Below are 126,172 nucleotides of genomic sequence, written 5' to 3'. Positions count from 1 at the left end.
GGTGGGGGGCTCCGGCCGTCGCCGCGGTCAGCTTGGCCCCCCTCCTGCCTTCTTCCCGGGGGAGGCGCTGGCGGCCCAGGCTCCAGTCCGCGCTCGGCCGCGGCGGGCGCCAGTGACCCGGGAGCGCCGGCTCTGAGGGTCGGGAGGGCACTCGGGGTGTCTTCTGAGCTGAGACTTAAAGAGGGAGCCGGACAGACACCCGTCCGTGCGGGACAGAAGCTGTGGGAGCTGGAGGCGGTGGGGGTTTAAAGGGAGCGGGGGTGGGGGGGGGGGGGCTGTGTCTCGGGAAGGGGCGAGAGGTGAGCCCCCTGGTCCTGTGACTGTCGGCTGGGGGAGGGCTGTGTGCACTGAGAAGCAAGGAAGGCTCCCTGGAGGAGGCGAGCTTTGGGCTGAGGAGGGTGGGCTAGGCACCTAGGCAGGGTCTCCTCACGTTTGCTGGCCTGGGGCGTCAGGGTCTCTGGTTGGGGTGGGGGGTCGGGATGGGCCCACCATGTTGGGTCCCAGGCGTCAGCTCAGAGTCCTCCTGGGGTGGGGGGTGGACTCTGACTGTAAGTCAAGGGGCAGGGAGTGGAGGTCCCGGGGAGGCTGGCCAGCACTTCTGCGTCTGGAGTTTGGCTCTGGCCACCCTCCCCAGCGGGGTTCGCCGTCCCCCACCCTGCCACGTGCGGAGCCACGAGCAGAAGCCACTTCCCTGCCCTGCCTGCCCCCGCCCCCCTTCCCAAGCTGACTGGACGCACATCCTGTCCCCGGCTGGGATGGGGCCTTGAGTCACAGTGGCCTGGGGTGGACCCAGGCTCAGCTGTAGAGGCGGCTGCAGAGGTGAGGGGGACAGGCGGGAGGCTCTTCTAGAGCGAGGGTGGGTGCGTGCAGGCTTCCTGGGGGAGGGCCCTGTGGTCCACCGCACCTCGCTCTGGCCCAGCGGCTGTTTACTCCCAGAGACTGAGGGGCGGCGGGAGAGCCAAGTGGACATTCCGGGAATTCCGAGAACTGCGTGTGGATTCGGGGGGGACCTCCCCCCTGCAGCTCCCTGGTTTCCCAGGAGGGGATTGCTGAGCAGCGTGGCGGCACAGGCCACCAGCACATGTGTGCTCAGAGGCCCCTTGGGCACTTGGCCTCCGTGCCCACTCCGCCCTGGCTCAGGCCTGGCCAGGCTGGATCTGAGGACCCTGGGGGGGCCTCACGTCAGCCTTCTCCCCCGCTGGGCCTTCTCCCTCCCTGTGGGTGCTGAGGGGGCAGGCTGGGCGTAGTCCAGCTGTCCTCAGGGTGGGCAGGGGCAGAGAGCACCCCAGGGGCCTGGTGCACTCATGGGGGCGCCGGGGTGGGACAGGCCCGCAGTGGGGGCCCTGGGGATGAGCGCAGATGTGGCCCAGACCTCGGGCTTGGCCTGGAGATGGGCAGGGAGAGTGAGGCGCTGGGTTTCCGAGGAGGGGGTTCCTGCCCCCAGGGGCGGGGACACAGGGCGGGAGGGTGGTGCTCACATGTGGTCTGGAACCCGTGCGCCCTACTTCCTGCCAGAGGAGGGTCACTTCAGGGCAGGCGGGGGACAAGGGGAAATCCGCGATCAAAGCTTCAGCCGCTGAGACCCTGTGCCCTGGGTGTTGTCCTGGAAACGCCTCCTGAGAGACGGAGCTGCCCAGGAGGCAGCTGACCCTGCGCCCCCGTCTTGGACCACAGCGTCTGCCTCCCCTTCTGTGTGGGGGGGCCGGAGGCCACGAAGGTGGAGGGGCGGGATCCCAGCGCAGCCCCGAGCACCCAAGCTCTGGCCGCTCTGGTTAAGCTGTGCTCACACGTGGGGGGCGGTGTGGTGAGCAGGGGGCGTGGATGCCTCGTCGGGGTTTGACGGGGTCGCCCACCTGCTGCACCCGCGGTGACCCTCTGGGCCCTGGGGTCCCTGGCGGTGTTTGCCGGCCAGCTGTGCAACCTAGTGACCCTGTGGATGGGCATGGCCCTTGAGGATGGCCCGCTCGGCCGTGCGTGGGGCTCCCAGAAGGCACTGGTGTGTAGGGGGCAGGCTGGAGTGTCAGTGCCCAGGTGGGGAAGGGAGCTCCCAGGCCCCAGGGTGGCGGGAGGGTCCTGAGGGGAGCCCCTGTCCTCGGGTTGGCCTCACTGGGCCTGGGGAAGTGCTGGAGGCCTCTGGGTGGCCTTTTCCCTGGGGACCCCTCTCCTGGAGGTAGTGTCTTCCAGGCCAGGGGGAGGAGGGCTTGTGGGCCCGGGTGCTTGTGCGCCCCTCCCCCGGGGTCGGGGGCTGAAGCAGCAGCAGGAAGGCCGGCTCCGCAGGCCTGTTTGTGTTGGCGGGGCTTCCTGGCTCCTCGCAGTCGCCTCAGAGCCGGCAACCTGGGGGCCCGGGCTGGGCGGCCGGCTCTGCACCCTGAGGTGCGGGCACGCTCACTGGCTCTGCTGGGGCCCGTCTGCCGCAGGCCTCCGAGGCCGCCGGGCCAGCACTTTCGGTGTTTGGGGAGGTCCTTCTCTGAGCTGGGCTTCGGTCTGGCCAGGTAGGTGCCCACGCTCCCCCGGGCTCCCTCCTGCCCCTGCCCCGGGCCCCAGAGGGTCCCAGAGGCCCAGCCTGGGGCTGGCAGGGCTGGCAAGGGCTTCTTGCTCTGCCCATCCTGACCGCCTGCCGCGCGCATTATTCTGGGGACCCAGGCCTCTGCAGTCCTGCACACAGAGGAGGCCCAGAGCAGGCCAGGGGGCAGGAGGCTTCCTGGAGGAGGCGGCCGGGCTAGGTGAGGCGCTGGGACAGCCAGTTCCTGTCTGGCCCTATAGCCACCCCCACCCCCCGACTGAGGCTTGAGTATGGGCTGCCCGGGATGAGGTGGGGCCCTGTGTTCACGGAGGGGCATGGCGGTCACCCGTGGAGGGTCCCGGGGCTGCACTGGGTGGGGGTGTAGGGGGGTCGGCGGCTGGGAGGGGTGCGGGTGGAGCTGCCCCTCAGGGCCTGGCTGGGAGGCCCATCTCCTGAGCCCAGGTCTGGGGGGGTGCGGCTGCGGAGGCGGTCTCAGGGCTGGGGGCTCAGGCTGTGGGTTTCGGCGTCTGCAGCGTCGCTGTGGGCTCCGGGAAGGGGGCTCATCAGAGAACACGGCGGGGTGGCCCCCTCACGCCCCTGCCCTCCGTACTCCTGGGCCTGAGCCCCTCCCTGGGCGCAGGGGCACAGGGTTCACTGAGGTGGGGGTGGGGTCCCGGGCCTGGTCCGGGTGCCTCCTTTCTCGCAGTGGTGGGTGCTGGTCACCCCCCGAGTGAGGGAACCGGTCTCAGGTTGCCAAGCCTCCACCTGCTCGGTGGCTTTGTGTCTGCCGCAGGTGTGGGTTTGAGAGGACGTGCTGCAGAGGGTGGCCCAGGAGGGGGTGGGCAGGGCGGGGGGTGGGGGGCTTGTGAGCCTCTGCTGTCCGCCGCCAGCTGCTGGAAGACCACCCCCCCCCCCCCGCCGGCTGCAGGGAGCCCCTGACCGAGGGGTCAGGCGTTGGGGGAGGAGTGTGGCCTTGGCCCTCCTCACCCGCAATACCTGGCTGGTAGGGGTCACAGAGTCCCCTCTCTACGCAAGTCCATTAAGGGCCTCGTGACACATCGCTGGCTGGCTCCGCGGGGAGGCTGGGGGCTCAGGGCATCCGTCTCTGGGAAGTGGGAGGGCGCAGGGTGCAGGGCCCTGGGGCACGTGGACCGTCAGGCTGGGCTCCGGGCTGCGGGGCTGCTGGGGGCTGGACGGCCTTCCGTCTGCTGACCACGTGTATTCTCTGAGTGCAGCCCCGTGCGGGCATGCTTGTGCCTCAGGGCTGGGCCCTGAGTCTGCGCACATCGCCCCCGGCCCCCAGCCGCCCCCTCTCCCCGCAGGGATCCCGCCCCGGGTGCAGAGCCCCCGCAGAGGCTGGGAACGAGGCGCAGTGTGGCCTCCACTCCGCCTGTCTTCCCTCCACAGAGCTGCGGCTTTGGCCTTGCTGACTGCTCACCTGCCGGCTGGCCGGCCCTCAGGGCCACCAGGCACCGCCCGCCTTCTTCCCAGGCAAGCCAGGTAGGGCAGGGCCTCACTGGTGGAGGCTCTCCTGGTCCCGGGACAGACCGGGACTACGCCAGCCTGGTGTGGCCCTCTTGGCATGTGTCCCACTGCTGGGGGAGCTGCTGGGCGTCGGGGGTGGGGTCCCGGGGCTCCCGTCCACGTTCCCACTGGCCCCGGCATCCTTGGTTGTCTCCTGGGTGAATCTCAGCTCAGGCTCAGCGGCTCACGGCGGGGACCAGAGCAGGGTTTTAGAGGCTGGGGAGGGTTTTCAGGAGTCCTGGGGCATTGGCATGGTGTTGGCTGAGTGAAGCAGGGGAGAGGGCACCCTGGGTGCTGGGCCCCTTGTGGGAACCAGCCAGCCTTGCACTGGGCTGAAGGGTGGAGGGGAGGCTCCTGGCCCCCAGCCCTGTCCTCAGAGGCGCTGCCCTTCAGCCCGCCTGTGCCCACTGCGCCTCTCAGGGCCCTGAGTGGCCGTCCCTGGCTTGGGCATGTGGGCTGGCAGAGTTGGGCCAAGGGGGAGGTGGCCAGAGGCTGCTGGTGGTCACCAGGATCTCCCGGGCTCACCGCTGCCACTTGCCGCCTCAGCAGAGCTGTGGCCAGTGGTCTCTGCAGAGCCTGCACGGGGGCCCTCTGCGGCTGGCCTCTCCACCGGGCCCTTGGTCGGCAGCGTGTCCCTTCCCGGGGGCCCAGCAGGGCTCAGCCTTGGTCTCCTCATTGTCGCCTACCCCTCAACTTGTTTTTCTCCCTCCCCCCCCCCCCGATTCCTTCCTTCCCTCTGAGTTCTGCTGACCTTGGGCGAGTTGAGTCCTTCCCTCTTTCGACTGCAGCTTCCTGGACCATCCGACAGGGTGGGTGCTGCTCTGGGTGGCCTTGGTGACTGGGTAGACCCAGTCCAGGGCGGGGGGCGTCCCTGCCTGTCGCACCACCCTCCCCGGGGCCGGGCCCCCTGCTGAACCGAGAGGAGGAGGGGGGCTGCAGGCAGGAGGGGAGGGGGCGTCCAGGCCTCCGGCGGGGGTCTTCCCTCCACACGCAGGGCCTCCACCAGTGGGGTGGGCTGTGGGGGCTCAGCAGAGGGGCCGTCTGTCCCCGTGCAAGGGGCCTCGGAGCTCCAGTGTGCTGCCGAGGCTTGTGTGCAGGTGTCTGGGAGGGGCCGGTGCAGCGTGACAGTCAGGGCACCTTCGTCAGATTATGGAGATTCTCAAGACTGGCAGCAGCGTGGCCCACCTGCCAGGGGTCCTGTGTGACTGCACGTCGCACGTGCCCAGGAAGCCAGGACCGGGGCGAAGGCGGAGGGGTCCTGCGGGCTCGGGCCTGGAGTGGGCTGCCAGCCTTGCACACGTCTGTGGCCTGCCTTGGGCCCAGTGATGACGCCAGCGCCCTTGCCTGGCAGGGTGGCCGCCCTCCCAGCTCCCCCTGCCCCGGCCTCTCCCGGAGGCTTGTCCTTCCCCTCTGCCTGGTCTCCCGGGACCGCCCCCGGCTGGGGTCCCCAGGCTGACCCAGGGCCCCGCGCATCCCTCGCCGGCCCGGGGTGCACCCCGGGTGTGTTCCGGCTGCGCCCTCTGCGCTGCCTCGATCTGGGCGGGCAGGCGGAGCTGCCCCACGTCGCCCCCAGACAGCAAGTGGGTCACCCCTCATCTGCAAAGCGCTTTGCGTTTCGCGTGCGGTCGGAGGCCGCCGAGCCCGGCCGCCAGCGGGGTCCCGGCGCGCTGCGGCTTCCGGGCAGGGCCGGGGCGTCGTGCCGGGGCTGAGAGCTGCCGGCCCCGCGCCCCCGGCCCCGGCGGGCGCTCCGCGGGCGGGCGGAGGAGCGGCGGGCGGGGCGCGCCGGGGGCGGGGTCCGCGCGGGGCGGGCCGGGGGCGGGCCGGGGCTGCGATTGGCCGGCGCGGGGCGGGGCGGCCGGAGCGGCGGGGCGGCGTCCGCGCGAGGCGCGCGGGCCGGGCGGGCCGGGGCTGCGGCGCGCGGGCAGGTGTCCGCGGCCCGCCGCCGGTCGTCCCCGCGGGCCGGGGCGGGGAGCCCGGCGGCCCCGCGCGATGCGCCGCTCGAGCACGGACGAGTCCACGTACCGGCGCAGCCCGTCGCCGCCGGGCAAGGAGCCGGGCTTCGCACGCGGCGGCCCCTTCTTCGGCCTGCACGCCAGCCCCGGCCCCAAGGCGGCCCAGGCGCGCTACACGTCGCCTAAGGGCAACAAGTACGTGGTCTTCTACCTGGACCTGTCCTTCATCTTCCTCCTAGAGCTCAAGCGCTGCAGCATGGCGCGCGGCTGCCTGCAGGGCGTCAAGTACCTCATGTTCGCCTTCAACCTGCTCTTCTGGGTGAGTGGCGGCGGGCCCGGGTCGCCGCTCCCGCTGGGGGGTGGGGTGGGGGCGGGACACTCGGGACGCTGGCTGGCGGTGTGCCTGGGGTCGCTGGGGCCAGGGCAGCGCGGCTCCTGGGGGTTCCGGTACTGCTGGGGTCCGCCAAGCTGCACCCTGGGCGGCCGCCCTGCATCCCCTCCGCTCTGTCTCTTGCTGAGACTGGATGTGTGCTGCACCTGCCGTGGGGCGGCGTGGGGCCCCGCGCCTTCCCTCTGCCGGGCCGCTGGCTCCTTCCCCTCCGCCGTGCCCTCGCTCTTCGTGGGCACAGCCTCCCCAGCAGACCCGCCTTCCTGGCGCCAAGGACCGTACTTGCAGAGGGGCTGGGGGGCGGTGGGGATGGCAGGGCGAGCCCTCCGCTGGACCGGCTCCTGGGCAGAACAGGGGCTGGGGCCAGCGGGAGGGCTGTCTGGCCTTCTGCTGCACCTCCAGCCAGGTGGGGGCTGGTCTAACTTTGTCTAAGGTGGCTGGGTTTGCTCAGATGAGGTGCCTGTGTCCAGGGTCAGAGCTGTTGGTGCTACAGGGGGGCCCCCTCCCTCGAAAAACCCCAACACTGGAGGGCAGAGTTGCCGTCCACACCCAGGTGGGGGGGTTGGGCACGCACATGGGGGTGTCACACTGGCACCGGGAGCCAACCCAGCCGGGCCTGGGCCCCCCAGCCGGGCTGCGGGGCCTGTGGAGAGATGATGCCAAGGTCACAGCCGCTCCATCGCTAATTCCCGACGCCGCTCTCCTTCCATGGTGGGAGCGTGGGGGCGTGGCTGTCTCTCCTGCGGGGGCTCTGGACCCCAGAAGGAGGCCACCGACTGTAAACTCGTTCGCCTGAGCTCCACTTACCGCGAAAGGCTCAGAAAGCACCACCTGACTGCACCTCCCCTTTCCTGGGCTCTGGCCTAAGAAGTACAGGGTCGCTGGGAAGGTGGGGAGGCTTCTGCCCCAGTTGCCCACCCCCACAGGGGTCACTCAAAAGGTTCTCTGCAAGGAGCTCCTGGGAGGGGCCAGGCCCAGAGCTGAGAAGCCCCCATAGGCCAAGAGCAGAGGCGGCTGAGGCTGCACTCTGCCCAGGAGTGGGGGGCACAGCCGTCTCCTCCTTGCGGGGCCCTGGGCAGGAGCGGGGGCACCAATCAGGAGCAGGGGGTGGGCACCCGGCCAGGAGCGGGGGGCACCGGTGTGGTGAGCGGCGAGCAGCTGGCAGGGTCAGTCTGCCCCGGGCAGTGTGACGGGAGAGGGCTGCAGGTGGCCTTGTGACTGGTGAGCAGGAAGGGTGGCGGGCGGATGGGGGATGGGCGGTGGCAGGGGGAGGTCCTGGGGGGCAGGACCTGCTTCTCCCCCCGCACCCCTCCTCAGAGACGGGGGTATCTGCTTGTTGGGAGGAGGAGAGGGGGCCCTCGAGGGGCCTGTGCCCGAGGGGCAGCCCCCCAAACGGCCCGGCAGAGCTGTCTCTGCCCTGTGAACCCCGAAGGCGCCTCTACACCAGCTGCAGGGTGGACATGCTCCAGTGATCCCTGCCGTGGACGCCGTCCTCAGCCCCGGAAAGAACATCAGGAACCCCTGGGGACCCTCTCCAGGGCTAGAAAATCTGATCCCTTTATTATCCAATTACACTTCCTGGCCAGGTGGCCTGGCCTGGGGGCTGGCTTGGTCCCTCCACACCCCACCTTGGTGCCCTGCGGCCTTGGGGGTCTGCGGTCGGAGAGAGGACCCCCAGGAAACACAGGCCAGGGGTGGTGAGCGTGGCTGGGGGGCTGACTGGACCCCCACCCCGCCAGGCCCTGCGCAGGTGTCAGCCGGGCCCTCGCTGCTGCTGATGGGGCTGCGGGGTGGGGCAGAGCCCCCCTTTCTCGGGATTGGCACCGTTGCTCCTGGGGGTGCTGAGCCCCTGCTGGAATTCTTTGCCCCAGTGTTTCCCACTTGGGAGAAGCTGAGGGGAGGTGGAACGCCGCTTGCGGGTCAAGGTGTGGTGACCCCTGGGGCTTCCTCCTGCGCCCGCAGCTCAGCAGGGCACACTTGTCCTTGAGTCGCCCCGGAGCCCCCTTCTCCACTGCAGACCCCGTGGGCCCACCCCGCACCCGGCGCGCTCTGCCTGGGCCTAAGCCGGCCTCCCCAGCAGCGCCTCCTGCCCCTCCCATCCATCCCCGTGGTCCTGGCTGAGGGTGGGCAGGGGGCTGGCTCTGGAGGCAACCGTGCTCTGCTGGACGGGTTTTCCCTGGGGGTTCCTGGACGGAGTCTGGAAGGGCCGGGCTGGGACCTCCAGCCGCGGGTCCTCGTGTGAATCTGCTGGGTCCTGTGTGTCCTGCGGGTCAACAGCATGGCTCAGGAGAGTCGATGGTATCCCCCGTGCTTGTGAAGGGGTGTCCTGAGATGGAGCCCGGAAGGCCCAGGCGAGCTGCAGGGGGCACGGGGGGCCGGTGAGGCCCAGGTGTCGGCCAACCCCCAGACTGTGCCCCCACCCAGGGCCACCGGGCCCTCCTGGGGAGGCACAGCCCCACGGGGGACACCACCACCCTCCAGGGGCACCGCTACCTTCCAGGCGGGCAGGCGGTGGGCAGCTTAGGGCTAGGGTCCCTGAGCCAGGGGCATCCACTGGGGAGGAGGGCTGTGTGCGGGGCTCAGGAGGTGGCAGTGGGGCTGAGCAGCCCCTGGGCACTCTCCCTGCCCCTCCCCAGCTCTGGGGGGTGCTCAGGGCTCCCCGGGGCAGTTTCTGCAGCCCTGGGGATGGTCTTGGTGGTGGGGGCGGTCCTGAGTGGAGGCAGGGCTGGTTCTGAAAGGCGACGACGCTCCCGTGACTGGCGGGGCCTCAGCCTGCAGCCCGGCCGCTCCCGGGCGTGGCTAACTTGCTGCCGTCCCCCAGCCCCGTCCAGACGGGAGGGCTCCCTGCGCCGCCTCCCCCGCGTCATGGGCCGGCCTGCCTGTGTGGCTGCGGTGGGTGTCCTGCCTGCTCCCGTCGTCTGCTGCCCGGGCCTCCCTGGCTCCCTGGGCAAGTCCCACTCTGTGGACCCTCCGCCTCCCCAGCCAGCCCAGGGTGCGCTTGGTTTCCCCCCGAGGAGCTGCAGACAGGCCTGGCCTCTGGTCCCAGTCTCCTGGGACGGTGAAAGAGGGCCCAAGAGCCAGAAGGCTCTGCAGACCTGGGACCACCTCCGCCGGCGCCCCTACCCTCGGGGAATCAGGCAGGCCAAGGGGCCCTGCTGGAGGTCATGGGGCGGGGCCGGGGGTCTGCGGACCTCAGCCCCCATGACTGCTCTTGGCTCAGGCCTTCTGGGGGTGCTGGGGGCAGCTGTGTGTCCTGGTTCCGCTTTCTTCCTGCAGCGGGGAGGGGGCGGGGTGGTGGGGGTCCTGCTGCCGGCGACCACGAGCCAGGGTAGGTGGGCCGTGAGTGTGGGAAGCCAGGGTCCTTGGCTGTCCCGGTCAGGTCAGGGGTCAGGATGCCCCAGGACGCCTGTCCCACATGAGGCCTGTCCCTGGGGCCAGCAGCTGGAAGACAGGGCCTCTGGGGCCCGAGGTTGGTCCCCTGTGGTGGCAGCGGTGGGCCTCCCTGTCCCACCCCACCAGCATGCCAGCCCCCTCTGATCAGGGACTTGGTGGCTTCTCACATGGGTTGGGGGTGGCAGCAGTTGGTCAGGGGGCTTTGGGAGCTCTGTTTGGGGCAGAGAGGTGTGGCTTCAGCCCCTAAGGGGGCCAGGGGGCAGTGGAGAGGCCCCGGGGCCTGTATGGGGGTGCAGCCCTAGCTCCCCGCTGAGGTCCCACCGGTCTGCTCCCCAGCGGCCCCCCTTCCTCTCAGACACCAGTCTGGGGCGGGGGTCGGTGGGCTGGAGCCGGCCCCTCTCTCGGAGCCTGGAGGGAGGCCGGCCTTCCTGGAGTGTAAGGAGGACAATTGCAGTCAGTTGCACAGATTCTTTGTTTGTGGCCGCGCGGCACATGGGCCTGTAGTCCCCGGGCTGGACCAGGGACTGCCCACCCCACCGCAGGTGCAGTCTTCCCCGCTGTGCCGGCGGGGCAGCCCCTTCGCCACACAGAGTTTCTGCTCCCCGCCAGCGTGGTGCCCGAGCCCCGGCATTCGGGCCCCCAGCCCCTGCCCTGGGGACCTGCAGACCTGATTTCTAGCCCAGGGGACAGGTCTTTCCACCCGTGAACTTCACAGAGATGGGCTCCTCCCTTCCCCTGGGGCTGTTCTTGGCTCAGAGGGGGATGTCACCCCACCGTGCCCGGCCACACCCCCAAGACGGTGCCAGCTGCCCGGTGGGGGGCTTCTGACACACGCTTGGCCCCTGTGGGCACCTGGCCCTTCACCCCGTTCCAAGGATCGGGCCAGCTGCCCGGCCATCTGCCATGCCGAGCCACGTGACTGGAGGGCTGGCGCCCCCCGTGGGCCTCACCAAGGGGCCCCACCTGCCTAGCCCTAGCCCAGTCCAGTCCTCCAAAATATGGACAAGAAAAGAGACAGCAGGAGGTGGGGAGGGCGTGCCAGGCTGGGCACAGGGGGTAGGGTGTGCACTCCAGGTGTGAGACGGGGACAGGAAGGCCCTGGGGACTGCAGGGTTGGGATGGGGGGCCCGGGGCGGGGCTGCCGTGGGGTGGGGGTCTGCTCCTGGGAGGACACAGTGGGATGGGGTGGGGTGCAGCCCCCTGCCCGCTGCTGCCCGCGGGCCCGTCCTGGGAGGGGCCTCAGGCCCTTCTACGCTTGCTTCTCTGTCCGGGTTCCACAGGGCCCATTTCCCCCGTACTCAGAGGCTGTAATTTTCCTGCCAAAATGTTTTAAAAGCTGCCTACGCAGAAGCAGCTTCACAATTACAGGTAATTTTCTTACCCACGTGCCCGCATCGCGTTCACGCTGTTGTTGGTGGCTGGTCTGTGCCTGAGTGCGGAGCCGAGTGACATGTCTGGGTGTCACCGTGGGCCAGGTCCGTGTCATGGGCGGGCCCAGGCCCTGCAGGACGCTTCCCCCAGACGGCCTCCCGTGACCCTCCCTGGGTCTCCGCAGGGCCAGGGGCTTGGAGGCGCTCGTCCTGTGGACCACAGCTGTCCGTGCCGACCTCAAGGGCAGAGCCGGCTGGCTGGCTGTTGGGTTTTAGAGGAAGGTGCTCCCCTCTGCTCAGAGGCAGCCCCGCACCCCCCACCAGCGCCGGCCTGGGGGCTTGGCCTGGGGCTGAGCCCCTGGAGCGGGAGACGGTGTGCCTGGTCAGCGGGGATGGGCAGGTGTGGGACCAGGATGCCTGCTTTGGATTCTTTGGGGGGGCAGCCCCTGCCCCTGACCTGGGTCCCCCCTCTGCTGCAACGCTGGGCAGAGGCCAGGGGAGACCATCTGTGTGTGTGTGGCCCACACTGGCACCTGGAGAGCCCAGGGACCTGGGGTGGCCCTGAGTGCCTGTTTCCTGCCTGTCGGCTGGTGGGAGGGCTTGTGACCCGCGCCGGTCCCGGCCTCTTCAGGGTCCCCTGATGGCGCCCCCGGGCAGGGGTGGGTGCCCTGCTGCCCCAAGTGGCCTTGCCTGCAGTCAGCACCGTGGACAGCTCTGTCCCTGTGCCTGGCGGGGGCCTGCCACATGGGGGTCATCCCTCTCCCACAGGAGGGGCACACACACACTCTCACATGGCTCCTTATGGGGACACACAGACATATACACGTGTCCTTATGGGGACACACACACCCACGTCTCCTTACAGCCAGCTGACCCTGCCCAGCCTGGACACACACACAAATACACACTTCCTTATGGTCAACAGACCCTGCCAGCCTTGGGCTTGAGCTCCCATTTCATCTTGGGGCATCCCCAAGGCTTCAGAGTCCCAGCTGGCTGCGGGCCCCCACCCTCCTGGCCGCCCTCGCCCCCCCGGGGCCAGGTGTCTCCCCGGATTCATCACCGCCTGGCCTCCCCTGCCTCTTCCTCCTGTTTGAATCAGTTTTTGTAAGGAGCAATTAGGAAGTTCAGTAAAAGCTGCAGTGGTCGGGGGAGTGGGCCAGGGAGTGGGCTGGTGTGGGCTCGGGGGCAGCCCCACGGGGGGAACGGCTGGGGCCGGGGATGCAGGCCGGACGGCCAGTGGGTGCCTGGCGGGCTCCTCACCTGCGCCCCCCTCTGTGCCCCGGCCCAGCTGGGCGGCTGCGGCATCCTGGGCGTGGGCATCTGGCTGGCGGCCACACAGGGGAACTTCGCCACCCTGTCTTCCTCCTTCCCGTCGCTGTCGGCCGCCAACCTGCTCATCGTCACCGGCGCCTTCGTGATGGCCATCGGCTTTGTGGGCTGCATCGGGGCCATCAAGGAGAACAGATGCCTCCTGCTCACCGTGAGTCCAGTGGGGGGGCAGGCCGGGCCGGGGTGGCCCTGATGGACACAGGTGCACGTGTACACGCACCCCTGCACGTATGCCAGGCAGAGCCCCTCCGACTGGCACTGGGCCTGCTTTCTGCGAGACCGCCTGTCCCAGGACCCCCTCCCAGCTCCTGTCCCAGCCCTCTCAGTCCCCCAGGACCCTGTGCGGGGCGGGTGGGGCCCTCCGTGCGGGCCGGGTGGGCAGCACGGCTGAGGCTGGCGGTCCCGGCCCGCAGTTCTTCGTGGCGCTGCTACTGGTGTTCCTGCTAGAGGCCTGCATCACCATCCTCTTCTTCGCCTACACTGACAAGGTACAACTGCGCTGTGGCACGGGCTGTGTGGCACGGGCTGCACCCTCCCAGAGGCAAGGGGGCGGGAGGGGCCGAGAACCGACGCCAGGGACCCCAGCCCGGCTCTGGTCGCAACCACAGGTTCTGGCGGCCAGGCCTGGGGGAAACCGCAGGGCCTTGGAGGCTCCAGAGAGTCTGAGCACCCAGGGGCCCCCCGTCTTCAGCCGCGTGTCAGCTCGATGGGGAAGTCTCCCACCCCCTGCTGTTGCTTGATGACACACGCCAGGGTGTGTTTACATGCTTTATTCTCTGGTTATGCCCCAAGACTGTTACTTTTTGTTCATCTGGTTTAGCGCTGGCTACTGGAGCTCTGTGGCTCCCACATCCTTACCTCCTCCTCCAACACCTCCCTCTCTGCTGCTAGGAGACACCCCCCAGGTCCATCTTGGGGGGCCCCTGCCCCAGCCCTGGAATCGGCCATTTCTCTAGGGAGCCTGGTTCCTTCATGGAGAAAGAATGGTCTTAGGAACCAAGGTCTGGGCCTTGTTGGAGCCAGGGGTCCCAGCGGGCGCGTGCAGACGCTGCCCTGGGTGTGCGGTGCCCGACTGTCTCCATCTGCAAGTTAACTGCCATAAGCTCGTGCTGACGCGTCTGACTCGGATCCCATGCTCAGCACCACGAGAGGCCCAGGGAGGCCTTGGGGCGCCAGAGCGTGGTGGAGCCTTCAAGGCAGGGCGACTGCAGGGAGGCGGACAGAGGGCACCTGGGGCCGGCGCGGGCGCGGGTCCGGCCGAGGCAGGTGGAGCTGGCCGCAAGGTGGCCCTGCCGTCCTGCAGATCGACAGGTACGCCCAGCAGGACCTGAAGAAGGGCCTGCACCTGTACGGCACCCCGGGCAACGTGGGCCTTACCAACGCCTGGAGCATCATCCAGACGGACGTGAGGCGGGGCGGGGCGGGGGCGGGGCCCGGGCGGGGCGGGGCGAGGGCGTGGCGGGGCAGGGCGGGGGCGTGGCCCGGGCGGGGGCGGGGCGGGGCAGGGCGTGGCGGGGCGCGGCGTGGCGTGGCCCGGCCGGGGGCGGGGCGGGGCAGGGCGGGGCCCGGGCGTGGCGGGGCGGGGCCCCCTCTGCACAGTCCCAGCCCTCCTCTCCCGCAGTTCCGCTGCTGCGGGGTCTCCAACTACACCGACTGGTTCGAGGTCTACAACGCCACGCGTGTCCCCGACTCCTGCTGCCTGGAGTTCAGCGAGAGCTGCGGGCTGCACGCGCCCGGCACCTGGTGGAAAGCGGTGAGCCTGTGCCCTCCGGCCGGGCGCGGCTCGGGCCCCTGGGGGCAGGGGCCGACCTCGCCGCCTCCCTGACGCCGACTCTCTCTCCAGCCGTGTTACGAGACTGTGAAGATGTGGCTCCAGGAGAACCTGCTGGCTGTGGGCGTCTTCGGGCTGTGCACGGCCCTGGTGCAGGTAGGAGGCCCCACCTGAGCCCTGAGCCCGAAGAACCGGGCAGCTGAGGAGTCTGGCTCCCTGGCAGAGGTGCAGGGGCCTCCGGGGGATTGTCAGGGGCGGCGTCCACGGGGAGGTGACCTGTGACACCTCAGGGACAGACTCCTGAGCTGAGGGTCTGATCTCGTGGACGGAGATCAGCCCCGGCGCCTCTGCTGAGGGTTGCGCACCAGCCGTGTCCCCACACCCCTGCCAGGGGCTGTGGGGGGAGGGGCGTGGTCACAGGACTGCCCAGTGCAGGGCGAAGGTGGGCAGTGCAGACCCTGCTGAGGCCCGGCCGGCCAGCCCCTGCTCCCCAACCTTCATGCAGGACCTGAGGACCAGCCCCAGGGGTAGCCCAAGCAGTGTCAGGGCAGCCGTTTCTGGGGTGCAGGCAGAGGCCACCGCCAGTCACCCCCAGGGTGATCGCAAAGGAGTGCAGGGCAGCTGCTGGGGGCCCAGCCTGGAACCTCTAGGCCCTGAGGCCAGCGGAGCCCGGGTGGCGAAACCCACTCCAAGGGGAAGCGGGTCGGGGTCTGGCCTACGGGGTGGCTCTAGGCCTGTGGGGGGCATGCCCTGCCGGAGGCTTCCCCAAGGATGGGAGTTCCAGCCCCCCAGGACGCCGCGAGTGCAGTGGCCGTGCCGGCCACTGGCCGTGGTCCTGAGCGGCCCTGCCCAGCCCCCGCTGTTCCCGCAGATCCTGGGCCTGACCTTCGCCATGACCATGTACTGCCAGGTGGTGAGCGCGGACACCTACTGTGCATAGCTGCCAGCTGCCCGCCACCCTGCTTCGCCGCCAAAGGATGTCGCCCCCCCCGGAGATGGCCGTGCCCCCGCCTGCCTCTCCTGCCAGACCTCTCACCGGCCCGGGCCTGGGAGCCCCTGGGACTCCCGGCCTCAGCAGCGCCGTGCCCAAGCAGGCGGGGTGCTGGGCTCCGCGGGGGTTTCTGGCGCTTTTCTTGCCCGAGTGCTCTCCAGGGCAGTGTTTCCCCACCAGCCCCGTCTGGGTTGGGGTGGGAGGTGAGGGGCTCCCCGCTGGCCCTGGTGCTGGAGACGGGCCTCAGGCTGCTCCCTCACACCCTGCAGTGGGGCCGCGGCAGGCTCCAGGCACGTCTAATAAAGTGTGGGCAGCAGTCCCCCTCCGTGTGTCTCAGTGCCTGACCCGGGGGGGGGCCACACCCAGGCGGGCCCTGGGGGCCGTGGGCCCTGCACCCACTCCCACCGCCTGCTGCTTGGAGGGGGGCTCCGGGACAGGCGCGGCCCCGCCGCCTGCACGGGTCGGCAAGGAAGCCCAGAAGGTGGGCTCCAAGCTGTGGCAGAGGGGCCCCGAGCCTTGCTGACCCACCCGTGGCCAGTGTGGCGGGCACGCCATCTCCACGCCCCTGCTCCTGACTTGGGGGTGCTCCCCCAGCCTCAGGGCCGCCACCTCCACCAGGGGTGTCCTCCCGAAACGGAGCTCAGCCCCATCTTCCCCCTTGTTCTGTTCCTGTCTTGTTCCTAAAAGCTTCATCCCTACGTGTCACTCGTGGGTTCTGTGAATAAAGTGGGCTGTCAGGATGGAAGGGCCCAGACTGGGGAAATGGCTGAAGTGCACGGAGGCACCTTGGAAACGGGGATGGGACTCCTGGGTGCGGAGACCGGGGTGGGGGGGCTCTCTGGGGCACCCAACACCACCCCCCCGGCCCATGGCAGGCTGCTTGGCCTCCAGCCCCTCCCCCCAGTGCTCGCAGGCCCACCCTGCCGGCCACCCCTACGTCCCTGCAGTGCAGCAAACCTGCCTTGGGGACACCTGGCTGGCCACTAACCACCGCACAGCTCAGACCACCAGGGCGCCTGGCCCCTCCCGGCCACCCACTCCTATTCTATCCCATCCCCGTGTCCCCCGTCTTCCGTGGAAGCCCCCAGAACACCAGGGATGGTCAGAAGTAACAGCAGATCATACCTGGGAACGTCTAGGCGCCACAGAAAGCAAGTGGGAGTGAGAACGTTCTGGCCAAGCTGTCCCCCAGCCCCACCGGCACCCTCCGCCCTGTGCCCACAGCCCCGCTCACACCTCTGTCCATCTCTGCCTACAAGGCCCCTGTGTGGTGGGCTCTGCCGTCCCAGTGTCTCGGGGAGGGCTTGTAGGCCCGCGACTCTGCTTCCCCTCTGGCTCCACGGGACGCACAGGGCCCTTGTCTCCAAGGCCATCCTGCCTGCAGCCGTGTCCGGGTGCCCTGCCTCCGTGGGGTACCCAGGCTCCTCCTCCCCTGGGGATGCCCGCAAGGGTCTGGCGCCAGGCCCCGCTTCCCAGCTCCCTGCGCCCGTTGCTGCTTCTCCCATCCTCCAACCCAGGCCGAGGAGCCTTATGCCCGGCGTCAGATCACCCCCGGCTCCACATACACGGGTGGTGACCACGCTGACCCCATGGCGGGTCTGTCCCCGACACACCAGAGCCCAGGGCTTTTCCTGACCCAGTCCCCACCCTTCCACCCAGGCCCTCACAGCACGGGGACCAGCCAATGCCTACAGCCCCGCCCCTGGGGGCCTGGCAGGGTGGGGACCTGGGCGGGGGCGGGGGGGGGGCGGGCGTGTCGGACCCAGCATCTCAAGAGCCTGCCTGCACCCACTGACCTAAGTGGGGTGCCCAGGCAGGCTGCCCCTCAGCCAATCTGGAGTCTTCTGTGAGACCCACACCACGAGCTGCAGGGCTCTTCCTCGGGACAGCTCGTGAGGGTCCAGCCGGGCCACGACCCCGAAGATGAGACCTGTCCTCTTAGAACCCCCCCAGCCAGCTCCCCAGAGCCGCGCCCGCACTCACGGCCAGCATCTGGCCAGCAGCGCTGTCACAGGGGGACCCTCTGCGTGGAGCCGGCGGGCTCACCTGGCGGCAGGGCCTGGTCAGCTGTCCTTCGACTCCCAACAATAGCACTTCTTCCCAACGTGCCCTCCTGGTGAACAGCCGTACCTGGCAGCAGCCTGCAGCCTGCTCTGGGGGTGGGGCCTGCCTCTGTGAGCCCTGGTTCCTGCAGTGTGCCTCCACACTTTTGCCACGTGGTGCCCACCAAGCTCCTGGGCGGGCAGGCCAGGTCCCTCTGTGTGGCCCGGGGGTGTCGCCTGCCCGAGCGTCCACAAGCAGGGCACCTGGGGTTGCCCTGGGGCCTTTGGACCCTCAGGGACTGCACACCATGCGGGACTCTGCCGCCTGGGCGGTGGGGACTGCGGGCCCTGCCTCGGCAGCCAGCGGAGGGCAGGCAGTCCAGGCTGGTGGAGGGTCTGCATCCTTAGCCTCCCCCTGGCCCTGCTAGGACTCCCCACCCCAGGTCCCTGCCCTGAGGGGCTCGGGTTCCCGGCCTGCTCAGTCGCCGCAGCAGCCACAGCACACAGATCCGGAGGCGGAAGAGTCTGTATTTCCACTCATTAGTCCCTCTGTCTCTTAGAAAAGGCAATGCTGGCTGCAAGCCCGGCCTACAGTAGGTCGTAGAAATAGTCCAGGCCCTGGCCGAGCTCCCAGATGGACAGCCCCACGCCCAGCTCCTGGGCCAGCTGCAGCCGCACCTGCAAGGACTGAGGCAGAGGGAGCGTCGGTCCGGCCGCACCGGCCCTGAGGCCCGCCTGCCCGCTGCCGCCTCACCGAGGGCCACCCCCACCCGCAGCCTCAGCCCCGCACGCACCTTCAGCGTCGGATAGAACACGACGTGCCTCCCACCGCGGCTCCTGCAAGAGAGCAGACGGTCCGTCCGAGGCGGCCTCAGCTCCTCCTGGCCCCGCCCCGCCAGCCCAGGGCACAGGTTCGTGCCCCTCCTTGCGCCCAGGGGACTGCACCGTGGGCCTCCCCGACACTCACTTCTTGTACTCGAAGAAGTGCTCTGCTGCCTGGCTGTCCCACACCATCTGGGGCCGGTGGTCCTTCAGTGTCTGGATGTACCTGGGGGAGACAGGGTGTGGGTGCGGGGCCCTCCCCCGCCCACCCAGATGGGTGGGGGTGACCGCTGCCGTCACGGCATGTGGAGGCTAACCGGGGCTGCGTGTTGACCCCCGGTGGTCCACAGAATGCCAGCAACACCGGGCGAGGTGGGAGGGCCACGTGGGGTGGCCTGGGCACGCTGGAATGCCAGGAAGCAGGGACACGGCGGGGGGGTCTCAAACGCTTGGGCCGAGGCTGTGGGGGTGGGGACAGGGGCCCCAACAGAGGCTGCTGAGATGTGGGGGCCGGGGCACCGCCCTGACCCGCCGGCACCGCGGGCAGAGCAGTGTGAGCGAGCCCGCAGTGTGGGCGCAGCGCCGGGCGGGCAACAGGCGGTGCTCCTGGCCCTGCCCAGCGAACAGGTGAGCAAGCCATGGGGCAGCCTCGGCTCCGCGACCCCCGACCCCCCGCCCAAGGAAACAGCGGGGTCCGGGCCCTCTGGGGAGCCAGGCTGTCCTCCCTGCCTCCTGGCTGTGGACACGGCTGCCCCAGGCCCGTGGTGGGCCCGGCCTCACTGCCAGAACCCACCGGTTTCAGACCCACCCCCAACACACACGAAGACGGGCTGGTTTCCAGGGTGCTGCGTGGCCAGGACAGCGGGGTCTGCAGCCCACACTGCGTCTCCCTGGCCAGCAGCCGGCGCCCAGACAGGCTGAGGGGGCGGGTGCGGCCAGCCCAGCCCTGGGCCCAGGGGCGCTGTGTGCTTTGGGCTGGACCACGGACACCGGTGGGGCGCGGGGGTCAGGCCTGGACAGAGCAGCGGGGAATCCATGGAGGCAACAGACGACGTGGGGCTCTGCACAGGGTTTGGGCCAGGACACAGGACACCCACCCCACCAGGTCCAACTGGCCAAAACGATGGCCTCACCCTTGACCAAAGCCACGCTCTTGGAATCACGAGGATCACTTGCTGCTTTGGACCCGTCTGCCTTGGGGCTAAGGTGATCTGGGACGTGGGCTGGGGCGGGTGTCTCTGAGCCCCTGAGTCCTGTCCTGGGGCAGGTGGCTCCAGGCCCTCGGGTTTGGGGAGCCCTGGCCACGCGCTCCTCACAGAGCTGCCTGCTGGAGCTGGGGAGCTGTGGGGGCAGCTGAGGCTGCACTCTGTTGGGGTCAGTTCCTCACCCCGGAGGCTGAGGCCTAGCAGTGCCAGGACCGGGGCCATTCAGGACCCCACGCTCACTGGGGTGGGAGGTGGAGGAGCGGGGGTGAGCACCCTGGGTGGGGACAGCTGAACAGACCTCTGTGGAGTGAGAGCAAGACCACGGGGCAGCCCGGGCGGAGGGGCTGGGGTGTGGCGGGGGGCAGGGGTGGATGAGGGAAAGGTGCAGACGGGACCCGCGCGGTCCCTCAGCTGAAGTGGAAGGCCTCAGCCACAGGCCGCCTGGTCCGTCTCTACGAAACGTCCCGTTGAGGCAAGTCAGGCGAATCCCAGGTCAGCGGCCACAGGGCGCAGGGGTGACGCCGGGACCGGCTGCTCAGGCTGACGAGACGTTCAGGGACCAGAGAAGGGGGCCGCGTAGCCTGACGAGGTTCTGAACGTTGCCGAGTCAGGCGCTCTGCCACAGCGGGCCTTACAGTGTGTGAAAGACAGCTCCCCAGTCGAAAACGTCATCGGCGCTTGGGATGAAAGTTCAGGCAACGGCAAGGAGAATCATACACAGAGACGGGTCGGCGGAGGGTCCTGGGCCTGGAGGCGAGCTGCACGGCCCCCTCTCCGGGCGAGCGAGCGGGCGGAAGGGCGCCGTCAGGGCGGTGGGGGGAGACCAGCCCGGGGTGGGCTTCCTGCCTCCCACTGGGGCCCGGGCGCCCTGCGCTCTCTGCCATGGCCCCGCAGGACTGAAGGGACCCACCCCAGAGGGCACCGCCTCCGAGTTGCTGAGGACCCAGCCGGGCCCCCTGCCGCAGGCCCACGCGGGGAGTCCGGTGGGCACCGCCACAGGCAACGTGAGGAGGCACCCTCCCCCCATCTCAGCTCCCAGGACCTACAGGCAGTTAACACGGAAGACCTCACGTCAGCTACAGGCAGCAGGAGCCCCGTGGCCCCCTGGAGAGTCCCTGAGGGGAGAGCCGGCAGGGACCACGATGAGGGGTCAAGGTGCACTGGGAGGCCCCGGGCACTGCGAGGGCAGGACACTCGGGAACCCAGGGAGGACGGCAAGACCCAGGGACCAGCGGGGAAGAGGGTCTCAGCGCAGAACGCGCCACAGGGACGGGAAAGACCAGAGCTGCGAGAGCCGCCAGCCCTGTCCAGGGCAGCGCAAGAGCCCGGGGCAGGGCGGCCCAAGCCCCGTGAGCTCGATCCCGGGCCCCCTGGCCCATGAGTGGTGGGGGGAGTGTTGCCGGACATGGCCCAGCCCTGGGCTGGTCTGGCTGTGTGTCGGCGGGTCTCTGAGCGGGGGCAGTGGAGTCCAGTCTGGGCGCTGCCAGGGGGATGGGTGCCCACTTGGCCTGGGGGCGTTCAGGGGGCTGGCCAGGCACCCTGACCGCCAGGGCAGTGCAACAGCCTCCCCGAGCGGGGGCTCAGCAGCGTGGCCCAGACGTGTGGGGCACCCCAACCTCTCGAGGGTGTTTCACAGCCACTCCGCCTCCTCGAGGGCGGGGAGCGATGAGGCCGTGGGGCGATGAGGCCTCAAGTCGCCCGGGGTGGAGAGCAGAGGCAGCGGTCAGAGGATCCAGAGAGTGCAGGCTGCCTCCCTGCCGCCCCCTCCCGCCGAGGCAGGCAGAGGCCAGGAGACCCCCCCATCCCCCGGCTGGCAGAGCTGGCCTCCCACCCCCGCTGTAGGTCCTGGCTCTGTGTGAGGAGCAGATGGTGAGGCGCTGATCACCCGCTGTCCCTGGAGAGGACACCTGCCACACAAGGCCAGACCAGTGCTGGGGAGGCTGAGCCTGGAGGGCGGCTGGTCCTGGACAGGCCGGCCGGGGCTGCTGTCAGGGCAGCAGGGCGCCAGGCCCCAGGCTCACTGCCCCCACACCTGCTGGTCGCCCGCTCAGGGCTCCCGGGTGTCCAGTGAGGGGTGCAGCCTGGTGGGCTGCGACTCCGGGGCCCTGGGCCTGAGAACACGCCCACCCCCTGCAGAGGCAGCCTGCCTGCCCCCACAGACAAGCCTCCATCTGGGGCCTCGCTAAGCCCTCCCATCTGGCTCTCCAGACTCGGCCTAAGAGGGGCTGCTCTCTGCCCTGCAGAGGCTCTGCCCACCCCCACAGCCCCAATGTGGGTCAGCCCCCTGCACGTCGGGGGATGGTCTGGAAGGAATCGGCCATGGGCAGAGATCAGGGCAACCCAGGGCCAGCCCCTGCCCGAGGCTCCCCTAGATGGCTGGCTGGCTAGGGCCCTAGGAAGGAGGAGGCAGTGGGCAGGGTCACCGGGTCGAGGGAGGGGCTCTGGACGGGCTCTGCTGGGCCTCCAGCGGCTGAGGGGGGAGGAGCAGAGCCCCGGGCCTGGTCAGCAGCGACCGCCCTGCTGAGCCACGGGATGCCCCACGGGACAGCTGAGCCTGCAAGGAGGGGGCTCGGCGAAGTGCCCCAGCAGCCCCCCTGCCCACGGCCCCTCAGAGACCCACACGACCCCTCAGAACAGTGGTCAACCCCACCTGGGCCTCCTTCAGCCTCTCCCCAGTGTAAGCGCCCTGGGCAGGACCTGAGTGGGCACCCTGAGGTCAAGGGACGTGGGCGGTGTCCTCTGGAGTCTGTCCTCTGGGGGTCTGTGCCGGGTGGTCCCTGACACGCCCTGGGCCTGGGAACCCTCTGCCCCACCCCCACGGGCCTCCCTCCCTGTTCCGCCTTTGGGCAGGGCGGGGTACCCCTCTGCTGGGTGACCTCAGCAAGCCCCGGGCAGAGCGGTCCTGTCCAGCTTCCCCGCCATGGCGCTCCGCCAGCAGCGGGAGGCCGTCCCAGGCCTCAGCACAGTGGACCCTGGGGACTTGTCTGGGGGGTGGCCAGGAAACGGGTGCCCCACCCTGCCAGGACTCCCAAGACCAGCCAAGGGCCAACCCAGCGGCCTGTCCCTCCACAGGGTGGCCCTGAGGGAGTAGAGCGGGTCGGGGCGAGGCCAGCTGGCAGGCGGCCGGCACGCAGGTGTTGGGCCGCCTGCTGTGTCCCCAGGGCCAGCGGGCCTGTGGGCGACACTGCCCATGGGGGGCAGCAGCGGGCTCACACACTCGGATCACTGGCCTCAGGATAGTCCGTCACGGGACGTCTCACAGCATAAGGGCAGTGGCTGAGCGCGCGCGGCCGGGTGAGACGCGCGTGTAGCCAGAGGCCCCGGAGAGCTGCTCGGCGACGCACAGGGGACAGGGCTGGCCCGCCTGGCAGCCGCCACACACGCACTCGGTGCTCCAGACAAACCCCCAGACGAGAGCTACCGGGACACGCGGGAGGGAGAGGCCCCGAGCGAGACACAACCGGGAAATGGGCTGCTGGCTCGGAGAGCAAGGAAAACTGAGCAAGAGCCCCCAGGACGGCGCGAGGCCCCGGGAGCGGGAGAGAGAGACAGCCGACACGCGTGCTCGCGGGCCTGGAAAAGGAGAGAGGGCGACGTGGAACCGGCTACATCCTTCCCAAACACGACAGAGAGGATAAGCCCAACGCTCGAAAAGCTCAACAAAAACCAGGTGCAAAGAACATAAACGAATCTCCATGAAGGCGCGCGATTATTGTGGTGAGGCGGGCACTGGGTGGGGACGAGTGTGGGGCAACCACACGGGCTGAGCAGCTCACGGGACGGCGCGCCTGGGCGGATGGCGTGGCAATGGCGTCAGAGCCCAGCACACACAGCCCAAACTGAGCGAGAGCACAACCACGCGGCCGGGAACACAAAGGAAGGGCTCCTCCAGGCCACAGCAGAGAACGCCGGGGTGGCCGGCCACCTGCGCTGCGTGGAGGACACTCCCACTGACACGGCAAGAGGGGGTGCCGGGATGGCGCCCCGCGGACAGCCAGCCTGAAATCAGACCCTGCCCGGCCTCCTCCCCACCGCAGCCCCTCACCCCCCGCAACGAGGGTGCTGCGGGAGACGGGGCCACCGGCTCACCTGGCCCCGATGATGGGCTCGCGGGCGTCCTTGGAAGCCGAGTAGTCCATGCCGTAGAAGTTGAGCCCCAGCAGGATCTTGCTCCGCCACTTGGACTTGGGGTCCAGGACCTGGACGCAGGCTCGCACCCAGGGCAGAGGCGCGTTGGGGCCAGCCCTGCAGGGTTGGGCAGGAGTGGGCTTCAGCACCGGGCTGAGGCCCCGGGCGCCTGGGTCGGGGCAGGAGGCCGCGCACACCACGGCAAGGGCGGCAGCAGACAGACAGCCCCGCTGCACCTGTGCGGGGTGTCTGCTTCGCCTGGGACCCTCAGGCGGCAGAGCGCTCAGGGGAGGCCCAGGAGGGCCGGGGTAGCAGTGTGACCCCCGACACAGGAGCACCTTCTCCTGGGCGTGGAGGTGGGCCCAGCACCTGGCATGGGGCAGCCAGGGCTGGGAGATGTAGATGGACACCCCGGGGCAGCATTCCCATGGGGTGGCCAGGGGCCCTAAGTCACCCCCAAACAAGAAGGTCGCCCAACGCAAGGCTGACTGTGGGCTCTGGGAGAAGAGACTAGGCCCTTCGTGATTCTGGAGCTGAGAGCTGACCGCGGGTCACAGCCTGAGGAAGCTGGCGGGAGGCGGGACCACGCCCGGGCCTCCAGCGTGCAGGCCCACTAGGGGCTGGGCCCCCGTGTGCCGAGCGAGAGCGCGTGGGCCTGGAACCCCACTCACGGCTGTGCCGTGGAGTAGTCGTAGGTCATGAGGCTGAAGCCGTCCAGCACGGGCGCCAGCTGCTCAAACTCCGTGTTCGTGAACACGCCCAGCTTGTTGGTCCTGCAAAGAGACGGCATGGTTTCCGTGCCCACCTCGGGGTCATGGCCTCTCCCCAGCTGACCTGGGCTCAGCGGAGGACAGGGCAGGCCGGCTGGGGGCTCCTAGCTCAGGCCCCTTCCGCCCCTGCTCCAGGAAGACACCTCAGTCCCTTTCCCTGGAGGGGGGCAGCGCTCAGGTGTACAGGGTGGCCCACAGCTGGGTCAGGGCTCCGCAGAGACGCCCGCCCCCCCCACCAGGCCCCAGAGGCCTCTCTCACATGGGGATGGGCAGCCCAGGCCTGCCCACTTCCACTCCGCCTCAGGCACGGCACCCTCCCTCGGAGGCCTCAGGCCTGGGCAGGTGGGGGCCCCGGGGGCCGTCTGCAGGACACAGCTGACTGCCAGCCACCTGCTTCATGGCAGCAGCCCCTATGACCCTGCTTTGTCCCTGGGTGGGGCGCAGTGGGCTCTGCGTCCACCCCCCCACACAGTGTGAGCAGAGAAAACAATCCCTCCTCTCGGCCAGCACCTCCAGTCCCTGGGCAGGGGCGGCCCACCATGTGGACCTCAGCCTCAGTCACTAGTTCCACGGGGTCCAGGCAACCCTAAGACACCCCATTGCCAGGCTGCCCCAAGGCCACTGAGCAAAGGCCACCCACCCCAGCCTCCGCCTTTGGAGGGAGGGGGCCTGGAGGCCTGACTCAGGTCTCCCAGAGACAGCAGGCTCCTGGGGCCAGGGGCCAGGAGAGCCCGACGAGCGCTGACTGTGGCCAGGAGCACGGGACGCAGCTGGGAGCCAGACTCTTCCACCAGGTGGCGGCGGCCACAGGCCCGGGGCCGCACTCCAGACCATCCCGCACAGCTGGGAGGTGCTGGGCAGCGTGAACCCCACACCGGCCCCGTGTTCCAGGCCAGGCTCCGCGCCCCATCCCGGCCCCTACGGCCCCACGACACCATGAAGCCGCAACCCCCAGGGCGAGATGCCGCCTACTGGGCTGGAAACCCAAGCCCCGCCCCAGACCAGTCCTCTGCAGGCCGAGCGTCCTCAGGACCAGCACAGACGTGCGCATCCCTGGCACTGCTGCTGACCACAGGCAGGGCATCCCCTGGCCCACGGACACCTCCCTTAGAGCCTTGCCCACGGTCGCCCAGTGGGCAAGAGGGTGGGCCTGCTGTCGGTGCCCACCACTGCCCCCCACGGGCCCGCCCCAGGGCCTCCTGCCCACAGCCACCCTACGCGATCAGAGCAGAACTGCGCCTGCAGGTCCGGGCCGTCCCACACGTCAGCAAGGGCCCCTCCCCTCCAGTGTGGACCTCCGGCGCCTGCACCCGCTCTATGTCCAGGGGTGACCCCTGCCCACGGCCCCGCTGAGCCTCCACAGTCTGGCCCCAGGCCACCCCTGGAGCTCAGGAGACGTCAACGGGGGTTAGCCTGGGCAGGGGTGTCCCTCCCGGGGAAGGACCCTCACTCATTCCCTTCCTGCGGTGACCCTAAACCCCAGGGGTTGCTGGAGGACAGCTGGGTGCAGCGCCCATCAAGGGGGACACCTGCCCATGAGGATGCGAGCTCGCTGCGGGGAAGGTCCTGGAAAGGAAGTCAGTCCACCATGCCTGAGGTCAGCTCCTTCCGGGGTTCTGGGAGCTCGATCCTCAGAAGAGACAGCCTGAGGGGCGGAGGCGAGGACTGGCTCAGGGCCCTTCCAGAGCCAGGGTGGCCCAGAGCTCTCATTAAACCTGCTGATTGGCACTGGATCGTCGGCGGGGGCCAAGCTGAGACCTCAGGAGCAGGGCTCAAGGTCAGGATGGCCACCTGTGCCAACAGCCCCCAAAAGGCAGGAGACACAGGCCACAGCAGCAAAAGGCTGCCACGCAGACGCCCCCCCGGGCTGCTGTTCCCACGGGCAGCAGCGCGGCCTCTGTGACACGGCTGACGCTGCAGAAAGGCCAGATCTGCTTACAGCCCACTGGTTCCTGTGCGGGGCTGCTGTCCCGAAGCGCGGGTGCAGAAGAACAAAGCCAGCAAGGCAAACCTCGGCCACTGAGGCCTCTGGAGGAGGAAGGGAGGCTTGCTCGCCAGTGCGAGGGTGCAGCCGGGCTGCGCCCGAGACACGGCCTGGGCCAGCAGAGGCAGCCGTGCCCAGGGGCCCCGCCGTCAGCCCGGCCACACGGCCCCCACCCCCGACTCTCCTCTTGCAGCCACCCGAGGGTGCGTCCTCCCCGGTCACTGCCGAGAGGGGACCCAGGCTCGCTCCATCCACTCCCTGCCTGGGAGCTCAGGTCAGAGGCCTGGGCAGAGAGGGCGCTGGCTGGAAAGCTGCTCCCCACCCTGTCCCGAGCCCACTGCCCTTGGAGGCCAGGCCTAGGGGTCAGCCCCTCCAGGGGTGTCAGGCCCGCTCACCCTCCCCCACACCCTCCAGCACACGGGGGTCTGCCCTGCACACCTGTCAGCATGAGCGCCCTGCAAGCGGGCCGGTCCCGCCTGCGACCCGGGCCCTCCCCGGGCGAGAGGAGCCGGTCTCCACCGATGGCCCCCATCTCCAAGGTCGACTGGGTTGACATGTCCCAAGCCAGCCCAACCGAGAGACCAGAGACCCTGGAGACAGACGCTGCGCTTGCAGCTGAGCCCACGGACCACGCAGGTGTCCACTCCCCGGCCCTTCCATACCAGGGTCCCCATCCTGGGGGGACCGCTGGGCCCTCACACACGTGTGTCCCACGCATGAGCATGCACTCAGAAGCGTAGGAGGTGACACCCGGGGCCGAGGCCCCTCCTGCGGGCCACAGACCACAGCCCAGGTTTCTGGGGATGTGCAGAGATGACGCGGGGTGGGGCCGTCAGGCGCAGGTGGGCAGCTGCCCGGAGTGGCCGCAGCCTCTTCTGTCTGAGGGGTGGGGCGAGTGTCCATTGCCCCGGCCCTTCCATACCAGGACCCCCATCCCGGGAGGACCGCTGGCCCCTCACACATGTGCGTCCCACGCACAAGCACGCACTCAAAAGCGTAGGAGGTGGCACCCGGGGCCGAGGCCCTTCCTGCGGGCCGCAGACCATAGCCCAGGTTTCTGGGGACGCGTGGAGACACCGTGGGGTGGGGGCATCAGGCGCAGGTGGGCAGCCGCCTGGGGTGGCCGCAGCCTCTTCTGTCTGAGGCCAGACAGCGTGGGTCCAGAGGCCACCCACCCCGTCCCACTCACTGGCCCGAGCTCTGCAGTGAGCCGATGACTGGCCCCTCTGGGCCCTCACCACCCCTCTGCTCAGCCCCCAGCCCTAGGTCACCGCCTGGGCCTCCTCCGTGCCCAGCGCGGGCTGGATGGTGGTCAGGCCACAGTGCTGACAGCCAGCACCGGGCCCAGCTCCTTGTCTCAGGGCTGGGGCAGCGGGAAGCGGCTGGGCTGAGTGGCAGGAGGCCTGGCCTGAGGCAGCCCGGGCCCTGAGCTGCGGACCCCTGACCTGCGGGCCCGTGAGGACGTGCTGACAGGGTCCCCCACGTGGGCAGTGGCTGGCGTGACCAGGCTGGGGCTGGGTGGGGGCCAGGAAGGCCTCCTGGACGAGCAGGCACAGCACTTACCCCGGGGCGACGGCAGGCGGGATGACCAGGAAGATCAGCAGCCGGGCCTGGTGCAGCGCCTCGGCCATGTGGGTGAGCAGGTGAAGGAGCCCCCTGCCGAGGAGCAGAGCACAGGTCAGGGGCAGTTGCACTGGGAGATGCCCGGGCCACCCTCCACCCAGCCTGGCCTCAGCCCCCGCGGTAACTCATACTCCAGGGCCCTGTCAGAGGCAGCGGTGGCCAGCGATGCCTGGGCCACCCTCCACCCAGCCTGGCCCTACAGCCCCTGCAGTAACTCATACTCCAGGGCCCCTATCCCCGAAGCACGGGGGCAGAGCACGGAAGGGGGCTGTGCAGCGCCCCGTCACCTCTGGACCCTGCCGGACATGCAGCCGGGCAGGGGTGAGGAAGGAGCCCGTGACCCTGGGCTGCTGTGGCGCCTGGGGATGAGGGTGCGGGGCAGCTCCACTGAGGGGCCTCGTGCCCCCTCGGCAGTCATCCCACCCCAAGCAGTCGCTGACACGGAGCCCCACCTTCCCCAGCCCCAAGAGGGCCAACCAGACGCGCCTGAACCCAAGGAGCAGCATCTCTGAGGGCAGCGTGCCGCCTGGCGTGGACAGGAAGGCACAGCCTCACGGCTCCTCTGGTCGCGAGGGTGAGGGGCATGGCGGCATCTCAGGTCTGGTGGGCGCGCAGACTGCAGAGAGGCCGGCTCAGCCCCCAGGGGTTGCCCTGCCAGGAAGGCAGGTCTTGGGCGAGCTCCAGGCTGGGTCCTCTGGCCTGGCCCCACACCGCCTGGGAGGATGTGGGCCCAGTGACTGACCTGGGTCCTTCCCTACAGCCCCTCGGGAGCCGCCTCAGTCCAGAGAGAGGCAGCGAGTGACCCCGCCCAGCGCGGGCAGGTCGGGGGCTGTGCACCCCCAGCTCTGCTCAGCTTGAGCCAGTCTACATGGCCCGAGGCTGCGCGGGGCACAGCTGCGGCCCACCCTGCGGAGGCGGGCATGGGGCGGCCTCCATCCCCTCGGGTCCAGCCTCAGTGGGAGGACCCCAAGACCAAGGAGACAGCGCTCCGGCGATGGCTGGGGGTCAGGGATGCCCCTGCGGAGCACACGGGCTGTGGAACCCAGCTCAGGCCCTCCCCGAGGCCGGGAGCTGGCCCTCAGCACCCGTAACCATCAGTGCCTGCCCGGCTTAGGGACCACCGGGGGCTGAGTCTCTGAGAAGGGGAGGTAGTCTTGTGGCCCAGGGGCAGTGCCTGCCCAGCGGGGCTCTGCTGGGACGAGGTCCAAAGGGACTCCCGGGGCCGCCCGCCCGTCGGTGTGAACGCAAGAGACAGGCTTCTTGCCACAGCCAGGCAGCCCCTGCTCACTCCTACGCAGCAGGCTGTCCCAGGAGGGGCCTGGCGACCTGCCGCCCAGCGGGGGGGACAAAGTGCATCGCCTCCATCACACGCCCAGGGAGCCGGGTCCAAAGCCATCTGCAGAGCTGGCCGGCCCCCACCCTGCCCCGCAGCGTGCCTGCTGCGCACACCCTCCTGAGCCGCCCTGACAAGGCTGTCTCCCCCAGCCCCCCTCAGGCGTTAGCTCAGCAGGGCCTGAGGCAGAGCCCAGGGATGGTGAGATCGCCTCTCAACTGAAAGCCACCAGAGGGGCCAGCAGAGCACAGTGGGGTGTTGGCTCCCGACACAGGGGCCCCCCTGCCCTCAGCTGGACTCGCCCACTGTTCTCCACCCATTCTCCTTCTCAACTCCGGCCTCAGGGCGCCCCCAGGGCGGAAGCACCCACGGGGGGGAGTGTGGTCAGTGCACAGAGAAGCAGGAACCATGGTGGGGCCTGCATCCAGGCTGCCCCCAGTTCCAGGCAGGCAGCGGGGTCTCCCTGCCCCCAGGCAGAGCCCGGCAAGCTGGGCGCCAGCTGCAGCTTCCTGGGGCCTCAGGCAGGAGTCTTGGCCCCCACACAGCCCCTTGAGAATACCCTCTTGCTGCACTGGGAGGCCCGAGGAGGCCGCCTCCAAGCAGGTGGAGAGCAGCCTGCAGCTGCGAGAGGGATGGGGCGGGAGGGGGGACCCTGCCCGCGGGCCCCTGGGCTGGAGGCGTGGAGCAGCGGGGCTCGGGTGCAGGACGGCCAGGGTTGCGGCGGCTGCAGGCCCCCGTGCCCGGCGCGCTCCTCCTCCTATGGGGCTGACCCCCTGGGCCTGATGGGACCGGAGCAGCGGCTGCCGGAGGGGACCCGCCCTCCCTGTCACCCTGGCTGAGGGGGATCTGGCCGTGGGCCTCAGGGGAGGGGGTACCTCCTCGGGGCTACGCAGCCCCCCCACTGGCTGAGGCAGGGCTGAGGCAGGGCTGCAAGCTCTTCTCCCAGAGAAGCCCGTGGCCGTTTGCCACAGGGGCCCCGGCCCCACTCGGCTGCCTCCTCGCCAAGGCCCCTGAAGGCTGTCAGGCCAGCCCCAGTGGTCCCAGCCGGGCACCCGCCCGCAGCCGCTCCCAGACTCCTTGGAGCTCTCTGACCTTCTTGGGGTGCCACCCCAGCGCCTGCACAGACTGAGGGAAGACGGCCCTCCCCCCAGACGAGGTCCCTCCACGTCCGGCCTCAGCCTCTTCCCGACACCGGCAGCCGGGAAGGACACGCGCACGCCCCACGCCCCGCACACTGCCCAGGCCCACTCACACGTGCTTCTGGACCAGCAGCTGGTTCCAGACCTCCACTACCAGGCCGTCAAAGTGCTGGCTCTGAAAGGACAGAGGCAGGTGGGCGGGGGTCCAGGAGGAGGGGCCGCAGAGCCAGCCCTGGCCTCCCCTCCCGACTGTGGGCCCAGGGGCAGAGAATCGCGGCTCTCTTTCCCGGGCACTCGTGTGGCCCCCCCGACACCGCCCCTGGGGCCCCGAGCGGCTCTCCCTGCCCTGCAGCCCGGCACTGGCCCGGGCAAGGTGTCCCCCGGGAGGGCAGCCCCTGCGCCCGAGACGCGTGTGGTCAGGAGGGAGCCCCGGGTGTCACCTTGGCCACCTGGACGACGGTCCTGCTGAGCTCCTCAATCTCGTCCTCGTTGTCCAGGACGCTCTCAAAGTCCTCGTACGTCCAGTCCTCGAACCGGAGGCGAGGCACTGGGGGCAGACGCACAGACCGTGACCCTCCTGGGCCAGCCTGGCCCGTGGCGGGCCCTTGGCCTCCAGAGCAGAATGACCACTACCAGTGGCCAGGGCAGGCACCCGGTGCCACGTGGCCTGGGGAGGGAGGGGCATGGGTGGTGCTGGGGACGCAGACACTGGCCCTTTCCTCCCTTCACCCACCAAGTCCCCGAGTGTATCCAGCTCCTTGTTGCCTGGCTCTCGCTGGACTGTCGCCCACCAGCTCCCCGTGAAACAAACTGCAGGTCCTCTCCCAGCCCCGGCCCCTCCCCAGGCCCCAGTGTACTTGGCAACGTGGCCCTCCCTCCCCAGCCATGAGCTCTAGGATGGGCAGGGTAGGGTGAGCGTCACCCCTGGGCACGGCCCCCAGGAGAGCTCCATGAACCCTCAGGGTGAATAGAGAGATGGGAGGGCAAGACCACAGGGGAAGCGGCTGGCCTTGGTGGGCTGACCAAGGCAGGCAGCCCAAGGCGGGCAGCAGGGCCACTCGGGTCTGGCTGGATCGAGGCCACGAATGCTGGGCTGGGGCAGCCTCGTTTCTGAGCAGTCAAAAGAGGGACATGCTAAGCATGCTAGGCAGCGCGGCCTGGGTGAGCAGGTAGGTCTGGAGGCCCACAGCCCTGACCCCCGGACTCACCCACACGCAGACCCTTGGCTTGTCTCCGGACTGCCCGCAGCCACCCTGTGGGACGTGGAGAAGACGGTCAGCGTGGGGTACAGCCCCTTCCCCTGGCCTCCCCTGGGAGGAGCACGGAAGGGAGGTGGCGGGGGAACCTGGGGTCGTGTCCCCCCCGACCCCTGCAGAGCAGCCAGGGCTGGGGGCATGTGGCCGCACCAGGGCCACCACCCCGAGGGGCCCGGCCCGCCTCTCAGAGCTGAGGGCAGCAGAGAGCAGGAGCTGGCGCTGGCCCGCTGTCTTCTGACCCACGGCCCCCCACCCCCCGGTGTCGGGGAGCCCCGCCGCTGGCTAACACGTCCTCCCTCTGAAAACAAACGGGGAAACACCCGAGTAAACTCAGGTGCCAAACACGGCTGTCAGGGCAGCCAGACCCTCGCCTCCTCCACAGATCCTCCCCCGGGACACCGCGTACAAACCGGCGAGGCAAACAGGGACGCAGCTGAACGCCCGGCAGGCATGGCACTCACGCGCTCACACGCTCGCTCGCTCGTCTTCACACACTCTCTCTCACACTCACTCTCCCAGACCCCCAGGGCGGGCACAGACAAGCGACGGTGTCAGAACCTTGGTCCACGTCGTCCAGGCCCGTGACCTCGAACATCTCGCGGCCATGCCTCCTCAGCTGCAGCCACACGGGGGCGACGTGGGTGAACTTGCCCCCGAAGATCTTGGCGACGTCGTACCCGTGCCGGTTCCACTGGCAGAGAGGGGAGAACGAGTGACCTGCTGGCAGCGGGGCCAGAGGCGGGGGACCACCTCCGGGCGGGGCTCCGCAGGGCCGCCCGCCCCGTGTGCAGCAGGGCCCTGCCACCATCCTGGGCACTTTGCTGGGAGGCATCACTCCCACTGCTCCCTTGGGTGAGAGCAGCCTGGGGAGGTGAGAATGCAGACCCGAGCAGCCCCCCTGCCTTCAGGGTCCGCCATCCGCCCCGGGCCCGGCCTACCGGCGTGACGTAGCCCAGGACGTCCCCAGCGAAGTGCTTCTTGTGGGCCTTCGCCGAGCAGTAGCTGCGGTGCTCCAGGACGACGTCCTCAGCCCTGAGGCCTGTCACCACCAGACCCCGCTCCTGGGCGGGCTTGCCTGCAACCTGAGTCTGAGAGAGAAGGCAGGGAGGACGCTGTCAGGGCGCTAACCCAGGCTGAGCCCTGGGGCCGCAGGTCCTCTGGGTCAGCAGGGACCCTGTCCCAGAATCAGCGCTGCTGACCAGGAGCCCACAGGGCAAGGTCGTCAGGTGGGGTAGACAGTCCCTGAAGGCTCGCCCTGCCTCCCGGGGCCCTCCTGGAAACTGGCACAGCCACAGCCACAGCCGGCAGAGCTTGACTGACTCGCCCTGCGAAGCAGGGGAGAGCACAGGGGTCGAGGGAGGCAGCAGGCGGGGTGAGGGGGACCCTGGGGGCACGGGCGGAGATGCGAGCCCAGTGGGGGCAGGCCTGCCCTCAGGCCCCAGCACCAGAAGCTGCTCCCTCTGAGGCCGGCTGGAGCCCCGAGGGGTACAGTGCTGGCCGCCCAGACGCCAAGCTCCTGGCTCGCAGTCGGCTCTCAGCCCCCAGTGGGAAAGGAGGCGTGATGGTCAGCCCTCTGGCGAGTCCCCAGACCACCTACCTTCTCCTGCAGCGTCTTCGAGGCGGCCTTTTTGGCGTCTGACTTCGACAGCGTGGCACGCACAGAGCTGCAGGCCAGAGCGAGCCAGAGCGTGCCAAGGAGCGCCCGCATGCTGGGCGGGTCACAGGAGGGCCCAACCTCGTGGTCCAGGGGGCTGCGAAAGACAGAGGCCGTGGAGGCCCTGGCAGGTGGATGCTCCCCCTGCCTCCTGGGGCTCTGGTCCTGACGGAGCCTGGAGCCTCCCAGCACCAAGCCGGGCACCGAGCCAGCCCCGACGCCTGGGCTCCAGCGGCCAGCATTGATGGGCCCCGGCTCCCCAAGACGCCCCGCAAGGGCCTTCCCTGCTGTAGGCCAGGAGCCGTCCCACTGCCTCAGCGGTGCCCTATCACAGCCGGGTCGACTGAGCAAAGCTTGGCCTCCACCCTCCACAAGCACAAAGACATTCTGGCTACCAGCTACTGGCTTGAGTGTAAAACCACGGAGCCGTGGAGAGGACTAGAAGAAAACGTGCCTGTGTAGATAAACCTGGGGCGGGAGCTGGACAGGGGGTGCCTTTCCCCCTAAGTCAGCATCAGTAAAAGTTACCAGGAAAACATCTACATTTTACTACAGAAAAATGTGACCCTTTCATTTAGGAAACAAAAAACCGGGTTAAAGAAATAAACACGAAACAATGAAATTCTTGACAATGAACTTCTCGCCCACATCCACAGGTGACTCACAGACCGTACACAAACTCAAGCTGTGAGACGCAGGAGAGACACAGAGACCCCCCGCAACACACACAGAGACCCCGCAACACACACAGAGACCCCGCAACACACACAGAGACCCCGCAACACACACAGACCCCCCCGCAACACACAGAGACCCCACAACACACACAAAGATCCCGCAACACACACAGACCGCAACACACACAGAGACCCCGCAACACACACAGAGACCCCGCAACACACACAGACCGCCCGCAACACACACAGAGACCCCGCAACACACACAGAGACCCCGCAACACACACAGAGACCCCGCAACACACACAGACCCCCCGCAACACACACAGAGACCCCGCAACACACAGACCCCCTGCAACACAGAGACCCCGCAACACACACAGACCCCCCGCAACACACACACCCCACAACACACACAGACCGCCCGCAACACACACAGACCGCCCGCAACACACACAGACCGCCCGCAACACACAGAGACCCCACAACACACACAAAGATCCCGCAACACACACAGACCGCAACACACACACAGACCCCGCAACACACACAGAGACCCCGCAACACACACAGACCGCCCGCAACACACACAGAGACCCCGCAACACACACAGAGACCCCGCAACACACACAGAGACCCCGCAACACACACAGACCCCCCGCAACACACACAGAGACCCCGCAACACACACAGAGACCCCGCAACACACACAGACCCCCCGCAACACACACAGAGACCCCGCAACACACACAGAGACCCCGCAACACACACAGAGACCCCGCAACACACACAGACCCCCCCGCAACACACAGAGACCCCACAACACACACAAAGATCCCGTAACACACACAGACCGCAACACACACACAGACCCCGCAACACACACAGAGACCCCGCAACACACACAGACCGCCCGCAACACACACAGAGACCCCGCAACACACACAGAGACCCCGCAACACACACAGAGACCCCGCAACACACAGAGACCCCGCAACACACACAGACCCCCGCAACACACACAGAGACCCCGCAACACACACAGAGATCCCGCAACACACACAGAGATCCCGCAACACACAGACCCCCTGCAACACAGAGACCCCGCAACACACACAGACCCCCCGCAACACACACAGAGATCCCGCAACACACACAGAAACCCCGCAACACACACACACCCCGCAACACACACAGAGACCCCGCAACACACAAGACCCCCCACAACACACACAGACCGCCCGCAACACACAGACCCCCTGCAACACACACAGAGACCCCGCAACACACACACAGATCCCGCAACACACAGACCCCCTGCAACACAGAGACCCCGCAACACACACAGAGACCCCGCAACACACACAGACCCCCCGCAACACACACAGAGATCCCGCAACACACACAGAAACCCCGCAACACACACACCCCCCGCAACACACAGAGACCCCGCAACACACACAGACCGCCTGCAACACACAGAGACCCCGCAACACACACAGACCCCCCACAACACACACAGAGACCCCTGCAACACACAGAACCCCCGCAACACACAGAGACCCCGCAACAGACACAGAGACCCCGCAACACACACAGACCGCCCGCAACACACACAGAGACCCCGCAACACAGAGAGACCCCGCAACACACACAGAGACCCCGCAACACACACTCCCCGCAACACACACAGAGACCCCCGCAACACACACAGACCCCCCGCAACACACACAGAGATCCCGCAAGAGACCCTGCAACACCCCCCCCGCAACACACAGACTCCCCACAACACACCCCCCCCGCAACACAGAGACCCCGCAACACACAGACGCCCCAGGCCCCAGAAACAGCACCTCGGCTCTTGGCTTCACCAGCAACCAAAGGAACGGAGGCTGAGGTGAGGCAGCATCGCCTCCCCCACCGCCTCCCTGCGGTGAGGACGAGAATGACACCACCTTAGGGACCAGGGCAACCTCCCCCTCAGAGCTGCTGCTGGGAATTCACGCTCAGGTGACTATCTGGTCACAAACGTGCTCTCCCATCTGCGTTTCCTTTTTTCTTTCTTAAAATCCCACTTTGGGGAACTTGCTGTCTACACGGGAAGTGCTTGAAGATGCTCATCGCCGCTGTTCAAACCCCACGCTCCCAAACGCTGGCATCCCGAGGGCACCGCAGTGCTCACGACCCCCCAGTACAAACGTCACAACGTGCACTCGCAAAGCACGATCCTGTCTTTAGAGAATCTCTCAGACGACTGCGCCCACAGTGAGGAGGGACGGGGGCGCTAAGTCCGCGTGCAGGCCGAGTGTGCCCACAGCGAGGGGACGGGGGCGCTAAGTGCGTGTGCAGGCCGAGTGTGCCCACAGCGAGGGGACGGGGGCGCTAAGTGCGCGTGCAGGCCGAGTGTGCCCACAGCGAGGGGACGGGGGCGCTAAGTGCGCGTGCAGGCCGAGTGTGCCCACAGCGAGGGGACGGGGGCGCTAAGTGCGCGTGCAGGCCGAGTGTGCCCACAGCGAGGGGACGGGGGCACTAAGTGCGCGTGCAGGCACAGCGAGGAGGGACGGGGGCGCTAAGTGCGCGTGCAGGCCGAGTGCGCCCACAGCGAGGGGCCGGGGGCGCTAAGTGCGCGTGCAGGCACAGCGAGGGGCCAGGGGCGCTAAGCGCGCGTGCAGGCTGCCTGGAGGCCAGTCGCTCGGTCTTTCCCTGGCTTCCCCACTGGACTCTCACCCTACCAGCACCACCACCCCGACCCCGCCTTCACGTCCTTCTCTCTGGGGACAGCTGGGCAACATGCAGGGCCAGGCCACACGCGCTCCTTGTTGAGGTTTTGAGACAGTCGGTGTGAGAGCCTGTCATTCAGCGGTGTCTCAGGCCCGGCGGCACGTCCCCTCTCAGCCTGACCAAGGTCCAGCTGGTCCAGAGGAGACCCCACAGGCAACCCAGACCCTTGCTCGTTGGGTGACACCCCTGGGGACACCAGAGCCCTGGCCAGACAGGGTACCCTATCAGGAGCCAGCCGAGCCAGGCCTGTGTGGGTGCCTGGGGCCCCCACCACCACGACCCCCTGGCCTGGAGCTCGCTCCCCTCAGCCTATAGTCCTGCACAGACGGCACGCGCCTGGTCTGGGCTGTCACTCCCTGGGGCCTGCAGGACAGGGCCTGGGTTGGGGAGTCTAGGAGCCTCCCCCATCCCCTCGCCCCCAGGCAGAGAGGCAGCCTGGGCTGATCAGGTGCTCTTGGCGGGGGGCGGGGAAGATTATGGAGACTCAGGCCTTATTTGCCACCCTCTGCCCCTCCCGCGGAGAAGGCAATGGCACCCCACTCCAGCACTCTTGCCTGGGAAATCCCATGGACGGAGGAGCCTGGTAGGCTACAGTCCACGGGGTTGCTAAGAGTTGGACACGAATGAGTGACTTCACTTTCACTTTTCACTTTCATGCACTGGAGAAGGAAATGGCAACCCACTCCAGTGTTCTTGCCTGGAGAATCCCAGGGACAGGGGAGCCTGGTGGGCTTCCGTCTCTGGGGTCGCACAGAGTTGGACACGACTGATGCGACTTAGCAGCAGCAGGAGCCCCTTCCCGGCCATCAGATCCACCCAGGAAGGCAGCCTCTGCCACCCAGGCCCTGTGCCACCATGGCCGGGGGCCTGGGCTCCTCCTCGGCCTCAGCCTGGGGGTGGGGGCGTGCAGCCCAGAACCATCTGGTGCTCCCTTGGCAGGGCTCAGACTGTGGCTGCTGAGCTGTAAGCGGCCAACCCTGCAGGGCATCCCATCTTCAGCCCTGGTCCCCTCAGCCTTTCACGACTGTGGGTTCCTCCCTGGCCCCAGGGTGGAGGTCAGGGCACCCAAGGATGGAGCAAGAAGAGAAATAGGCAGGACCTGGTCCCCTAGGAACCACTCAGCTGTCACCTGGAGGCACATTCCGTGGCCCTTCCCAGCCTCTGCCCATGGCTGGCTGGTCTGCCTTCTGTCCCGCCTGCGTTGAGACCCCTCTGCCCACCATTTGCCCACCCTATGACCTGTGCTTTCACACCACAGGAAAGAAGAAAGAGGAAAGGGTGGAAGTGGGGCTGATCTGGAGGAAGGAAGATGGGCCCTGCTGGCTTCTGCACCTGGTGCAGGGGCAACAGAAGCAGGCCAGGCGCGAGTGGGCTGGCATGGCCACAGACCCCTGCCACCCTGTGCCCGTTGGGCCAGCTCTGGAGTGCGGCTCCACAGCACCGGGGGAAGCACTGAGATGCCAGCTGCTCACACGTGCAGGGCTGCTCTCCAATGGCTGTGGAACTTTCCAGATGGACTGCCTGACTGGGTGGTGGGGATATGTTGGCTGTGATGTGAGAGGTGTTCAAGCCCAGCAAGGTGAGGCGTCCCTGAGGGCTCTGTCAGTGCGTCTGAGAGCCAACTCTTCCATCACACTCTGCACAGAGCTCAGCACACATACAAGCTCAGCACACACACAAGGGTCCGAAGTGCGTATGTGTCTTGAGTGCAGAGAACAGCTGATCGGTGCTAACGCTGCTCTGGGATGCACTCTGACGTGCTCCGCTTCCTTCTTAAGAAACCCGTTTTAATCCAGCCCACTTGTCTCTGCTCAGCAATGTGCCGTTTGAGAGATGCTGACCGCTGCGCACTGACTGATCATCACTCACACGCAGCGGGACCCAGAGCCGACTGTCCCGTGAACAGAACGGTCTCGTCCCCACAGCTCAGGTAGTGTCAATCAGATTCTCGCCGGTGGGCACAAATTTTGGGGCCAACTCTGCTCCTGCGGGGAGGGCCGAGGGTGCGCTGGGAAACGGATGCAGTGTAAGAGCAGAAGCCCCGCGCTGGCGGAGGGACACTTGCGACTCTGGGCTGCCGTCCCCACGGCGGGTCGCAGGTACCGTCGTGTTCCCTCGGCGAAGACAGAGGAAGCCCAAGACAGCCTGCTGGCCGCAGGGGGAGCGGGCGACACTAGCTCGCGGGGGCCCGGGCCCGCCGCCCGCCCATCCGCCCGTCGCCCCGGTCTCTGGCTTCGGCTCTCGGCGGCGCCCTCCAGCGCGAAAAGGCCGCCGCGCCCCAGGTCTGCGGCGGAGGCCGAGAGACAGCCAAGGAGCGCGGCCCCTCGCGCGCCGCCGCCCCGCGTCCGTCACACCCACTCACACCCCCTCACTCCATCACACACGACCGCTCGCACAGCCTCTCGTCCGCACGCGCCGTCACGCCCGCTGTCCCTGGCGCCGCGCCTCCGGCTTTCACACGCACCGCCCGCGGGCTCGCTCCGCGGAGGAGACCGAGGCTACGGGGGCGGGGCGCGGAAGTCAGCGCGGGCCGCCGCGGCGCTCACCTGCATGTCCCGGAGACGCGCCGGCCCCTGGAATCGGCCGGAAGACCCGCGCGGACGCCACCGGAAGTCCCGCCTCTGAGCGCCTGAGCGCCGCCGCTAGTGCGCCACGCCAGCTTCCGGGCCGCCGCCGCGCAAGGCACGCTGGAGGCGGGGCCGGGGCGAAGAGGGGGCCTGGAGACAGGCCAGGGCGGGACGGGGGGGGCGGGGGTTGGTGGGGGAGAGCCAAGGGGAGGAGCCTGGGCTGGGAGGGGAGGGGCATTGGGGCGGAGCGAGGTTGAGGGGCGGGGCCGAGGGGCGGGGCCGAGGGGCGGGGCCTGGTGGACTGGGTGGGGCTGACTCTCGCCCTAGAGGAGGCCGAGGGCGGGCCGAGGGCGGGCCGAGGCCGGGCCGGGCCAGCGAAGCGGGCGGAGAGAAAGGGCCCGCGCCGAGGCAGGCTGGTGGAGACGCGAGCGCCGGGACACCCCGGGGCTGTCGCGCGCGCCGACCGCCACCTTCCGCGGGCCCCAGGTTCTCTTGGGAACCTTACGCTCGCGCTCGAGAGGTGGCTCAGAGGTCTGGGCTCCCGCGAGCGCACGTCCGGCGGAGGACCGGGCTCCGGGGGCGTCGTCTCCGCGGCGACCACGTGGGTGACCGCTAGGGAGCGCCGTGGGCTCCAGGGCCTCTGCCCGGCCAGGCCGGCGGCCAGGAGGACCGCGCCGGCCCGACCTCCCGCACTTCAGCGTTCTCTCCTGGGTGCGGGAATCGCCTCCGCAGACTTTCCTCCCGCCGCCTGGTGGCCGCCCCCCAGCCGGGCCCTCCTCGGTCAGCCCCGTCCCCCTGGGTGAGCGCTTCTTACTTAGCCTTTGGTTTGGGGCATCCGGAGGCCCGAGGTGCCCACAGCGCTGTCTGGAGTAGGGGCACGTGCTCCAGACCCTCTGGATGGTCCCTGGACATCGTAAACCCCAGGACTCCTGGAGTCAGCGCGCTCTCTGTCCCTGCCTCTGGGAAGGGCGGCACTTGTCAAACGTGGATCCTACAAAGCTGGAACCCTCCGGAGGCTAACAGTAACCGCCCCCACCCCATCCCCAATCTCAGCTCCCAGCAAGGTCAGTGCCCCTCAGGAACAAACTGAATACACAGTCGCAAGCAGTTTTGGCCCTGAAGCGTTCGCCACCTGACCCAAGCTGGCGGACCCCGCCATCCAGAGTTGCTCCCGGCAGTTTCCTGCAGAAAACCGCAGCCCATCCCTGCAGGTCCAGCCCTGACACCCGCCCCACGGCTGTTTCCCCATTTCTGCTGTTCAAGAGGCTTCTCCCTGAACTGAACTTTGTTCTCTTTATTCCTACTCAGATTTCCTTCCTTCTCTTCCTCCTATTCCTGCCAGCTGACCCCCACAGTCTTCCCAGGGGATGGGGGCTGGCGAGTGTGCCTAAGACATGTCACATACCAACCGTCAAGTGTCAGGTTTAAGAGAATCTCAGCCAAATGTTAGCATTTACAGATTAAGTGAAATCTGAACACATGGGTTGTTCATGTTTCTGGAAGATTTGCAACAATTTGGGGTTCACCATTTTAAATATCTAACCAATTGAGGATATGAGTTCTTGAGTACCTGATATTTTGTTGTCAATTCAGACAAGTTGGAGCACATAAAGGGAAATAAAAGATAAATTCAGTTTGAAGTGTTGAAAAGGCTTAATTGAGTTGTAGATGGCAAAGGCCCCTTAAAAATGACTATAAAACCTGTTAGGGTTATAAAGGGGATAACAAGGTTTGTAAAATTGAACTTAGCAGGTTAAAAAATGGAGCTTTTAAATTAGAACATTAATAAATCGAATCCCAATTATTTGAATTTAATGTAAGTCTGAGTATAGCCCCCTTGCTCAGCCCCTAAACTCTAACCCCTAGCCCCCATCGCTGGCCCCGTTGCCTGAGGAGCAGCCGGCCCTGTCAGGTCCAAGCTCTGAGCGGTGAGCCCAGGTCTGGCCCACCTTGCCTGCCCCCTGTTGCAGAGGGCACCAGAGGACACACCAGGGCAGATGCAGCCCCATGGAGCAAGGGGGGCTTCAGAGGCCAGCCCTCCTGCCGCCATTGAGCCCTCTCCCCATGTTCTGGGACACTGCAGAGCCCACCTCAGGGGCACCAGCAAGCTGAGGAGCCCGAGTCAGAGGCGGCCTCTCCAGGGTGACCTTGAGGGCATCCCTGACTCACTATGGGGAGCCCATTGCCTGTAGATACCCCGAGGGCACCCACACGTGGCTGCTGGCGGTGCCTGGTGGCTGTGGAGCTCCAGGAGGCCGGGCTTGTGTCTCCCCTGGGCCGGCCAGCGCTCCCCGGGGGCAGGGGCGAGGGGGGGGTCCCTGTCCTCACCGGTAGCCCCAAGGCGCCCTTCACTTGCTGAGTCAGCACAGGATTAGTCTTTCCTGCCAGGGGCCTCTCGTGACTTGTCCTGTTTTAATGGGGTCACCCCAAGGGCAGGGCACGAGCACGGTCACCGATGGTGTCCTGCCACTTCTGGGCCTCAATTTGGTTCTCAGGCCGGAAGGCCAGGAGGAGGCACACACGCCCGGATTTCCTGCCGCCCAGCCCTCCCCTGCTTGTGGATGGAGACATCCTCCCTGGGTGCTGGGATAAGCAAAGTCCAGAGGGAGAAGGGCAAGGGCGCAGGGCGTGTCACATGGGGCGGAAGCTTCCAGATACCGCTCCAAGCCAGCACAGCAGGCCTTCTGTCCCTGCGCCCCGCCCCAGCTCACCTGGCCCGGGCACCACAGACTGACCGGCACGTGGGTGTCCAGTCAGCGGCAGGGCGGGTGCTGCGCCCCAGGGTAGGTTCTGTGACAGGCAGGGGCTGTGCACGGGGTCGTGTGCTTTGCGGTGTCCATCCCGGCTTTTAATGCTCCTCGCCACCGCACGCCCACGTGAAAATACCATAGCAAGGGTGAGACGGTACGTAAGTCCACAAAGCCAAAGGGGCAGCGTGTCTTGGGGGCTGTAGTGGGGCACATGGAGTGGTGGACCCTGGCAGGCTGTCCACGTCCCGATCTACGGCCCCTGTGACGCAGACCTTGTTTGGAAACAGAGTCTTTGCGGATGTGAGTAAGAAGCTCAGGACAAGGTCAACTTGGATCTAGGGGGGGACCTCAATCCAATGACTGGGATCCTTAGGAGAGGGAGGAAGATCAGAGACAGACATGGGGGAGAAGGCCATGGGCTGAGGGAGGCAGAGACAGGGTCCCACGTCCCCTAGCCGAGGCTGCAGGCAGTCCCTCGAAGCTCGAAGAGGCAGGAAATGCAGTCCTGCTTATCGCCTCCAGAGGACCCACGCCGCAGGCACCTTGACCACGGGCTTCCGGCTGCTGGAACCACGAGAGCGTCCATTTCTGCCGTTCCCGAACCGTCAGTTTCTGATGATTTGCTGCAACGTCTGGAGGAAACCGCTATGAGTGAGCCGCTCAGCCGTGTCCAGCTCTTCGTGGCCCCGTGGACTGCAGCCCACCAGGCTCCTCTGTCCATGGGATTCTCCAGGCAAGAATACTGCAGTGGGTTGCCATTCCCTTCTCCAGGGGATCTTTCCAACCCAGGGATCGAACCTAGGTCCCCTGCATTTTAGGCGGATTCTTTACTGTCTGAGCCTATGGTGGTGCTGAAGGCCTGCAGTGATATTTTTAGGTATATTTTCTTTCCCAAAGCTGTTTTTCTCAGGCTAATCTTAAAATTGGCATAGATTCCATCAGCTCACCCTTAGAGGAAAGAGCTGCAGTGGGTGAGTGTAGGCCTGAAACACCCCAAACGCTCTAAAACAAGAGGCCTGTTCAGTGATAACTGACTGCCTACCAGGCTGGCTGATCTGTGCTTTAAGGGCAAGGGGTGTATTTTTCAACAGGTACCTCAGGGAGACTGAGTCATGGGTTCCTGCTCTGGAGGTGATCGGGATGCCTGACCTGGCAGCATTCTGGAGGGCCAGGATCCTCACAGCCACCTTCCCCGCCCCTCCCCTCTTCAGCGTCACCAGCTGCGCTGCTCCTGCAGCCCATGAGTGACAGCGCTCGTAAGGCCCCTTCAAGCCTAAGGGGAATGGATGTGAAATGGTCCTTGTTTGGGGGCTTTTGGGTTTGTTTTGGGGGGTTTGTTCTTGCTTCTTTATTTAAAGAAAGGTAGACCGCTGCAAGTAGGACCTCGTTTGAGGGTGTCTGGCATCTTGGAGGGGATTCCCAGGTGGCACTGGTGGCAAAGAACCCGCTTGCCAATGCAGGAGATGTAAGTGGTGTAGGTTCATTCCCTGGGTGGGGAAGATCCCCTGGAGGAGAGCATGGCAACCCACTCCAGTATTCCTGCCTGGAGAATCCCATGGACAGAGGAGCCTGGCGGGCTACAGTCCACAGAGCTGCAAAGAGTCGGACACGACTGAAAGGACTTAGCAGGCATGCGTGGAGTCTTGGAAGCTTGACTACCCTAAATTTTCTTCCAGACGGACCTCGAGAGCTTGTCTGGAGGTTCCAGCAGGGGCGTACAGCTACTCAAATCTCTTGACCCCAGAACACTCCCCTGCTATTGGGGGAGGTTGTCCTCTTCAAGTGAGCATGCTGCTTTGGGATGGAAGCATATGGAGCTGTGGAGGAGGAAGGGGACGCCCGCCTAGTCAGCCAGAGCAGCTAGATCAACCCTGGTGATCAATGGGGTGGCAGATGTTGCAGCCAGATGGCCCTGAAACGTGGTCTTGATGAGAAGCCACAGGCCAGATTGGGGGGCATTCTGACATGTCCCAGGCACCAGAATCCCACTGACACAGCGCCATGGGCATGGGAATAGGTGGGAGTCAGCAGCTAGGGTTGGCAGGTGTAACAGAGCCCCCAGTTACAGCGGCACAAACGTGGACAGGCTGAGGGCTCACGCAGTGCAGGGCTGGTGTGAAATAGAGCTCAGCCATCAGAACCGTGCTCCAGGTAGGAAAATGGAAAAGGAGGGGCAGGGATTCAAAATCAGGTCCCCAAAAGTGCTCCCTCAAGTCATCGTCTGTCCTGGGTTGAATTATGTCTTCTAAAGTTTCACATGCCAAAGTCCTCAGTCCCCGTTGCTCTGCAGGCGCCGTATCTGGGTCGTTGCAGGTGTAATTCATTAAGAGGAGTTCATACTTGGCCCCTGATCCAGCATGATGAGTGTCTTTGTAAAAGGGGGAAATTTGGACACAGACAAGCATCGAGGGAAGATGGTGTGGGAGACACAGGCTGAAGACGGCTGTCGAGAGGCCAAGGACAGAGGTCTGGACCAGATCCTCAGTCTCAGCCTCGAAGGAAACAGTCCTACTTGATCAACAGCGTCCAGCCTCCAGAACTGGGAGAGAGCGCAGCACTGAGCTCCCCTCCGTGCATCACACGCAGGAGCTTCTAGCATCTCAACCCCGTTTAAACACGGGGCCACCGCGTCCAGCCTCCAGACCCTCAACTGCCCAGGCAGACTCAGGTGACCCAGATTGCCGAGTGCCCCTTGGGATTGATCTGCTCTCTCAGAATCCATCCTGCACAAATTCTACAGAGTTCTAACGACAGACACTCAGCTTCCTGCAGTTCTCCTGGCGGCCAAGCCTTCACATCCGGGTGTGACTGGGTGTTGGGACCTCCCTGTCCCAGGTCTCAGTGGATGGGGTTGGGCCAGGAGGTTTGGAGGGGAACTGACTTTTCTCCTACAAAGTAACCTCTCCGAGGATGTCATGACTGGATCTTCAAGTATGGGGACAATGTTGTCTAATGAGGGCTGTGGAGGGTGACGGGGCTCCTGGAGAGTAGGGCTTGGCGTCGCCCTTGCTGCCCCACCGCCCACCCACCTCTCTGGGCCCCAGCCAGGGAGGCCACAGGTTCACCTCCCGTGTCTCTTTCACAACAATCCGAATCTGCCGTGTGTGACTCTGGGCTCAGTTTAATGGCTACGAGAGAGGAGACGGGCCGCCACAGGCAGGTTCCCGCCTCCCCAAGGTGAGCAGTCAGGAGCTTCAGCTCATCTCTGTCCTCCAGGTGGTCTGGCTTCCTTCAAAGGCCCCACCCACTACAGAGTTCTTGAATTCCTCATGCCCTGCCTGCTGGCCAAGACGGGATATGCTCAGTCCCTGCAGCCTGGCTGAGCACATCATTCCTGGTGAGCACAGGGGGCCACGGGGGCCCAGGACACCACATCCTGTCCCCGAACACGCACGGCTGCTTGGACCTCCAGCCCCGTCTGGGCCAGGATGCCAACCCCAATTTTCTGGAAGGTTATTGTCAACAACCCCCTCCAGACATTATGGGAAGGAAACTGGGTCACTTGTAAAGCTGACAGGCCCAGACACAAGCAGGACCACTCTGGGTACCATGGCCCCTGGTTCTGGGCTGCCCTGCCTTTGTTTCTTCTTCAGAATGCAAGTGTTGGGGCCTTCCCTCCCATTGGCCACGGAAGGAGGAGGGCCTGGGAACCAGCACGGGCTGGTCCAGTTCACACAGTCCAAGAAAGGGAGCACTGCATGCTGCCGAAAGGTTGAGTGGCCTGAAGGGCAGATGAAGGCACGGCAGGGGGCAGGGGGCAGGGGTCTTTCTCACGGCCAGTGGCATGTCCCAGCAGTCTCTGGACACCAACTCCCCCACCCTGACCCCCCACCAACATACACACACATGTACAGGGATCCCAGGAGGTGTAGGAAGCCCAGGGTCAGCACTGAGAGAGGTGTGATGGCTGTCCATCTCTAAGCCTGTCCTCCGAGAAGCCCCTCCACTGTGGGCTGAGTTTGCCACCTGTCCACGCCACGCATGAGCCCCTGCAGCCTCTTGGCACTGCCCTGCCCAGTGAGTGGCGGCCAGGGGTGGGTCATGGTCTCCTCACCTGAGTCCCCAGGCCTGGCTACGGTAGGGTTATCTCCTCCCCTGGGGAAACAGGCCCTAGCAGGTATCTCCTTCAGGAAGCCCTCGGCAGCCCAGCCCTTTGAAAGCTTTGGAAGGTGGTGAAATTGCTGCCTTATATGGATTCGGGTCTCCACAGGTTCTGGCTTCCCCCAGGGGTCCCAAAGGACCAGAGCTTGGGTCCTTGGTCCATGGAAGGGGACCTGTCCCTTTTTTCTCCTAGCCAGGGTCCATCAGGGGCCCAGCCTCTTACTGAGAAGGGAGCCGGGGTGGGTCTGGGCTGTGGCACTGGAACCTCTCTGGAGAGAGAGAGGCCGTCCCACTTCGTGAAGGACAGCTTGGTGGGGCCACCTGCTCTCCAGACAAACTCCTGGGGTGTCTGCCTGCTAAGGCCCCTGCAGTGCACTGCGGGTGGGCCCCGGTCCTGCCTCCACCTCCCCACGCTGCGCAGGTGGGTGGCGGCAACAGTGGCAAAGGGTGCGGTTGGTCACCACGGAGCTGGATTCAAGACTGAGCCCGGTCCCCCGGTGCTGTCAAGGGGTGGGGGGACGCTGTCTCTTCAGGGCTGTCTCCCCCTGGTAAAGAGACGGGCCGGCTCTGGACGGCCGGGTGATGGGCAGCTGGCCCCAGAGCTCTGGATGGGGACGGGTCCCCCGCGGGAGGCCGACGGCAGGCGGCCCCAGAGCCGGGCGGGGAGGGCGGTGGGACGGTGGGCCGAGGCGCGGCTGGCGGTGCGGGTTCCCGCGTGGGGGGGGGGGGGTCGGGCGGGGAAGGATCCTGCGCGGCGCAGCCCGGCGCCCCCTCGCCTCCGCAGGGCCCCTCCCGCGGCGCGCGCCCCCCGGGGCCGCCGCCCGGCCGCGCGCGCCCGCCGCCGACGTGCTCGCCCCCGCGCCCCGGCCGCCGTCGGTCGCCGCGCGCGCGAGCGTGCGTGCGTGCGCGCGCGCGCGGCGGCCCCGAGAGCGGCGCTGGAGCCTGAGGCGACGGGGCTGAGGCGGCTCCTCCCGGCTCCCGCTGCTGCGGCCCGCTGCCCTCTCCTTCCCGGGGCCCGCCAGCCCAGGCCGCTCCCCAGGCCCGAGGATGCCGGCCGTGTCGAAGGGGGACGGGATGCGGGGCCTGGCGGTGTTCATCTCGGATATCCGCAACTGTGAGTGGCTGGGCGCCGGGCCGGCCTGCGGGGGGCGGGGGCGCAGGCCGGGGTGAGGGGCTCCGGGGCGCGGACCTGGCGGGCGGGGGTCCTGGGGTTGGGGTCCGGGGCGCGGACCTGGCGGGCGGGGGTCCTGGGGTTGGGGTCCCGGGCGCGGACCTGGCGGGCGGGGGTCCTGGGGTTGGGGTCCCGGGCGCGGGCTTGGAGGGCGGGGGTCCTGAGGTTGGGGCTGGGCTCCCGGGCGCGGGCTTGGAGGGCGGGGGTCCTGAGGTTGGGGCTGGGCTCCCGGGCGAGGGCTTGGAGGGCGGGGGTCCTGAGGTTGGGGCTGGGCTCCCGGGCGCAGACCTGGCGGGCGGGGGTCCTGGGGTTGGGGTCCGGGGCGCGGACTTGGAGGACAGGGGTCCTGGGGTTGGGGTCCCGGGCGAGGGCTTGGAGGGCGGGGGTCCTGAGGTTGGGGCTGGGCTCCCGGGCGCGGACCTGGCGGGCGGGGGTCCTCGGGTTGGGGCTGGGTCCGGGGTACGGGCAGCGTTCAGCACCCGCGCAGGGGGCCTGGCTCTGCTGAGGGGCTTCTGGCGAAGCCGCCCCTCCCCAGCATGATGTCACCCCGAGCAGTCGGCCGGTCTTTCTAGTAACGGAGCATCTAACCCAGCGTTTTCCAGAATAGCGTGCCTTTTCACTGGGAGTGGGAGTAGCGAAACCCGCGTCTTGCGGGGAAGCAGCTGCTTGACCCGGGTCCTGGCGGCCTGTTAGGCCCTGATTAAAGTGATTCGCTCCCAGGGAATCGGCCCCAGGTGGTGGCGCGGGATGGCCTCGGGGAAATGCTGCTCTGCCCGCTGTCTTTGGTCAGGGACCGAGTTTTCAGCGACATGTGCCCCTCACAGAGTGGGAAACTCCATACGGACAGGTGGGCCCGGCTGGAGGCGGGGGCCGCACTCTTCCCCCGCCGATACATTTGACTTTGGTGCGCAGAAATTCCTGTTGACTTTCAGGTAATGTTCCCTCTGGGCTTCCCCTGGTGGCTCAGGCGGTATAGTCTGCTTGCGGGAGACTAGAGTTTGATCCCTTGGTCAGGAAGGTCCCCTGGAGAAGGAAATGGCAGCCCACTCCACTATTCTTGCCTGGAAAATCCCATGGGTGGAGGAGCCTGGGAGGCTATACAGTCCATGGGGGTCGCAAAGATTCCGACACGACTGAGCGACTTCACTTTTCCCTTTATTTAATTAAACAAATAAAATACACAAAACCAGTTTCTTGTCTGGCTTTAATTCTCATTTTTTACCCACCAGACATTTGTGGATTTCAGTGGCTGAGATTCACTGTATGTTTTAAAGAATGCATGTAATCACCTGCTGGTACATGTTGTTGTCCGGAGCCCTCCTGTGATCTCCTCACTTCCTTAGACTGGGGTGGAGGACCTAGACTGTGGAAGGTTCTAGCTTCTGTTCCTTCCCCTTTTCTGCAAGAAATCCATGTGGAAACACACCCTGAGGTCTGCACTTTTACAAGTAGGGCAGTATCCTTTTGTCCTCTGCTGTGTAATGTGATTTTCTAGATAATAAGATGCATAGTCGTAATGCTAAAGTGTGGGTGTGTTGCTGCTTCAGGAGACCCTTGGGCCAGGGCTCAGCTGCCTTAAATTAACCTTGACATCTGTCCTTTCATTTTGGAAGAAATTCCTTTGGGCAGGTCATTGAGCTTGAAATCCCTTTCCTCAGTTTTGTAGACTAGTTCTGCTAACCAAATGTGCTCTGTGCTGGGTCTGCCACAGCGTGTGGATTTGGCCTGTCGACTGGGTATAGACAGACTTCCTCCACGTCTGCCCTGTGGCATTTGGGCCTGATCACTTGTGTGACTCTCTGCTGTGGCCTCTACCTTCTAAATGCTTCAGTTGTGACAACCAGAAATGTTTCCAGCTGTTGCCTTGGTGGGCACCCCCACTCTGGGCCCTGAGTAGCTGGTGTGTAACAGTGAATTAGACAGTGTCTTCAGTGAAGGAGCTGCTGTAAGAAGAAGTGCCTAATCCTTCGGAGGGCCGGGGGTGGGCTCAGGCCTCTGTTTAACGTCGCCCCCTCCTCAAAACCAGCTTTCCCACCACACCTTCTGGCTACCCGGCAGCAGCCGCGAGGCTGTCCTCTCCTGTCAGGACAGCGTGGGCAGTTCGCGGCGCTCTGTCCCCTCCCCGCCCCACCCTGAAGCCCCACAGGGTGGGGGCCACACGCAGTGTGAGTTGCTCACCCTGTAGCTGAGTAGGCGAGTGCAGAGAAGCTCTACCCTGGGAGTGATCTGGGGCCTGTTCTGGCCAGGCCTGGCAGGTGGTGGGCACAGCAGGGAGGAGGAGGAGGTCTGACCTGAGAGCCTGCCGCCTGGTCAGAGCTGCTCTGAGCTTGAGCCCTCGGTGGCGGGTGGGGGTCCCCACTTCCTCTGCTCACGGCTCTGCTTTGCTGTCGTGGGAGTGGCCCCTGTGCAGAGAGGGCGCCTGGGCCCACGGCCACAGAGCTCTGTCTACCCCACTGACACCGACGGAGTGTGGCGCTGAAGTATCACTGAAGTGTTTCAGCTCTAAAATTGTGGCTTCCTTTGCCTTTCTGCATGATGTGGTCTCTTAAGTGTCCCCCTTAGCACCAGCCCTGCCTCAGGTGGCGGCTGGCTGCAAGCTGCTGCCGGGCCTGAGAGGTGCCCGTGTCCTGGTGCTCCATGTAGCTTTGTGGCTCAGGTAGCAAGCCAGCTCCGTGCCTCGTACATTAACTTGGTCCTGTCTTACTGACTTCAGCCCGCTAAATTTGACTCAGTGAATTGGGTGTGTGGGAGTTCATGAACTGTTTCTCTCGATCGTTTTTAAATATGTTGTTAAAAACATTCTACTCCTTTTATTTAGTTCTAGTTGTAAAATAATTTTTTTATTCAGAAATAAATATGGAGTCCTAGGAAGTTGCAAAGAAAAGGACAGGGAGGCCCCGGCATTCCTCAGCCATCTCCCCTCTCTCATGACAGTGTAGCTCCAACACCAGGAAGCTGACACTGGTCCAGTCGGCCAGGTGTAGTCACATTTCTCAAGTGTTGTACGCAGGATGTATGTGCGTGTGCATGAGTGTGTGTGTGTGCAGGTCTGTGAACTTTTTCTGGGCCGCACCACAAGGCTTGCGGAATCCTAGTCCCAACCAGGGCCTCTGCAGCGACAGCGAGGAGTCCTAACCGCTGGACTACGGAGAAGCCCCGAGGCCTTTGTGCTTCCCCAGGCGCAGCTTCACGCGACCCCACCGCAGAGAAGATGCAGGGCTGTTTCACCATCACACAGCCCTCTTGTGCCACCTCGTGTAGTCAGCCTCTGCCCCGGCCACTCACGTGCGTTCTCCGTCTCTGTGTCGCCTCTCAAGGATGTCGTGTGAGTGAAACTGTGCAGTGCGTGACCTGCTGAGGCTGGCTTTTCTCACTGGCACAGTCCCTGGAGGGCCATCCATTTAAGCACTGAAGTCAAAATGAAGCATCTGGGCCTTCGTTGGTGGTCCAGTGGCTAAGACTCTGCCCTCCCAGTCCAAGGGGCACGAGTTCCATCCCTGGTCAGGGACTGAGATCCCGCACGCTGCATGGAGTGGCCAGAACAACAAACAAACAGAAAGCAAACAAAAGGGAAGAACTGCTGAAACTGGTAAAGTGATGGCGATTTGCTGTTTATTTGGTGGTTTGGGAAATTTGTTTGCTTTTGCACATACTATAGTACCGGCAGAGGAGCTTTGCGCATTGACTTGCTGCTGGAACGTTGCTGCAGATGTGGAACCTGCTGAAAACGTCAGAACTGACTACAGAGCAGCAAGGGCCGCGCTGAGGGAGAGAAGCGACGCGACTTCGTTCTTGTGGAGCCCGTCATGTTGCCAGTGGGCAGGAAAATGCCATTTGTTCCCTCCATGCACGCGGTGGTGGGAGCTGGGGCTGCACGGATGAGTCGAGACACTTCCATGGTGCTTGGAGGCTTTTTATTTAATCCCTCCAGGCACTCACGCAAATGAAGGGATTCAAGTGGACAGATGTAATTAGCCATTTGGCCAAAAACAATTCCCATGTTCTTGGAGAAAGCACGGGGCTTGCTGCAGGTGCAGGGATTTAACTAGAGGGTGCCTGGCAGTGCCCTGTCCTGTGGTCGCCACAGAGCTCGATTGCCCCCCATTTCTGTTGTTAATAACTTCGCTGAAACTGGGCACTCCTTTGAATTGTATTTTAGCATGACTAAAGTGTAAAAAATTTTACTTGTTTGTAAAATTCCATTTGTTATGAGTCATAAATTGGACGTGAAAATTTAAATTCGGCGTAAAACTTCAATGTTGAAATGAAATGTAGTTTGGCACTTGATTTTCCTGGGTAGCAGTAAAGATCAGAATCGGGTGGTCAGCCTGCATTGTAACTTTTTAAAGTTTTTTTTAAAGTAAGGTTCAGTTTAGTCTTGTCTGTACATTTAAAAAATGCTGACTTTTTGAAAAAAGTGCTCTGGTTGCATATTTCCTTTTGCACTCTTACGCATAATTTATATTCCTTAGAAACTGATTTAGGAAGTTCGTGCCGAGGCTCGGGGAAGGGCCGGATCTCCAGGCTGGAAGAGGAAGGAAGTCTTTGGTCTGACTGCACGTTGCGGCTTCCAGGGAGTCCCCGTGTCCCCGCCGTGTCCTGGCTCCTCTCTGTGTCCTCTGTGAGACGTCGAGGTGCCCTGGTGAAGAGTGTATTCTCAGGCCAGATACTCAGCGTTACCTCTCTTTCCTCTTAAAATGATTTTCGCTCCATTTATTTATTTATTTATTTTTTGGCAGCAACACGTGTCAGGATTTTAGAGTTGTGAAGTTATTGGGAAGGCTGTCTTTTGGGGATTAAGTGGCATTTCTTGGCTTTACAGAAGTCAGAGAGGGTCAGACCCGAGGGTAGGGTTCAGGAGTGCCGTGGGAAAAGACACTTCGCGTTGCTGTGCGCAGCCCGGGGGGCTCTGCCGGGAGCTCTGAGCAGCAGGGCTCTCGTTGCCCGAACGTCACTTGCAGATCTTGGGTGCGAGGTGGGCCTCCCTGAGTTCGGATTTCGAAGCTTCGGAGGCTCCAAGGAGGGAAAGTCCTGGTGAGTCTGTCGCAGACATGTCTGGTGCGGTGCTGCCGTGAAGCTCTAGGTGGTCCCCTCCCGGTGAACAGGGTGCGCGGGGGCCGCGGCCCCGGTCACATGCTGTGCTTCCTCCGAGAGGCTGAGCGGTTCTGAGTTCTGGACGGTGTGGGCCTCAGGTTTCGGTTAAAGGGTAGTCTCTGGGCCTGTTGTGTGAAACACTGCTGGGGTTCTGAGCACCTGAGGATGAAGCTCCCGGCCCCAGAGGTGCTTGGAGACCGACACACGGGACGTGAGTTCCCGCTCTGCGTCCTCAGAGTAGGTCGACAGGGTGGTGGAGGCGGGTCCTTGCCCTGAGAGAGCCCCAGGTTGGAGAGCGGAGGCCCGGGGAGGGGCCAGAGCGAGGAGCAGAGGGGCACCGGCGCTGGGCGCCCAGGGGCGGGGGGGGGGGGTGCGAGCCCGCCTGGGGGCCTCCGGGTTTGCTGAGGCCCTGTCCAGCCTCTTTCCCTCGAGGCCTATCTGCTCCTCGCTCCCCACCCTGCTCCGTGTGAGGAAATGAAGGGGGGTGTGCAGGGACGCGTCCCTCCCTGTGGTCAGCGCTGGGCTTGGCGGACCCCACAGCGGGCGTTAGAGAGCCCCTGGCTTCTGTCAGCTCCCGGGGGTGCAGCGTGGAGTAAAAGGAAGTCACTTCACCATCAGCTTACCAAACGAATTGAGGGATACTCATTAGAAGACAAAAGTGAGCGGTGTTCACTAGGTCACACGATGTCTGAGGCGTCAGACCACAAAACGGAACTCACTGACTCTGGCCTTGGCCTTCTTCAGAGTCTTCCTGACTTTGGGATGAAAATCGACACAGGTGAGATGTCACGGAAAGCAACGCGCGTCGCTTGCCTGGGAGGAGAGTTTCAGGCTGGGTTGCGGTGGGTGCTCGCTCGTGCTGGGGAGCTGGGGTTGTGTGCTGAGGTCAGCCCTTGCCCTCTGTGGAGGGAGGCTTGTGAGGGACGCCAGGATGCGTAGAAGGGAGAGCACGTCGGGAGGAAGCGCCTGACTTAAAGCAGTGCCTCGGAGGCCGGCGTGGGAAGAGGACCAGGAAGGGTGTGGGGCCGTGACGTGTGGTGCCAGAAAGCGAAGAGGCAGGCCCGGCCTTGCCCAGTGCATCGCGTGCCCTTGGGGTGCAGTCTCTGCGCTGCGAAGAGGAGGACAGCCGGGCGCACGGCGCCTGCCCGCGCACTCGAGGGCAGGGGGTTGGGGGCTGCCGGGGAGCCGCCCAGTGGGACCGGGGGAGGCGCGCAGGTGTGGGGCGGGCCAGCGGCCTGCCCCTCGGCGTCTGTGTGAGTGGGGGTGCTCCAGGTTTCAGGAGGGCAGTGCAGTGCCCGCACCAGCCTGTGCCCTGGAAAGAGGACGGTTTCTGCGGGGAGGCCAGCCCCTCTTCCTGGCTCACTCCTGGCCGTGGGCAGGGGGAGTGGCTGGCTGAGGGTTGGACCTGCTCGTTAAGGCAGGGGCGTCTGGCTAGTGCTTGGAGTCGGATCCTGATTCTGTCCCTTTTTCTTTCTCACTTTTGCAAATTGTGGCCCAAGACAGCTGGGAGCCTTCCTGTTTCCCCAAATTTGAACCGCGTGAGGGCGTTCCCCAGCGGTCCCGCGGGTAGAGCTTGGTGCTTTCATGACCAGTGGCCTGTGTTGTGTCCCTGGTCCGGGAACTAAGACCCTGGAAGTCATACAGCATGGGCAAAACATTAAGAAAGGAAAACAGCTGCGCCTCCCTAACTCTGTGAGACTTGAAGCCGTGTTGTGTTCCCCTCCTTGCATTTGAGGGGTTTCCCTTGTGTGGTCCTTTCCACCTGCCCTCATCTGCAGGATTGCTTAAAAGTGTGAAGACCAAACCCAGATTGGGTTGCTTGGCTTCTGTTTTGCACTGCAGTGCCTGTTTTTCCCCTTTAAAAATCCCTTCTGATGGCAGCAGAAGGGTGTCGTGAGGATTAGGTGTTCAGTGTACTTAGAGCACCTTGAGCTCCTTAGGGTGGGATCAGGCGCTGTGTGGGGATCCCGCTTTGCTTTTCCTAAGGCCAGCCTTCCTTTGTGTGCTGGGGTTGGGAGGGCAATTATGTTTCTGTTGCAATTTAAACAGCACTGAAAAAGGGCACTGCATTGATACTGAATAGTGTTTTAAAATAAAGCACAGTGGGAAAAATAGAGCAACAAAATGAATATTTTGGAATACTTTTGGATTGTATTTGTTGCTATTGAAAAATAGCTTTTTCTGGCCAGTTACTGTAAGGGGTGTGTGTCTTGCACGGTACTACCACAGCAGGACCTTCTTTTGACCCTCGCTGTGCCTGCGAGAGCAGAGTCTCCGGTGATGAGGCGGGAGCTCGGGCGCTCGGGCCTGTGGGGGATGGAGGCTCGTCTGCACCTGCTGGCGCCTTCCGCGGGCCTCCTGCCCTGGACTGGCTCCGCACAGCCTCAGGGGCTCCTCTCAGGCAGCACGCGGCTCCCGTTCAGTCAGTTCCCCGTTCAGACTTCGCCTCTCATTGCTCACCTGCGGCCTGAGTCCTCGCCTGAGCAGCGCGCCCGCCTCCCCGGCACGGAGGGCGGCGCAGGGGTGGAGGGCTGTGGGTCTGTGGCGCGGAGTTGCCCAGTTCCTGAGGCCTGGCCTTTCTCAGGCTGCCTTCCATGGATGGGCTGTGGGTCCTCGTGCCCACAGCCTCCCAGACTGTCTCACGGGGAAGCTGGCCGCAGAGGGGCCGGAGGCGCTGTTCTGTTGGGGCTGGTGTGTCTGCTGCGTGCTCTCCGACGCAGCGTTTACTGTAGGTCTGACGTGAATCTGCTGAGTAAGTAGCCCAGAAAATAGGGTTTTTCATTTTCCGTTCTTGTTGTTTCTTAATAGTTTTGATACAACTCCAAGAGTGAAGGGTGTTTTGAAGATGTGTCTTTAAAATTTTCTCTGCTTTTCTGGACTCTTTATTTTTTGATATAGTTGTCCAATTCATTCGCTCATTTGAGAGACCCTTTGGTGCCCGTTGCGTGCCGGGCATTGCCCTAGGCCTCGGGCATTCGGTGCGTAACCGGAGGGGCCCAGCCCTGTTCTGCCAGAGACTTAGGCTCTGCGAGAGTAGAGGGGTCTCCGCGCTGCTCGCGTGCCCGCCCTCCCAGGGCCTCGGGGCTCGGGGTCCCCCGGGAAGTGGTGCGGCCCCTCGCGTTGCTTTCCTGCCTCTCAGGGACCGCTGTCTTCCACAGTCTGCGCTCCAGTGTCCGAAAACTGTTGTTTCCCATATTCCGCTCAGGTTTGTACTGCCTGAGGTGGGAGGGTGGTCCTGACCCTGTTTAGCAGGTTTGGGAGCGATGCTGAGCGTGGGTTTGGACCCCGAGGCTGGGACTCGGGGGTGAGCAGACGGCGCTGTGTGTAGGTGGCGTGTGAGACCGCGAGACCGGAGTCCGAGCTGGAAGCTGACGGGGTGGCGATCGCCACAGAAGCTCTGTCTCTGTCTACACAGCTGATACTTCGCAGCGGGCACTGAGGTGCTCCCTGTTTCATGGAGAAAGGGGCGGAGGCCAAGGAGGCCGAGGCAGTGCTCCTGAGATGGTCCACTGAGGACCCAGGCCCAGGCGACGGGGGCTCCAGACCTCTCCTCTGAAGCGCGTTGCTGAGCCAGCTCTCCGGGAGGATGGCCAGAGCTCCAGATGTGCCTAAGCTGTCAGGCGGCCTGGGCCAGGGAGGAGGGCTGGCCAGGGGGTCGCAGGAGGGGACTGGGCGGGGGCCTGACGGGCGGCTCCCAGGAGAAGAACCGGGAAACGGGAGGGAGGAGCTGGAGACCCCAGGGCCGCTCTGATACGGGAGCGCCCTTTTCCCAGCGCACAGCCGCGCTCCTGGGATCAGAGCGGGCATAGCCTGGCAGCAGGTGCTCGGCCTGCGCCTCCCAGAGCCTCAGTCCTCCTGGAGACCTCCCGCCTTCTTCTCCCGCTCCCCTGCCCGCGCCCCCAGCCAGTCCGTCTCCAGGCCTGCGTCCCCCTGACCGCTCCCTCAGGGCTCCCGGGGCCCCCCCAGGTTCAGTGACATCTGCACACTCACGGGGCCCTGGGACTGGGCTGTCAGTGTCTGGGGGGCACGCTGCCTGTCACGATTGGGTCAAGAGTGCTTTTTTAAGGTTAATCCATTTGTTCAGCGAATTCCTGGGTCCCTACTTCACACATTGAACAGAAAACCCAACCAAGAGTGCCCTCATGTGGCTTATACCCCAGTGAGGCAGACACAAAATAAGTAAGGTTAACGTACACTGCATTGTATACAGTGCTGGGGCCTCCCAGGTGGCTCAGAGGTAAAGAATCCTCCCGCCAGTGCAGGAGACACAGGAGTTTCATCCCTGGCAAGATCCCCTGCAGAGGGAAATGTCAGTCACTCCACTGTTCTTGCCTGGGAAATCCCATGGACAGAGGAGCCTGGCGGGCTACAGTCCACGGGGCCGCAGAGTCAGGCCCGATTCAGTGACTGAACACACCGCACGTGCGCTGTGTGGAGGGGGCCTAAAGGGACGGGTAAAGGGGCTTGCAGTGTGGGCAGGGAGCTGGAGGTCAGTGTCCTTGGGATGCTGGCGGTGGGTGGCTGGGGAGGCCACTGTGCCTGTTCTTCAGAGCCGGAGGAGGGTGGGGTGCGTGGCGGGATCTGAGCTGAGCCAGGGCAGGTGAGCAGAGAAAGGACTTGGCTTTGGGGAGATAGGAGGGAAGCCGGTTAGGAGCCCCTGGACCAGGTGAGAAAGGTGAGGACCCCTGGGGGGTGGGGAGGTAGACCGGGAGTGCCAGGGCCAGGGCGGAAGGGGAGGGGTTTTGCCAGCAAGCGCTGCGATGGAGGAGGCGGGTCAGGCGTGGTTTTCGTGATGGGGGGAGACTGGCTGGGCTGGGGTGAGGGCCGAGAGCGGCAGAGAGAGCGGGTCGCAGTGCTTGGGCGGGGCGGTGGGCTCAGAATTTGCTTGCCTGGTCTAGTTGCTCACTAGAGCTGCAAGGATGGGGCCCTGGGCTCCCTGCTGTGGAGCGCGGGGAGTGTGACCATTGGCGCGGCGGCGGCTCTGGGGACCAGATCTTCTGAGGCGCCACGGTTAGGGCCAGCGGGTCTGGGGGTCACTCATCCTGTATGGCGGGGAGGGAGCAGTGTCATAGTAAGTGGACAGGTCTTCCCAATTATATTAATTCTTGCCATTTAGTTGTTCCTAAATAAAGAAAGAAATGAAAAACAGAATCAAGAACATAGTTAAGAGAGGGTTAGACGCTCCTTTGTGTCTGACTCTGACTGACCCCAAGGACTGCAGCCCGCCAGGCTCCTCTGTCCACGGAATTCTCCAGGCGCGCATACTGGAGTGGGCTGCCATCCCCTTAATTACAACACAGTTGGCCCTCACCCCATTCTCTCATTCCTAAACTTAAGTCAATTGTTTTCAGTTTATATCCATCTCTTCTCATGTTTACTTTAAAAATGTGATTACTTACTCTAAACTACATGTTAAACTGCACGTCAGTCATGGGTGTTTTTCTCCATTTAGCCATTATTTACTGGCTTCTTACTGTGGAAGATGAGGATGTTACCTGCCTAAGCTCCCCTTTTCCCATGTTCTGATGTGCCAGTTTTTAATTTAATTGATCTGTAGCATTTAATTGCTGTCTGAAAATATTATTTTTAGCTGAGAATGACATGGTTTGACTTTTATTTGTTTGTTTTTGGCTCTGCGGGGCCTTTGTCGCTGCGCGCGGCGCTCTCGTCGCAGGGGCGTCTCCTGTTGGGGACACAGGCTCGCGGTGCGGGCTCAGTAGTTGGGCTCGCAGTCTGCAGCGCGGGCTCAGCAGCTCCGTAGCATCTGGAATCTTCCTGGACCAGGGACTGAACTCTTGTCCCCTGCTTTGGCAGGCAGGCTCTCACCCAGTGTGCCCCCAGAGAAGTTCTGGTTTTGTTTTAGCAGTCAGCTCGCCTGTGTTATGTTAGATTCCCGTGTGAGCGATGCCCTGTGGCAGCTCCTTTGCCTGTCTGACTTCACTCGGTGTGAGGTCCCTCAGTCTGCTCATGTCGCTGCAGATGGCGTTAGTGCACCCTTTCTCATGGCTGAGTGCCGTGTGTACGTGTGTAAGGACTTACATAGCACCTCATAAAGAGTGCACCATGCGTGTGTGTGTACATGTGCATGTATGACAATAGACTGTGTTCAGGGCTTCCCCGGTGGCTCAGCGGGTGAAGATCCGCCTGCGACGCGGGAGACCTGGGTTCGATCCCTGGGTTGGGAAGATCCCCTGGAGGAGGGAAAGGCTCCCCACTCCAGTACTCTGGCCTGGAGAGTTCCATGGACTGTGTAGTCCATGGGGTCACAAAGAGTCGACACGACTGAGCGACCGTGTTTGTGAAGGGCATGTGCATTCTGCATCTCGCCGTCTGCCAGTGAACGCGTAGGCCGCTCCCGTGCCTTGGCTGCTGTGAATGATGCTGCTGTGGACACGGGTGCCTGGACCTTTCTGAATTAGGGTTTTTTCTGGATGTGCGTCCAGGTGTGGGATTGCCAGCTCATGTAGTAACTGCTTTCCATAGGAGCTGCCCCAGTTTCCTCTCCATCAACAGTGGACGAGAGTTCCCTTTTCTGCACGTTTTGAGGGCTTTCTCTCTCTCTCTCTTAAGTTGGAGTGTAGCTGACTTACAATGTTGTATTAGTTTCCGGTGTACAGCAAAGCGATCCCGTTACACGGTGCATGCATGTCTGTCTTTTAACGATTCTTTTTCCTTGCTGGCCGTTACAGAATACTGAGTCGGGTTTGCTGGGCTATCCAGTAGGTCCGCATCAGCTGTCCGCTTCATATATCGCAGTGCGCATGCATTGGCCCCAGACTCCCGGTGTCCCCTCCCCACCCCTCAAGGGCGTCGTCCTGTCAGCGTGCTCCTCTGTTGCTGGCCTCTGGTTCCTGAAGGTGCAGCACTTCTATTTGTGTGAGGATGTCTGCTGTTCTGGGTTTCCTCCTCTGCGTTGCCCCTTTGGCCTGAATTCTTTTCTTGCAGGTCTGTGTCCGTCTCTGGCTTGTGCTGTGAGCTGGTCCGGGATGTCTTGTGGTCCGTGTCTGGCCATCCCATGGACCAGTGATGGCCAGCACGGGTAGGGCTTCGGCAGAGGTCTCGCCGTGGGCCGAGGGGTGAGGGGTGAGGGGTGAGGGTCTCTCTCTCATGAGGGAAGCCGTGTGTCAGCCATCTTCTCTGTCGTCTTCAGAGACGCTGCAGGCTCCCTTCTTGCCGGGTGGGGAGGCGGGTGTGGGGAGCCTGGCTGCGGTTGCTCTGGGCGGGGGTCTCACTGCTCAGGGAGTCAGTCTCTTGGCTCTGCTTTCCTGAGCCTCCCTCCAGCACGTGGTGGCGTCACCAGGCCTGGAGCTGGGTGTTCCTGCTTTGTGGAGGGCAGCCTGTGGTCTTCTGCTGGGATTTAGGGCTGTGGCGAGGCTGGGGGAGCGGCTGCTGCTGCTTCTGAATCTTCCAGCCCGGCCCCGGGGCCCCTCCTGAGGCACCTTCAGGTCCTCAGCCAGTCAGACTCTGACAAGACTTGCTTCTCACTGGCCCTTCCTCCTGTGGGCGGCTGGAGTCCAGCTCGCTCTGCTAGGCTGGGCGCATGGCCGCGGCCTCTTTCCAGTGTCCAGGGTTGTGGCAGTGTCCACTCTCATCGCAGCGCCCTCCTTCTGAGTGAGTTTTGGGCCAGTTTTGTGTTTCGCACACAGACCAAGCAGACCTTCTTCACCGTAATGGCCATTATTTCTGCCGTGGATTAATTGCTCCCTGAGGGAAGGTCTCGGGAAAGAATGATGTGACTTTTTGTACTTTCACCTTCTGACTCGTGAGTGGAGTGATAAGACCTTTTATTGTGAACTCAGTTTGCGTGGGTGGTTCTCACTAGACACGTTTGACGTGAGTTTCTAGTAGAACGTCTGAGAGAACCTGGTATTCGGCGGCTCTTACTTTACTTCTTACTCGAGGCAGCAGGCGGTGGGCTTGTTCTCTGTTCACAGAACACCTGCTTCCTAGGGCTCAGTTCACAGTGCTCCAGGCCCCAGAGGTCAGGGCAGGGAGGCAGGCGTCCTGGGAGGGTTCGTCTCACAGGTGTGACCTGTGGTAACCAGGCAGTTTCTTGCTGGTGATGGAACGTGGTAAATGGAAGTCTGTCTTTGTGGGGACGCCAGTGAATTCCATAATCGCTGATGATGAATCAGTCAGGAGAGTTTGAATTCCTGACTCTTCAGAGTTACTTTTAACCCTGAGCTCAAACTTTTAAACTGGAAATATTTTTAGAATATATGTCAACGTGGTGGAGCACGGAAGGGAGCCTGCGTCAAGTAGGGTGTTCACAGAGGGCCTCTCTGAGGACACAGCACGCGGGCTGGTCTCGAGCAAGCAGGGCTGGGCGGAGTCGCCGATGTGGCCCCTCTCCAGGACCCGAGAGCCCTGGGCGCCGGAGCGTAGAGGGCGCGGCCCTTGCCTGCGGGCAGTCTGAGTTCTCTGAGGTGTCGTGGGGGAGGCTGCTGAAGAGTTGGGTGAGTGACAGGTCCACCTGTACGAGAAGGTCTCTGGGCCTCAGAGAAGCGGGTCAGAGGAGGCCTGCGTGGGAGCTGAGAGGTGTCGTAGCCGCGATCGGGCGTGCTGACGGCAGTGGAGAAGGTGAGAGTGTCCTGGAGGAGAGCGGGCCAGACCCCCGATAGGGTGGGCTCGGGCAGGGAACCTTGTGCAGAGCTCTGCGCTGGAGACGAGCGTGCCACCTGCTCTGGTGGCCCTTCCGGGCCCAGTGACGCTTGCTGTTCCCTGGCGCGGTCGCTTGAAAGCCCTGGGGACTGTTGCTAGTGCCGGACATCCGCTGCTCTCATGGGGCACACTCTGCTGGGTGTGCATTCCTCACCGGGCACCTGCTGGGCACCCGCTGAGTGCCAGGGGATATAGTGTGACTGAAACACACAGAACTGCCCACCCCTGTGGAGCTCACATTCTGGTGGGTGGAAATAGAAACTAAAAGTTGCATCATATGTCAGAAGACAGGACGTACAAGAGGGAAACGTGCAGGTGAGGAGGTGGCAGGGACACGGGGCTGAGTTCTCCACTTCAGACCAGGTGGCTGGGGCTGGTCTTGCTCTGAAGGTGGCAGTTGTGCAGACTGGAGGGCACTGGGTCATGCAGTCGCTGGAGGGGACAGCAGGCCTGAAGGCCTTTGTGGGGGGCAATAGTCCGCGTGGGGAAGAGACAGCAGGAGGCTGCGCGGTTGCCACGGAGCGAGCCCAGAGGAAGGCAGGTTGGAGGTGCGGTCGGGGTGCTGGACGTAGGTCACAGGGAGGGGGCCTCGTGCAGAGCCTGTTACCCCTCGTGTGCCGGACGCTGAGGGACGAGACGTGGCGTCTTCCCAGAGGGGCCCAGCCCTCGTAGCCAGAGTGCTGAGTGTGAGGTGAGCAGTGAAAACCAGGGCAGTCAGCTCCTCAGGGAGGGCTGGCGATGGTCAGGAGAGGGTGGCCAGCTGTGGTGGTGCGGGCCACGCTCGGGTGGCCTTTCTGAGCTGCAGGTGCAGGAGGCGGGAGTGCACAGATGGGCGTGAGTGGCGGCGGGACACAGCGGGGGTTGTGGGGGTCCCGGAACGACCATGCCTGCAGGCGGGGGATGCGGCGGGAGCGCTCGGCGTGGCAGCTGGCCGTGCGCGCCTCCTCTGTGGCGTGGGGGCCGTCGGCTTGTCTTAAACAGCATAGTGATGCTTCACAGTTCATCTTCTGTTAGTAGGATAGTCATTTTGAACGCAGAGGATGATTTTAGATGAAGTTTGAGGCAGGGAAGCCAGTTAGGACAAGGTAGATTGCTCTGGTCTGGAGGAGATGGCTGGCATCTGAGTCCAGGCAGGAGGAGTGGAAAGGCAGGGTGGGTGTGGGGATCTGGGAGTCAGAGCTGCCAGGGCCATGGCTGGGAAAGCACTCTATGCATAGTGGCTGTGACTGCGCAGCAGAAATGCCACTCAGTGAGGATGGCAGAGTGAGGCCCTCATAAGCCCACTCCTCTGTAAAACCAGGGACAACACTGGCAGAAGTGGTCAAACTCAACTGTGCTGGAGCTCTGGAAATAAACTAAAAGTTGACATAGTCTCAGGAAGATTTATTCAAGAAAAACTGCTGAGCCTCCAGCTTGACCTCTTGCCATTCTCCTCTGCTGTGACCTGGGTAGCTGAGAGCCGCGTCTTGCAGCCCTCACAGCGGCCTTGAAGCACTTGGGAGGCCCAGATCAGATCTGGGGTCCCTCAGGAGTCCTCTGCTCAGAGCAGTGTTACTGACTGGCCTCGGCTCTCTGGAGAAGCCCATTTGCAGAGCTGACGGGGAGGAGCCCCCCCTTGTGTCTGTTACTGTCACAGCTTGGGGTTGAAATAGTGGGAGTGTCTGTGGCCTGGGGCCCTGAGCAACTCTGACAGACTCCTGCGGATCTTGAAGGGCGTGTGGCAGGGCTGTGTGTGTGCCCAGGGGGACCTGAGAGGAGCCTGGCCTCACGCCGTCTAGACCTGAGTCTGCACAGACGAGAAGTGAAGGCAGAGGATAACTGCCTGACGGCTGAAAGTGGGCCTCAGCGTGTCCACAGATCCTGGCGGCATCCAGGACACTCAGTAGTCAACACATGTAAGGAAATCCCTGACTAGTCATTCACTGATGACTCAGCTAACTGAGCGGAGACTCACAGTACCTGCAAACTATGGGGTCTTAGAGGCTTCCCAGCAAAGCCCCTGAGCAGCAGCAGCAGCAGCAGCGACAGCCCCTGAACAGGGAACAGCGGCGGCAGCAGCCCCTGAGCAGCAGCAGCAGCAGTCTCTGGGGAAGGGGACAGTCTGAGTTCCAGGGCTGCCACAGTGTGTTGTCTGAAATGCCAGCTTTCAGTAAGAACTGGTAAGATGTGCAAAGAAAGAGGAAAATATGGTGTTTACACAGGAAAACTGTAGTCAGTAGAAACTGTCCTTGAAAGGGCCCAGACATTAGGCTTAATAATACTCGACAAGGACTTTAAATTGGCTATTTAAAGAATTTTAAACTATGCCCAAGTAATTAATATATGAAAGTGATATCTCACCAAATAGAAGCTATCAGTAAAAAGGTAGATGCTATTTAAAAAAACATAAAGTAGAAATTCTGGAGTTGAAAATACAATAACTGTGAAAAATGAAAAATTCACTAGAGGGGCTCAAGAGCAGATTTGGACTGGCGGAAGAAAGAAAGCAGTGAATTTGGGAATAGGATTTTTACTCTAATTAAATTAAGATCTAAATTAAGGTAGGCTCAGATCCAGTCGAGGAACAGAAAGCAAAAAGGAAGAAGAAGCGCGGACAGAGCCTTGGAGACCCGCGGGGCACTGTCAGGCGCACCGCTGTCCAGTCGCCAAGGCCTGTCTGACTCTGTGACCCACGGACTGCAGCACACCAGGCTCCTCCGTGCTTGCTGTCTCCTGGAGCTTGCTCAGATTCATGTCTGTTGAGTCAGTGGTGCCATCCAACCATCTCATCCTCTTCCCTCCCCTTCTCCTTTTGCTTTCAATCTTTCCCAGCATCAGTCTTTTCCAGTGAGATGGTTCTTTGCATCAGGCGACCAGAGTATTGGAGCTTCAGCTTCAGCATCAGTCCTTCCAATGAATATTCAGGGTTGATTTCCTTTAGGATTGACTGGTCTGATCTCCTTGCTCTCCAAAGGACTCTCAAGATCCAGTACCACAGTTTGAAGTCATCAATTCTGTACTGAGCCTTCTTTATAGTCCAACTCTGACACTCATACGTGACTGCTGGAAAAACCGTTGCTTTGACTATACGGACCTTTGTCGGCAAAGTGACATCTGTTTTGTGCTTTTTAACACAAAAAACCATTTTTCATAAATGAAGAAATTAAGATATTGCTAAATAAACAAGAATGAGGAAATTTCTTGCAAGCAGACCTGTGCTGCAATAAGTATTCAAGGGAAAACTTCCTTGGTGGTCCAGCGGCTAAGAATCCACCTGCCACTGCAGGGGACACCGGCGTGATCCCCGGTCTGGGAGGATCCCACTTGCTGCGAAGCAGTTAAGCCCGTGCACTACTGCTGAGCTGGCGTGTCCCGCACTGCAACAAGAGAACCCGCAGCAAGAGACGCCTGCCCAGCGCAGCTGGAGAGCAGCCCCTGCTTGCTGCAGCTGGAGAAAGCGTGCGTGCAGCAGGAAGGACCCAGCACAGCCAAAAATAAGTAATCAATTGAGAAAACGCTGAAGCGAATGGTCAGGCAACGATGAAGGGACACTCGGTAGAATACACGCAGAAGTAGCAGTGGCGAAGGCGGCCGCCGGGCAGACCTGGACGGCAGTGTATTTTGTAATGTTTGGTCTCCGACCTGATTTAAAAGAAAACTAACTTTAATATAGTTTAAATAAAATTCTCAGGTGCACAGGGGACATTCTTCACAATAGACTGTATGTTAAGCTAAAAAAAAGAAGCCTCAAATTTTAAAGGATCAAAACCATACAAAGTGTGTTCACCAACCACAGAAATTAGAAATCCATGGAATTCTCTAGGCCAAAACATGGGGTGGGGAGCCGTTCCCTCCTCCAAGGGATCCTCCCAACCCGGGATGGAACACAGGTCTCCCACATTGCAGGCGGATTTTTTACCAGCTGAGCCACAAGGGAAGCCCAACTAAATTAGACTGATGATCTTGTAACGTTTACATGTAAAATTTGAATGACGAAATGGCCGCACAGGAGGAGGTGGGGGGAGCACTACGTTGGAGCAAGGTCTCTCTCTCCTGTTGGAATGTTTCCTCTGGCTGCGCCGCATGGCTTGTGGGATCTTAGTTCCTTAACCAGGGCTTGAACCTGGGCCTTGGCAGTGAAAGTGCCAAGTCCTAGCCATGGGCTGCCAGGGAATTCTCCAAAATTAAAGTTATATTAATCAAACTAGATTGTTTTAGGTGTTGATTATGTTCCCCAGGCAGCTACTAGGAAAGGAAAGTAGCTAAAAAATAAATAGTGAAAAGAAACGGAATTGCACTGGTCTACTGAAAAGCACTTCTGCTTCCCAGATGGCACTGGTGGTGAAGAGCTTGCCTGCCAGGAGACATGGGCTCCATCCCTGTGTGGGGAAGGCGCCCTGGGGGAGGCATGGCAGCCCACTCCAGTCTTCTTGCCTGGAGAACCCTATGGACAGAGGAGCCTGGAGGGCTGCAGTCCGCAGCGTTGCAAAGCTGGACGTGACTGAAGTGGCTCAGCACGCGCGGAGTGAAAAGGAGGCAGTGGGGGGGTGCCGGAACGCGGCACACGTTGCAAACCGTGGCAGAGCCGCAGACGCGAGTCCGCCTTATCAGTGACTGTCCTAGATGGAAGTGACTTGAGCCCTTGAGTTAAAAGGCAGATTGGCAGAATGGGTTAAAAGAAACATGGTCCAACTAACTGCTTTGTTCAAAAGACGCTGTAGATTAAAAGGCACAAACGGAAGGTGCCAGTGAAAGGAAGAAAGATGATACGCTTTGCAGACAGCAGCCAGAAGAGAGCTGGAGCGGGCGGACTAGTTGCAGACGGGCAGGCTCTCTGACAGAGGGCTGTTACAGACGCAGAGGGGCGTGCTGCGACGGCGGAGGGTCCGTGTGCCGGCCACGCCTCACGGGCTGCGGAGCCTTAAGTTCCCTGACCAGGCACTGGGCCTGGGCCATGACAGGGGAAGTGCTGAGTCCTAACCGCTGGGTCGCCAGGGCATTTCCAGTTCCAAACCCAGTGCCAGAACCTCAAGATACACGAAGTAAAGCGCACGAAGAAATGAAGGGAGAGATAGACGCTTTAACACCAGTGTCAACAGTCGGGACTGTGGTACCCGGCGTTCAGTGACAGACACAGTGGGCGCGAGAGCAGCAGCGGATGGAAGACCCCTGCAAGGCCGCCGGGCCTCGCAGACCCCTGTAGCCTGTGCCGCCCGCAAGAGCAGGGCATGCACGTCATTCTCGGGGCGGGCACATTCCTCAGGATACGCTGTGTGTTAAGCCGTTTAAAAAAAGCCTCAAAGGATCGGAATCATACGAAGTGTTTTCACCAACCACAGTGGAGTGAGATTAGAAATCAGTAAGTGCTGTGGGCAGGAATCCCTCAGAAGTGTTGGAGCAGCCCTCGTCAGCAACAGGAGCGTCTGAGATGCAGTGCTTGAGTGCGGTCGCGGAAATGACAGAATGATCTCTGTTTCCAGGGCAGATCATTCACTATCACAGTAATCCACGTCTCTGCCCCAACCACTAATGCCGAAGAAGCTGGATCTGAATGGTTCTATGATGACCTACAAGACCTTCTAGAACTAGCACCAGAAAAGATGTCCTTTCCATCACAGGGGACTAGAATGCAAAAGTAGGAAGTTAAGAGATGCTTGGAGTAGCAGGCAAGTTTGGCCTTGGAGTACAAGATGAAGCAGGGCAAAGGCTAACAGAGATTTGCCAAGAGAACACACTGGTCATAGAAAACACCCTCTTCCAACACCACAAGAGATGACTACATCTGGACATCACCAGATGGTCAATAAAAATCATATTGATTATATTCTTTGCAGCTGAAGATGGAGAAGCTCTGTACAGTCAGCAAAAACAAGACCAGGAGCTGACTGTGGCTCAGAGTATGAACTCCTTGTTGCAAAATTCAGACTTAAATGGAAAAAAGTAGGGAAAACCACTGGACCCATTCAGATATGACCTAAATCAAATCCCTTACGATTCTGCAGTGGAAGTGACAAATAGATTCATGAGGTTAGATCTGATAGGCAGAGTGCCTGAAGACCTGTGCCCAGAGGTTTGTGACATTGTACGGGAGGCGGCGATGAAGACCATCCACAAGGAAAAGAAACGCAGAAAGGCCGTATGGTTGTCTGAGGAGGCCTTACAGATAGCTGAGAAAAGAAGCGAAAGGCAAAGGAGAAAAGGAAAGAAATACCATCTGAATGCAGAGTTCCAGAGAATAGCAAGGAGAGATAAGCCTTCCTCAGTGATCAGTGAAAAGAAATAGAGGATAGTAATAGAATGGGAAAGGCTAGTGATCTCTTCAAGAAAATTAGAGATACCAAGGGAACATTTCGTGCAAAGATGGGCAGAATAAAGGACAGAAACGGTATGGACCTAACAGAAGCAGAAGATATCAAGAATTGGCAAGAATACAGAGAACACCTTTACGAAAAGGAGCTTAATGACCCAGATAACCCATGATGATGTGATCACTCACCTAGAGCCAGACATCCTGGAATGTGAAGTCAAGTGAGCCTTAGGAAGCATCACTATGAACAAAGCTAGTGGAGCTGACGGAATTCCAGCTGAGCTGTTTCAAATCCTGAAAGATGATGCTGTGAAAGTGCTGCACTCAATATGCCAGCAAATTTGGAAAACTCAGCAGTGGCCACAGGACTGGAAAAGGTCCATTGTCATTCCAATCCCAAAGAAAGGCAATGCCAAAGAATGTTCAAACTACTGCACAATTGCACTCATCTCACACGCCAGCAAAGTAATGCTCAAAATTCTCCAAGCCAGGCTTCAGCAATACATGAACCGTGAACTCCCTGATGTTCAAACTGGATTTGGAAAAGGCAGAGGAACCAGAGATTAAATTGTCAACACCTGTTAGATCATAGAAAAAGCAAGAGAGTTCCAGAAAAACATCTATTTCTGCTTCATTGGCTATGCTAAAACCTTTGACTGTGTGGATCACAACAAACTTTGGAAAATCCTTAAAGAGATGGGAGTGCCAGACCTCCTTACCAGCCTCCTGCGAAACCTGTATGCAGGTCAGGAAGCAACACTTAGAACTGGACATGGAACAATGGACTGGTTCAAATTGGGAAAGGAATACGTCAAGGCTGTATACTGTCACCCTGCTTATTAACTTCTATGCAGAGTACATCATGCGAAATGCTGGGCTGGACGAAGCACAAACTGGAATCAAGATTGCCGGGAGAAATATCACTAACCTCAGATATGCAGATGACCCTACCCTTATGGCGGAAAGCGAAGAAGAACTGAAGAGCCTCCTGGTGAAGGTGAAAGAGGAGAGCGAAAAAGCGGCTCAAAGCTCAACACTCAGAAACTAGGGTCATGGCGTCTGGCCCCATCACTCCATGGCAGATAGATGGGCAACAATGCAAACAGGGAGAGACTGATTTTTGGCTCCAAAATCACTGCAGGTGGGGACCGCAGCCACGAAATCAAAAGACACTCCTTGGAAGAAAAGCTATGACAAGCCTAGACAGCATGTTGAAAAGCAGAGAGATTACTTTGCTGACAAAGGTCCGTCTAGTCAAGGCTGCGGTTCTTCCTGTGGTCATGTGTGGATGTGAGAGTTGGACTGTGAAGAAAGCTGAGTGCCGAAGAGTTGATGCTTTTGAACTGTGGTGTTGGAGAAGACTCTTGAGAGTCCCTTGGACTGCAAGGAGATCCAACCAGTCCATTCTGAAGGAGATTGACCCTGGGATTTCTTTGGAAGGACTGACGCTGAAGCCGAAACTCCAGTACTTTGGCCACGTGATGTGAAGAACTGACTCATTGGAAAAGACCCTGATGTTTGGAAGGATTGAAGGCATGAGGAGAAGGGGACAACAGAGGATGAGATGGTTGGATGGCATCACCGACTTGGTGGACATGAGTCTGAGCAAGCTCTAGGAGTTGGTGATGGACAGGGAGGCGCGCTGCCAGTCCATGGGATTGCAAAGAGTCCGACACTACTGAGCGACTGAACTGAACGGGAGGAAATTTGGGAGATTCACCAATCTGTGGAGATCAAACACCCTCCTAAATAGTGAGACAAAAGGACACAAGGGAGATTTAAAAAGTACTCTGAGAGAAATGAAGATAAAATCACAGCACAGCAGGGCCTTCCCTGGCAGTTCAGGGGTTAGCACTCTGTATTGTCACTGCAGAGTGCCTGCCTTCAGTCTGTGGCATCCGGGGAACTAAGATCCCACAAGCTGTGTGGTGTGGCCCCCAAAAGAGAAAAGACAGATAGCCTAAGCAAAGACGGGTAAAGTAGATAGGCAGACGTCCAGTTGATAACGTAAGCCATTAGGGAACTGCAAATCAAAAACAGTGACAACCGCTTCTCACACACGAGGATGGCGAGAGTGAAAAGGATGGACAGTAACCGGTGTTGGCAAAATGGGGGAGAAATTGGAAGCCTGGCTCTTTTATAGTGGTGAGTGAGATGAGCTTTCCTGGTGGCCAGTGGTAAAGAATCCACCTGCCAGTGCAGGAGATGGGGTTTGATTCCTGGGTCGGGAAGATCCCTTGGAGAAGAAAATGGCAACCCACTCCAGCATTCTTGCCTGGGAACTCCCACGGACGAGGAGCTGGCGGGCTACAGGCCATGAAGTCCGAAAGAGTCGGACAGGACCGAGTGCCTAAAGAGCAACAGCAACAGAGATGCTGCCTTTTGGGAGGACATCTTGTCAGTTCCGCCAGGTGTTAAAACGTGGAATTGTCATATGACCCAGCAGTTATAGAAATGTGTATTCACACAAAAACTTTTTCACAAATGTTCATAGCAACACATTCATAGTAACCAAAAAGTGGTGACAAGCCCTAAATCCATCGAGCGATGGACAGATGACCCGCTGTGGTGCAGCTGTGTAATGCAGGATCAGTCCGCAGCAAGGAGGGCTGAGGCCCTGACCCAGGCCGCCTTGACACGGTCGTGGCGGCTTTGGTAAGCGCTGAAGGAAACTGGCTGCAGAAGAGCGTGTGCAGGCTGTGGGTGAAGGCGAAGCCGGACATGAGGAGTCTGGCCGAGGAGGGGGTGGGGGTGACTGCTAGAGGGTGTGGTGTTTCTTTTTGCGGAGATGAACATTTTCCAGAATTAGACAGTAGTGACGGACGCACGCCTCTGAGTGTGCTCGAAGCCGTTGAGTTGTGTGCTTCAGGTGAGTGCCTGTGGGACGCGTGAGTTACGTCTCACTCCGCTGTTAAAATAAGACACACTGTTAGCATTTGTCTGGACCAAGCCGGTTTTATCTTCTGTGGCCCAGCAGCTCTCAGTGTTCCCTGAAATCTTTGGCTCCCGCCCACTGTTTGAAGGATTTCTGCTCTGAGGCCCAGCCTTCCTGTGCACTAGAGGCGACACGAAGAGAGAAGTCCAAGAATGATCCTGACAGCCTGCGTGCGCTCAGGCGGTCTGTGGTGTGGCCCGAGCTCGAGCTCCCGCGCGAGGCTGGAGAGGCAGGGCCCGGTCGGAGGGGCGGTCCGCCCGCAGCACAGCCCGCTCTCTTGAGAAGCAGGCTTTTCTGTGGTCAGTTTTGGGCTTTGGGCTTCCTCAGTGGAGTCATTTTACACAGACTAAACTCCTTTGTTTCCACCAAATTTCATTGTAAATTTCAGACTTGGCTGTTGTGAGATTTGTGCGCTTTGCTGTTTGAGTTCTCATGAGCTGTGAGAGGCCCCTGTGCTTTTTGTTTGAAATTAGGCTCTTCTGACAACACTGGCACTGTAAGCTGATGAGCTCAGCTAGCAGACAAGAAGGAGTAGTTACCCAGCACGTTGCTAACCAGCGTGGAATTCCAGGAGAAAGACCCAGGCGGTGATCGCAGAACTCCAGGCTGGTTTTCAAAGCCTTGGCGTGCATTCTTTGCCCCTGCCTGGGTGCCCACTGTAGCTGGCTTAGGGGCGGTGGTTGTGGGCTGATCTGGGTTTCTCATTAGCTCCCAGAGCTCCGACATCCACTGTGGGAACTGCCTGTTAGAAGCTTGGTGTTTTCCGTGGCCGACAGGCCTGCTGCGTTCTGGTGGGGTCTGCACGGGGGTCTTGCTGCAGGCCTTTGAGGCTCAGCCCCACATCCGGCTGCTCTGGCTGCGGCCAGCCCGTCAGGATGGGCTTCTGAGTCAGGGTGGGCAGCCACCTCTCCTTCTCCAGGGCTGCTGCTTTTTCTGGAGAAAGCAGACTCTGCTGCAGCTGCTCCCAGCAGTGTGGGCCGGCGGGGCTTGGTGGCGAGGCGCCCGGGCGTGAGGGCTGTTCACTCATGAGCCTGCGGGGTGCGCCGGGCTTGTGTGTCTCCCCAGCGGCCTCACCGCGTGGAGGAGGGTGGCAGTGTGGTGACTCTGGGGCATAAGTGTGGATTTGGACGCGTTGTTCTGTCTGTGGTGTGTCTCCCTCGTGGCCTGTTCGGGAGAGTCAGAACCTGAGCAGTTCCTGGGTAGTGGGGGTGGGGGGGGCGTCCCCAGGCCTGTGGGGTCCCCGGGGCCGTGGGTGTCCTTTGGGCCTGTGGGGGTCCCCGGGCCTGTGGGGGTCCTCTGGGCCTGTGGGTATCCCTGGGCCTGTGGGCGTCCCCGGGGCCGTGGGGGTCCCCAGTGTTGTGGGGGTCCCCGGGGCCGTGGGGGTCCTCTGGGCCTGTGGGGGTCCCCGGGCCTGTGGGGGTCCTCTGGGCCTGTGGGGGTCCCCGGGGCCGTGGGTGTCCTCTGGGCCTGTGGGGGTCCCCGGGGCCGTGGGGGTCCTCTGGGCCTGTGGGGGTCCCCGGGGCCGTGAGGGTCCTCTGGGCCTGTGGGGGTCCCCGGGGCCGTGGGGGTCCTCTGGGCCTGTGGGGGTCCCCGGGGCCGTGGGGGTCCCCGGGCCTGTGGGGGTCCTCTGGGCCTGTGGGGGTCCCTGGGCCTGTGGGGGTCCCCAGGGCTATGGGAGTCCCTGGGCCTGTGGGGGTCCTCTGGGCCTGTGGGCATCCCCGAGCCTGTGGGCATCCCCGGGTCTGTGGGGGTCCCCGGGCCTGTGGGGGTCCCCGGGGCCGTGGCTCAGGCACAGCCTCCCTCTGTGGAGCGGGAGCACTGCCAGCCCCCGAGGGCCACTCTTTGTGTCCTCGGTCCCCGAGGTGTCGTCTTCCCCGGGTGATGAGGGTGCCCAGGCACAGTCCAGCCAGTGGACCCGGCGGTGCAGTCCAGACCCAAGCCCCCTAGGGTCAGAGACATGAGGAAGTCTCCTTTTCTTCCTTGTATCAGCTGCTTTTTTTCCCCCAGATGTTCAAAGGATTTTATTTTTTTTTCTTCTTCGGCCGTGCCTTGAGGCTTGCGGATGTTGCATGGCCGGGGACGGGCCCTCAGCTGTCGGCCATGAGGGCTTGCGTGCTGTGGCTTGTGGGCCTGGAGCGCAGGCTCAGTGGCTGCAGCGCGCGGGCGTAGTCTCTCCGCGGCGTGCGGGGCCTCCTGAGCCAGGGACTGACCCATGCCTCCTGCATGAGCAGCTGCATTCTTGACCTCGGAGACTCGGGGAGACGCTCCTCCTTCCCGTTTGCTCTGGAGGACCCTGTCTCTCCATTCTTCGCGTCTGCTCCTCTTCCGGCCTCTGTGTGTTCCCTGCTCTTTCTCTTTCTGCCGGTGCCGCACAGCTCGTGGGGTCTTAGTTCCCTGGGCAGGGATTGAACCCAGGTCCTTGGCAGTGAGCGCACAGGGTCTTAACAGTTGGACTGCCAGAGAATTCCCTCTTTTTATCCGTTTTTGAAATGTTTTTTAAATGTCTATTTTACCTGATTTCTCTTACCTAGCATCTGAGCTGTCCTGTGAATTTCTTAGTCCCTTCTCCACTTTTCTTGCTGTTCACTAGCTTGTCTGGGGCTGGAGGTTCCAGTGCCGCTCTGTCTGTGGGGCCGTCTGCCTGCGGCGCGGCGTCACTGTGTGGGGTGTGACTCGGTCCCCTGTGGTGTTGCTTTAGGTGAGGTTAGTCCGTCAAGGCTGTATATTGTCACCCTGCTTATTTAACTTCTATGCAGAGTACATCATGAGAAACGCCGGGCTGGAGGAAGCACAAGCTGGAATCAAGATTGCCAGGAGAAATACCAATAACCTCAGATATGCAGATGACACCACCCTTATGGCAGAAAGTGAAGAGGAGCTAAAAAGCCTCTTGATGAAGGTGAAAGAGGAGAGTGAAAAAGTTGGCTTAAAGCTCAACACTCAGAAAATGAAGATCATGGCATCTGTTCCCATCACTTCATGGCAAATAGATGGGGAAACAGTGGAAACAGTGTCAGATTTTATCTTTTTCGGCTCCAAAATCCCTGCAGATGGTGACTGCAGCCATGAAATTAAAAGATGCTTACTCCTTGGAAGGAAAGTTATGACCAACCTAGATAACATATTCAAAAGCAGAGACATTACTTTGCCGACTAAGGTCTGTCTAGTCAAGGCTATGGTTTTTCCTGTGGTCATGTATGGATATGAGAGTTGGACTGTGAAGAAGGCTGAGCACCGAAGAATGGAGGGTTTTGAACTGTGGTGCTAGAGAAGACTCTTGAGAGTCCCTTGGACTGCAAGGAGATCAGTCCTGGCATTTCTTTGGAAGGAATGATGCTAAAGCTGAAGCTCCAGTACTTTGGCCACCTCATGCGAAGAGTTGACTCATTGGAAAAGACTCTGATGCTGGGAGGGATTGGGGGCAGGAGGAGAAGGGGATGACCGAGGATGAGATGGCTGGATGGCATCACGGACTCGATGGACGCAAGTCTGAGTGAACTCCGGGAGATGGTGATGGATAGGGAGGCCTGGCGTGCTGCGATTCATGGGGTCGCGGAGAGTCGGACACGACTGAGCGACTGAACTGAGCTGAGCTGAGTCCTCTGGACTGTGGGGGCGGTGGGGGCATGGCCCAGGGTGGCTCTCCTGTCACGCATACGCCCTCCTCTGCTGTCTCCGCCAGGCATTGCTCTTGGCATCTCTGAGCCAGGAGCATTGCCCACGCTCTGCCCCGGTCCCCATGCTCTGCCCTGTGGGGTCCCCTGGGTCTGTTTGGGGCTGTCCCTTCTGCCTTTTCATGCTGCTCATGGGCTTCTCAAGGCAAGAGTGCTGAAGTGGTTTGCCGTTCGCTTCTCCAGTGGACCACGTTTTGTCGGAACTCTCCACCGTGACCCGTCCGTCTTGGGTGGCCCTGTATGGCATGGCTCCTAGTTTCACTGAGTTAGACAAGGCTGTGGTCCATGAGATCAGATTGGTTAGTTTTCTGTGATTGTGGTTTTCATTCTGTTGCCCTCTGATGGAGAAGGATAAGAGGCTTATGGAAGCTTCCTGATGGGAGAGACTGGCAGAGGGAACCTGGGTCTTGTTCTGATGGGCGGGGCCGAGCTCAGTAAAGCTTTAATCCAATTTTCTGCTGATGGGCTGGGCTGTGGTCCCTCCCTGTTGTTTGACCTGAGACCAAACCGTGATGAGGATAACGGCGGCCTCCTTCAGAAGGTCTCATGATGCACCGCTGCCCTCAGCGCCCCCAGCCCTGCAGCGGGCCCCCGCCGACCCACACCTCCCCAGAGACCCCTGGGCACTCCCAGGAAAGTCTGGGTCAGTCTCCTGTGGGGTCAGTGCCCCTTTCCCCTGGGCCCTGGTGCCCACAAGGCTCTGTCTGTGCCCTCCAAGAGTCTGTTTCCCCAGTCCGGTGTAAGATCTATAATCAAATCCCACTGGCCTCCAAAGTCAGACTCTGGGAGTTCTCAGCGCCTTTGCCAGATCTCCAGGTTGGGAAATCTGTTACGGCTCCTGGTGGTGGATTAGTTGCTGAGTCTTGTGACCCCAGGGACTGTCGCCTGCCAGGTTCCTCTGTCTGTGGGATTCTCCAGGCGAGGGTCCTGGAGTGGGTTTGCCATTTCCTCCTCCAGGGGACCTTCCCGACTCCGGAATTGAACTTGGGTCTCCTGCACTCCAGGCAGATTCTTCACCAACGAAGTTATGGGGGAAACCCTGTGGGGTTTTGGGTCCTAGAACTTTCTTAATAGCCAGACTTTCTTTGGTATAATTGTTCTGCAGTTCGTGTGTCGTCTGCTCGGCGGCCCTGTGGTGGGGTTAATGGCGACCTCCTCCACAAGGGCTTAGGTCACAGGCTGTGTGACCCAGGGAGCCACACCCGGAGCCTCTGCCCTGCGGCAGGCCGCTGCTGAGCCGTCCCTCACAGGAGGCTCAGAGGTCTGGCTCAGTCTCTGGGCCCTGGTGCTCACAAGGTGTTTGTTTGAGCCCTCTGAGAGTCTCTGGTGGGTATGGGGTTTGATTCTGAACGTGATTTTACCCCTGCTGCCGTTTTGGTGGAGCTTCTTTGCCCTTGGGCGTGCGGCACCTTTTTTCGGTGGGATCCGACGCCCTCCTGTTGATGGTTGCTCAGCAGCGAGTTGTAATTTTGGAGTTCTTGCAGGAGAAGATGAGTGCGGGTCCAGGTGGGCACAACTGAGCGTCGCTGAAGGCACGCAGCTTGGAGTCTCGGGGCAAGCACAGGAGCAGGAGGAACCGCGGGGACCCAGCCGTGTTGGCCTTTGGCCACCTGGTGGGAAGGGCTGACTCATTGGAAAAGACCCTGATGCTGGGAAAGGTTGGAGGTGGGAGGAGAAGGGGACGACAGAGATGGTTGGATGGCATCATCGACTCGGTGGACATGAGTTTAAGCAAGCTCCGGGAGTTGGTGATGGCCAAGCCAGCCTATGTGCTGCAGTCCACGGGTCGCAAAGAGTCGGACACGACTGAGCGACTGAACTGAAGTGAACTTCGGCCTCCCCGCCGTGATGTGTTGCCGTGAGGCCTTGTGACTCTCAGTGGTTTCCTTGTCGAGGGAGCTGTGCTCAGAGATGCGAAGTCATTGCCCCTTGGTTGCAGAGCAAACCAGAGGCAGTGCCTGGACCCGTCCTTAGTGTCCCGCTCCAGGGCCTGCCCTTGTCCTTGGGAGAGCCTGCCCGCCGCTCATTAAAATGAATGTGTGTGTGTGCGTTGCGAATCGGCCAGGCTTTGGCTAAGAGGCCCCAGCTTCGTGCCCCTGCCGCAGAGGCAGGGCAGCGCCCCATGGCCCCCACGCCCCTGTGCTTCCTCCCCTTGAGCGCCAGGCCTCGTGCCTTCGGTTGTGTGGTGTGCCCTCCCCGCCGCGGGCAGCAGCTGGCGACCCCCCGTCCTTCATGTGCCCTCTGCGCTCCTAGCCCTGTGTCATTTCTGCTCAGCTATGTTCCTGCCACGCGGGCCCGGTTCCCTCGGGTGGCAGATGGAGCAGAGTCCACCCACCGGGAGCAGCATGGACCAGTTCCTGCACCCTTGCGAGAAGCGCACGCACACAGGCGCACGCCAGCGTGGGCACACGCGGGCACGCGGAGTGGCGCATGCCCGCGGCCTCCTGCCCGTGCTCAGGCTGGGCTGTGTGGCGCCCCTGCAGGTCCTGTGGGCGGAAGGTGCCACGGCCTTGTTCCGTAGCCCTTTCACCCAGTCAGTAAAGCCTGCTCCCGCAGGCAGTACTTTTTCAGGAAAACTTCAAAAAGGTTTGTGCTTGACCCACCGCCCCATCTGCAGCTTTGTAGGGTGCCCTTGGGTCCTGGGCGGCTCTTCCGGAGGAAGTAGCCGGCACTCGGGGCTGGGAAGGAGAGTCTAGTCCCCTTGGCCTGCCCCGTGCTCACCAGAGCTGACCACTGTGCTCGTGTTAAAGACCCTCAGCCTCTACTCACCCCTCAGCCGCCACGTGGAGCATCATCTCCCTGAGGGCAGAAGTGTTGTTTTAACCTGAGTCTGGGCACTTTGAGCAGTGCCTGGTTGGGGAGCTTGCCTCTCCGCCCGGCCGGGGCCTTGCTAGAGTAGAAGGGGCTCGAAGGAGGGTTCTTCTGTTTCGGAGACGTGCAGCCCTGTTTGTTAGCAAGTTAGTGGTGAAAGGTAGCTGGTGCTGGGAGTGCCCTGGGAGGGGGTTGCCTCTTCAGCAGCGGTGGAAGCTGGGCGGTGGGCGATGTGTCTTCCGGGCATCTGTGAGCGCCCAGCCTGTCGGTGGTCCCAGGGTGGTTGCTGTGGAAACCTCTCCTCCCTCTGGGGTAGGGACTGACGTGCCTGCATTCCTGCTTTGAAGAAGCAGTAGGCCCTTGCAGAGGGAGCGTGCGACCCAGCCTGCCTGTGTGATGCGCAGCTTCCCCTGTGCAGTGTTGTTGAGACCTGCGGCCCTGGGAACGGCGTCTGCTCCTCAGGCCTGTGTGCACAGCTGTCAGTGGACTGAGATGAGCACACAGGCAGACCGTGGGGAGGAGGGTGAGGGGCGCAGAGCAGGAGGGGGGTGCGACTCTTGTGCAGTTAATATGTCTTCCTTCCTTCCTTCTGTAATAGACGGTTCCCAGACTTCACTGCTTACTATAGAAGGGCACCTCTCAGATTTTGTGGGTCGGTGAATTTCATAAAGAAAATTAGAAGCCTACAGTAGTTAAACCTTGACACTTTAAAAAATGATCTCGAAGTGAAAGTCACCTTTTGGAGCAATCGCGTAGCTGACGGTGGTTTACTATGGAGCGTGCTCAGCAGCGCTGTGAGCGCGCCCAGGTCCAGGACTGTGGCGAGAAGGCGAACAGAGCTAACCGTGCGCTGTTGGCGGGCTCCCCTCCACCGACTCGCTGGCCCTGACGAGGGGCCTCACCCGACTGACGGCCTCAGGCGGAGGCTGGTGCCCTCTCCCCTCGGGCGCCTGTGAGCCTGATTCTGCCCTTAGCTCTGATGTGCCACTGTTGTCAGGGAATAGGTGTTTGTTTAGAAATCAGTTAAAGTAAGATGCCTTTGTGTTTTCTCTTTTCAGGCAAAAGTAAAGAAGCAGAAATAAAGAGAATAAACAAAGAGCTGGCAAACATTAGATCCAAATTTAAAGGTAAGGCTCACCCGCTGGCCACACACACAGCATTCTTTCGTAAATTTTGCAAGAGGGACTTAATCTTTTAATCTCATCTTTATTTTTTTCATTTCAAATCAGAGTGAAGGTCTCAGTACAGACGCTGTCCTGGCTCTGTTGATGTTTAAAGTAAAGCCGGTGGTTATTCTGGAGTAGTTTGATGGTTTGTGTAGAGTTGATCCTGGATAGCAGGGCTCCTCCCGGGTCCAGCCTCTTCCTGGAGCTGGGAGGACACTGGCCTGGAGCAGTCCCCGCCCCCGACTCTGCCCCACAGGGTGCAGGAGCTCCAGCCAGCTCCCTGACAGTGTGGGCCTGCTCTGCGTGGGGCCCGCGCTCACCAAGCGCTTCCCGCCGCCGGCCCCTCCGGCTGTGTCTTCGCTGCGACCTCGCCGGCCAGCTGGGGGATGGGCGCTCCCTGAGCCGCCTCATTTGGGAGAATCGTCAGGTGTAGATTTTCATTCTTGGGACATATCTATGAGTCCCGTAGACTTTAAATTTTCGGTTAATTTTTACAAATTTGAGACCTGGTTCAAATCTCTGAGCAGACGTTAGCCGGAAGAGTGGCTGAAGCTGCCTAGAAAAAGTGCGTAGAGGAGAGCACGGGGCGAGCCCACAGAGCCGGAGGGACCGGCGGGGCTGCCGGCGGGGCTGCGCGGGCGAGCGCGGGCATCCGGTGCGGGCAGGACGCAGGCCCTCAAGGGGCCAGGACTGCTCCAGCCGGACTCGGGGTGGTGTTCTATCTTGCTGTTGACCAGTCCAAGGATCCTCTGGGAGGCCTGAGAAAGTCTTGGAATTTTGTGTGGAGTGCTTTACTTATATAAATGTTTCTTGTGTGTGTCTTTGTGTATATGGGCGGATGTCTATAACTTTCATTGCTTAAATTTTTAAAAAATTGACTGTTTTGTAGAGCAGGTTTATTTATTTTTAAATTTTTATTGGAGTGTAGTTGCTTTACAATGCAGTTTTTCTTTTTTTAAGCTTAGTTACTTTTGGCTGCTGCTGGCCTCCTCACTGTGGCGGGCTTTTCCTGTTGAGCGCTGCCGCAGGCCGGGCGCCTCTCTGGTGGCGCACAGGCCCCGGTGTGCCGGCTGCGGAGGCCGTGGCGCGGGGCCGAGTTGCTCTGCAGCACGTGGGTTCTTCCTGCACAGGGGTCGAGCCCGCCTCCCCTGCACCGGCCCGCGGGCTCTTGCCCCTGTACCATCGGGGGGTCAGTGTGGGTCTCGTACAGCAGAGTGAGTCAGCTCTGCGTGCTCACGCGTCCCCTTCCTCCTGGATGTCCTTCGTGTCGCCACAGGTCCCTGAGAGTCCCCGGGCTGTGCAGTGGGTCTTCACCAGTTACCTGGCTTCTACATGGGTGCTCACTCACTTCAGAAGTGTCTGACCTTTTGTGACCTTGTGGACTGTAGCCGGCCAGGCTCCTCGGTCCATGGGGCTCTTCCCCAGGCTTGAGTACTGGAGTGGGCTGCCACGCTCTCCTCCGGGGGCCCGCTGGGCCCGTGACCTCGGGAGCCGGCCCTCCCGCATTGGCAGGTGGACCTTTACCACTAGCGCCACCTGGAGGCCTCCGTGTGTACACGGCGACTGCAGTCTCCCCGGTGTTCTTGTCTAGCAGGTTCACCTTCCCAGCAAGAGGGGAGGTGCGGAGATGGCTCCGGCCCCCGCTGTCCCCACGCGTCCCGGCGCGCGCCTTTCGTCACAGCTGCACACCAAGCGGCTCCCGTCGGGGACGCCCTCGCTGTGTGCTCCCTCACCCCTCCCGCCGCAGCCCCGCGCCCGCTGACCTCTGCACCCTCTCCATGGCTCCGCCTTTTCTGGAACGTCACAGCACTGGGCCGCGCGGCGCGTGCTTCTCCCGTGGGCTCCGCTCACTGGGCTTGTGCATCTGAGGGTCCCTTGTGCTTCACTGTGGCCCGACAGCTCATTTCCTTTCACACGGCTGATGCTCCGTTGTTCGGTGTGCCTCAGTTCAGTCATCCGTTCACCTACTGAAGGGCGTCTTGGTTGTTTCCAGGTGTGGGCTCTTATGAATGAAGCTGCTATAAACATCACTGTGCAGGTTTCAGGTTTCACTGTGGTGGTGTTTTCAAGGAGCGTGACTGCTGATCACGTGGTGAGAAAGTGTGCGCGCTTGTGAGAAGCTGCCCAGCTGTCTCCACGGTGGCTGCATGTTCGCACCCCATGCAATGGACCGCGGCACACCAGGCCTCCCTGCCCTTCACCATCTCTCCGGAGCTTGCTCAGACTCCTGTCCATCAAGTCAGTGATGCCATCCAACCATCTCATCCTGCCTTCAGTCTTTCCCAGCATTAGCGTCTTTTCCAATGAGTCAGTTCTTTGCATCAGGTGGCTGAAGTATTGGAGCTTCAGAATCAGCATCAGTCCTTCCAATGGATATTCAGGACTGATTTCCTTTAGGATGGACTGGTTTGATCTCCTTGCAGTCCAAGGGACTCTCGAGAGTCTTCTCCAGAATCACAGTTCAAAAGCATCAATTCTTCGGGACTCAGCCTTCTTTATAGTCCAACTCTCACATTTGTACGACTGCTGGAAAAACCATAGCTTTGACTAGACAAACCTTCGTCAGCAAAGTGATGTCTCTGCTTTTTAATACACTGTCTAGGTTTGTCTTAGCTTTCCTTCCAAACAAGTGTCTTTTAATTTCATGGCTGCAGTCACCATCTGCAGTGATTTTGGAGTCTAAGGAAAGGAAGTCTCTCACTGTTTTTCTTTCTTCCCACGTCTGTTTGCCGTGGAGTGGTGGGACCAGACGCCATGATCTGAGTTTTGTGTTTTTTATGTTGAGTGTCAGGCCAGCTTTCTCACTCTCCTCTTTCACCCTCATCAAGAGGCTCTTTAGTTCCTCTTCACTTTCTGCCATTAGAGTCGTATCATCTACATATTTGAGGTTGTTGATAGCTCCCAGAAATCTTGATTCCAGCGTGTGATTCATCCATCCCAGCATTTCTCATGGTGTACTCTGCATATAAGTTAAATAAGCAGGGTGACAATATACAGCCTTGTTGTACTCCTTTCCAAATTTTGAACCATTCCATTGTTCCACGTCTGGTTCTAACTGTTGCTTCTTTCCTGCATACAGGTTTCTCTGGAGACAGGTAAGGTAGTCTGGTATTCTGGTCTCTTTAAGAATTTTCCACAATTCGTTGTGATCCACACAGTCAAAGGCTTTAGTGTAGTCACTGAAGCAGAAGTAGATGTTTATCTGGGTTTCCCTTGCTTTCTCTATGATCCAATGGATGTTGGCAATTTGACCTCTGATGCCTTTTCTAAGTCCAGCTTGTACATCTGGAAGTTCTCAGTTCACGTACTGCTGAAGCCTGGCTTGAAGGATTTTGAAGATAACCTTACTAGCATGCAAAATGAGCAAAATTATGTGGTAGTGTGAATATTCTTTGGCTTTGCTTTTCTTTGGGATTGGAACGAAAACTGACCTTTTCCAGTCCTGTGGCCACGGCTGAGTTTTCCAAATTTGCTGGCATATTGAGAACAGCACGTTCGCAGCATCATCTTTCAGGATCTGAAATAGTTTCACTTGGAATTCCGTCACCTCCACTAGCTTTGTTCCTAGCAACGCTTCCTGATAAGGTGCACTTGACTTCACACTCTGGGGTGCCTGGTTGCAGGTGGGTGAGCACACTGCCACGGTTTTCTGGGTCATTAAGACCTTTTGCATCTAGTTCTGTGTGTTGCCACCTCTTCCTAATCTTCTGCCCTGTTTGGTCCTTGACATTTGTCCTTTATTGTGCTCATCGTTGCGTGAAATGTTCCCTTGATAGCTCTGATATTCTTGAAGAAGTCTCTAGTCTTTTCCATTCTTCAAAGTCTTTGGGGGTGGTTATATGGCAGCCCACTCCAGTGTTCTTGCCTGGAGAATCCCAGGGACGGGGGAGCCTGGTGGGCTGCAGTTCAGGGGGTCGCACAGAGTCGGACACGACTGAGCGACTTCACTTTCACTTTTCACTTTCATGCATTGGAGAAGGAAATGGCAACCCACTCCAGTACTCTTGCCTGGAGAATCCCAGGGACGGGGGAGCCTGGTGGGCTATAGTTCACGGGGTCGCACAGAGTTGGACACGACTGAGTGACTTCACTACTATTAGTCAGGATGACTTTTGTCCCCAGGGACAGAGGCTGGCCCAGCAGGGTTTGGCGAGCTGCTGCCACCTACTGGGTGGAGGCCAGGCAGGCCACCAGAGACCCCAGCACCACCAGGCCCGAGGAGGCCCAGTGCCGAGGCTGAGCAGCCGGGGTCTAGGAGGAAGTCAGCCCAGAGCTCACCATGGAGAGGCCTCTTTCCACTTGAAGCTGAGCCCTGAGAGGCAGTGCCGTTGGGGTGGGAGTGGCCGGGGAGCCAGCCGCCCCGTCCCAGTCCTCCGGAGGAGGAGGTGGCTGTCGCAGATGGAGCCCCGTGCTAGGCGTCACCTACCAGCTGCAGCTGACTTTTCAAGGGTGTCGTCCCAGCACCGTCACAGAGGAGCCCGATGGCTCGGCAGGAGCCAGAGGGGCGACCGCAGGGGCCTCGCAGGGGCCTCGCAGGGGCCGCCGAGACGGGACGCGGGTGGCAGGGAGCTGGGCCGCTGTCTGTAAAGCAGTAAAAGGCCAGAACATTTCAGGGGGGCCCTAGGCAGCGAGAGAGTCACATGGCAGATTCCGAAATGAAGAGAGTCACATGGCAGATTCCGAAATGAAGAGAGTCACATGGCAGATTCCGGAATGAAGAGAGTCACATGGCAGATTCCGAAATGAAGAGAGTCACATGGCAGATTCCGGAATGAAGAGAGTCACATGGCAGATTCCGAATGAAGAGAGTCACATGGCAGATTCCGAATGAAGAGAGTCACGTGGCAGATTCCGGAATGAAGAGAGTCACGTGGCAGATTCCGAAATGAAGAGAGTCACATGGCAGATTCCGGAATGAAGAGAGTCACATGGCAGATTCTGAATGAAGAGAGTCACATGGCAGATTCTGAATGAAGAGAGTCACATGGCAGATTCTGAATGAAGAGAGTCACATGGCAGATTCCGAAATGAAGAGAGTCACATGGCAGATTCTGAAATGAAGAGAGTCACATGGCAGATTCCGAACGAGACCAGATGGAAGTTCTAGGAGCAAAGCATGGAGTAACTAAGATAAAGAGCTTATGTGGATGTAACGACAGGCTTATTAAAGAGAGATGGTGTCCTGGAAGACGGGTGGGGAGGCAGCCTGTCCTGGGTGTGATAAAGAGTGGGTGAGAGACGGGGGTGGGGGATGAAGTCTGGATGGTTGGCTGGCCTCCTGGGAGGAGAGAGAGCTGGTGTGACAGAGGACGCGTGAAGATCCGTGACGCTCAAACCTCAGATGCCGTGTCCACAGTTACAGTAAATAATGAATTCCACACCTAGAGACACCGACGTGGAAACGCTGAGCCCGAGACGGGAGGTGTTTGGTCTCTAGAGAGGAGGAGACAGGCCGTCCTCACAGGAGGCATCCCTGCCAGCTTGTCACAGGGCCGAGGGGCAGCGGGGCGGGGGCTGCGGTCAGCATGCTGCAAGGGGCGGCCCCAGCAGTCTGCATCCAGCTGCCGGCTCCACGAGAACGACGCTAAAAGAGGCCTTTCCAGACGAAAACGGAGAGTTTCCCACCAGGGAGCCTGTGCTAATGGAGAGTCTAAATGGCCTCCTTCAGGCAGAAGCAGACAGTCCTGGACGCCAACGAGGACCGACGGAGGACGACCGTGGTGGGCGTGTGGGCGGCACACGGGCCGCTGGGGGTGAGACATGCACGGGGCGTGGGGTCCTGGGCGACAGACAGCTGGAGTGGGAGGCGTGGACGGGGCCTGGCGCCAGGGCAGCGTCCATGTGAGACCTGGCCCACGACGGAAGCGGTGGGCACAGCCTCGTGTGCAGCCTCCCCGTCGAAGCCTGAAGGCGGCCGCTGGTCTTTCCTGGGCCGCCCTGCACCCCTGCCCTGGCTGCCGGGCTGGCCTGGAAACTCAAGAGCGGGGTTCGGGCTGCTTGTGGACGCTGCGGGCCTGCCCTCGGTCTTGGGGTCTCTAGAGATGGCCGCTGTGCTGTCCGGTCGGGGGGCAGGCGTGTCGTCTCGGTGCTGGGCTTCAGGGGATGTCTTCACGAGCTCATTCACTGTTGGGTGCTCGCGTGTCCCAGGTGCTGGGGCAGAAAGACAAATGACGGGAGTTTCTGTAAGGAATGTACGTTCTTACAGCTGTAGGAAGACTTGGAAAACACTTCTCCTTGGGGCGTGAGTGCGTGCGCCGCGGGCTCACTCGCCTGTCCTCCCTCCTGGCGGCCTTCACGGCTTCAGTGCTGGCCATCGCTTTGCCTGTGTGCTTTAATCTTCCGGTTTTTTTCCTGGGAGATTCTGACAGTAATTTGTTTTAAACTGGCTTTCTGAGATATGTTTAGCAGGTGCAGGCGTTCATGCAGCCGCCCCTGCAGCCAACCAAGGCGGAGCGCGGCCCCACGAGCCCCCCCCCGCGTCCCCGGCAGCACGTCCTGCTGCGCGTCTCGCGGCGGAGGCCGCCGCGTCTGCTCTCCGACTTCAAGCGCCCCCCGCGTCCCCGGCAGCACGTCGTGCTGCGCGTCTCGCGGCCGCCATGTCTGCTCTCTGACTTCGAGTGTGCCTTCGCGGCCGCCCGCGTCTTGGCGGGCCGCGTGTGGAGCTGGCTCCCCGTGGGCGGCGTGGAGCTGCTGCGAGTCCCGCGTGCGCGGCTGGTGTAGACGCGTGGTGTCCTTCCCTTCAGAAAGGCGCCTGAGGGTGGAGCCGCTGGCTCGCTTGACGGGTGCATGTTTGATCTTTTAAGAACCTGTCCCGTATTTTCCAGAGTGGCTGCCCCGTTTTGTGCCTGCTCAGCTGAGTGTGAGTTCCCAGCTCCTCCACGTTCTTGCCCGCATGTGGTACGGCTAACGGTTAGGCCTTGGTTTTCCCAGTGGGTGTGCGGTGGTCCTTACGTGGGGGAACAGTTGAGTGCAGTTGGGCCTGTGGGGTCCTGGGTGGACGCGCTGGTACCGCAGCCCCGCAGCAGCTTGCAGCCCGGGCCACGCAGACTGCACTCAGGGGCCATGGGGCTCCCTCTTGGTCCACACTCGGCCTATTGCTGTCCCCCGCCTGAACGTAGGCAGGTGCTCGCTGAGGGTCAGGGCCAGGGTGGACGGGTCTTTGTGAGAGAAGGTGAGCAGGCAGCCCAGGTGGGAGTCGTGCAGCAGCACGCGGTTGCCGGGCTCAGACGCCTCGCCCTGGAGACACTGGCTCTTGCCCTGCATCGCGGCAGCACCAGGGCCAAGACTCCTGACTGCTGTGGCCGTGATTGCCCTTTCTGGGCGCTCGGCGTCTAGTGCGTCTGTGAGTCTCTGTGTCCCGCACGCAGCCTGGCGCTGTTCCTGCGGCCGGGGCCGCTCTCCAGGGGTGAGGGGCGGGCAGCCATGTGGGGTGAGGCGCGGTCGCCTGGGCCCCGTGCCCTCAGTTCAGATGCTCTCCTGCGGGGACGGGGCGGGGGTCCCGTCGGGAAGCAGTGAGCTGGCTTCCCGCAGTGGGAGGAGCAGGGAGCCAGGTCCGCTCTGACTTGATGTTGCTCGATCATTAAGTAGCATGCAGCTCGCTGTTGAGAAGGACGGGGGTCTCAGAGCCCCCCAAGGCCGGCGTCCCGCTGGCTGGCTGGAAGGACGGGGGTCTCAGTGCTCCCCAGGGAAGGTGTCCCGCTGGCTGGCTGACTGGCTGGCTGGCCTGTGGTCCACTGTCCCTCAGGAGTCCTGGGGTCCTTCTTCTCAGTGCCCTTGGAGGTCAGCCAGGGCTCGTCCCGGGACACAGGTGACTCGCCCTCGCAGTGAGGGCTGTGGCTGCTCTCACTTTCCCGGCTCCCACATGCTGCTTGGCCCTCGACCCTGCGGTCAGGGTCACTGTAGCGCCTCACTCGAGGTGGGCGTTCTTCCTGCGCTCACCTCTGCGGGCTGCACAGGGATGCTGTGCAGCTCTCGGGTGAAATGAGAACCTCTGCTTTTAAAACGGCACTGTCTGGTGGTCCTTTTTAAAGCAGCACTTTCTGTGCTGACAGAGACCTGTTGTGAACCTGCCTTGCCGTGGTCTCCCAGGAGAGGCCGAGTCGCACTGCCATCAGGGTGGGGAAACAAGCCCTTCTGGTGGTTTTGTGTGACTTTTCGGGTGGGTGATTTGTCCTACCACTGGGTAAAATGAGAGATTATTTAGAGTGTGTTGTCCTGCCTAAATGAATAAACACCTCTGAAAGGTTAAGCTGCTGGTGAGGTCAGGGTGGCGCGGCAGGGCTGTGCTGGCGGGGTTGTGTTTCTGCTGCTGGCCGGCAGGCTGGTTTGGGGTCTGCGAGGGACCCAGACACTCGGCTCTCACGTGCTGACCAGCTCAGCAGCGCTGGGCGCGAGCCTGACAGTGTGGCGGTCTGGCCGGCTTCCTGGAGGTGGGCCCAGCGCCCTATTCCTGTGCTGCCCCTTCCCGCAGGCGACAAAGCCCTGGACGGCTACAGCAAGAAGAAGTACGTGTGCAAGCTGCTGTTCATCTTCCTGCTGGGCCATGACATCGACTTTGGGCACATGGAGGCTGTGAACCTGCTCAGCTCCAACAGATACACCGAGAAGCAGATCGTGAGTGCGCGGCGGGGCGCCTGGCTCTTGCTCTGCACCTCCGTCTGTCTGGGGATTTCCCCAGGTTTAGGTGGGAGCTGACGGGAGGGCACCGTGTCCCGGGGGCCCATCCCAGAGGGCGGGGAGGCACGCTCCCTCCCCTCAGTGCCCGCGCACGTGTGCCCCCCCGCCCCCCACTGTTCCTAATCCGGGCGCAGGTGCGCTGGTTTAAGAGCGGAGGGCGGGTGTCTGCGCCTCGCCCAGCCCTAGTGTCTGCCGGGGTGAGTGCCTGTGTCTAGGCCCTGAGGGCCCCCAGCTCGCCGCCTCCAGCCCTGCGCCCGCCTGGAGCAACATGAGTTAAAAAAATTTAACTTCCAGAAAGTGAAAAAACACACTTGATGCCCCAGGGACTTTGTTAAGTATTGGTGTTTACTCACCAAGCAATGGGCTTCCCAAGTGCTAGTGGTGAAGAATGGGCGCTCATGGCAAAGCCTCTGCCTGCCAGTGCAGGGGACGCGGGCTCGATGCCTGGGGTGGGGAGCCCCTCTGCGGTAGGGAATGGCAGCCAGTTCTAGCATTCTTGCCTGGGAAGTCCCGTGGACAGAGGAGCCTGCCAGTCTGCTGTCGGTGGGGTTGCTGAATCAGACACGACTGAGCAACTAAGTGCACGTGTGGGTACGCGCACACACACACACACACAGTCACACTCACGCAGACACACGGGCACACACACACACACGGGCACGCACACACTCATGCACACACACGTGCACACGCACACAACGCACACATACACGCACACACACAAACTCGCACACACGCACACATTCACACACACACACATTCATGCACACACGCACGCACTCACGCACACACACAAACTCGCGCGCACAGACACACGCACACACACACACACTCACACAGTCACACTCACTCCCGCCAAGAAATCGCCGAGCGCCTTCCGTAGGCCCGGCAGTGTGCTGGGGGCCCTGGGGACACAGGGACCGTAAGCAGGGGTGGACCCGGCTCTTCTCCAGGGGCGAGGCCGTCAGACAGCCCCCTACAGAGAGCGAGAAGAGCTGCGGCTGACGCCAGGGACCGAGGCGGGTGGGGCCCTCTGGACTCGGAGCAGTGGGCAGCTAGTAGGCCGGGCTCTGAGGGGCAGGAAGACCTGAGCTGAGGCCGAGGCTGAGGCCACGAAGTGGACAGGGCGGCAGGGGCAGACAGGGCACCCGTCAAGGCCCATGTGTGGGAGGGCAGGGTGGCCAGAGCCCAGAGCAGAAGGCGAGCTCCTCCTGAGACGGACAGGGCTGAGAGGTGCTGTTCCTGAGTGGGGAGGGCGTGGACAGCGGGGACAGCACGAGGCTGAAGTTGGCCCGGTGGTGAGGGGACTCTGGGACCGTGAGACGGCTGAGAGAGGGAAGGTGGTCCGCAGTGTTCCCGTCACAGCCGAGGCAGGCCCTTCATCCTGTTCAGGTCCCCGTGGACCAGTGACTGGGGTGGGGATGGGGCTCCAAGGTGTCTGATGCCCGTGGGGACAGTGCCTCAGGTTTGTCCTGCAGAACTGTCCGAGGAGGGATCTGGGGACAAGACTCGTGTTCTCAGGAGGAGGCAGGTGGGCCCTCTGTGGCCTGACCGCAGCAGTGTGCCGAGCACACTGGGGTGGGGCTGGGGGCCGGCCGAGTGTGTCCAGCGGTGGTCTCTCTCCTCTCTGGAACCCAGGGCTATCTCTTCATCTCCGTGCTGGTGAACTCCAACAGTGAGCTCATCCGCCTGATCAACAACGCCATCAAGAACGACCTGGCCAGCCGCAACCCCACCTTCATGGGCCTGGCCCTGCACTGCATTGCCAACGTGGGCAGCCGGGAGATGGCCGAGGCGTTTGCGGGGGAGATTCCCAGAATCCTTGTCGCCGGGTACGTGTCTGGTGGCCTGCTGAGGGCACGGTCACCTCCCGCATGCATAAGTCAAGCGTGTGAGTCCTGAAGGCGCTATGGGTCTCTTAGCCTCCCATCTCGGTCACAGCCGTGGGGAGGAGGCGGGTCGGGATTGCCGAGTTAGTCGTCAGGAGGTCCATACAGGCCTCTGTCCTGGGCCAGAGCCTCACCCGCCTCTTCTTGGTCCCCGTGGGCTGTGGCAGCCCGAGCTTGATTGCATGGAGAGCCCGAAGCAACCTTTTCCCGTGTGTCCCTCCAGGCCCCTCATGGGTGCAACTCTGTCCCCTGGGGGCCGCGGGGTGTCGTCCGTGGGCTCTGGTTCCTTTAGGACCATGGGGTGTCGTCTGTGGGCTCTGGTTCCTTTAGGACCACGGGGTGTCGCCTGTGGGCTCTGGTCCCCTGGGGGCCGCGGAGTGTCATCTGTGGGCTCTGGTTCCTTTAGGACTGTGGGGTGTCGTCCGTGGGCTCTTGTCCCCTGGGGGCCGCGGGGTGTCATCCGTGGGCTCTGATTCCTTTAGGACCATGGGGTGTCGTCCGTGGGCTCTTGTCCCCTGGGGGCCGCGGGGTGTCGTCTGTGGGCTCTGGTTGCTTTAGGACCACAGGGTGTCATCTGTGGGCTCTGGGCTGTGCTGGCCTCACTCTTGCTTGTCTTTCAGAGACACCATGGACAGCGTGAAGCAGAGCGCCGCCCTGTGCCTGCTGCGCTTGTACAGGACGTCCCCGGACCTTGTCCCCATGGGCGACTGGACGTCCCGTGTGGTGCACCTCCTCAACGACCAGCATCTGGTGGGTGCCTCTGGGTCACGCCCACCCTCCCCTGTGGGGCAGCCTCTTCCGGGCCAGGGCCACGTGAACAGCCTCGTGTGACTTCCAGGATGGTGAGGAGGACACCCCTGGCCCGGCCGTCGAGCTGGGAGGGCCTGCTGGGGGAGGCTGGGAGCCCCTCCCTGGGGTCAGGGCAGGGGAGCCAGGGCCTCTGACGCACCCTGTCCAGGTGTGGAGGGGCTCCTGCTGGTGGGGCAGAGGCAGCACAGCCCAGCACGTTGCAGGGGCGCTACGTCCACTGGGGGCCTGCAGAGACGTGTCTTTCTGCACTCCGTTCAGGGCTGCCGTGGGGCTGTCCTATGGCCCCGGGGGCTCTGACACACAGGCCGCCTAATCCACACGGCTGGACGTGAGCCAGGCCCGAGCCTGCTCTGTGTCGTCGGCCAGAGCAGCGGGATGTGCAGTGAGGTAGTGTCTGGGTTGGCCATGAGTCACAGGCCCTTGTCCACACTGGCGCTGGGAGGTGGGGTCAGATAGGAGCTGATGCCGGACAGGTGGCCTTGTCTTGCTGGAATCCTGTCTACAAATGGGAGAGTCAAGGTTCCACATGGAGTTTCCCATTGAGCACAGAGGCGTTAGCATGTTAGCTGGCTACCGTGTGTTTTCCCAGAAGAGAAATCTGCCTTAAAGATGAAATGAGGACTGAACGGTCCACACAGGTGGACCCACGGGGCGAGGGCGGGTGGCCGTGCGGGCTCGCCTACCGTGGGGCAGCCTGCAGCATCCCTCCATGTCCCCACACTCATGGGGGAAATGGGGTCCGTGCAGGCGACCTCTCCTTGGGGCGGGATGTCTCAGCCAGGAGGCCCCGCTCCTGGGCCGTCCGTGTGCCCGGCCGTCTCTCCTCCTTGTGTTCTCATGTGCGTGGCTCTGCAGCTGGTGCACGCATTGGTGCCTGCATGGGTCCAGGCCGCAGGAGCCCAGTGGCGGTGGGCAGGGTGGGGTGCGTCGCAGCCCAGGGTGGACTGGCGCCTGTCTACTGTGGGCTCTGTGTCGCGCATCTCCCAGCTTTGCCACCAGAGGCCTGGGGTTGGCCTCTTTGGTCTCAAGGTCGGGGATCCCCCGGAAGAGGACCCCTTGTCCACCCAGAAGAAGCAAGCAGGCCCTTCTGGGAGCAGCAGGAGAAGCGGGGGGCCGTGAGGCGCAGAAATCTCCGTGTGCATCTGGTCCCTCCTGAGTCCGGCATGGCCCAGGCGTCGCCCAGGAGGAGGGGGAGGAGGCAGCCTGGGCGTGGGGGCCCCTGGCCCTCTCTCCTCACAGCTTCTTTCTGCACAGACCACTGCAAGCGTGCAGGGAACATGGGGCACCGTGCTGGGGAGCTGACCAGCTCCCTTGACCTCACTGAGGGGATCGGGTCTCATCCAGGCCCAGTGGAGCTCCCCAGTCAGGGGGCAGAGACATGGCTTGGACCACATTTGAAAATGGGGAAGAATGGGCTTTCCTGTTTTCCACGATCTCAAATTTGGGTTGGAAAGATTCCTGTGAGTCTGAACGTAACGTGTCCATCCCTTTGCAGTCCACACGGAGTGACCTAGGTCAGGGGCACCGAGGGGGTGGGGGGGCGGACACGGGGCCTGGGGCTGCTGCCCCGTGCAACCTCCCTGAGGCAGGGCGCCAGGCTGAAGCATGCCGGGTCTCCACGTTTTCAGAGAGAAGGGTAAGCAAGGCAACAAGCGACGTGTGCGTCTCGCTTTCTTGAAGCATCGAGGGCTGATGGGGGTGGCCTCGGGGTGGCCAGCTGTTGCTGAGTTTAACATTTTGTTTAGAAGACTAGTTTCAGATGAGAAGCTGTCTGCAGGTCCTCTGGCGGGCGTCTGAACGTGTGTGTGTGTCTTCTCAGGGTGTGGTAACTGCCGCCACCAGCCTCATCACCACCTTGGCGCAGAAGAACCCGGAAGAGTTCAAGACCTCTGTGTCTCTGGCTGTCTCCAGGCTAAGCAGGGTGAGTCTGCTGACGGGGGCGGAGCTCGGGGTGGGCTTGTTCCTTGTCATGTCATCTTGCTGGCGCGTCCCTCTCGGAAGCAAGGCCTCTGGGCGGTCTGCGGTTCGCAGGTGGACGTGTGTCTTGGTCAGTGACTGGCAGGCTTTCCTCTGACCCCGTATCAGGAGTGTCCTGCGGGCGCAGGAAGCGTGCCAGGCAGAGCCCCGCCCCCAGCGGCTGCTGTGCGCTGTGCGGCGCCTCCTGCTGACGAGGGCTCGCGGCCCGTGTCGCTCTGTGACCGGCTCGCTCTGATCATCGGGGTCGTGAAGTCATGGAGTCGTTTCTCCTGCTGATGGTTGAGGCGTGTTGCCGGGCAGCGTGTTTACCTCTCTGTGCCCTGTCTTGCCCACCGCTTGGCTGTCCCCTCTGAAGGCCACTGTGAGGAGCCTGCGGCCCCCTCCCCGGCCTGCGGCCTCTTGGCCTTGACCCTTCTGGGCACTTTGTCCTGTTGCTTTCTCACCTACACTTTCTTGATCACCCGTGAGCTAGGGCAGCTCAGTGTGTTTGCTTGCTTTAAAAAAACTTTTTCTCAAGATAACGTCCCTTTGTTTTATCTGTTTTGGCCACACCGTACAGTAAGTGGGATCTTAGTTCCCTGACCAGGGGTTGAACCTGTGTCCCCTTCTCTAGGACCATGTCCTCTGAACTACGGGACCACCAGCGAAATCCCTTTATTGGCGTCTTGAACCCCTTCTTTTGTGAAGAGCCTCTGCAGTCTTTCACTCCTTTTTCCACGATGGTGTCTTTTCTGTTGTTTTGTGAAAACTCTTGTTTACTTTTTTGGCAGTACCTCTCGGCATGGAGAAGGGAATGGCAGCCCACTCCAGTGTTCTTGCCTGGGAAGCACAGTGGAGCCTAGCGGGCTGTAGTCCATCGGGCCCCGAAGTCAGACACGACTGAGCAGCTAAACCACCTCCCGGCGAGTGGGGCCTCGGTTCCCGACCAGGGCGGAACCCCCTCGCCCTGCAGTGGAAGTGTGGGCTGCCACGGAAACTTCCTCTTTGTGTTTTTCAGATACGAACACTTTCTTGGTTAGACTGGGTTAAACCAGACAAAATTTCCAACATTTAACCATTCAGTTCAGTTCAGTTCAGTCGCTCAGTCGTGTCTGACTCTTTCCGACCCCATGAATCAAAGCATGCCAGGCCTCCCTGTCCATCACCAACTCCCGGAGTTTACTCAAACTCGTGTCCATCGACTTGGTGATGCCATCCAGCCATCTCATCCTCTGTCGTCCCCTCCTCCTCCTGCCCCCAATCCCTCCCAGGATCAGGGTCTTTCCCAATGAGTTAGCTGTTCGCATGAGGTGGCCAAAGTATTGGAGTTTCAGCTTCAGCATCCGTCCTTCCAGTGAACACCCAGGACTGATCTCCTTTAGGATGGGCTGGTTGGATCTCCTTGCAGTCCAAGGGACTCTCAAGAGTCTTCTCCAACACCACAGTTCAAAAGCATCAATTCTTTGGCACTCAGCTTTCTTCACAGTCCAGCTCTCACATCCGTACATGACCACGGGAAAAACCATAGCCTTGACTAGACGGACCTTTGTTGGCAAAGTAACGTCTCTGGTTTTTAATATGCTCTCTAGGTTGGTCATAACTTTTTTCCCAAGGAATAAGTGTCTTTTAATTTCATGGCTGCAGTCACCATCTGCAGTGATTTTGGAGCCCCAAAAATAAAGTCTGACACTGTTTCCACTGTTTCCCCATCTATTTCCCATGAAGTGATGGGACTGGATGCCATGATCTTTGTTTTCTTGCCAATATTCTTGCCTGGAGAATCCCATGGACGGAGGAGCCTGGTGGGCTATGTCCATGGGGTCGCAAAGAGTCGGACACGACTGAGCAACTTCACTCACTTAGTTTTCTGAATGTTGAGCTTTAAGTCAACCTTTTTACTCTCCTCTTTCAATTTCATCAAGAGGCTCTTTAGCTCCTCTTCCCTTTCTGCCATAAGGGTGGTGTCAATATGCATATCTGAGGTGATTGATATTTCTCCCGGCAATCTTGATTCCAGCTTGTGCTTCTTCCAGCCCAGCATTTCTCATGATGTACTCTGCATATAAGTTAAATAAGCAGGTTGACAATATACAGCCTTGACGTACTCCTTTTCCTATTTGGAACCAGTTTGTTGTTCCATGTCCAGTTCTAACTGGGGGACTGGAATGCAAAAGTAGGAAGTCAAGAAACACCTGGAGTAACAGGCAAATTTGGCCTTGGAATACAGAATGAAGCAGGGCAAAGGCTAATAGAGTTTTGTCAAAAGAACACACTGGTCATAGCAAACACCCTCTTCCAACAACACAAGAGAAGACTCTACACATGGACATCACCAGATGGTCAACACCGAAATCAGATTGATTATATTCTATGCAGCCAAAGATGGAGAAGCTCTATACAGTCAGCAAAAACAAGACCAGGAGCTGACTGTTGAAGAAAGTAGGGAAAACCGCTACACCATTCAAGTATGACCTAAATCAAATCCCTTATGATTATACAGTGGAAGTGAGAAATGGATTTAAGGGCCTAGATCTGATAGATAGAGTGCCTGATGAACTATGGAATGAGGTTCATGACATTGTACAGGAGACAGGGATCAAGACCATCTCCATGGAAAAGAAATGCAAAAAAGCAAAATGGCTGTCTGGGGAGGCCTTACAAATAGCTGTGAAAAGAAGAGAGGCAAAAAGCAAAGGAGAAAGGGAAAGATATAAGCATCTGAATGCAGAGTTCCAAAGAATAGCAAGGAGAGATAAGAAAGCCTTCCTCAGCGATCGATGCAAAGAAATAGAGGAAAACAACAGAATGGGAAAGACTTAAGATCTCTTCAAGAAAATTAGAGATACCAAGGGAACATTTCATGCAAAGATGGGCTTGATAAAGGACAGAAATGGTATGGACCTAACAGAAGCAGAAGATATTAAGAAGAGGTGGTAAGAATACACAGAAGAACTGTACAAAAAAGATCTTCACGACCCAGATAATCACGATGGTGTGATCACTCACCTAGAGCCAGACATCCTGGAATGTGAAGTCAAGTGGGCCTTAGAAAGCATCACTACAAACAAAGCTAGTGGAGGTGATGGAATTCCAGTTGAGCTGTTTCAAATCCTGAAAGATGATGCTGTGACAGTGCTGCACTCAATATGCCAGCAAATTTGGAAAACTCAGCAGTGGCCACAGGACTGGAAAAGGTCAGTTTTCATTCCAATTCCAAAGAAAGGCAATGCCAAAGAGTGCTCAAACTACCGCACAGTTGCACTCATCTCACATGCTAGTAAAGTAATGCTCAAAATTCTCCAGGCCAAGCTTCAGCAATACGTGAACCGTGAACTCCCTGATGTTCAACCTGGTTTTAGAAAAGGCAGAGGAACCAGAGATCAAATTGCCACCATCCACTGGATCATGGAAAAAGCAAGAGAGTTCTAGAAAAACATCTATTTCTGCTTTATTGACTATGCCAAAGCCTTTGACTGTGTGGATCACAATAAACTGTGGAAAATTTAACCATTCAGTTCAGTTCAGTCGCTCAGTCGTGTCCGACTCTTTGCGACTCCATGAATCGCAGCACGCCAGGCCTCCCTGTCCATCACCAACTCGCGGAGTTCACTCAGACTCACGTCCATCGAGTCCGTGATGCCATCCAGCCATCTCATCCTCGGTCATCCCCTTCTCCTCCTGCCCCCAATCCCTTCCCAGCATCAGAGTCTTTTCCAATGAGTCAACTCTTCGCATGAGGTGGCCAAAGTATAGGAGTTTCAGCTTTAGCATCACTCCTTCCAAAGAACACCCAGGGCTGATCTCCTTCAGAATGGACTGGTTGGATGTCCTTGCAGTCCAAGGGACTCTCAAGAGTCTTCTCCAACACCACAGTTCAAAAGCATCAATTCTTCGGCGCTCAGCCTTCTTCACAGTCCAACTCTCACATCCATACATGACCACGGGAAAAACCATAGCCTTGACTAGACGGACCTTAGTCGGCAAAGTAATGTCTCCGCTTTTGAATATACTATCTAGGTTGGTCATAACTTTTCTTTCAAGGAGTAAGTGTCTTTTAATTTCATGGCTGCAGTCACCATCTGCAGTGATTTTGGTGCCCCCCAAAATAAAGTCTGACACTGTTTCCACTGTTTCCCCATCTATTTCCCATGAAGTGATGGGACCAGATGCCATGATCTTTGTTTTCTGAATGTTGAGCTTTAGGCTAACTTTTTCACTCTCCTCTTTCACTTTCATCAAGAGGCTTTTTAGCTCCTCTTCACTGTAACCGTTACTGATCTGCAAATATGACAGCAACTTTATGTGGTTCAGCCTGCTCTGTGTTTAAACATCTCGTCCTGCTCTGTACCTTGCCATCTCACTCTGGTGAAGTCTTCTCTGATCAGAAACCCCATGTTTTAATATATTCAGGCTTCCTGATCCTTTCCCCTGGGGTTAACGCCTTTGTGTCCCCAGACGTGTGGTCTGTCCCTATTCTGAGGGCTCACTGTAGGTCGCCAGTCCAGCTGACCCGGCATCACTGTGTGGTGAGGCTTTTTCTTGAGTCCTGTCGTCCCAGCACCGCTGCGAAGGCGCCTCCCTCCACGCAGACCCTGGTTTCACTGTGAAGTAACCTGCCGTTGCGCAGACACCGCTGTCTGTGCTGAGCACCTCTGGTTCTCTGTGTGTCTTGGCGCCAGTGACTTGACTTTGGGTTAATTTGATGTCCAGTGACACCAGTGACTCCCGCCCCCAGAGTCCCATGGGGGCCACCTGTGCCTGTAGGTCGGTTTTGGGAGAATCCACGTCTTCGCAGCCTTAAGGCGCTGGCGCCTGTGGCCGCGGTGTGTCTCCCCAGTCACTTAGTCTTTAGTTCCTGTCAAATACGCGTCATAGCTTTTCAAGGAGAGGTTCTGTTATTTTTGTTTAACTTATCTTTATATACTTTATTTTAAAGATGCTCTTCTCAGTGATACCTTAAAAATGTTCTCATAAAATTCTGTGCTGGTTTGTGCTGGTGGACTTTGTATACTGATCTTGATGTTGGCAACCTTGCCAGACTCACCCCTCAGAGCTGGCAGTGGTGTCTGTAGACTGCTTTGCGTCTTTCTGTTCCGTTGTGTGTTCCGTGGACAAGGGCAGCTCTTTTCCTTTCTGCTTTATTGCTCCAACTCGGACCTTCCCTGCAGTGTTGAAGTGAAAGGTGATTGGTGTGTTTTTCTACTTTGAAGGGAAAGCCTTTGATGTTTCGCTGTTAAGTATGACATTGGCAGGTTTTAACCACGTCCATGTCCTTTGCCACATTAAGGAAATTCCTTTTTATATCTTTGCTAACAATTTTATTAATTAACTGGTGAAGCCATGTGAACTTAGGGTTTTCTTTGTGGGGCAACCGCTAATTATGGATTCAATTTATTAAGTAACAAGGCTTCAGATTTTCTTTTATCAGTTTTGTTAAGTGGCATTTTCTTAACCGTTTGCTAACTTAGGTAAACGCTCAGGTGTATGGGCAGAAGTCCCTCTGTTGGCCCGTCTTCAGTTTGCTGTTGGATATTTGCCCTTTCGTTTTGCTTGATTTATCTTGTCAAGTATCTAAGAATTTCTTTGACTTTGTTGGTCCTGTTTTGATTTTTGTACCTTATCACTTTCTGCTTCTATCTTTATTGTTTTCTTTTCTCCACTATCTTTGGGCTAATTTGCTAGTCTCTTCCAAACCCTTGAGATTAATTCTTCAATACTTCTGTTTTTGTATTTGTTTCAAATATGTGCATTTAATGCTCTGAGTTTAACTCTGAGCCTGGTTCAGCTGCCTGAGGGGCATTGGAAAGGCGGCCCGGGGTGGCGGCTGTGTCCCCGTGGTGGCGTGGTCAGGCGTGGCCGGGTCCGCTCCATGTGCCTGCACCCCGGCTGCTTCTGCTGGGCTCCCCGCTGCTCTGCCCGGCCTGGAACTCACCTGTTTCAGGTGACCTAGCGTCACGGCTGAGCTCTGTGAGGGGAGCCGCTCCGAGCCCCTGCCGTGGGGTGTGGGGAGGCACGTGCAGCGGGTTTGCGGGTGTGTGGGTGTGTGGGTGTGTGCCGTCCCCGTGTGCACGGGGGCGCCGTGTGTCATGTGCCCTGACTCTGTGGCGCAGGTGGTGGGGGTGAGAGTGGAGGCCCTGTGCCCGCGGGGCCTGCCCTGAGGGCGGCGGGGCGTGGGGCCAGGCGGGAAGGGTGGGGCTCCCACCCAGGCTCTGGGGGCCTGGGTCCTGAGGGCGGGGTTGCTGGCGGGCTGGGTGCCGCAGGCCCGTGTCCCTGGGGGCGGGGCTGCCCTTGTGTGGCGGCTCCTCTGGGGCTGGGGGCTGTGCTCCTGCCCCTCAGACCGGGCCGAGCGTGTCTGTCCTTAGCGCGCGGCGTGGGGCCCTCGGGGACGCCAGCCCCGAGCCCCCTCGCTGTGCCTCTTCGCAGATCGTGACGTCGGCCTCCACGGACCTGCAGGACTACACCTACTACTTTGTCCCGGCCCCCTGGCTGTCGGTCAAGCTCCTGCGGCTCCTGCAGTGCTACCCGCCCCCAGGTAACAGCCGCGCAGAGCCTGGGGAGGGCCTGCTGCGGCCTCTTAACACGCCACCCTCCGCTCTCCTGGCGCCGGCGCCGGCTCTCTGGGCCTCTGATGCTCTCACAGCCCTTGGCTTTCCCGGAGCAGCTGGTCGAGGACGCTCACTCCACTGCGACTGGGCTGAGCTCTGCTTCTGTGCGTTCTGCACGTGCGGGGTCAGATCCCTGTGGGTTTTTGAAACAGTCTTTTAAAATAATTCTTGAAACCGGTTGAAACTTCACATCCAAAACTGTGTGTGTTACTTTAAAGTGCATGTCATGGATATTGTTACGTTTGCTTTATTTTAAACTATGGCAAGTAACTAGAACCACTGGTTTGAGAACGCTCATGAGTTTCTGTTCCATGCTTCCAGATTGCCTCCTACCAAGATGGCTTTCTTGTTGTAACCTCCGCACTTTAGCTTTCATTTGTTTTTGTACAGGGTATGTCTGTTAAATTCAAGTCACTTTGTGTCCTGAGTGTTTTTTATACTAAGTGTGAGCTGCTCGCCCTGCAGCAGAGCTGAGCAGGTGCGGGGCTCCATGAGGCCTCACCCCTCCTGCTGGCGGGCCTCCACCCCGCAGCAGGGCAGTGGTTCTCTTGGTGGAACTGGCCGCTGCCTTCTTCCTCCCAGGCTGGGGCAGCTCGGAGCCCCTGGGGGTGAGTCTCACTGTCGCCTCCTCCTTTCAGCCCCGCCCCGCCCCGGGCGGCCTCAGGAACCCTGCCGGCCCCCCGCCCAGGTGCCTGGGGGCCGCCCTGCCTCGCGTGGCGCTGAACAGCTGCTTTGGAGGCAGGCGGTGGTTGTTTCTGGAGTTCTCGTGTTTTTACTACTTCCTTAGTCTTTCTTGGTCTGCTTTGACTAGAAGCTGAACTTCCTTCTGTTCTCGCTGCTCTTCGCGTGTCTCTGCTTCTCTTGGTGGCAGGCAGTGGGGGCCCCTTCATCCCTCCCCGCCCCCGCCAGACCGTCATGCCGGGTGTTCTGTCACTGGGATTTTATTTTCCTCAGCTTATATGATCTGTATTTCAGCAAAGACTTGTGTCCCTGGCCGTCAAAGCCTCTTGACTTAGGCAGCCTCAGCGTTTGAGTCGGGATCCTCGCCTTCTGTCGACAGGCGGGAGGCAAGGGTTACCGGGGCTGGGGCAGGGCGGGCTGCGGGGAGTTGGCCAACGGCTGTCTGTTTTGCCCAGAAGACCCTGCAGTGCGTGGCCGCCTGACCGAGTGCCTGGAGGCGATTCTCAACAAAGCCCAGGAGCCGCCCAAGTCCAAGAAGGTGCAGCACTCCAACGCCAAGAACGCCGTGCTCTTCGAGGCCATCAGCCTGGTCATCCACCACGACAGGTGGGCCTGCGCGCGCTCTGCCCCTGCCCTCCACACGCAGCTGGGCGCCACGCTCTCGCCTCTCCTGGGGGCTCCCCTTCTCCTGGGCGTTCCACCGGGCCATCCGCTCCCCGGGCCACCCAGGCACCAGCGTGAGTGTGTGTCCTGCGGGTTGCGTGGGTTGAGGTTGTGGCAGGGAGGTGTGTGGAGGCCACGCAGGGTGGGGTGGGGGTGTTTCCAGGTCCCAGCAGGTGCACCCACCAGAGTGCCGTGGTTCCACGGACTGGGCACTGTTAGCAAGCTCCCCTGCCGGGGGGTGTGCCAGTCTTGGCCGTGTCTGAAGGGCGCAGATGTCACGAGGACAGAGTGAAAAGCGAGCAAAGACCCCCCCCCCCAAATCCCCGTGGTGCATGGAGCTGGCGCTTGACACCAGTGACCTCTGTGCACCGTCCCCACCTGCGCTCGCCTTCTCCACGTTGGGGCTTTCATCCCGTCAGCCAGGCGGGCTCTCTGGCTGAGCGTGTCACCTCTGGTCGAGGCATGATGAAAACTCGGGTCCCTTGGCCAGTTTGGTGTGGGGGCTCAGGCTCCTGGCCGCCCTTGGCCCTCTGGAGGTGGGTCCCGTGGATGCACTCGGAAGCGCTCTGGGGGTCCTCATGTGGTATTGGCCAAAGTGAGCGTCAGGCCTCGCGTCCTGGGAGGCCGTGGTGGCTCAGACGGCAGCCCTGGCCAAGCGGGGACTCCCTGCCCACCCGCCTCTCCCGTCTGTGCAGCGAGCCGAACCTGCTGGTGCGGGCCTGCAACCAGCTGGGCCAGTTCCTGCAGCACCGGGAGACGAACCTGCGCTACCTGGCCCTGGAGAGCATGTGCACGCTGGCCAGCTCCGAGTTCTCCCACGAGGCGGTCAAGACGCACATCGAGACGGTCATCAACGCCCTGAAGGCAAGCGCCCTCTCTCCCCTGTCTCTCAGGCCGGGTGGGAGCTACTTGTGGGCTCCGGGATCCTACACGCTCGGCCCCTGGGTGGTTCTGCACTCTGCCCCGGAGAGGCTGGGCGCACGTGGGCACCTCCCACTGGGTCTGGCACGTGAGCAGACCTGCAGTAAGAATGGAGATTGGTTCAAAGCCAAAGAAAGAAGAACAGTGAGATCGGCGAGTCTGGTCTTCCTGGTAGAAGGATAAGATACTTTGTCCGTATTTGCAAGAAAACGCACTCTTTGGGAAAGGATATTTGCTTTCCCAGGGAATTCAGATGCCAGAGCAGGAGCTCCTGCTTCGTGAGGTTTGTTCCTCAGGGTCAGACACAGCTGGTCGTGCACGTCAGAAAGCTGAAGGCGGGCGGGGGAGTTACAAGCTGCCGCCCGGCTCCTGCGCTAGAGCTGAGAACAGGTCTGACCCTGTTCCTTTGGGTTTACGTGTACTTAATAGACATTTTTGGTGTGAGTTTTGAACGCGAGGGCTTACAAGCGTTTGGAATTTGCTTTCTGGTGTTTTGAATTACGCCTGGGTGGTTGTGGTGTTTCTTCTAGTCGCTGCCTGGGTCAGAAAGACGCCCGTGTGGGCTGTGGCGGCTCCCGGCAGCGCCTCTCCCGCTCTCCAGAGCCGCGGAGCGGCTGCGCCCTCACTTCTCAGGGTCTGGGGTGGGGCTGGGAGTTGGCACAGTCACGGGCTCCCAGGTGACGCAGAAGGGGCCGGTCTGTGACCACACAGTGGGTGGCCTTTGACCCGCGCGCCCCCCCGCCCCCCACGCCGGGGACAGAGCAGGAGCCGGGGCAGTGGTTAGCGCGTGGCGGTTAGGGCTCCGCAGGACGCCGGACTGGGATGGTGAGGGGGCCGAGCTCCAAGGGGGGCACTGGGACGGAGGGAGACCCCCCGCACCCGCCCAGCCGCCCTCATGCTGCTGCTCCTGTGCTCACCCCCAGACGGAGCGGGATGTGAGCGTGCGGCAGCGGGCCGTGGACCTCCTCTACGCCATGTGCGACCGCAGCAACGCCCAGCAGATCGTGGCTGAGATGCTGAGCTACCTGGAGACGGCGGACTACTCCATCCGAGAAGAGATTGTGAGTCTTGCGGCCTCCGTCGTCGGGGCCTCCGCGCTCGCATCTGGGCTGAGGCGCTTCTTCACGGGGTCTGCTGCGGGCTGGAGGAGAGTGCTGTGCTGTGCTCAGCTTTTTTGTCAGCGTTCTCAGTAGAGCTCCAGTTTCTTGGAGTCACTCTGCGGAGGCCCTGATCCTCACTCTCCACCTCCCCTGCAGAGGCCCCGGAGGCACGGGGCTCAGCCCCAAGGGAGCGGGCGTGTGGGCACTGGGGCCAGCGTGCGGTGAGGGGCCTCCAGTGTCCAGCTTTAGGGGCAGCTCTGGGCTTGGAGGACTTGAAGCCGAGGGCACTGACAAGGCGGGTGCTCCAGGATGGCCTCGGGGCTCGTTATGCAGGGTCGACGTGGAGGCCAGAGGAGGCGCACAGCGGGTAGACCGGGCTCTGGGGCGTGGTCAGGAGGTCAGGCCAGGGGCAAGGTGGGTGTGAGGGCCTCCGCCGCCAGAGGGCTGGGCTCTGGGTCCGCCGTCGATGCTGCCCAGGGCGGCTCCGTGCAAGCGGAGGCTGTGCCTGGGGAGGCGAGGGGCCTGCTTCCCACAGCCTGGAGCAGGCACCCCCGGGCAGCAGAGAACAGGCAGCAAGTGAGAAGGGCTGGTTGGCCGGCGAGCTGTCCCAGTGGGGCTCACTGGCGTGGGTGTGGGCGTGGCTTCCTGGGCGGCTAAGTGCGGGTGGGGTGGGAAGGGCCCACTGTGCCTCTTGCAGAATCCATTTCACTTACTCTCTGTTCTGCTTTGCGTGTCCTCTGCATCTGTCCTGGAACCTTAAACTTTCGGGATTCCTTGGAGAAGCTGGGGGGCGCTCTGGTGCGGGTTCAGATCCTCCTGAGTCCCTTCCTGGGTGGCCGTGCCCTGCAGGTGCTGAAGGTGGCCATTCTGGCAGAGAAGTACGCGGTGGACTACACGTGGTACGTGGACACCATCCTGAACCTGATCCGCATTGCCGGCGACTACGTTAGTGAAGAGGTGTGGTACCGCGTTATACAGATCGTCATCAACCGGGACGACGTGCAGGGTTACGCCGCCAAGACTGTGTTCGAGGTGCGCCGGCCCTCCCTGCTTCCCTGCCAGCTCTGGGCCCGCGTCCACCTCCACGGGCGTCTCAGTGCCACGTCTCCCTGATTTCCACATGGCTGCCCCGGGTGAGGTGCTCTTGGTTGGCCAGAGGCTGCCTGAGCAAGCTGCCCAGGGCAGGGGGCTCCCACTGGCCTCCATGTGCCCCTGCCCCTGTCCAGGGTCTAAACCGTAATTTTTGGGAGCAGCTCCTGTTGAAGGGGTGGGATCGACCATGGACCTGTCCCCGGGCTCCCTTGCTACTGACCCTTCTGCTGAAGTGGCCGGGAGCAGGGAACGGGGTGGGCAGTGTGGTTGGAGGGGGGGCAGAGGGCTCAGGAGGCTCTGGGGACTGTGGCCATGTGCACAGGCTCCCTGGGAAGGCTCCTGGGCCGCACTCCTGGTTCCTCACGCAGCTTGGCCGCTTTCTCCGGAGCCCGAGCCCGTGCTGCCTCCACCTGTGCGTGAGCTCTGGGCGCTGGGTTCACGGCGTGCTCCTCCACAGGCGCTGCAGGCCTCGGCCTGCCATGAGAACCTGGTCAAAGTTGGCGGCTACATCCTCGGGGAGTTCGGGAACCTGATAGCAGGGGACCCGAGGTCCAGGTGAGGCTCTCGACTGATGCCTGGTTGAGGCCAGCTGATGTCTGGAAGTCCTCGGACAGCCCGGAGCGAGGGCACGTCCGTTGAGGACGACTGTGCGGAACATAGGGATTCTGGGGGAAAGGAGGTGTGGCCAGTGGCCGACGCTGTTTCAGGGGAGCCTGTACTCGGCCTGGAGCTGGAAACGTGCAGGTCCTGGCGAGGGTGGGGCTCCTCTTCGCTCCCGGCCCCCCCGTCCTGGGGGCTCAGGCAGGGCGGGCGTGGCGCGGCGTGAGACCGAGAGGCGGTGACCCTGTGCCCGTGCCCCCCCCGCCCCGCAGCCCCCTGACCCAGGGAGAGGCAGTGACTCTGTGCCCGTGTGCCCCCCCGCCCTGCAGCCCCCTGACCCAGTTCCACCTGCTGCATTCCAAGTTCCACCTGTGCAGCGTGCCCACCAGGGCACTCCTCCTGTCCACCTACATCAAGTTCGTGAACCTCTTCCCGGAGGTGAAGGGCACCATCCAGGACGTGCTGCGCAGCGACAGCCAGCTGAAGAACGCCGACGTGGAGCTGCAGCAGCGTGCGGTCGAGTACCTGCGGCTCAGCACCGTCGCCAGCACCGATATCCTGGTGCGACCCCCCTGTCCCCCCCAGCCCCCCATCCCCCCTCACTATCCCCGTCCCCCCATTCCACCCCATCCCCGGGCCACCTGGTCCCTGTCGTCCCCCACCGTTTCCCCCTGTCCCCCCCACCCCCGCCGTCCCACTGCCCCATCCCCAGGCCGCCCTGGGTAGGGGCTGGAGGCCATGGGGCTTTGTGCCCTGCCGACCTGGGCTCCTTTCCCGCCAGGCGACTGTCTTGGAGGAGATGCCCCCCTTTCCAGAGCGCGAGTCCTCCATCCTGGCCAAGCTCAAGAAAAAGAAGGGCCCGGGCACTGTGACCGACCTGGAGGAGGCCAAGCGGGAGAGGAGCGCCGATGTCAATGGGGGCCCCGAGCCTGCCCCAGCCAGCACCAGCGCTGTGGTGGGTCCCTCCCGAGGGCCCTGCCTGCACAAGCTCTGGGGCGCCTGGTGCCCGAGGTTCAGGACTCCGGATGGTGTCCTGGGTGGGCTGACCCAGATGCAGTATTTGTTGTTAGACTGTCAGACAGTCATCTGGGGTCCTCTCGGCTTTGGATTTGGAAAATGTGGTCATTCTTGCGTGACGGCTGCATGGGGGCCTCTCCTGCCACCCCGGGCTGGTTTCCAGGGCTTCCACCTCCTGGGGTCCAGTAGTGAGTGGGTTAGAGCAACCTCCCTGTTCACACGAGTGCCCTGAGAACGTGCCCTCTGATGTCTGTCAAGGAAGACGCCGTTTTCAGAGTTGTGTTTCCTCTCTCGTCCCCGCTTGGGGGGCTTCCAACCACCGCGGGCTTTGTGGCTGCCGCGTTGGGAGGCAGCCTGGAGAGCAGGCCCCACCCAGGATGCTGGTCTGGCGATGTGGCCAGCTGCTCACACTGTCCGGCAGCCCCAGTGAGGATGCACCCGAGGTAGAGGTGCCACGTGCCCGTGCGTGGACAGCCTGGGGCCAGGATGGTTTGCTTATGTATGGTGCCAGGATGCTTGTGTGTGAGCCCTGGCGCTCTACATGTGGGGGCACTCGCCTGACCCCAGGCCCGCCGTGAAGCCTGTGCTCATGCCTGGCCCTGGGCTTGGGGCCTGTCACAGTCAGGACCTCCCACCCAAGCCCTGGCGCCAGCTCTGCAGAGGAGCCTGGGGTGGTGCTGGGGATGGAGTTCTTGTGTGTCCCCAGGGTTCAGGTGGTCTGATGGGGGCGGGGTAGGTGAGGCAGGAGGGCAGAGAAGGGCCGGGGTCCCTTCTGCGTGGGAGTCTCGTCCTAGGGCTTCTGCCTCCAAACTCAGAGGGGAGGCTCCACCTTGAAGTGGCGCTGAGATACCTGGGCTTTATTGGGGAACCTGTTAGGCCTTTCACTTCTGTGTAGCATCAGCTGGAACCCCTTTTGCTTAGGGTTGCACATCCCCCTGGAGGTGGTTTTGTTTGGGACTGTTGGGGGGCTCGGCCCCTGTGGCTCCAGGACGCTTGTCTGTGCGTCTGTGGGGTGTCTGCAGGCTGCCTGTGCCCTGGGCTTTGGGCTGGAGGGGGAGGGGGGCCCGGAGCTGCCCCCACCCCATGGGCTGCAGCCCCCTGGGCAGGCGTGACCTGTGCAGACCGTGCGCCAGGCCAGCTTCGTGGGGAGGGTCTCCCCGCGTCCTGAGAAGAGGGCCAGGTGCTTCTAGGGGTGACTCCAGCATTGCCAGGCAGAGGTCCTGCAAGGAGTCTGGGGAGGGAGCTGGCGTCCTGGGGGATCTCCCAAAGAACCGCCTAGCGTTTGTGTGTTCACATTTGACTTAGTGGGACCAAAGGGTTTTTCTACCTTAGAAAGCATTTGAACTGTTCTTCAGGAACCAGTGGTAGACGTCTTGCAGCAGGTGGCAGGGTCCTGAGCCGGTGGGCAGGCTCCCAGCAACCACAGAGACCTGGCTGGTGGGCGGGGCTGCCTGTGACTTGTCCCCCAGACTCCCCAGCAGCACCAAAGCTTCTGCTGATCCTTCCCCACCGGCCCTCTGGCTCTGGGCCCTCCCTTCTCCTGGGGATTCCAGCCTGGCCTGTTCTGCGTCTGGCGCCACCCTGCCTGCCCACCAGCCCGCTTCCTGCCATGGCTGGGCCTTAGTGCATTGCTGCCCTTGAGTCCTCAGGCCTCCCAGACCCACAGCCTCTCTGCACACATGTGTTCTGTGACGCTTCCTTGTCTTCATGTGGAATCCACGTGTGAGGTCATCTGCCTACACATGGAGTTGTTTAAGAAACACAGTGCAGCCCCGGGTATCAAAGGGGGATGAGCAGTCACTCGTGCCGAGGCCGTGGTTCCATCCAGGATGTCACCCGTGTAGTCTAAGAAACGCAGTGCAGCGCTCCGGAGATCAAAGGGAGATGAGCAGTCACTCGTGCTGAGGCTGTGGTTCCATCCAGGATGTCACCTGGAGCGGGACATCCTGGGGTGTGAAGTCAAGTGGGCTTCAGGAAGCGCTTCTGTGAACAAAGCTAGTGGAGGTCATGGAGTTGCTGCTGAGCTGTTTTGAATCCTGAAAGATGATGCTATTAAAGCGCTGCACTCAGTATGCCAGCAAGTGTGGAAAATTCAGCAGTGGCCGTAGGACTGGAAAAGGTGAGTTTTTATTCCAGTCTCTAAGAAGGTCTATGCCAAAGACTGTCCAAACTGCCTCACAGTTGTCCTCATTTCACATGCTAGCAAGGTAATGCTCAGAATCCTTCAAGCTTGGCTTCAGCAGAACGTGAACCGAGAACTTCGAGATATTGAAGCTGGATTTAGAAAAGGCAGAGGAACCAGAGATCAGATTGCCAACATTTGATCATGGAGGAAGCAAGGGGGTTCCAGGGAAACATCTGCTGCTGCACCGCCGACCGCACTGAAGCTTGTGTGTGGATCACAGCAAACTGGAAAGCTTCTTACGGAGACGGGACTACCAGACCACCGAACCTATCTTCTGAGAAACCTGTATACAGGTCAAGAAGCAGTGGTTAGAACTGGACATGGAACAACAAAGTGGTTCCAAATTGGGAAAGGCTGTATATTGTCACCTTGCTTATTTAACTTCTATGCAGAGTACATCATGTGAAATGCTGGGCTGGTTGAATCACAAACTAGAATCAAGATTGCTGAGAGAAATATCAACAACCTCAGATAAGCAGATGGCACCACTCTAATGGCAGAAAGTGAAGGGGACTAAAGAGCGAGCCTCTTGGGGAGGGTTACGGAGGAGAGAGGAGCGTGCCGGCTCACGGCTCCACAGCCGTAAGCTCAGCGGCGCCGGCCCCGCCCTGGGCGCCGGGCGGCCTCTGCTGCATCCAGGTCTGTGGCCCTGTGGCCTGTCGCCCGTCAGGTTCCTCTGTCGACAGCAGTCTCTGGTCCCATCGCTTGTCGGCAAGAAGGGGAGAGAGTGGAGGCACTGGCCGATTTTATTTTCTTGGGCTCTCAGATCACTGCGGATGGTGACTGCAGCCATGAAATTAAGACACTTGCTCCTTGGAAGAAAAGCTCTGACAAACCTAGACAGTATATTAAAAAACAGAGACATTAGTTTGCCAACAAAGTTCTGTACAGTCAAGGCTGTGGTTTTTCCAGTAGTCATATACAGATGTGAGAGTTGGACCATAAAGAAAGAAGGCTGAGCTTCGAAGAATTGATGCTTTTGAACTGTGGTTCTGGAGAAGACTCTTGAGAATCCCTTGGACTGCAAGGAGATCCAACCAGTCCATCCTAAAGGAAATCAGTCCTGAACATTCATTGGAAGGACTGATGCTGAAGCTGAAGCTCCAATGCTTTGGCCACCTGATGGGAAGAACTCACTCGTTGGAAAAGACCCTGATGCTGGGAAAGATTGAAGGCGGGAGCAGAAGGGGAAGGCAGGAGGAGAAGGGGACGGCAGGAGGAGATGGTTGGATGGCATCACCAACTCGATGGACAGGAGTCTGAGTGAACTCCGGGAGCTGGTGACGGACGGGGAGGCCTGGCGTGCCGCGGTCTGTGTGGCCTTACAGTCAGACACGACTGAGCGACTGAACGCCTATTGCGAGTGGCCCCCCGTGTAAGTCCTCAGCATGACCTGAGGGCAGACGGGCTGCTGCCTGGGTTGGGTGCGTCCGCGTGCTGGAGAGAGGAGGGGTGGCTCTTGGAGAGATGAGTGCCGCAGAGCCAGCGCGGTGCTCACTGCAGGCACGCAGCGACTCCAGGAGGGACTCGGGGGCTGTAAGTGGACGCTGGCCCGCAGGAGGGTCCAGATGAGTTCTCACAGGCCGGGTTCTTGCTTCGACGTGATCCGCAGGATCATAAGAACCCTGCGGGCTTCTGGAACTTGTGTGCCCGGGCGGGGGCAGTGCCACCTCTATGCAGCCGGCGAGGGGACACGTGAGTGACTGTGACGAGCTGCACGTTGCGTCTCCTGTGGTTTGAGAGGGGTGTTGGAAGGACTTTGTTCTTTGTCATCTGCCTCGTGTCAAAACTTAAAAAAAAACAACAAAGCAGTTAGAAAAAATCTGTTCTGCAGAACTTTGATCCACTTTTTCTCTGTAACACAGTAGGACTTAGAGATGTCTGCGGGTGCATGCTCGTATGGTACCCGCTTAGTCATTTCGCCTCTTTCGACATTTTTAGATGCTTGACAGTAACGTGCACAGCTGTGTCTCTGAAACCAGACGTTTCTTTTCGGTGCTGTGGGCGGTGAGGGTGCAGGCACTTGTGTTGCGTGAAGCCGTGCCCGGCAGCGTCTGCACTGACCTGCTCTTTCCCTGTTTTCCAGTCCACGCCGTCTCCATCGGCAGACCTCCTGGGTTTGGGGGCTGCGCCCCCCGTCCCCGCAGGCCCCCCGCCCTCTTCCGGAGGGCTCCTCGTGGATGTCTTCTCAGACTCGCCCTCCGCGGCTGCGCCCCTGGCTCCCGGCTCCGAGGACAACTTCGCCAGGTAGTCTGCCTCCCGGCCCGAGGGGGGCCTCCCTCTCTCCTGAGTGTGTCCCAGCCCGGCGGCAGGCGGCAGCCGGCGTCCATCCCCGTAGCCCCTCACCCTGCCGGGCCTGCGCCCTGGACTCCGCGTCTCCAGTTATTGAGGGAACTGGGACTCCAGGTGGGCGAGGGAGCGGGCCGCCCCAGGGCTCTCGCCGCAGCTCACGCCGTCCTCTGCACTGTGCCCCTGGGCCTCCAGTTGTGCCCGCGGCTGCCCTCCAGGGGCCCAGCTGGTGTTTCAGAAGCGCTCTTCAGTTGCACAGTCGCTGCTTTGGCCGGGGGGGGGGGGGGGTCTGTAACAGACCCCCAGGCCCGCCCTGCGCCGCCTCTGGCCGCTCCCCCCTCGTCGCCTGCGTGACCGCTGTCCCGAATCGGTGTGCCTGCTGTGGGCTGGCGGAGTGCTGCCTGGGCTTGCCTTCGCTGTGTCCCCTGAGGCCTCCCTCCCTCCCTGCCTTTGGTGCTTGGTGGGTCCTGTCCCTTCTCGGCTTGCTCTTTGTGCTTCTGTCTCTTGAATCTTACGTCTGGATGAGAGGTGGGCACCCCTCACCAAGAGCAGAGCGGCTGCCCGGCCTCGGTCCTGGGCCGTGGCGGCTGTGGTCTGCAGCCTCCGCCCTCTGCCCGCCCCACACGCCGACCGGCTTCCTATGCTGCAGGAGTGACTGGGCGGGCAGCTGTGCAGGGCTCCTCCTTGTCTGGCTGTGGCTGAAAACACTTTTTTTAGATTGAGATGTAGTTGGTTGATATCAGTGACTCGCGGCTTTTGTAGACACCAGAACAGCGGCTGTCTTTGCCTGAGCGTGGGGCGAGTCCGTGTTGCTTCCTGTGTGGCGCACGGCCGTCTGCGCCTCCCCATCCCCACCCCGGCTTCCCTCTCCTGCTTCCTTCTCCCCGCTGGTCACCGCTGGTTTGCCCTCTGTCTGTGAGTCTGCTTCTGTTTTGATATATGCGTTTAGTTCTTCGAGTCCATGTGTGCATGGTGACACACAGTCTCTGTCTTTCTCTGATTCATTTCCTTAGCAGAACGCCCTCCGGCCCGTCCATGTCACACGTGACAGAATTTCACTCTTTTCTATGGCTGAGTAGTATTGTGTCATATATATGTGTGTGCGTGTGTATGTATGTGTGTGTATATACACACACACCCCGTGTCGTTATCCACTCATCTGCTGATGGACATTTGGGTGGTGTCCGCATCTTGCTGTTGTAGACAGCTCTGCGCTGAACGTGGGGGCACATGTATCTTTCTGAACGGTGTCTCTGCCCTTTCTGGATATATACCCTGCAGTGGAATTGCTGAGTCAGGTGGTTGCCCTGGGTGGGGAAGATCCTCTGGAGAAGGGAATGGCAACCCACTCCATTGATCTTGCTGGAGAATCCCATGGACACAGGAGCCTGGCGGGCTAGAGCCCATGGGGTCACAGAGAGTCAGGCACGACTCAGCGACTGGCCTTTCCCCTTTCACGGCAGCTCTAGTGTTCTCTGAGGACCCTGGGTGCCCTGCCCGCGTCTGCAGCAGCTCACCCGCCAGCAGCGTGCGCGGGCCTTCCCCCGCCGTGTGCGCACTGACACGTGTCTCTGTCCGTGGTGGCGGCTGTTCTGGCCTGTGTGAGGTGACACCTCACTGTTGCCGTGGACCCCGTCTCCCTGCTGGTGCGTGATGTGGAGCACCTCCTCACCTGCCTGTGGCCATCTGTGTGTGTGTCTTCTTTGGGAAACTGGCCGCGCAGGCCTTCCGCCCGGTGTCTGATTGGGCGGCTCGGTTCCTGGGACCGGAGCTGCGTGAGCGTCTGTGTGTGTTTGGAGGCTGGCCCCGCGCTGGCTCTGCCGTTCGGAGGTGTGTTCTCCCGCTCAGGGGGTTTTTTTGCTGGTGGTCTCTCCTGTCGTGCGGAAGCTTCTAATCAGACCCCGCTTGCTTTTGCATTTGTCCCCTTTGCCTTAGGAGCTGATCCAGGAAAATGTTTCCTGTGGTTTATGTGAAAGAGTGTTCCGCCCGTGTTCTCTTCTAGGAGTTCAATGGTTTCAGGTCTCACGTTTAGGTCTTTAATCCACTTTGGGTTTATTTTTGTGTATGGCGTGAGAAGGTGTTCTGGTTTCATTGTTTTCCACGGAGCTGTCCAGCTTTCCCAGCGCCAGGGTCCGGGGGAGCAGGGGAGGGGCCGGGCGGGCGTGTGTGTGTGTGCACGTGCGCCTGCGTGTTGGGGGGGTGCCTGTGTTCTGCCTGTGTCAGTGGGAAGCCAGGGGCAGGTGAGCAGCGCTTTCACGGACAGCAGGCTGACCCGCCCCGTGGGCCGCGCTCGGCTCACCTGTCTCCGGGGCGCTTGCAGCGGAGCTCACTGGAATGTCTCCTGCCTTTCCCATTCTGTCCCAGAGAAGGCTTCCAGCCTTGGTGTCCCTTAAGCCCCTTCTCAGAACTGGTCTTGTATTTTCAGTGGGTGACTCTGAGTGACTCACACGCTGTCCCTTGTCCCCAGGTTTGTCTGTAAAAATAACGGTGTGTTGTTTGAAAACCAGCTGCTTCAGATTGGACTGAAGTCTGAGTTTCGGCAGAATTTAGGTATGTGTTTTACTTCTTGAGTGAAAACGTCTCTCATAAGGGTCTGGTTTCCAGAATATGTAAAGGAGTCCAAGTCAGAAACAGAAAGAACCCAAGTGGAAAAATGGGCAGAAGCCTTGAATAGATATTTCTTTGAGGAAGACATTCAGGTGTCCAGAAGCGCTAGACAAGGTGCCTAGCATCACTAACAACCTGGGAAGTGCGGTGAGGCCACACTGAGGCGCGTTCACATCCGCAGTGTCTACTGTGAGCACGGAGCCAGCGCCGGAGGACAGGAGGGACCAGAGCCCCGCGCGCTGCTGGTGGGCTTGTCAGTGGGGCGGCTGTTGTGGAAACACTGGAGGTTTCTTACAAGATTAAAAGTAGGGCCATCGTGTACATGACCTAGCCGTTCCGCTTCTGGGTGTTTACCCAATTACGTGACAAGAGGGAAGGGCTGAGCAGACAGCCGCACACCCACGTTGGCAGCAGCATCAGGCACAGCCGCCAAAAGGCGGAGACAGCCCCAGTGCCCACCCCTGAGGAGTGCACGCACCGGACATGGTGTGAACCCACCACGGGTGCTGCTCAGCCTTAAAGGGGAGGAAACCCTGACACAGGCTTTAGCGTGGATGCCCCTCGAGGACGCAACGCTCAGAGAAGCAAGCCAGCCGCAGAGGAGGTCCCTGGAGGGGTCTCACCCGCAGACACAGGGAGTGGGCGGGGCCGGGGCTGGGGCCGTGGGGGGAGGGCAGTGAGCGTCCAGTGGGGACGGAGTGTCCGTTGGGGAAGATGGACAGGTTTCTGGGGCTGGTGGTGGGGAAGGTAGCACAGCCAGGGGAATGTTCTAGTGTCCCGAGCTGTGCGCCTGGAAACGGTTAGATGGTGAATTGCAGATTATATATATTTTACCACACTCTTTAAAAAAGCTGTTTTTGCTCTCCCCATATCCCCCGCAAATTATGCATGCTGACTGTTGGGACTGCCCCTTCCCCGTACCCTCGTGGAGCCTGTCCTGGAAGCAAGTGGGGAGTAAGCAGGGAGGAGGCGGTGTGTCTGCCCTGCAGGGACCCTGACCCTTCTCAGTGAAACTCAGAACTTTGCATTGAGTTTAGGAGTTAACTCCGGGCTGTCGTGGAGTCAGCCAGGCGCTCGGTGTTTCTTATACCGTAGGGGAGCCATGCACGCCTGTGTGTGCTTTCTAGGAGCGGTGAGGTCCCGTTCCATCCGGGACTCCACGGGTGCAGACGTCCACGGAGGCCTGCGCCTTCTCCTCTGATGGCACAGGGCTCCCCGTGCTTCGCCCGAGGGTTCGGGGTGCGGTCGGGGTGGGGCGGGGGCTCTGTTCTGCCCCTGCCGCTCAGGGGCTGCGATGTGCGCTGTGAACAGGCTGCTCTGCTCACTTCCAGGCCGCATGTTCATATTTTATGGCAACAAGACCTCCACACAGTTCCTGAATTTTACCCCAACACTTATCTGTTCGGACGACCTCCAGGCCAATATCCTTGGTCCTGTTGCCACTCGGGCCACAGGCAGAGTGGGTGGGAGGGTGGGCTGGGAGGACGCTCCCGGGGCTGGTCCTGCAGCGTCAGGGTCTCTGACTGGTCTCGGGCCGCGTGTCCATGACCCTGAAAACTGCCTGCAGGCACGCTCCAGCCTCCCGTCACTGGAGAAGTCCCCAGGCAGAGCCAGGGCTGGGGCACCGGGACCAACTGCAGCCACAGACAGCCCTGGCGGACAGCAGGGCTGGATGTGAGCGCCTCCCGTCCGTCAGCCTCACCATCCGGGGGCCTGCCTGGGAGGATGGACTCCCAGATGGTGAGGGGCGGGCGGCTGACCTTGACTGCCCAGGGCGCCACCTTTTTTGGAGAAACTGTGAAGTAGGAACCTCCTTACCTCAGACCAGATCTGTTTTTCAGTGAGTTCAGTCGTTCAGTTGTGTCTGACTCTCTGTGACCCCGTGGACTGCAGCACGCCAGGCTTCTTGTCCACCACCACTCCCAGAGCTTGTTCAGACTCATGTCCATTGAGTTGGTGATGCCATCCAACTATCTTGTTTTCTGTTGTGCCCTTCTCCTCCTAAGATCTGTCTTTATTTAAGATAAACACCTTTCAAACGTAGACTGTTGACGCTCAGTTTCTGTGGCTAGCCGTTAAAGACAGCTTGCAGGTTTTTTCTGTGGGCGGGATGAGTGCTCTGCCCTGCTGAGCCCTCCTGGCCCCCCTTGGCTGCGGGGCTCAGCTGCGTTCCCCTCATTGCCTCGGCCTCCTTGACTCCCGCACATCTGAGCCTGCAGACGAAGCCCGTGGACCCAGCCGTGGATGGGGGCGCACAGGTGCAGCAGGCGGTCAACATTGAGTGCGTGTCTGACTTCACGGAGGCGCCGGTCCTCAACATCCAGTTCAGGTGGGTGCGTGGGCGTAGCCATCACTGCCGTGGCGCGGGGCCTGCTGCTCGGAGGCCGGCTGCGCAGGAGCGCCTGGTGAGGGTCCTCCCCAGGTGCATGCTCGGTGTCACACGCCCCACACGCAGGCTGGCTGTCTCTGGCATGTCTGTGTTGCTGCCTTGCTCGTCCCTGCTGTTTTTCAGCGGCTGGTAGAGTGAGTGAGCAGGCTGCCCTGTTGGGTATCTGTAAGGTTAGATTCTGGAAAAGCATGCTCTGAAACGTGAACTGCATAGAGATTTGAAGACAGTGTACTGTGTAGAATCGAGGGAAATAGACGTGCAGAATTTTGTTTCATTCTGTAGGCGCTCTTTTCTTTAGTCGTTTTATGGAAGGAAGGAATGACCCGCACAATTTAAACTCACTTGGACTGCTGGGGAACGGGAAGAGGTGGCAACTGTCCCTGCTCGTTGTGACCAACCTGGCAGCGTTGGCTGAGGGTGTGTTTCCCAGCATCCCCGGCTCTCGATGACTGTGTGCTGAAGATGGACCGTCTTCCTGGGGCCCCGGGCCGCCTTTCTGTGCCCCAGGGGTCTCACACTCAGGACCTGGTCCTGGCTGAGTCTCGGGTTTTCTGCGCATTCGTGGACTCCTCCCAGTGGACCTCTGTGTTGCTCACAGGTATGGGGGAACCTTTCAGAACGTGTCTGTGAAGCTGCCTATCACACTCAACAAGTTTTTCCAGCCCACGGAAATGGCTTCTCAGGATTTCTTCCAGCGCTGGAAACAGCTGAGCAAGTGAGTGGCAGCTTGTCCATAGGTGGACAGGTGGGCGGGGGCCGGGCTGCAGCCAGCTGACAGGGCGGCTGCTCTGTCCCCACAGCCCTCAGCAGGAGGTGCAGAGCATCTTCAAGGCCAAGCACCCGATGGACACAGAGGTCACCAAGGCCAAGGTACCGGTCTTGCGATGGACGTTCCCAGGGTCGGGGCGTGGCCTGGCCCTCTGAGGAGACTGCTGGGCTCTCCTCTCGGAGGACTCTCCCCTCTGCGGGCGCCGGCGCCACGGGCTCCTGCTTCTCCCCTTTCTCCCCAGATTATCGGCTTTGGCTCTGCGCTCCTGGAGGAAGTCGACCCTAACCCTGCCAACTTTGTGGGCGCTGGCATCATACACACCAGGACCGCCCAGATTGGGTGCTTGCTGCGCCTGGAGCCCAACCTGCAAGCCCAGGTGCAGCCCTTGGTGTCGCTGAGCACGCTTGGGTGGCGTTCACCGCAGTGGAGTGTGTGCACAGGGAGGTGGGCAGGTCCCACGGGTGGCCATCTGGTGCGCTGCACGGACGCGCACACCTGCCTCACCACCACCACCGCCCACTGGTGCCCGCGACATTCCCATCGCCCCATGGAGCTCCTGGGCACCCCCCGGGAGGCCGCGCTCTGTGGCGTGGGGCCCCCAGCTTCGGCAGGCGCTTGTTGCTGCTGCGCCCGTGGCAGCCCCTGGTGGAACATGTAGGGAGGTGCACTGTTGGCTCGTCCGGCACGCCTGTCCGTGGATGTGGGGCTGCTGCAAACATCGGGTGTCCTTTGTGTGCACGTGACTTCATTTCTTGTGGGTGCCACCCGGGTGGGCTGGCAGGCTCACGGCATCCAGGCACCGTCAGCGCTGCTGCCCCGCCGCAGTGCAGTCCTGCTGCCCAGCAGCTGTGCTTGAAGGCTCCAGTTGGTCCCCATGTACACAAGCGCTTGTTATGTCAAGCTTTTATTTTAGCTGAAAGCGCCTTTGATGCTTGAGTCTGTCAACTGGCTGCCTCAGGGAACGGCTGAGCAGGGCCTCTGGGGGCTGCCGGGCGGGGCCTGTCCCCAGGGTGGCTGCTGCCCGGAGTGTCCCCGCCCCACCACTACCTGGTGTGTCCTCTGTTCCAGATGTACCGACTGACACTGCGGACCAGCAGGGAGACCGTCTCTCAGAGGTTGTGTGAATTGCTGTCAGAACAGTTTTAAAGCAGCAAGGGCGGAGCGTCAGGCTCCCGCCTGTGCATCTCTCCTGTCTCCACCGCTCTTTGTTGCTGAGCTGCAGGTCCTCGCCCTGCCTGGTGTCACAGCCCCCAGCGCCTCCCAGCCCCGCCTCTCAGCCTCGTCCCTCCTGGGGATGGATGGGGAGCCTGTGTGCCCTTGAGGAAGGGGAGGCTCAGCCTGGACCCAGCCAGCCTGCCGAGTCAGGTGGAAGGGCATGGCTCCCGGGATCAGTTCTTACAGAAATCAAGACAGTTCTGTGGTTAAGTCTGCACATTAAAGGGAAATTAGAAGTTCAAATGAACGTGGAGTTTTTTTTTGAAACTCTCAGGATGCCGTGTTCTCTTACTGGTGGTTCATCTCTGAGGCCCTCAGAGGAGAGGCCGTGTTCTGTCTGCAGGACTAGATCTCGGCTGCTTGGATGGGCGATGGGGAGGCTGTGGGTGTATTTGCTGGGGGCCTGGGGGCCTGTGGGCACTGAGTTCTGCATCTGCAAGTTAGACGGGGCTGTGTTCTCAGCGGCTGTCAGGGAAAACTTGTCCTGCCCAGACTGAGTTCGGCTCCCTTCCCCAGGGCTGTGCTGTTAAAGGGGGGCTTGTAAGGCCCTCCCACTGAGTCCTGGTGTGCACAGGGGAGGAGGGTCCCTGGTGGCCCTGGAGAGTGTGTTCCTGGCCTCACGCGTCTTTGAATTCATTTGGGTCACGGGGCCCAGGGCTGGGTCCCGGTTGTGATTGCAGGGTGTGGCATGGTTTCTAGAGAAGATTCTGGAAGGTGAGCCGTCTCTTCCCTGTGCAGTGGCCCTAACCTGTTGGGGTCACGACTGCAGGCTGAGGTGTCATGGACCCTGGCCTGTGGGTGGGAGCAGGGAGGCCTGCGTGTGGCCGGGGAGCGGGGAGCCGGGCGGGGCTGAGGTGGCAACAGCCCCCCTGTGCGTGGCTCTCCGCGCTTCACCTGTACCTTGAGATGCCCAGGCGGGGCCTGTGTCATTTCCTGGGTTTCCAGGGGAGACCAGGCTCCTTGCCACCCCATGGGGGGCACCACATGGGTCAGGGGAACGTGGTGGCCCTCTGCCAGGTGCAGGTCCTTGGGGAGGCGACTTCTGGGAGTCGCCCTGTGGTTGCTGGGGTCCCACCATGCCGCTGATGCCCCACTAGAGGTTCGCACACCTGGCACCCTGCACAGTCCTCCACGTGCGGCCTGGGGGCCTGAGGCTACGTGGGAGAGGCAGCTGGCGGCGCCGCTTGGCACTGCAGGTGGATGGTGCGGCTGTCCTGCTTTTCGTTCAAGCCCCAGTGTGTGGACTGCCCAGCTCTGGGCTGGTTTCCTGTTAGCTGATGCCCTCCCACCACCCACCATTCTAGCTGAGTGTCCCATCTGCAAAGCAAAAGCAATGCCAGGGTGGTTATGGGAACGTGTGGTTTCTAGAGGGAGAGGCCCTGTGGGGCCGTAAGCGCCGATGACACGGGCTGTCATCTGGCCCCAGTTCCCAGTCACAGGGCAGAAGCCTCGGTGCGTCCAGGTGACGTCCCTTCTGCTCTGCAGTTGGACTCAGAACATGGGTTGAGCCTGCAGGACTCACCGTACATGTTGGGGGCCCGCCTTCTAGAGGGCGGGGGTCTAGGGGACGCGGGGGTCTAGGGGACACGTGGGCCCACGAGTTCCTTCCTGGAGAGTAAGCCTGCTGAGCTCAGGCGGGGTGACTGACTCCAGCCACCGGTGGGGTGCAGGGCCCCTCAAGACGGAGGGTGTCACGGGAGAGTAGTCCTGAGCTAGGAGGGGGGGCAAGGGCCTGCAGGGGAGGGGAGGGGAGGGCCTGGGGCCACAGCAGTGTCCCTTCTGGGCCCAGACTGGTGTTGGGCCAGTGCCGTGGACCCGGAGTGGGTCTGGGAACTTAGGAGTGCGCGGGCGCGGGAGCCAACAGGAGTCTGCGAGCCTTTGTGCTTTGACCAGGGCCAGTTTATTGCCGTCTGTTCGCCAGGGTGTGGCGCCCGGGTGCCCCCTCGCCGGGGTGAGCCCTGTCGGCAGGCAGGTGGGGTGCCCCCCCTTCGCTTCCCTCTGCGTGCTGTGACCTGTGTCTCTCCCCGACCCTCTGCTTGGCGGCCTGGTCTCCCCAGGAGCCCCTTCTGGACAGCCTTCCATGCTGCTCTCCCCCGGTCTTGGTCCCAGCAGGACTGGAGGCTGTGCACGAGCAGTGGGCATGGCAGGCAGCGCCCTGTGTGGCCCCGGAGGCCAGCCAGTCCCGTGCAGCCCGCTGGGGCCAGTCGGGGTCTGCAGGCCCCCCGCCTGCACCCCCTTTCTCTCCGGGGGCCCGGATGAGCCACCTCCGAGGGCTCTCGGAGGCCACGGCTGTGCCTCGGAAGGGGCTGCGGGGCCCAGCGTGTCGGGCGGTTTTGTGGATGGAGCTCTAGTCTCCGCAGCGCCGGCGGTAGCACGCACAGCTGCTGAACACTTGCACTGTGAGCACCAGCTGCTGCCCCCACGCCACAGGGTCCATGCAGGGCAGCATGAGCTCCGCCTCGTAGGAGCTGACAGGGTGGCAGCAGCTGCAGGTGGTGGCTACTTGCATGGTGTCCGTGTCGAAGCTGCAGAGGAGCGGTGGGGGGAGCACGCGTCAGGGCAGCCGCCTCAGCGTGCCCCTCCCCGGCCCGTGGGGAGGTGGGCACCAGGGTCCCAGCCTGGGCCTGCAGGGAGGGGCTGGCTCCCGTTTCTGAGCTCCCCCGCTCCAGCAGGTGTGGCGCAGACAGGTGTGTGTTGGGGGGCCGGGGTGCCCTGACGGGGCGGCACACTGCTGGGGCTGGGAGCTCTCGGCGGGTCTTCCCTAGCTTCTGTGAGAAGAGTCTCTGTCAGGCAGGGTGGGCTCCCAGCCCAGGACCCGGACAGACACTGCCCGGGGCCGATGGCTCACCTGGCCGAGGAGGCGCACACACCCTCGCAGCGGGTCACCGTGATGTTGGCCGTGCACCCCTGGAAAGTGACTTCTTCCTCCGACTCCTTCACGCTGCAGGCCCCTGGGCGTGGAGAGGCGGGCGTCAGGCAGCGGCCCCGGGGCGTGGCCTCTGGGGGCTCCGCACCTGCCCCCTCGAGAGCAGGAGCTGACATACCTGGCCCTAGGGCGTGGGTTTTGAACCCCTTGTTGTGCGGCACAGTGGGTGGTGCTGGCTCCGCCGAGGGCAGGCTGCCAGCTGCCCGACGGCTTAGATGATCTGAACGGGGCCACCTGGGCACCTGCCCACAGTGGTGTCTCCCCTGGGCCCCCACCCTGGGCCCCGGACCTTCTTCCCTTGTCTGAGCCCCACCGAGGTCAGACCTCACAGCTTTGCGTAGAAACAAAGCCTGACGTTAAGTCTGTCGTTGTGTTTTTTCTTACTGAAAACTGGCTGCGTTGGGAGTCCCTCAAGGTCGAGGGTTTCTCAGAGGGTGAGGCAGATTGCAGCCCTGGCCCTGGTGGAGCCCTGCTCAGCCCCGGCCTCCCTCGCCACCTTCCTCCCCGGCCCAGCACCAACCTGTGGACGGAGGTGTCTCTGGTCTGCCTGTCTCAGTACCTGTGAGAGGGATGGGGTAGGTGTCAGTGTACCCACGGGGGCAGATGGTGTCGCGTGAGCTCCCTGCAGCGGTCTGTGCTACTGGGGCCGGGCGGGGTGTGGACCCGGCTGTGAGCTCTGCCCTGCATCCATCCCAGTGGACAGGCTTGGGCGCCTGTCAGAGAGCTGGCAGTGTGGCACTCGAGTGAAAAGGGAAGACTGGACGGCGTCTCTCGCCTGCCCACCTGCCCCCTCGCGAGGCCTCCCTGTGGCTTCAAGCCCTGCCTGCCTGCCTTTTCCACTGGAGGTGAGGTGAGAGGCTTGGTGGGGACAGAGCTTGGGATGCGTCCTGTGGCTCCCATTGCCCCAGCCCTCTTCCACTTGACCTCCTGCTCCTGCTCCCACCCCGCATTCTGGTCTCCTCCTCGACAGGCAGCCTCTCCGCAGTGCTCATCCCGCAAGAGCGCAGGCTGCCTTTCAGTGCCACCCACAGTGGTGGGAGTCCCCGCTGCGGGAGGCCGGGGACGCATGCCATGCCAGGGGGAGGCACCCTGGAGGGCAGGGGGCTTGGGCAGGGCTCGGGCAGGAAGGCAGAGCAGAGCTGGAGGCACCTGCAGCACTGAGGCCTGGGCGGCGCTGACCCTGCAGCACGGGGCACCCCAGCCCCTAGCTCCAGTCCAGCCCCTAGCTCCAGTCCAGCCCCTGGCAGGCACCTGAAGTGAGGGGTGTGTGTGCTTTCTGTAGCCTGGGCGAGGCTGGCCAGGCTGGAGTTCACTGACCTAGCCGAGAAAGGCTGAGCAGAGGCCCAGAGGATGTGTGAGCAGCAGACAGCAAAGGACAGGGTGGAGAGGCAGGGGGAAGTGTGGCCCTGTCCTCCTAGACACCCCCAGGGCATGGCTGAGGCGCCAGAGCCCGGAGACCCGGGGTGGCATGCCAGGGGCTGGCCCAGGGCTGCGGCTGCAGCTCCAGCTGGTTGAGCATGACCCCAAGTCTGCTCGTTGTCCTGTGCTGCCTGACCATCCCTAGGCAGGGCGAGCGAGAGCTTTAGGGGGAAGAAAGACACACTTGCTGTGAGAGCTGGACCAGCCTCTGTGGGTGTGGGCAAGGCGTGATGGGGCGCAGCAGAGGTTAGGGGAGAGGCAGCACCCATAGGGTCATCAGGAGGTGTGAGGGGAAAAGAAAACGTGGGGGTCCAGTGGGAGTGACCCAGAGTGTTGTCCAGAGCGCAGAGAAGAGGCTGAGAAGTGTGCCCGTGGGTCATGAGGTGGCTGCAGAGATGTCACTCACCTGCAGAGCTGGGAAGAGATGTAGCAAAGGAGGAGATGGACTGGCTCTCTGTGGACACAGACCCGGCGGTGGGGAGGAAGGAGCTTCCATGTGCAGTGATGGAGCTGGCCAGGAACACGGTAGTCTGCAGCCTGGTGGTACTCGGCTGTCTGGTGGTGAGGTTGGTGGCTGGAGAACTTGGGACGGCTGTCACGCCCAGCGTAGAAGACAGGAGGCCGTGGGTGGGGGTTTGGGTGGTGAGAGAGGTGGCCTGTGCGGTGGTGGACTGAGAGGACGGGACGGAGGAGGTGGGGCTGCTGACTGTGGTCCGGGGTGTAGACAGGATGATGGTACTAACAGTGGGGGCAGGGGACAGCGTGGGAGCTGATGGAGGTGAGAGGGAGGGCCTGATGGGTGTGGAGGCGGCGGGGGAAGGGGGGCTGGTCGGCAGGGATGCTGTCTGTGACTCGGTCAGAGGTGCAGAGGGCGAGGGACGGTGTGGAGCTGAGCTGACACTTGGGATGCTGTGTGAAGTGGAGACTGCAGAAGGGGAGGGGGAAGATGATATCAAAGGAGAGGTGTTCGAGGACCCGTGAGGAGGAGGAGAGGAAGCAGTGGGCGAGGAGGAGGGGGTCGAGACAGTGGAAGAAGGGGGGTAATGGGGCAGAGTCGACACGGAAACAGAAGTGGTTAGAGGACTTCGGCTTGGGTTCAGAGAAGCCGGAGAAGATGACGGAGAGGGGAAGCTAGAGCTTTGTGCTGGCGCCGTGCTGACCGGGCTCTGGGCTTGAGTGGTCCCTGTGGTGGTCTTTGTGAGTGGCAGGGTTGTGGGTGTGGTGCTCCCTGTTGTTGTTGTCAACAGTGAGGACATGGGTGTGGGTGCCGTGGATGTGACCAGGACGTGTGTCAGTGGCGTTGGGGTGCCAGTAGGCTTTGTGGTGGAGTAGGTAGCGTGGGACTCCGTTGGGGTGATGACTGGGTGAGAGGTGGAAGTCACAGATGTTGACACGTGGACGGGAAGGGTCTCTGGATGTGATGGGGTGGAATGGGTGGTGGTGGTCCGGAAGGATGTTCCTGCTGGCAGAGCTGTTGTGTGAGAGGTGGTATGGACAGAAACGTTGGCACTGGAGTGAGTGGTGAATGGCGTGTGTGGCCCAGTGGGGGCGGCTGTTGTAGTGCGTGTCATGGGTGTCCCAGTGCCTCTACTGGTGGATGTACGGGAGATAGTGCTGAGTGCTGGAGAAGTGGTCACAGGGAGGATGGCTGAAGTAGAGTGTGATATTGGGGCTGTGAAGGTTACTGTGCTGACCGAGTTTTGGGCTTGAGTGGTCCCTGTGGTGGTCTTTGTCAGTGGTGTGTCTGTGGGTGTGGTGATCCCTGTGGTGGTATTTGTCACTGGTGTGGCTGTGGTGGTTTCTGCTGTGGTCTCTGTCAGTGGTGTGTCTGTGGGTGTGGTGGTCTCTGTCAGTGGTGGGGCTGTGGGTGTGGTGGTCTCTGTGGTGGTGGTTGTCAATGGTGTGGCTGTGGTGGTCTCTGTCAGTGGTGGGGCTGTGGGTGTGGTGGTCTCTGTCAGTGGTGGGGCTGTGGGTGTGGTGGTCTCTGTGGTGGTGGTTGTCAATGGTGTGGCTGTGGTGGTCTCTGTCAGTGGTGGGGCTGTGGGTGTGGTGGTCTCTGTCAGTGGTGGGGCTGTGGGTGTGGCTATGGGTGTAATGGTCTCTGTCAGTGGTGGGGCTGTGGGTGTGGTGGTCTCTGTCAGTGGTGGGGCTGTGGGTGTGGTGGTCTCTGTGGTGGTGGTTGTCAATGGTGTGGCTGTGGTGGTCTCTGTCAGTGGTGGGGCTGTGGGTGTGGTGGTCCCTGTGGTGGTGGTTGTCAGTGGTGTGGGTGTGGTGGTCTCTGTCAGTGGTGGGGCTATGGGTGTGGTGGTCCCTGTGGTGGTGGTTGTCAGTGGTGTGGGTGTGGTGCTCTCTGTCAGTGGTGGGGCTGTGGGTGTGGTGGTCTCTGTCAGTGGTGTGGCTGTGGTGGTCTCTGTCAGTGGTGGGGCTGTGGGTGTGGTGGTCTCTGTGGTGGTGGTTGTCAGTGGTGTGGGTGTGGTGGTCTCTGTCAGTGGTGGGGCTGTGGCTGTGGTGGTCTCTGTCAGTGGTGGGGCTGTGGGTGTGATGGTCTCTGTCAGTATTGGGGCTGTGGGTGTGGTGGTCCCTGTGGTGGTGGTTGTCAGTGTTGTGGGTGTGGTGGTCTCTGTCAGTGGTGTGGCTGTGGTGGTCTCTGTCAGTGGTGGGGCTGTGGGAGTGGTGGTCTCTGTGGTGGTGGTTGTCAGTGGTGTGGCTGTGGTGGTCTCTGTCAGTGGTGGGGCTGTGGGAGTGGTGGTCTCTGTGGTGGTGGTTGTCAGTGGTGTGGCTGTGGTGGTCTCTGTCAGTGGTGGGGCTGTGGGTGTGGTGGTCTCTGTCAGTGGTGGGGCTGTGGGTGTGGTGGTCTCTATCAGTGGTGGGGCTGTGCGTGTGGTGGTCTCTGTCAGTGGTGGGGCTGTGGATATGGTAGTCTCTCTGGTTGTCTCTGTCAGTGGAGTGGCTGTGACTGTGGTCGTTTCTGTTGTAGTCTTTGTCAGTGGTGTGACTGTGCGTGTGGCGGTTTCTGTGCTGGTCTCTGTCAGTGGTATTACTGTGGGTGTGGTAGTTTTTCTGGTGGTCTCTGTCAGTGGTGGGGCTGTGGGTGTGGTGGTCTCTGTGGTAGTGGTTGTCAGTGGTGTGACTGTGCGTGTGGCAGTTTCTGTGGTGGTCTCTGTCAGTGGTGTGACTGTGGGTGTGGTGGTCTCTGTCAGTGGTATGACTGTGGGTGTAGTGGTTTTCCTGGTGGTCTCTGTCAGTGGCGTGGCTCTGGGTGTGGTGGTCCCTGTGGTGGTGGTTGTCAGTGGTGTGAGTGTGGTGGTCTCTGTCAGTGGTGGGGCTGTGGGTGTGGTTGTCTCTGTGGTGGTGGTTGTCAGTGGTGTGGCTGTGGTGGTCTCTGTCAGTGGTGGGGCTGTGGGTGTGGTGGTCTCTGTGGTGGTGGTTGTCAATGGTGTGGCTGTGGTGGTCTCTGTCAGTGGTGGGGCGGTGGGTGTGGTGGTCTCTGTGGTGGTGGTTGTCAATGGTGTGGCTGTGGTCTCTGTCAGTGGTGGGGCTGTGGGTGTGGTGGTCTCTGTCAGTGGTGGGGCTGTGGGTGTGGTGGTCTTTGTCAGTGGTGTGGCTGTGGATATGGTAGTCTCTCTGGTTGTCTCTGTCAGTGGAGTGGCTGTGACTGTGGTCGTTTCTGTTGTAGTCTTTGTCAGTGGTGTGACTGTGCGTGTGGTGGTTTCTGTGCTGGTCTCTGTCAGTGGTATTACTGTGGGTGTGGTAGTTTTTCTGGTGGTCTCTGTCAGTGGTGGGGCTGTGGGTGTCGTGGTCTCTGTGGTGGTGGTTGTCAGTGGTGTGGCTGTGGTGGTCTCTGTCAGTGGTGGGGCTGTGCGTGTGGTGGTCTCTGTGAGTGGTGGGGCTGTGGGTGTGGTGGTCTCTGTCAGTGGTGGGGCTGTGCGTGTGGAGGTCTCTGTCTGTTTTGGGGCTGTGGGTGTGGTAGTCTCTCTGGTTGTCTCTGTCAGTGGAGTGGCTGTGACTGTGGTGGTTTCTGTTGTAGTCTCTGTCAGTGGTGTGACTGTGGGTGTGGTGGTCTCTGTCAGTGGTATGACTGTGGGTGTAGTGGTTTTCCTGGTGGTCTCTGTCAGTGGCGTGGCTCTGGGTGTGGTGGTCCCTGTGGTGGTGGTTGTCAGTGGTGTGAGTGTGGTGGTCTCTGTCAGTGGTGGGGCTGTGGGTGTGGTTGTCTCTGTGGTGGTGGTTGTCAGTGGTGTGGCTGTGGTGGTCTCTGTCAGTGGTGGGGCTGTGGGTGTGGTGGTCTCTGTGGTGGTGGTTGTCAATGGTGTGGCTGTGGTGGTCTCTGTCAGTGGTGGGGCGGTGGGTGTAGTGGTCTCTGTGGTGGTGGTTGTCAATGGTGTGGCTGTGGTGGTCTCTGTCAGTGGTGGGGCTGTGGGTGTGGTGGTCTCTGTCAGTGGTGGGGCTGTGGGTGTGGTGGTCTTTGTCAGTGGTGTGGCTGTGGATATGGTAGTCTCTCTGGTTGTCTCTGTCAGTGGAGTGGCTGTGACTGTGGTCGTTTCTGTTGTAGTCTTTGTCAGTGGTGTGACTGTGCGTGTGGCGGTTTCTGTGCTGGTCTCTGTCAGTGGTATTACTGTGGGTGTGGTAGTTTTTCTGGTGGTCTCTGTCAGTGGTGGGGCTGTGGGTGTCGTGGTCTCTGTGGTGGTGGTTGTCAGTGGTGTGGCTGTGGTGGTCTCTGTCAGTGGTGGGGCTGTGGGTGTGGTGGTCTCTGTCAGTGGTGGGGCTGTGGGTGTGGTGGTCTCTGTCAGTGGTGGAGCTGTGGGTGTGGTGGTCTCTGTCAGTGGTGGGGCTGTGGGTGTGGTGGACTTTGTCAGTGGTATGACTGTGGGTGTGGTGGTTTTTCTGGTGGTCTCTGTCAGTGGTTTGGCTCTGGGTGTGGTGGTATCTATTGTGGTCTTTGTTAGTGGTGTGGCTGTGGATGTATGGGTCTCTGTCAGTGGTGTGACTGTGGGTATGGTGGACTCTGTCAGTGGTGGGGCTGTGGGTGTGGTGGTCCCTGTGGTGGTAGTTGTCAGTGGTGGGGCTGTGGGTGTAGTGGTCTTTGTCAGTGGTGTGGCTGTGGATGTGGTGGTTTCTGTTGTAGTCTTTGTCAGTGATGTGGCTGTGGGTGTAGTGGTTTTTGTAGTGGTCTCTGTCAGTGGTGGGGCTGTGGGTATGGTGGTATCTGTCAGTGGTGTGACTGTGGGTGTGGTGGTATCTATCAGTGGCGTGGCTATGGGTGTGGTGGTTCCTGTGGTGGTGGTGGTCAGTGGTGTGGCTGTGGGTGTGGTGGTGGTTGTCAGTGGTGTGGCTGTGGTGGTCTCTGTCAGTGGTGGGGCTGTGCGTGTGGTGGTCTCTGTCAGTATTGGGCCTGTGGATATGGTCTCTCTGGTTGTCTCTGTCAGTGGAGTGGCCGTGACTGTGGTGGTTTCTGTTGTAGTCTTTGTCAGTGGTGTGACTGTGCGTGTGGTGGTTTCTGTGGTGGTCTCTGTCAGTGGTGTGACTGTGGGTGTGGTGGTTTTTCTGGTGGTCTCTGTCAGTGGTGTGGCTCTGGGTGTGCTGGTCTCTATTGTGGTCTTTGTTAGTGGTGTGGCTGTGGACGTATGGGTCTCTGTCAGTGGCGTGGCTGTGGTTGTGGTGGTGCCTGTGGTGGTAGTTGTCAGTGGTGGGGCTGTGGGTGTGGTGGTCTCTGTCAGCGGTGGGGCTTTGGATGTAGTGTTCTTTGTCAGTGGTGTGGCTGTGGATGTGGAAGTCTCTCTGATTGTCTCTGTCAGTGGAGTGGCTGTGACTGTGGTGGTTTCTGTTGTAGTCTTTGTCTGTGGTGTGGCTGTGGGTGTAGTGGTTTTTGTAGTGGTCTCTGTCAGTGGTGGGGCTGTTGGTATGGTTGTCTCTGTCAGTGGTGTGACTGTGGGTGTGGTGGTCTCTGTCAGTGGTGGGGCTATGGGTGTGGTGGTTCCTGTGGTGGTGGTTGTCAGTGTTGTGACTGTGGGTGTGGTGGTCTTTGTCAGTGATGTAGCTGTGGGTGTGGTGATCTCTGTCAGTGGTGGGGTTGTGGGTATGATTGTCTCTGTCGGTGGCGTGGCTATGGGTGTGGTGGTTCCTGTGGTGGTGGTGGTCAGTGGTGTGGCTGTGGGTGTGGTGGTCTCTGTCAGTGGTGGAGCTGTGGGTGTGGTGGTCTCTGTCAGTGGTGGGGCTGTGGGTGTGGTGGTCTCTGTCAGTGGTATGAATGTGGGTGTAGTGGTTTTTCTGGTGGTCTCTGTCAGTGGCGTGGCTCTGGGTCTGGTGGTCCCTGTGGTGGTGGTTGTCAGTGGTGTGGTCTTGGTGGTCTCTGTCAGTGATGTGGCTGTGGTGGTCTCTGTCAGTGGTGGGGCTGTCGATGTAGTGGTCTCTGTGAGTGGTGGGGCTGTGGGTGTGGTGGTCTCTGTGAGTGGTGGGGCTGTGGGTGTGGTGGTCTCTGTCAGTGTTGGGGCTGTGGGTGTGGTGGTGGTTTT

General features: G+C 61.4%; 4 protein-coding genes across 8 annotated transcripts in view; 2 read left to right on the top strand and 2 right to left on the bottom strand.

Moving 5' to 3' along the window:
* The first annotated feature begins 757 nt into the window (after positions 1-757).
* TSPAN4 (tetraspanin 4) lies at positions 758-15,832 on the top strand. 3 transcript variants are annotated; one of them, XM_052662019.1, is made up of 10 exons: positions 758-819; positions 3,911-4,003; positions 4,816-4,836; positions 6,219-6,298; positions 12,422-12,613; positions 12,876-12,950; positions 13,766-13,867; positions 14,084-14,215; positions 14,306-14,389; positions 15,105-15,832. In XM_052662019.1, the coding sequence occupies exons 4-10, from the start codon at positions 6,236-6,238 to the stop codon at positions 15,171-15,173; spliced, it is 717 nt and encodes a 238-aa protein (XP_052517979.1). In that variant the 5' UTR covers positions 758-819; positions 3,911-4,003; positions 4,816-4,836; positions 6,219-6,235; the 3' UTR covers positions 15,174-15,832. The 3 variants fall into 3 exon arrangements, with proteins under 3 accessions (XP_052517979.1, XP_052517978.1, XP_052517980.1); XM_052662018.1 differs by lacking the exon at positions 4,816-4,836; XM_052662020.1 differs by lacking the exons at positions 3,911-4,003; positions 4,816-4,836 and having other exon boundaries at positions 772-819.
* Positions 15,833-17,774: 1,942 nt separating this feature from the next.
* CHID1 (chitinase domain containing 1) lies at positions 17,775-39,270 on the bottom strand. Its single transcript, XM_052662056.1, has 13 exons — positions 39,185-39,270; positions 33,124-33,277; positions 32,465-32,614; positions 32,085-32,217; positions 31,479-31,523; positions 30,711-30,817; positions 30,384-30,445; positions 27,739-27,831; positions 24,093-24,194; positions 23,383-23,538; positions 18,234-18,314; positions 18,061-18,103; positions 17,775-17,953 (listed from the first exon to the last, which is right to left on the bottom strand). The coding sequence occupies exons 2-13, from the start codon at positions 33,232-33,234 to the stop codon at positions 17,855-17,857; spliced, it is 1,182 nt and encodes a 393-aa protein (XP_052518016.1). The 5' UTR covers positions 33,235-33,277; positions 39,185-39,270; the 3' UTR covers positions 17,775-17,854.
* A 7,715-nt stretch (positions 39,271-46,985) lies between these two features.
* AP2A2 (adaptor related protein complex 2 subunit alpha 2) lies at positions 46,986-115,555 on the top strand. 3 transcript variants are annotated; one of them, XM_052662558.1, is made up of 22 exons: positions 46,986-47,170; positions 77,747-77,815; positions 86,325-86,467; positions 88,169-88,362; positions 89,040-89,169; positions 91,049-91,150; positions 97,609-97,717; positions 98,930-99,077; positions 99,830-99,992; positions 100,973-101,116; positions 102,005-102,187; positions 102,705-102,802; positions 103,177-103,408; positions 103,629-103,802; positions 108,136-108,296; positions 110,806-110,888; positions 112,277-112,368; positions 113,153-113,274; positions 113,933-114,049; positions 114,135-114,204; positions 114,345-114,479; positions 115,172-115,555. In XM_052662558.1, the coding sequence occupies exons 1-22, from the start codon at positions 47,104-47,106 to the stop codon at positions 115,247-115,249; spliced, it is 2,814 nt and encodes a 937-aa protein (XP_052518518.1). In that variant the 5' UTR covers positions 46,986-47,103; the 3' UTR covers positions 115,250-115,555. The 3 variants fall into 3 exon arrangements, with proteins under 3 accessions (XP_052518518.1, XP_052518517.1, XP_052518519.1); XM_052662557.1 differs by having other exon boundaries at positions 98,927-99,077; XM_052662559.1 differs by having other exon boundaries at positions 98,927-99,077; positions 99,830-99,998; positions 100,979-101,116; positions 112,277-112,366; positions 113,151-113,274.
* Positions 115,556-117,665: 2,110 nt separating this feature from the next.
* MUC6 (mucin 6, oligomeric mucus/gel-forming) overlaps positions 117,666-126,172 on the bottom strand; it is a 24,632-nt gene continuing 16,125 nt past the window's right edge. Inside the window, exons 30-35 of the mRNA XM_052661715.1 lie at positions 125,326-125,781; positions 124,682-124,848; positions 120,824-121,491; positions 120,070-120,334; positions 118,167-118,332; positions 117,666-117,843 (exon numbers count right to left, since the gene is read on the bottom strand). Coding sequence (XP_052517675.1) covers positions 117,666-117,843; positions 118,167-118,332; positions 120,070-120,334; positions 120,824-121,491; positions 124,682-124,848; positions 125,326-125,781 — 1,900 coding nt within the window. The remainder of the gene's footprint in view (positions 117,844-118,166; positions 118,333-120,069; positions 120,335-120,823; positions 121,492-124,681; positions 124,849-125,325; positions 125,782-126,172) is intronic.

This window comes from Budorcas taxicolor, chromosome 25 (genome assembly GCF_023091745.1).
Source record: "Budorcas taxicolor isolate Tak-1 chromosome 25, Takin1.1, whole genome shotgun sequence".
Lineage (NCBI taxonomy): Eukaryota > Metazoa > Chordata > Mammalia > Artiodactyla > Bovidae > Budorcas > Budorcas taxicolor.
This window is presented reverse-complemented; position numbering and strand designations above follow the sequence as displayed.

Coding starts and splice junctions, on each gene's coding strand:
- AP2A2 (XM_052662557.1), top strand. CDS start 47,104: ATGCCGGCCGTGTCGAAGGGGGACGGGATGCGGGGCCTGGCGGTGTTC. Junction 102,803..103,176: donor GCAGGGGACCCGAGGTCCAG/GTGAGGCTCTCG, acceptor CCCGCCCTGCAG/CCCCCTGACCCAGTTCCACC. Junction 114,480..115,171: donor AGCCCAACCTGCAAGCCCAG/GTGCAGCCCTTG, acceptor CCTCTGTTCCAG/ATGTACCGACTGACACTGCG.
- TSPAN4 (XM_052662018.1), top strand. CDS start 6,236: ATGGCGCGCGGCTGCCTGCAGGGCGTCAAGTACCTCATGTTCGCCTTC. Junction 13,868..14,083: donor GGAGCATCATCCAGACGGAC/GTGAGGCGGGGC, acceptor CCTCTCCCGCAG/TTCCGCTGCTGCGGGGTCTC. Junction 14,390..15,104: donor TGTGCACGGCCCTGGTGCAG/GTAGGAGGCCCC, acceptor CTGTTCCCGCAG/ATCCTGGGCCTGACCTTCGC.
- CHID1 (XM_052662056.1), bottom strand. CDS start 33,234: ATGCGGGCGCTCCTTGGCACGCTCTGGCTCGCTCTGGCCTGCAGCTCT. Junction 30,446..30,710: donor CCGTCGTCCAGGTGGCCAAG/GTGACACCCGGG, acceptor CTGTCCTTTCAG/AGCCAGCACTTTGACGGCCT. Junction 17,954..18,060: donor TGTTCTATCCGACGCTGAAG/GTGCGTGCGGGG, acceptor CCTCTGCCTCAG/TCCTTGCAGGTGCGGCTGCA.